Raw genomic sequence first — 144,179 nt, 5'->3', positions numbered from 1 at the left:
ATAGATTGACTCCACTCTGCCTCTACTGAAGTTGGCCAAATGGCTAACATAAACTCCATATGAAATGGAGTAATATTCATTATTGAGTGAAATCTTACAAAGTGAAAACTTGCACATTTATTTGATGCTCTGGAGTTTATATCCATGGTGCAAATCATGTTCTGTTTTTTTTCTACAGGATTCCAGGCCATTTGTGTCAAAAACATAGTTAATATATTGAGAAAAATGTCTCCAATATATCATTAAAGACATATCTGCATTTGAAAATCTAAAATCTATAGATGACATGACTGCTTCAGTTTTCAAAGGGTTTTTTTTTTTTCACAACCTCCTCCTTAAGAGTCTTCAAATAAATCAACCTGCCAGCATGTTGAAACTGCTTTCTGTTGTGTGCTGCAAAAAAAGCTCAGAGTTTACAAGAAAACCACTAATCCCCACACTAGAGGCACTCAGTCTCTTATAGCAGGTGGTAGCTTATCCTGAAGTCATGATTATCTTTAGAGAAGTGAAAACTATCATTTAGGAAAATTTTATAAGAAAAAAAGCTAAAAGAAAATTCTATCCATGAACTTTGCAAATAGGATTAGATTTGTTTAAAATAGTGTAACTAATTTTCTTATGAATATGTATTTCTCCATGGGACCTAGAATTTAAAAATTAATGAATAGGTGGTTGTATCAATATTTGGTCGTGCCTCCTGAACTGGACTACACAGCTGCAGACCACGCACTGGCAACCACCATGAAACAGTGATTGCCAAAGAATGCCACCTCCAGCTTGACTTAGATACCAAGCTACCTGTTCAATCCTGAACCAAATAGAATGAAGGACAGACAGGATTATATGGACTGTTTTGTTTATTTATTTATCTATCTATCTATCTATTTAAAGATTTATTTATTTATAATACAAGAGCTGGGGTGTAGGCCAGAGTGCAAAGTGGGTGAGAGGATTGGTCTCAGCACTATCAAGGTATTGCCAGCCACTGCAGACTGAGTGTGATCCCTGGCCAGGGAGCTGACCCACATGGCACAGCAGACCTTTCCTGTGTCTCACCCACTGCTCCCCTCAGCAGTATATTTCAGTAGATCTGCCTGTTCTGCTCCCCACTCTGTCTCTGGTGAATCCTCTCATCACCACCACCCCCACCTCTGACCTACACCCCAGTTCTCGTATGCATAAATAAAAAACAAATCTTTAAAAAAATAATTAAGCAGAGGACTTCAGGTTGACAGTGGAGAAAAGATTCCCTCTCTCTCTCCTGGATGTAAACAAGAAGATAGTTGACCTGAATTGCTACCAGAAACCATCTAAAATTATAAGAACACTTTATAAGGTTATCAACCCTTAGAAGAATAATAACAATACAAAACACAATAAAACAAAACAACAACAAACAGACAATTATAAACCAGAGACATCCTGCAGGAACAGGGAGGGATTGGAAAGGAGGGAGGAAGGAACACAGGGGACTGTGGCAATGGTGCACGAGTGAATTTGTGGTGGAAATTATTTTTTTTTTAAGATTTATTTATTTATTTATACAAGCACTGGGTACAGTCAGAAGCGTGGGAGGGTGAGAGAATTCACCAGAGCCAGAGCAGGGAGCAGAGCAGGCAGAAGGACCAAAGTACACTGCTGAGGGGAGCAGCGGGCGGCAGGAGAGGCCTGTGCGCCATGTGGGACCCTCGCCTGGTGGCCGGGGATTGAACCGGCGCTGCAGAGGCTGCAGGCAGCTTCACAGCCCAGAGCTCAACCTCTGCGCCACCAAGGGAGGCCCTGTGGTGGAAATTCTATGGGGACTACACTGAAGAAAAGAAAGCAAACATTGTTTAAAAATGAACAATGATGTAAAATATATAAATAAATTTTTTAAATTTAAATAAATATAAGAATTGACAGGATATAACAAATTCAGAAAGAATAAACTAAGTACATTACCTGCAAAAAAAAAAAAAAAAAAGGTATCAAGGTATCATACCCTTACAAGGCAAAGCAGAGCAAAAAGAAAGGAAACTGATGACTTAGTACCATCAGAGTCACTGGATCATTTGTGTTTATTTTTCTGTGGCATGCAACCAAAAAAAATCCTAAAAAGTACCCAGATCTTTAAAAAATGTCAAAGTTGTCTTTCCCTCCAAATGTTTTACTACTGAGAAATCGCTGGTGATTTTTCACCCTAGTGCAAGTGCTGCATTCAGGGAAAGCAAAGAAGAAAACAAAACCTGAATTGAAGGAAGGAAAGAAGAGTCATTACCTGGATCATCAAGAGACCAAGGTGATTTTCCATATGATGACACATACAGGAGGCGTTAGAGCATCTGGGTCTACTCTGCACCTGATTTTACATTTCATTCACATAAATCCTATAACCAGGCATTTGACCTTCTCAGAAATAGGAAAAAAAACACAGACACAGCCCTTTGACTGTTATAAAACTCACCAGCAAAGCAGATCTTTGCCTCTACTGCTAATAAACATCACAGCCTTAGCCAGAAGCACCGTTCTCAGGGAGGGAAAGTCTGAATTTGTTAAATTCATCTTCTCTTTGGCTCCCCACCTACAGTTTCACCCCATGTTTGGTCTGAAAATACACAGACACCTACCAAGATCTCCTGGAAGGCATGGAAGCCATGGCTGGAGCACTGAAAGCTAGAGACCATTTGGATAGTTCTCAGTAAGCAAGAATCTTCCACAGCTTTGAGGTGGAGAAAACTTGGCTTTGTGGTGATGGTAAGCATACTTTCTGGAGTCAGAGAGCCTTGTCTCAATACAGCCTTTGCTTCTTATATGTTCTGGATGTTGGATAAGTTTCTTAAGTCATATATAGTTTAGCATCCTCATATGTAAAATGGAGGTGATAATGACTACACACCTCTAATGGCTGAAACATCTTGATCTCCATCAATCACTTAGCACAGCACCTAGCTGGAAGTGAACTCTCAATATTACACTAGCTATTAAGATGTATGGGAAGCAGGACTTCCCTGGTGGTGCAAGGGGTTAAGCACAGCATTGTGAAGCTACCTGCTGCTTCTGCAGCACGAGTTTGATTCCAGCAGGCCAGGGAGCAGCCCACATGACGCCTCAGACCTGAGGCTCACCCGCTGCCCCCCTCAGCAGTGTATTTCAGTCAGTCTGCCTGTTCTGTTCCCCATTCTGTCTCTGGTGAATCCTCTCACCCCCTGCACCTCTGGCCTGCAACCCAGTTCTTGTATGAATAAATAAATAAATCTTAAAAAAGAAAAGGTATATGGACAACAGAAGCAACAATAACAACCCAGTCAGCAGCACTGAAATGGTTAAAAATCCAGGTAAGGGTGCTTTTCAGATAGGGAACAAGAACATGTTTTTTAAGAATTATCCAGAGCTCTTCATAAGCAGTTTAGACTACTTATGTTTATACTCCTGACTGTTGCATTTTCTTATCTAATAAGAAACTTTGCCAGTTCTTCCACTTTATCAATAATGAGTTTGCCTATCACATCTGTAAACAATCAGACCAAGGTCAAGCTTTGCAGGTACTTCCCTCTCCCATCAATAATTTGAAATTGCTTTTCCAGTACCCAAACACTACTACTGCTACACACACACACACACACACACACACACCCCACACACACATTCTGCTTCTTATTTTTTGCATGACACTGTGGCTAAAGAGAAAAAAGAAACTATCACTTATAAATCAGACATTGTTTTCAAGTCTAGGTTAACATTCCTGGAAAATCCATCTATAGTATTTTTCAGGCAGGTTAAAAATCTCTCAGCTGTGATCAAATAGTGTGCCAAGAACATGGTCAGACAGGGAGTTTGGAAAACTGGAAAGGGAGATTTATTTCCATGTGAAAAGTATATCATAGTCAGCTGGGTTGACTATGAAAAGTATATCATAGTCATTCTGTCATGCAGGGTTCTGTGGACAAACCTGTGCTCCGGCAAGAAGTAAATTGGATTTGAGCATGGGGTCCAATCAATATCAGGGTCGACTCGATTCTTCTATCAAGAAGGACTCACTCTTCTCTCCTTTCTCCATTAAAGAAATAACCTTCATTATGGCACATTTGCTAGCATGGATGGTTAAAATTTGAATCTGTAGAGACGGCACATCTATGCTCTGTGTTATGTGACTTTGCTCTATCAACCTCAGGTGACTCTTTGGGCCCCATGATAAGTATAACCTCTAAAACCTGTGAATCACTCGAAATGAAAATAGGTTTCTATTCATGCAGATCTTTCAAAAAAGAATAGAGGACTGACATTCCTACTGAGAAGTCTTTTGATTCCAAGTATCACTACAGAAATGAAATAAGTTTCAGATTTGGTAAAGAGGGAAGGTCTTACTGAGGCATAAGTAGGAGGGAAGGAGGTAGAAGGGACAACGTTTCCCTACTTGACAATCACAAAGAGTCTGAAATTCTAAGTTTTAACTTCAATAACATAATAGGAAAAAAAAATAAAGCATGAAATTTAGAGTTAAACAGACAGCAACTTGACTCCATATCCTGCACTAAGTCATGGCTGTATTTTGTGTTTCAGTTTCATCAACTATAAAATGGAAATAATAATGGCCTCAGAGTCTTCCTATATCAAATGAGTCTGACTATATCAAATGAGATGGCATAGACTGTTCCTTTGCAAAGCCAAATAAATGGTTCTTCACCGCAAAAGTAACTATCATTAAAATAAAGATACCTTACTAAATAGGGGAAATATTTGAGCATCATACATTTGATAAATGACTAATATACGAAGAACTGATACAACTCAACAAATAAAAAGACAAATAACCCAATTACAAAATGGGCAGAACAGGGCCTCCCCTGGTGGCGCAGCGGGTTGAGTGCAGCGCTGTGAAGCTGTCCGCGGCCTCTGCATCGCCGGTTCAATTCCCAGCCGGCCGGCGAGAGTCCCATATGGCATGGCAGACCTCTCCTGACTTGCCAGCTGCTCCCTTCAGCAGTGCTTTCAGCCCATCTGCCTGTTCTGCTCTGCTCCCCACTCTGTCTCTGGTGAATTCTCTAACCTTCCTGTGCCTCTGGCCTGTACCCAAGTGCTTACACAAATAAACAAATCTATTTTAAAAAAATTGGGCAGAACAAAGCTCTCCTGACTAAAAAGGTGTTAGTGAGAATGCAAATTGGTCCAGCTCCTAGGGAAAAGAGTGTAGAGGTTCCACAACATTTTCTTTTCTTTCTTTCTTTTTTTCTTTATTTATTTTTATTTATATATATGTATTTTACATCATTGTTCATGTCTGTACAATGTATGCTTATATGCTTTCTCTTTCAGGTGTGTTCCCCACAAAATTCCCACCTCCACAACATTTTAAAAATAAGTCTACCCTGTGATCCAGCAATTCCACTCCTAGGTGTCTATCCTAATAACACACAAGCAAAGAACAACCAAAAGCGCTTTCTGTGTTTGGAGAAACAAGTCCTTCATTGACAAGAGATTGGGGGTGTGTGGGGTGAATAGAACATATCACAGTGCTCATTCTGTAGAACTAAACTTTCCAATCCATGGAAAAGTCAAGGTTTCCCCAGTGGCACAAACATGAAATAGCTAATCCAGCAGGTGGCAGTATTACGATTCATGTGTTAGGTCTGGGTTAAAGGACTTGAGTCAAGGTTCTTAGATGTAAGCAACTGAATTAGTTCTTACTGCTTGGAGCATTAAAGGATTTAAGGAAGGTCATGGATGAGTTCAAGAAGTTGCTGGAAAGACCCAAGAAGCAAACTTAAAAATGGGCAGGAATAGTAGAGAGGGTGGGTATCGAGAATGTTAACCAGGGTCCTGCCACAGGAGCAGCCTGGATTGGGTGCCTCTTCTGACATCAGGGCACAACAGGTGTCCCCCACCGCCCCCCAATGCTGCCTCTGACTCAGCAATGAATTCTGACTTGTCCCCTGCTACTCAGCTATTCTAGCTCCAAATTCAGAGACCCAGACAGTAATATTTAATGATAGTAGTGGAGGCAGGGGCCCCCATTCTACCTGCCAGGAAGCTTCTAAGCTTTCAGGCTTCCTTAGGAGGATATGAGGTCCTGCCTCCCCACCCCACAACTCATGAAAAGAAATATCCTCGAGCATCAGAGGAGCTCCACATACTGGACTGATTAAAAACAAAAATACATGAAGAATGAAGAGCTGCCCATTCACATGGCACAATACTCCTGAGAAGGGGTACACAAGAGTTACACAGGAGGCCGGCCCCAAACATATAAAGAGGGGACAGGCAATGGATTAGTAAAACAGAGCAGAAAAACAATAAAGACCCAACAATCAGTTGGGCTTAACACTTGTGAGAAGGGGTTAAGGAGAATTATGCGGATGAGGTGGACAGATGTGGTGTTGACAGAAGGCTCCAATCTCTTCAAAGTAACAAGTTACAAAAATGTACTCAAGAAGCCAAGGCCAAGTCCCAATCAGAGGATGGAGATTAGTGAGAACTAAAACTCAGAGAGTGGGCAGATACACTTGGCCCACTCCCAGCAAAAATATTGGCAACAAGACCAGTGCCACATTCTTTCCAGTGTAAGGGGAAGGCCCTGACACTACAGCCATGTTTGACCAGGACTGACTCAGGCACCAAGGAGGGGCTGAAATAGCTTTCTCCTCTTTATGGCCATGTCCTCCAAAGCCCTCCCCCAAAGAAAGGAAAAGACAAGAAACATTCATCTCCTGCCAACTACACAAAACCTGTGGGAAGTGTTTTCACAAATATTCTCTCCGAAACCTTACCAAGAAGCCTGTTATCCCATTTTCCCAGAGCAAATGCTGAATATCATAAATGTCAAATAACCTGTCCTGTCAAAGAACCTGATGTAAGATTCAAACTCTCATCTACCTCCAGACAGGGCATACATTTCCTATTATTTATGCTCACTCTCATCCCTTACTGTATTCTAGATTCTTCATTCCTCATTTTACTCTGATAGGGCGCTTTGCATTTCTGAGACTTCTCAAGTTGGAATTTACATTCTCATTAGAATATGTGTGGGTGGATTTGAGGCCACAGATTCAGTATAAAACACTTACAATGACATTTTTTAAAGATTTATTTATTCATTCATTCATTCATTCATTCATTCATTCATTCATTTATACAAGCACTGGGTACAGTCAGAAGCGCGGGAGGGTGAGAGAATTCACCAGAGCCAGAGCGGGGAGCAGAGCAGGCAGAAGGACCGAAGTACACTGCTGAGGGGAGCAGCGGGTGGCAGGAGAGGTCTGCGCCATGTGGGACCCTCCTCTGGTGGCCGGGGAGCAGCCGGGGATTGTACCGATGCTGCAGAGGATGCGGGCAGCTTCGCAACCCAGCACTCAACCGCTGTGCCACCCAGGAGGTCCTACAATGACATTTTTACTGGAGGATTTTGCAGGACTGGGGTGAATAGAGGGTTAACTATTACTGGTTACTGCTTGTGATATTTTTTCAGGAAAACTAACACAGATGCACATACAATCTAAATATTAAAGACAAAATAGATGAAATCAAAGAAATTGCAAGACTTTTGAACTGAAATATGTGTGCACTCTTCTCTGTCACTGAGGATATATGAAAATCAACTCTTTGGAAATACTAGTTAGAAGGAGAACACCTATGGAAACTCAGTTAAGACCACCACTCTCTCCCAAGCACACCCTGATCCACCAGTCTCAACTCTCCATTTTGGAGAAAGGTGGGTGCTGATGAATATTCAGAGAATCCAGGCCACTGAGGGCCCTCCCCACCGAGACAGCCACCACTGGCAACAATGGAACCTGCTAGACAGAAAAATGAGTCAGCACAATTAGATTAAATAGAGCAAAATAAACTTTTGACTTGAGGTCCAGAAAATTTCCAAGAGGTAACAAGCACTAGGTGACTAATTCATGTAAGAGTGATAGGAGGAGGCTCCAGCTAGGAGCTCACCAAACCCAACAGGACCAAGGCAGCCTGGACCACAGGGGACCTTCTGTGCTGACTTCAGGAGGGCCAAGTGGTCAAGCAGGTCATTTTCAACTCCTATTTCTGTTACTGTATGGCACAGGGTGATTCAAACCGTATGTCCTTAAAACCACTCTACATTTCAGTGGTTTGGTCGTTTGTGGTCCTTTAAAGCACCATGTGACCAATTGCAAAACAAAGCACTCTCACAAACAACGCTTGTTTCCAACCTAAGTCCCTTATCTTCTCTTCCTCATGCATGTAAAGTAATGTGCTTTCTCTTAGAACTCGTTCCAGGGTAAACTGGATTGATGTTATGCTTTGTGTAAACCATGAGGCCAAAGAACAGAAGAATATAAAAGATCCCACACTGGGTAGGATCAAATTTCAGGGCAGCCTGGAGTTCTGAATCTGAGAGTGGTACCCAGGGACATGTGGTTAGAAAAAACATACACTGGTGGTTGTCAACCTCCAAAGGATAGGGATGTGCCCTTGCCGATGAACATGCTTATCTGCAGGCGTGCGTTTTGTGACTGCGTTGCTCTCTCCCAAGTTAAAACAGCTTGGGCTTGGGGGCCTCCCTGGTGGCTTGAAGGGTTAAGACTCAGCACTATGAAGCTATCTGCAACCACTGCAGAGGGAGCTGACCCACATGGCGCAGCAGACCTCTCCTGTCTTGCCCACTGCTCCCCTCAGCAGTGTATTTTGTCAGGCTGCCTGTTCTGCTCCCCACTCTGTCTCTGGTGAATCCTCTCACCCTTCCACCCCCCGACTTCTGGCCTACATATACCCCAGCTCTTGTATGCATAAATAAATAAAATAAATCTGTACAAAAAAAAAAAAAACAGCTTGGGCTTCAACGTCACACAGAATCAGGTTTTGACTTATTCTGTCACACAGAGAGACTTTGTGGAGTGACTATCTTTTCTGAACTTTATCTGTAAAACCGAGACAATGAAATATACACTACAGCAGGGCTGAAAGAATAAGATGAGAAAATATACACAGAACTGAGGGCTGTGACTGGCATATAGAAAGTGTTTAATAAATTTGAACAACTCATAGGACAAAGATTTTATCTAAAATTCTCTTAAGACTGTGTCTTCTCGATTCCTGGTGCTTTAATACTGTGGTTCAATTGCATGTGCGATCCAAGCATTGTTATATTTACAGTTCTCTAATCAGTGATTTCCCACCTCAATAATAGACACCTGCTGCCTTGCACTTGGAAGGGGCCTTAGTCTTAATCCATTAGGGCTGCTATAACAGAACACCAGAAACATGTGGATCAAGCAACAAATATTTTTTCCACTTGTAGGGGCTAAGATGTCTAAGGTCAAGGTACTGGATAATTTGACTCGAGGTGAAGTACCTTTCCTTGGTTTGCAGACTCTCATCTCCTGGTTGGATCTGGGAGCTTTCTCTCTCATGTCTCTTCTCTAAAGGGCACCAATGGGACTCATGCGGGCTCCATCTTTCACATGTCCCGCCTCCAAATGCCATCCTGTGGAAGGGCATACATTTTCAGCCTAATGGGCTGAAACACTAGGGAGTGTTGATATTTTTCTACCAGTGTCCTGACTTTAAGATTTTATTTATTTATTTGCTTTTGCGTAGAAGAACTTGGGTGTAGGCCAGAGGTGCGGGTGGATAAGAAGATTCATCAAAGTAGGGATCAGAACAGATGTATTCACCGAAATGAAATACACTGCTAAAGGAGCAGCAGGTGAGATCAGATAGGTCTGCTGTGCTATATGTGGGTTAGCTCCCTGGCTGGGGATCGAACTCAGGCCATAGCAGTGGCAGGGCAGAGACTTAACCCCTAAGCTACCAGGGAGGCCCCCAGGCTCCTGACTTTAGACTGCATAAGAAGATCCACTCTGTTCACTCTCAGTCCTCAGGGTAGTCTTCACATCTCAGACTTCCTTTCTCAACCCGATCTTGGTGCCTAAGGAATCAACCTATTCGCTTACCTTCCGGATGCTATGAGCTTACTTTCCCCTTTTGTGGCTTTCCCTAAACAAACTCTCTGCCACTTAAATACAAGGAGATTGATTGCTTATTTGTTATTATGAGAGTGTCAAAAGTCAAGAAGAAATGTATAAGTGCTTGTCATTTCTTTGGCAGAGTGTCAGGATTTGCCAGCAACCTCTTTCCTTGCCTTTGCTTGTCGGCCATGGAGCTTGGAGAATGCACCCAAGTGAATGAAGTAGGAGACTGCTCTGATGGGGAGAAAATCCTTTATTTGAAAACATTCATTTGTTCCTGTCAGATTGATAACTGCTGCAAAACTAGAAAAGGGGGCCCTTATTCAGTGATCAGTCCAAGTCTATGATACAGTTATTTGTGGATTCATTAGTCATCACTCATAAATAAAATTGGGGTTTTGTGAATGTTTTTAGGCAGTGGGGGTATCTAGCAAGTATTCCTGTCAACACCAAATGCCCTGATATCATAGGTAAACATGGAAAACATTTCTAGACTACAGACTACACAGATCTGGGGCCACAGGAGAAGAGTAGCTACCTGTTACTTAAATTTGCTGGCCCATCACAGAGTAATTTCCTTCATTGCAAAAATAGGAGTTTTTTTTAGGGCAAAAAACAGGAAAGTTATTTTGCCTGAGGGTTTCAATAGTGGAGGGGGGGGGGCTGCCCTCTCCCCTTTAACTCTACCTTGCACTGATTTTCCCTAAAGTTCGAATGCCTGAACTCCTCAACCCCACTTGTTTTCTGTATTCCTAGGACTTATTAGTGTCTTAGGATTTGGGATACAGTTATGGCCTGGAAACTAAATTATAAAAATAAATTTTGGGCCTCCCCTGGTGGCGCAGCAGGTTGAGTGCAGCGCTGTGAAGCTGTCCGCAGCCTCTGCAGTACCGGTTCGATTCCCGGACGGTCAGGGAGCAAACCACATGGCGTGGCAGACCTCTCCTGTCGCGCCCACTGCTCCCCTCAGCAGTGCTTTCGGTCTGTCTGCCTGTTCTGCTCCCCACTCTGTCTCTGGTGGGTACTCTCACCCTCCTGCGCCTCTGGCCTATACCCCAGTTACTGCATAAATAAATAAATCTTTAAAAATAAAATAAAATAAAAATAAACTTCATTTAACTTGGGCAGTAAAAGAATTGCCTAGACAGATATTGGCTATCTTATAGGATGGCAAGAATATGAGACACCCACTTGTGGCAAGAACCAAGAGAAAACCTAGACAAGACCCAGGCTAGAGATGGTTTGCCTAAAATACCGCCATTGTAGGTGCAATGGTCCTCAGCCACCAAATCCTTGCTATAGTGACCCTGGACTTATGATTCAGCCACAGTATAGAGGGGTAATTGTTAACTGGCCATGCTGTTTGACCTTTTTCTCAACATTCAAAATGTGGTGTTGGAGAGTGAGTCAGATTAGCTGCACATGGGACATATGACAATACTCCAGTCTCAAGAAGGCAGAGTTAAGAAGAGAGTGACCCACTCCTTTCTGTAGAGAGAATAACCTCGTATCCTAAGACTTTTCCCACAATACAAAAAAAAAAAAAAAAAAAAAAACAGTTTTATATTCTCGGCAATCAAAATGACTGAGGGGTATTATAGTCCATATAGTCATTTTGGATAAGATCTTCCCAGATCCTTCTTCCCTTCTTAACATTTCCAAAAGCAGTGCTCCTGTTTAACACAATTAAACTCTCCCCAGGACAGCCAAGCTCTCACCATCTGGTGGGAGTCCAAAGCCACGCTCCCTCTGGTGCTGTACCTAGCTCCAGGTCTAGGATCTTGGGATGGTGTCCATCCTCCATTCTTTTTTTTTTTTTTTTGGGGGGGGGAGGCCCTAGCTAAGACTTTTAAAGCCATGTTGAGTAGTAGTGGTGAGTGTGGACATCTTTGTCTATACCAGATCTAAGTGGAAAGGCTTTCAGTTTTTCATCATTGAGAATTATGTGGGATGTGGGTTTATTATAAATTAGTTTTTTAAATATTAAAATATGTTCCCATTATCCCCAGTTTTTAGAGTTTTCATAATAAATGGCTGCTGAACTTTATAAAATCCTTTCTTGATATCTATTGATATAATCATATAGTTTTTATCTTTGCTTTTATGTGACGAATTATGTTGAATGAGTTTCAAATGTTGAACTACCCTGTGCCTCTGGAATGGATCCCACTTGATTATTGTACTAATACTTTTTTTTTTAAATAATAAATTTTATTTTTATATTCCCCCATACAATTGCAAACGCCACATTCTGACCCCAATCCTTCCCCTCCCGCCCCCCGCCCCCCAAAAAGTGTCTCTGGTTCATAGTTTTTTTTTTTTTAATTAATTAATTAATTTATTTATTTATTTTTATAAATTTTATTGTTATATTCCCCATACAATTGCAGCCCCCCCATTCTGACCCCAATCCTTCCCCTCCCGCCCCCGCCCCCCTAAAAGTGTCTCTGGTTCATAGTTTTTTGTTGATTTTGATTTTCACTTTCTTATAGTTATTCATTTTCCTGGTCCCTTATTTAAGTTTTCTAGATTCCTGCTATGAGTGAGACCATCCGGTATTTTTCTTTTTCTTTTTGGCTTATTTCGCTGAGCATGATCCCTTCCAGCGCCATCCATGTTGCTGCAAATGGCATGTGTTTATCTTTTTTGAATGCTGAGTAATATTCCATGGTATATATGTACCACATCTTCTTGATCCAGTCATCTATTTTGGGGCATTTGGGTTGTTTCCAAAGCTTAGCTATTGTAAACAGTGCTGCTATAAACATACCATCCTCCATTCTTATATTCTGCCACTTTGACTAAACTAAAAATCAACCTACAACAGCACATGATATGTACATACATATAAAAACAGGACAAAGTAAGAAGACAAAAAAGGAAAGAGAGTAAACCACACACACACACCATGGAAAGAAACATGGGTTGAGTTTATAACTGGTATTACAGGTTGGGTTTTGTTAGAAGTAGACTCTGAGATTGCATTTCATGTCCATGGTATTTATTTGGGAGAGTACTTGGGAAAAACACCTTTGGAAAGGTAGGGAAATGAGAGAGAAGACAAAGGAAAGCGTCAAGCTTCAGTGTGGACCATTTCAAAGACCATGGTTAGGCTGTGAGTGTGTGAGTCATAAATAATTAATCCATTTCAACCTTCCTATCTCAGAAAGTCTTTTGATTCCATCTCTGCAATTAATATGGCATCTTCTTTATGTAGATCCGGGTTTCAGTCAACCAAGTGAACAAATAATTAAAACCACTCCCTGCTGTTCAGTTTTGTTCTTTGAAAGAAAAAATAGCCATGAAATGGACCGATACCAATTAATTCACCTGAAATAAAGTTAGCTTCTTCCATCCTTAATCTAAAACCCTTAGGATCCCTTCCCACACACAGTTTTGAATTTTGTCCTCATAAATTAGTAAAGTTTCATAATGTTTTTGGAGTATAAGATTTCTCCTCTCAGCTTTAATTTTTTAAATTTAATTTTGATTGAGAATCCTCACCCCAGGTATTCTAGGAGCAAACTGTATTTATAGATCAAGAATGGGTAAAGTTGGTGAACAGAGTTCAAAGGCTGTTCCCTTTAAGAGTTAGGGAGTTAGGGACCTCCCTGGTGGTGCAGGGGTTAAGACACAACCTATGAAGCTATCAGCAGCCACTGCAGCACAGCACGACATCGATCCCCAGCCAGAGAACAACCCACATGGCACAGCAGACCTCTCCTGACTCACCTGCTGCTCTCCTCAGCAGTGTACTTCACTCAATCTTCCTGTTCTGTTCCCCACTCTGTCTCTGGTGAATCCTCTCACTCCCCACACCTCTGGCCTGTACCCCAGTTCTTGTACAAATAAATAAATCTTTAAAAAAAAAAGAAGAAGAGTTGTGGAGTTAGATACAAAGTCTTCCAGCAAGCTCAATCAGGAAGGAAATGTTCTAAATGGTCACAGACGTTCACTGTGGTTCTGATTTTAGATATTATCTACCCCCAACCCCCATTCGCATTATAATCTATGAAGTCTCATCCTATTTCACTTCACAACATTAGGAGAAATCTAATGAAACTGAATTGAACTGATTGTGTAATTTGGAAGATATTCTTCTTCCACAGTCATAGAAAATACCTCTCTTTTAGGCTATTCCTTGAACTAAGAATTTAGAAATTTGATTTGGTCAGTCACTTTAAAGCTAACTGTTGCTGCCTTTTGATGAATAGTCTCTGTTTGCCCATTCTGATCTACATACTATTCTTTCCCCATCTTGCTGTTTGCTCCAGAAAGGCAATCTCCATGATTTGCATCAACTACATTATCTTAATCTCCTGACTTCATATTGGGTCTGGTTAATGGGATGCACAAGGCAAAGAATCAAGTGGAGAAAGAGAAGGAGGAATTTATTTCCTGCCCTAATCTGCCATGCCATGAATTAGCAGTGACAGAATTCTTTTGCCATACTCCACAGTTCTTATTGGACAACCTTCCACAGTTCCAGCTGCAACTGCAGTTCTCTCTAGGTTCTGGCAGCAAGTCCTTTCCACTGTTCTTTCAGGAATGGTGTATCATTGGGATCTTATAGCTCAAATCCTAAACTATCTCACCATTCTTTGTTAATTTCCCTTAGACTTGCCCACAGTGCTGTGAATAAGCCCTTTGTTAAACTCTTCTCAAATACCCCATGTGAGTGTGTCATTTCATTCTTGCTGAGACCCCCAATAATGCACACCCCAAATCACACTTCTCAATTCCTGTGGGTCCTTATTCCATCCTAGGACATTTAATTCTTGGTCTACCAAACTCTTGCCTCTAACTTGCATTTCATTCCAGATTACTGGGGATGGTAACTTAAATAGCAGACTCATGAGCTTCCAGATTCTCATCCCTGAATTTGAGCTGAACTTCTATTGCTTTTAATGGAAACCAACTGATTCAGATAGATCCGTATTTCTCATATTTTCCTGATATACATACATATACTCCTGGTACCAGTATTTGCATTAGACACGATCCCTGTTTATATATGATAGGAATTTACACTGATAATTAAACAAAATAATAATAATAATTTGTTAGGAAAAAATTGGGAGCCCACGGAATTGACAGGAAAACCGGAAAATGATGTTCCAGAAGGAATAAAGGAGACAAAACATAATCAAAACACTTCGAGAGTTACTCCTGACACCATAGACTACTCACTGCCAATAACAATGCTCTTGAGCCCAATGCACTTGCACCCCTCTGCCTTGGGTTACTCAATGTCACTGCAACTGTCCCAGGAACTTCTTAGCAGTTTCTCTAGTTCCTTGGCACCAAAATGTTCACATCAGCCACAGACCAACCCTGGGATTAGTGTCAACATACATTTTAGGCTTCTTATTCTCCTTGGTTTCAGAGCTCAGTTGCCTTTCTTGTTGCTTCATTTTCCACTCCTTTCCCCTTGAGCCTTTCTAAGACAATTCATTCTACTCTCTTCTCTCACATACATCCCTTTCTCTGATTCTAGCTGAGCATGCAGCTGAAGTAGAAGTGTTTCTTTTTAATCCAGCAGTTACTGTGAACACATTGAGAATAATGTCCTTGCATTAGAATAAAATGAAGAGCTATGGCAATGGCAGATTCCTTGGGAACACATAGTGGAGTCACAACATTGCTCCTTGAAGAATCACTGTGGCAGGTGCAGGATCTGGACTAGCAGGGTCACTCTCTGAAAGTAACTTGAGATACTATTGAGTATTTAAAAAAAAAGGAAGTATCCTCATTGTGCCATTAAACTGGTGAGACAGATTATCTTAGTTGATGGAAATTTTGTCCATAAAATATTTCCAGTACAGTCACTCCCTGTTCTTTCTAGAACCTCTGTGCACATCTTGGGAAGAGAATCTTGGTACATATCTGAGGAAGTGACACACTAAGACCACTGAAGAACCAAAGTCACCACTGTGGTGACAGGAAGGTGTTCAAACCTTGAACTTGAAATTAAAGCAAAGCCACTAATGTATTACCTTTCTTGTTTATTATGCCTGCCTGCCTAAATCTGTGGTATAGACATTATCTGCTACAAAATGAAATTGTCATTCATTCACTGAGGATATTTAAAAAGTTTTACTGAGTAAGACCATGTGGTTAAGTGTAATAAGCACTAGGTTTGGAATAAGTAGACCAAGCTGATTCACAGACCTCATAAACATTTAATTATCTGTGCAAATATGGACAAACAACTTACTTTCTTTAAACCTACTCCTCATCTATAAAATCCATAAAATGGAAAAAGCAAGGTCATTGTTGACTACAGCTCCGGGTTACAATGAAGATCAGATGGGATAAAGCATGTGACACAGCTTTGCAAATTGGATTAAACAAAGTATAAATGTGAGAGATGACCTAATTCATCTTCAGATTTTAACAGGCGGATTGGGAATTGGCAAATACACATTTGAAATAACAGTCAGGAGTTCAGGGCCTTTCAGTCATCAGTTCCCCAAGGCTTTTAAAGAGAGTCCCAGGGCTAAAACTGCATTGCCACATTTGGGGTATGAAAAGGCCATTTAGCTGTCATCCCCTGCTTCTGGCAGACTCTCAGGGAATGCCAGCAAAACGTCTGAAATTGGAACTGCAACCCACCAAGTACATCCAAATCTTTCATCAAACTGTGCCTAGTTTAGAAGCAATATTATGTTAACATTACCCCCACCGTGCATGATTTCTAATGAAGCCAATCTGCCAAGGTGAAATGAGAGTGTGTGTCACGAAGAAGCATAATTGGATTGACCTGAAAACTCAGTTTAAGAAGCAAATAGACCTTCAATTAAAGATGAGCAAAGAGAGTCCAGAAAATATCAGGAATTCTGTCTCCTTAAAATTGGTTCCCCACTCTGTCTCTGGTGAATCTTCTCACCCCACTCACTTCTAGCCTGGACCCCAGCTCTTGTGTGCATAAATAAATAAATCTTAAAAAAAAATCTGTTTTCTCTCTTTTTGACTCTCTCTCTCATTTCTGAATGTAATTAGAATAGAAATTTGTATTGTGTTTACTGAGTCAGATTATCCTGACAGCTAAACACTCCTAATTGCAGGCTAGCAAACTTCAAAGGCAGAAGCAGCTCTTTGGAGCTAGCATGGAACTTCAGGATGTGGAAGATACCAAAGCAGTCTTTAAGTTCAGCCTCTAAACGGTCATTATTTCTTTCCTCTCCTTCATTGCTCCATCGACTTCTACGTCCCGGTAACCACCTCCTGCTAAACCCCAGCCTTTGATTGTCCTTCAGTTTTCTGGACACCATAATGGATTCCAGGAATATAAAGATAAAAAGACAGAAGCCTTGACATTGAAAACTCTGAAATCATCTCTTTTGTTCATTCTTTCATATTCAGATCAAATCATCCATCCTGTGTGATGCTTATCCTTGTTTACCCTGGAAGATTTTTTTTCAAAGATTTATTATTTACTTATGCAAGAACTGGGGTAAAGGCCAGAGGTGCGGGAAGTGACAGGGATCCAACTCATGCTGCAGTGGCTGGTGGTAGCTTCATAGGGCTGTTTTTAACCCCTGCGCCATGAGGGAGTCCCCCCCCCCCAGGAACATTTAAAAGTTCTGGCCTTATGATTTAACCACTCCTTGAAACTATTTCCATCCTAAGACATAATCTTGCCTTATCTGCAGTTTCACTTTCTGTAGTTTTAGTCAGGTGAACCATGGTCTGAAAACATTACGTACAATAAGATAGTTTGTGAGATTAGACAGAGAGATTACATTCATTTAACCTATTACAGCATATTGTCATAATTGCTCTATTTTATTGTAAATTTCCATTGTTAATCTCTTACTGTGCCTAATTTATAAATTAAACTTTGTCATGGGTTACATGTGCATAGGGAAAAAAACATACTATATGAGGGGTTGTTACTATCCAATTTCAGGCATCCACTGAGGATCTCGGAATATATCCTCTCCTGGCAAAGAGGGACTACTCTATTTTAGTTGTATTTATTATAATCACTTGTTTACATATTTCCTTGAAATCAGTGATTGGAGTTTTTGTTGCCCAATGTCCATACGGTATCTGGCACAAATAGGTATTAAAATTTTTTGTTGAGTAGTTGTGGTGACCTACCAATCCAGTCATTCCCCAGTCACCAAATAATTTCATTTCTGCCCCTCAATGATTTTCCTGACCACATTCCATTTCTTCAATACTTTTATTGCCCAAGTTTGGACCTCCATAATATTTTGTTGTACCTGCTTTAGATTTCTCATATACTATTATTATGTGTCTCTGATCCAATTTCTATTTCTACCAGAGTTATCTAAAGTATGTGTCTGACTATCTTAATGCATCAAATATTCTCTACTAATTAGACAGTAATAAAGATCTGCTCAAACTTACCTTCTTAAATCTATTTTTCCTCCAACCAAGTTTCCTGTGTTTCTAAATAACGTACGCACTTTTGATATATCTTTGTCTTTGCCTATGTGCTTTTTAAGCTTAGAGGACTCTTTGCCCTATGTCTGCCTTTTGAAAATCTGCCTATATTTAATGTTTTAGCTTAGACATCTCACAAAAATCACCAAAGCACAGGCTAATAAGAATCTAGCCTTTCAAGTTTACAAAAGGCAGGACTAAATCTAAAAATATAAGTCTCCTAAGTCTAGGCCTCTTTAACACTGGCTCTGCTGCCCCACTTATAGATAAGATGACCACTCATGTATGGGCCAAAGTGGAACACTTTTGAAAATTAAAGAGGATGCTATTAATAATTATACCGGCATAAGTGTCAATCAGAATATACCTACCAAAATTGAATCCCCCGAAAGCTATGGTAAATTACATGGGTTCTGGGCCTCCCTGGTGGCGCAGCGGTTGAGCGCTGGGTTGCGAAGCTACCTGCGGCCTCTGCGGCGCCGGTTCGATCCCCGGCTGCTCCCCGGCCACCAGAGGAGGGTCCCACATGGTGTGCAGACCTCTCCTGCCGCCCGCTGCTCCCCTCAGCAGTGTACTTCGGTCCTTCTGCCTGCTCTGCTCCTTGCTCTGGCTCTGGTGAATTCTCTCACCCTCCCGCGCTTCTGACTGTACCCAGTGCATGTATAAACCAAACAAACAAACAAATAATAAATAAATAAATAAGACATGCCTCTAGAAAATTAAAAAAAAAAAAATTACATGGGTTCTGTAGCATCAAGGTCTTTCACCTAATGACACACCAGAGGATAATTAAGGTAATTTGAGCCATTAACAAGTGATTTTGTACTCTGGTTCCCTATTTTAAAACAACAGCAACAATAAACACATACACACACCCCACTGTAACTAGTGTTATTTCTAGAGTAACTGTACAAGTTATTGTGATACCAAATACTTCTTGGGCTCTGGAGTCAGATACACTTGTATGGTCACATAATTTCATCACTTATAAGTTTTAGTCTTTTCATCCATAAAATAAACACAACGGGTCCAACAGAACTTTTGATTCATTCATTCAGCAAATGCTTATTGAGTGCTTACAAAGTATGAGATACTGTGTGTAAGGGCAGGAACTGGACACAGTGCAGGTTCTCTGATCCCATGCAGACCGGGTAAAGGAGGAGTCAGAGTCCTCAGTGGTTTTTTGCAGGTCTTTTATTGGGGTTCACCAGGAATATGGCAGGCAGGGGTGCTGGCTGGGGGGCTGGGAGGCAGGCAGGCCTCCCAGCCCCCAGCAAGTCTTTTCTCTATCTGGGCTCTCTGGCGTTGGTTCTGCTGCTTCTTGGCTTCTCTTTCGGCTTCGGCTTCTACTGCTGCTTTCTCGGCTTCTGCTGCTGCTGCTGCTGGCGTCCCCGTAACGCCGCCCTTAAAAGCACAGTCTTAGCTCAGCTGAATCCCATCTACCTATGCCCACACCCTACTCCAGGTGCCCGCCATTAGGCATGCATTCAGGACAAGGATCCATCATCTATCCTGATGGCGGAAGGGCAGAAAAGCCTGATATTTTCTTTACCCTACACTGTGTTAGATACTGGGGAATAAATACATCACTGAACAAATCACAAGTCTCTGTTACAGTCTGGTTGGAGAGACAGATATTAAACTCAAATGAATGGGCTACCCAAGCAAAGATGCGTGCATGGTATAACACCATACACCGCATAACATAGGGACCTGATGTATATTGTGAGGACTTGAGGGTGGAAATGGTGAGAGATGGAACTAGAAAGGCAGGAACCAGTATAAGAAATGACTCTGCAGGCCATATTAACAGTTTCTGTTCTTGTTCATGTGTTTGTTTTGCAAAGAGCAATGAAGTAATAAAGATTTTTAAGTAGGTAGTTGATGGGGTGAGCAGGGGAAGAGGTTAACATTTGGAAATACAGAATATGGAGTAGACTAAATTAGGACCAGATCATAAGCAGGAAGACCAGACAGGAAGCTCTTACAATAGCTCTGGTGATAAGGGGCGGTGGGGGGGAGAGAAAGAAAGGGAGGGGAGATAGAAAGAAGGGGAGAGAGAGAGAGAGAGGAAGGGAGAAAGAGAGAGAGAGAGAGAGAGAGAGAGAGAGAGAGCAGGAGAACCAAAAGTGATCTCAAAAGGCCTGTTATCTAACTCAACCAGGATCTGTAAAACAAAGGATCCTCATGGGGGAGGCAGCTGGCTCTTTATCCTATTATGTGGCTGCAATAAGTGGACTCCAGCTAGCCTTCCTTCTTTGAAGTGGATGCCTCAGAATCAAGCTTTAGTCAAGCTCTTGCATTACAAAAGTAAAGCCAACTGTCAGAGTTTTCACTACAAAGGAGCCGAAGACCAATCCTTAAAAAACTTTAATATTTTATGGCAGGTTACAAAGGAAAGACGGTTCAAAGAGAAAGAAACCTCAACCAAAGATGGAGAAGACAATCCAAGAAGGTGTGGCATCTTGGAGTGTTTGTGAAGGAGGCAAGAATCCTTGGGATCGATACTACTGAGAGGTCGAGAAAATGTGGACTGAAAAGTGACCATTGGATTAAGTGGCATGAGCATCATTAGAGACCTCGGGGAGTTACTAGCAGAAGGCAGGACAGCAGCCAGATGGGACTGGAGGGGAAATGAGGGCCCCTAGGGTGGGCAACATTTTTGAGAAGTTTGGCTATGTAAACTGGAAAAGACTAGAAGAATATTGGAAGAATGGCTAAAAGAGGCTTCAGGAGGAAAAAGACATAAAGGGGAGATTTTTTGCAGTTGACAAAAACTAAGCATATTTAACTATTTATGGAAAGATCCAGTTGAGAGTACTCCCCTTCCAGTTGAGGTGGAAAGGCACTAGAACTTCATTCCAAAACTCCCATCACACCACCAAACTTTCACAAGTTTCTACACACATCTTATCATCATTTCCTAAAAGAAAGAAAAAAAGGAAGAGCTAGCAAACAGGAAAGATACAGTCATTCTGGAGGATCTAAAGAAGTCAAAAATGCATGGTCTTCAGGGGCCTCCTTGGTGGCTCAAGGGGTTAAGCACCGCACTGGTGAAGCAATCCACAGCCTCTGCAGCACGAGTTCGATCCCTGGCCACTCTCCCTGGTGGCGCAAGGGGTTAAGCACCGCACTATGAAGCAATCCGCAGTCTCTGGATCACGAGTTCCATCTCCAGCCAGAGCAACCCACATGGCGCAGCAGACCTCTCCTGTCTTGCCCGCTGCTCCCCTCAGCAGTGTATTTAGGTCAGTCTGCCTGTTCTGTTCCCCACTCTGTCTCTGGTAAATCTTCTCACCCCCCGCATCTCTGGCCTGTACCCAGCTCTTGTATGCATAAATAAATAAATATTTATTTTTAAAAAATACATGGTCTTTACTCAAGATGTCTGGGAAAGGAAGGAGAAGAGGAATTTGTTGAATTTGTCTCAACTGAACGTGTTAACTCCACTTCAACACATCAGTCACATTAGCCACACATAAGACCTTTAACATGTAGGTAATAAGAGTTCATATCAAGTATTGCATATAACCATGCTTTTTGCTGAATCCTGCCCCGTTATTTTTCCCTTTTATGTTTTTGCCAGTCTTGTGTTCTGAATAATTGTGATTTCTCACTTTCCAAACTCAGTGAGTAGAACAAAGATAAGAGCCTTTAGTGGAAAATTTTGGCAAGATTCTGTCTTATAGCTGCTTTTCTTCTATTGCTCATATTTGCCCAGACTACAGAAGTGACAGACATTCTCCCCACTTCACCTTCTGTAAGACTTTTCTCTTCTTTGACCTAAGAGAACTGAAGCTTCATTTGACACAGGAAGAGTTCCCAGTGGAAAACTCAAGCTAAATATTTTCTGAGTGCATTATGACCCTGCTGCTGGAATCTGGGGGACATGGCACTCTCCCAGCCTCAGAAAATAGCAAGGAGTGACTGCCAACATCTCAGCTCTACTAGTGAGATGAGTCTCACCTTAGTGCAAATCCATCGCTGGGTTCCAAAGTAGTAACTTCCTATCCTGCTTCCAAAACCCACATTTAACTATTTGATGAGTCATTGGTTCCCTGATGGTGGTAAAAAACACTTGAAATGTTTCCCAGGGGAGGAAAATTATACTGCATTCAAGCCTCTTTTTTCTCTCTTTCTCTGTCTCTCACATTCTCTCACTTGTTTTTTCTCTCTCTCTCTCTCTCTCTCTCTCTCTCTCTCTTTTTCTCTCTCTCTCGCTCTCTCGTTCCCCTTCTCCTCCAGTGTCTACAAATCTGAAGTCCATAAACTTAAAAAAGGAGGTGTCTAGAGCTAAGCCTTTTCCTCATCTAATTCAGCTCAATGAACTGACTTGTGGGTTTTCAAAACAAAAATGAATTATTCCTCTCTCTCTGTCTCATATAGGATCAAGACATTGAATTTATCTCTGTAACTGACAGGTCTGAAGGAATAAGATGGGAGCAGTTACTAGGTTACTATTGGTTAATGTTTTTTGCTTGCCTCACATGAAACTTGGTGGTGGCCCTGTTAGTCAAGGACAAATGGACATAAACAAGGGAACCAGTCACCATCTGGAGAGAACTAGTAAGACAGCCTATGGACTAGGTGGATAGGGAGGTTTGTGACTGGGCAGGCCACAAGAGGAGATGAGTTAGGGAGGTGGCTGTGTGGCAGAAAGTTAGAATTTAGGCAAAAGCTTTGAAACAATGAAAATGATGATAGTAGGTAGAAGACAGGTATGTATGGCTAAGATTATTTGCTGAATCTTGGACCAGTTCTTAAACCTTAATCTGCAGAAAGCAGTATTACCAGCTCCAATGTGAGTCAAGATTCTTTCAGTTTTGTGTCAAATTCAAGTCCAAATTAGCTAAAGAAAACAAGACATTGTTGTACTACATTACTGCAAATTTCAGTGGGGGTGCTAGCTGTATGCTTGCTTTAAGAAGATGACTCAGCTTCTTTCTCTTTCCTTGCTGCATCCACCATAAAACACCATAAAAGGAGTATTCATGGGCCTCCCCTGGTGGCTCAGCGGTTGAGCGCTGGGTTGCGAGGCTGCTCACAGCCTCTGCAACGCCAGTTCGATCCCTGGCCACCGGCAAGGGTCCCACAAAAAAAAAAAAAAAAGTGTTCATCGCTCCTGGAATATGGTCCTGGTGTTAATCTTCCTGGGTTCAGTTTCAGTGGAAGGAAGATCTCTTTTTCTTAAAGTTCCAGCCAGAGTCCCACTGTGCCATTAAACCTGGTCAGGTTCAGACCATCCGCAACTCTCACTGTGCAGAGGGGAAAGCCAGCCTACAAATGGTCACATCTGAATAACGTGCTCATGAAACTTTAATGGGTCTATATCACTCCAGTTGCACGAGCTCAGAGAAGGGTAAACAAAGGTTGTTTCCTAGAAGGAAATCAAGTGGTGCTAGAAAATGGCAGTTGGTGGATCTCAGGCAAACACACTGCAAATATCCTCCACAGGTAACTGAGTTGTTGTGATAATCTCTTTGATGGCTTCAAGGACCAACAAGACTAGAGAAAATGAAATAATTTGATGTATATGACAGTGTGAATTGTTCTGTAATAAATAGTATTCATTTTTATGCTGGTTTATCTCGATGTCATATAATTCTCATAATCATTCTCTTAGGTAGGTACTTTATTAACCTCAATTTACAGACAGGAAAGTAAGGCTCCATGAAGTTTAGGGATCTTTCAAATTCTTATCACTATAAATGGAAGAATCAGTATCACAACTGAGCAGATTTAAGCCAGAGATTCTGCCTGAAAGTTTCAAAGAGTCATAAAATCTAGCCTACAGTTTTAGAGGTTATTTGAGGGAAAAAGTCTGGAGGGATAAAATTCCATCATGAAGGAATAGACTTATAAAAACCCACATAATTTGAAATCAGACATGAGTGTAATGCTCAGATAACTGTTAAGCAGCCCTCAATTTATTTTCTTTCAAAATTATATGAAAGCAAAGGTTTGACTGTAAAGACAAAAAATCATCATGGCATAGAATTCTGTCCATCTTGTTGGGTTATTTCAGCTTTTCCAAATGGTCCACTGAAGAAGAATATAAAAGAAGGTATAGAGGTTGTGAGATGGGTTTTAGAATGTCCGGTCATGAGAAACGGCCTTGGGGCAGCATAAACACCCAAGCAATGTATGTTATATTTGGTTAAATGAAGTGATTTCATGTTCCTTTCTTCTTATGAAAATCTTGTGAGACTCTTGTTTTTATGCATTCATCCATTTTTGGACATTTATCAATTGCCTGGTAGACACTGGGACTACACCATTGCATAACAGAGATTTATGAGCGAAATAGTTTATATAATCCAAGCAGACAGGAATCAATGGGAAGCAAGTAGCTAAAGAATGAAGAGATGAATCCTATCTCCTGCTTGTATAGAGTGCAATGGGACTATAATGATGCGAATAAATAATCTTGACTTTGGAACAAGTTGTTACGAGGTTTCCATGAAGAATTCTACATTGAAATGAAAACTACAGAAAGATTCAGAGATTAAATGTAGAATGAGAGGGCAAATTTAAAATTCAAAATTATACGATTCTAATCACCAAATTAGAACAGGAAAATGATCTAACTCTCTCTCATTTTGCACTTGAGAAAATTGAAGTACAAGATAGATAAAATCACTCGAAAATTCAGCAGAAGCATATGATTAGAACTCCAGTTTACAAACTCATGATTTAACCTCAGCCTCCTCTTGCTATTTTAGTGAAAGACAATTTGGTAAATATGCACTGAGTATCTACTGAGGGTCAAATACAATGCTGAGATCTAAGGGTGATAAAGCGCTGTCCATGTGTCTGAGGAGCTTGAGAGGTAGAGGCAGCCACAAGGATTATCAAATACAGATGCCAAAAATGAGAACCAAGTAGTAGCCAGTAGTTTTCTGGAGAAGTGCTCCCCGAACATTCACCAAGGGAAGAGGGAATCTAAGGCACAATTTCATTGCTGGAAATTATGTTATATATTCTTTGATTGCTCTGTATCTTTGCTCTCACTCTTCTATTCTGTTTAACAGGAGGTTATGCAGTCTTCCACAGGCTCCATTGTCCTCTGATGTCCAGTTGAGTTTGACCAATGAGAGGCAACAGCAGGAGTGAGATAGGGTTACCATGTTTATCTCTTGCTTCTTGATTGCCATTTTATTTTGATCTACACCTAGGGTTTTTCATTCATAATGACACCAACTATCTCAGAGGTTGAAGAGGGTAAGATTCATAGTCCTGACTATGATGCTTTGGATGTTGCCAACAAAATTGGGATCATCTAAACCGACTCCAGCTGACTAATTCTAAATACAATTTTTCACCATAAAAAAATCGATTTTCATTTAATGAAAATCAAATCTGTGCCAGAAACTATGCAAATGTCTCTGAATATAATGATGAACATGACATGAACCCCCACTGTTGAGTGGGAGAGCTAAATATCTTAAAGTAAAGCAGTGGCTGAAGTTATTACTGAGAGGACAAAGAAAGCCCTGGGGAGGAAAGAACTTAAGGATTATTGAATTAAAACAACTGTACTTTTGGGGGGGCCTCCCTGGCAGCGCAGGGGTTAAGATGCAACCTATGAAGCTAGTCACTGCAGCACAAGTTTGATTCGCAGCCAGGGATCAGTCCACATGGCGCAGCAGACCTCTCCTGACTTACCCGCTGCTCCCTCAGCAGTCTGCCTGTTCTGTTCCCCACTCTGTCTCTGGTGAATCCTCTCATCTCCCCACACCTCTGGTCTGTACCCCAGTTGTTGTCTGCATAAATAAATAAATCTTTTTAAAAAAGTGTACTTTTTTACATCAAAGCACTAATAGAAATGTAAAATAATGTAAACACTGGGATAGGGTGACCATTTCATTGTGGAAGACTCAGTGTAAAATTCCTTCAGTCCAGTGGGAGACATCTGGTCACCCTAGTATGTGGGTCAAGATCAAATGTGATATAGAAAGAGTATATGAATGTAGTAGGGTAAGTATAAGCAAAGCAAAAACACAAGTGTAATAAAAAATGACAACTTGTGTACTCTACCTAGAGAATAATAGAACCAGTGTGGACTTAGAACTCGTGACCCTCATAATCAAAAACCATGAGCCCAGGATCAATCCAGTCGAACACCTGTTTCTGTCTGGACAACAAATTAAGAGTTAAATTTCTTAGTGTTTGGAAAAATGTAAAGAAAACCAGTATTTTTGATGCATAAAAATTATATGAAATTCAAATTTCAGATCCCAAAAATAAGGTTCACCGAACAAAGCAAATTCCAGCCATTTACGTATTGTCTAAAGTTTCTTGCACAGTACAATAGCAGAATTGAGTAATCAGAGGCTGTATAACAAAACCCTTCACAGAAAACTTTTCCCAGCCCCTGATTTGGAGATTGCACAGTCAAATAGTCTTCCACTGACTGTTGACAGGAACAATAGCTCACAAACAATGACCAAGTAAAAAACTCTATTAACACTTTAAGAGGTAAGAAATATGTATTTTTATGGGAAATTGATGTTTAAATTTTAGCATCTAATTCATTTTATAAAAAGTTCTCTGGCATAGTTATGTAATCTGTGGCCTGGCTGATGTACATCACATGTTCTGTAGAACACCTACCCCATAAAGAAGTTGTATTAGCTCCTTAATTTGAAGGTAAACCTATTGCAGCTGACTCTATTCAGATGTTTTCAATTTCAAATTTGCTTATAAAGCAATTACTTTAGCCATTAATGCCTCTCTAGAACCTCAAATCTTTAAAACAATCATAATGCTTTTTCTTTTTTTTAAGATTTATTTTATGGGCCTCCCTGGTAGCTCAAAGAGTTAACCACAGCACCGTGAACCTCTCTGCAACCTCTGCAGCATGAGTTCGAGCCCCGGCCAGCCAGGGAGCTGACCCACGTGGCGCAGCAGACCTCTCCCGACTTGCCCGCTGCTCCTCTCAGCAGTGTATTTCAGTCAGTCTGCCTGTTCTGTTCCCCACTCCGTCTCTGGTGAATCCTCTCACCCCCCACACCTCTGGCCTGCACCCCAGTTCTTTTATGTATAAATAAATAAATTTTTAAAAATAGAACCACAAATCTTTACAACAATCAAAAATTAAAAATTAAATTAAAAATAAAATTAAAAAGGGCTTCTCCGGTGGCGCAGCGGTTGAGCGCTAGGTTGCGGGGCTGCCCGCAGCCTCTGCAGCACTGGTTCGATTCCTGGCTGCTCCCCTACCACTGGAGGAGGGTCCCACATGGCGCTCAGACCTCTCCTGCCATCCGCTGCTCCCCTCAGCAGTGTACTTCGGTCCTTCTGCCTGCTCTGCTCCCCGCTCTGGCTCTGGTGAATTCTCTCACCCTCCCGCGCTTCTGACCGTGCCTAGTGCTTGTATAAATAAATAAATAAATAATATATATTAAAAAAAATCTCTTAAAAAAATAAAAATAATAAAATAAAAAATAAAGATTTATTTATGCATACAAGAGCCTGGGGTATGTGTGTGTGAGAGAAGATTCACCAGAGACAGAGTGGGGGGCAGAACAGGGAATCTACTGAAATACACTGCTGAGGGGAGCAGCGGGTGAGACAGGAGAGATCTGCTGCACCACGTGGGTCCGCTCCCTGGCCAGCTGGGGATCGAACTTGTGCTGCAGTGACTGCCCATATCTTCATAGTGCTGCGCCTTAACCCCTTGCACCACCAGGGCGGCCCTACATGCTTTTTCCTATCCTAAATAGAATACAGTCCCATTCACTCACCGCTCCCATTTGGTCTCTCATTCTCTCCACATGCTAGTGTGGTTGGCTGTTCTCCAGACCACTTCACTGAATGTGCTTCCAGGAAGGTCAAGATGAGCACCTAATTGCAAAATTCAGTGGGTGCTTTCAAGTCCCATCAAACTTGATTTCTCTCCAGTGTTTGACATCACTGACCACTTCCTCCATTTTGGAAGCGGCTCTATCCTTGAATTTCATAAGGCTTGCCCTTTCCTTGTTCTCTCCCTACCTCTCCAGGATTAGTCCTTTATTTTTTTTTCCCCTTTCCCTTGGTTCATTTTCACCTAGTTTATATTTAGTGAAGACCAGACAGGTACCAAGCACGGTGCTAGGTATTTTCCAAATGTAGTTGATTTGTTTCTCACACTGTAAGAAATGAAACTATTTCCCTAAAATAAATTTTATTTTTAATCTAAACTTCTAATTTGCATAACATACTCGATGTTTTAATTTGGACTTTATTGAGGTTCTTATCTTCTTTCATAGTTGTCATACCAGAATCTGGTAAATGGAAAATGATGGGAGTATTGCCACATTCACGACTGAGGTCTGCTTATCTGCTTATCTCCTCTTTCTTTCTTTCTTTATTTTTCTTTCTTTCTTTCCTTGTTTCTTTCTTTCTTTATTTCTCTCTCTCTCTCTTTCTCTCTTTCTTTCAAGATTTATTTACTTATGCATATAAGAACTGAGGTGAGAGGATTCACCAGAGGTGTAGGGGGTGAGAGGATTCCCCAGAGACAAAGTAGGGAACAGAACAGGCAGATATATTGAAATAAGCTGCTGAGGGTAGCAGAGGGCGAGTCAGGAGAGGTCTGCTGCACCATGTGGGTAGCTCCCTGGGCGGGGATTGAACGTGTGCTGCAGTGGCTGCGGATTGCCTTATAGTGCTGTGCCTTAACCCCTTGCACCAGCAGGGAGGCCCTATCTCCTGTTTCTAAGTCATGACCAGGACACCCAGGGCCCAAGGCTCACCTCCCTAAAAGGCTCACACAACACCTAGAATGTAACCACGTGCTCAGATGCAATCTTCTCTGCACTTCTGAATTCAGAATACAGTAAGATCTCTTAAAACTCAACAAAAATAAAACAAATAATTAATTTTTATGAGCAAAATAGTTGAACAGATATTTCCCAAATGAATGGCAAAAATCACACAAAAATGTCTTCAACATTAGTAGTCAATAGAGAACTACAAATAAATCCCACAAAGAGACACCACCACTCACCTATTAGAGTAACTAAAATGAAGATGATTATTCGAGGAACTGGCAGGGATGTGAGGGCATGGAGCGCTCATACACTGCTGGAAAAATGTAAAATATATCAAGTACTTTAGAAAACCGTTTGGCAATTACTTAAAAATTTCCATATACACGTACTTACCATATGCTCAAGCTATCACACACCTAAGTATTTGCCAAAGTAAAATGAAAGCATGTGTCAATATAAAAACTAGTACAAAAATGTCCCTAGCAACTTTGTTCATAATAGCTAAAAACTTGAAAAAACTAAACATCCATCAACATATGAATAAGCAAACAATCCATATCTTCCTTAATGAGTTCTGACCTATAATGACAGAAAGCAGGTCAAGGCTTGGCACTGGGGATGGTGGGAGGAAGAAGTTATGAAGGGATCTGAAGAAAGCTTTGGGTTGAATGGTTTCTTTCACTCTGTCACTTGTGATGATGGTTTCATATAGACGTTTGTTGAAATACATCAAACTGTATACTTTAAACATGTGCGGCTACTTAGGTCACTTTTACCTCAATTTTTTTTTTTTAATAGAGACATGTTTTATTTATTTATTTGTTTGTTTTGTTTATACATGCACTGGGTACAGTCAGAAGCACAGGAGGGTGAGAGAATTCACCAGAGCCAGAGCAGGGAACAGAGCAGGCAGAAGGACCGAAGTACACTGCTGAGGGGAGCAGCGGGCGGCAGGAGAGGTCTGCGTGCCATGTGGGACCCTCCTCTGGTGGCCGGGGAGCAGCCGGGGATCGAACCGGCACCACAGAGGCCGCGGGCAGTATCTCAACCGCTGTGCCACCGGGGAGGCCCAACCTCAAATTTTTTTTAAGATTTATTTATTTATGCCTACAAGACCTGGGTTGTAGGCCAGAGGTGTAGGGCTGAAAGGAGTCACCAGAGACAGAGTAGGGAACAGAACAGATGGATTGACTGAAATACACTGCTGAGGGGAGCAGCAGGCGAGTCAGGAGAGGTCTGTTGTGCCATGTGGGTTAGAGGCCAAGGATCGAACTCAAGCTGCAGTGGCTGGCAATAGTTTGATAGCACTGTGTCTTTAACCCTTGTGCCACCAAGAGGCACCTCAATAATTTTTTTTTAATATTTTATTTTATATTAATTCTTATATCATTTTTTTCATTTTTGCACAATGTATGCATTTTCATTTTGGTTACATTCCCCATACAACTGCACCCCCCCTTATTTTGACCCTAATCCTGCCTCTCTCCACCCCCCCGTCCCCCGTAGAGTATCTCTGGCTTATAGTTGCTTGTTGATTTTAATTTTTACTTTGTAGTAATTAGTCTTTTTCCTGGTCCCTTATTTAGGTTTTCTAAATTCCTGCTATGAGTGAGTGAGACCATCCGGTATTTTTCTTATTCTGCCTGACCTATTTTGCTGAGCAGGATCCCTTCCAGCTCCATCCATGTTGCTGCAAACTGCATGTGTTTATCTTTTTTGAATGCCGAGTAATATTCCATGGTGTATATGTACCACATCTTCTTGATCCAGTCATCTATTTTTGGGCATTTGGGTTGTTTCCATAGCTAACCTATTATAAATATTGCTGCTGTAAACATAGGGGTGCAGGTGCCCTTTGGAATTAGTGTTTCTCTGTCATTTGGGTAAATACCTAGGAGTGGAATTGCTGGATCATCAAGAAAATTTTTTACAGGACTGAAGATTCAACTTGTCCACTTTCAGATTCCAGCCAAGCTGAAATCCCTGCCAAGAAGGGTCAAGGACATTTCCTAGAAACGTTGCCCAAGCAGGAGGGCTCACCACTCTTAGCTGGGCCTCCAACAGTGCTGTGCTTTCCTGTAAACCCAGCATCTAAACCTTGTTCCTCACTGTCCCTTTTAATCTCTCTCCTCAGAGCTGTGGGAAAATTCCTCCTGGCCCTCACCGCTTCCCACTCTCATAGCTAACTTGAGCAGGAGCTAGTGAGAAATCATTGTAGTAAGGAGAAATGCAAACAGATGAATTCTCTGAGCTTTGTCCAGTCACCTACCAGTAAACAGGAGAAACAATGGACACTGTAGTTTGGGGCTGCGGGCAAACTCATTTGGCATCAAACACTGCCTTTGTTCAGAGATTTAAAAAAAGCCAACTCTCCTAAAAACAATTCATAATGTTTATACCCTTGAAAATCTGTGCGGCTGCCTTCCTGGTTTCCCCTATTTACAATGAGCTCATTTTGGGGAGGCAATTTCTCAACCCATCCAAAGGACAGGACCACCATGCTAGCAAGCAGTTGGCAACTTGCTCAATGAAAGCATGAATGAGCCAAGGCCTGCATTTAAAAAAAAATCCCAACTTAAAATAGTCTTCCAGACCTCTTTTTTAATAGGGTCCCTGTCCATTCAGGGACTTTCATAAATAACCCCACAATTAATGACGTGTTTATCGGCAAAGTCACTCACCTGAAATATAGAGTGGTTGATGTTCTCTCTGGGTATGGAGTTTATTTATGGGAAAGAAAAGCTTGACCTAAGGATAAAAATAGGGCAGCAGCATGCAACTAAATTCACAAGTGTGTTCCCTAAAAGCCTCAGGTGTAGCCTATTTTGAGTAGAGTTCAAGATGAGGTGACGGAGGCATTGAGCTCAGCAAGCACTGAGTATTTTTTAAATATAAGTATTTTTTTATAAATAAGATTGGCCATTCTCCCTTGTAGTGTTAATGCTGGGAGAGAGAATTACAGCACCTAATAGGTGGCTCCTCTTCTTTCAGATATATTTATGCAGTTACATTTAGAGCATACTGTGTAGTTATTGCATATGTATGTCAATATACAGAAATCTTAAATCAGATCCTGTCATACTTCTGCTCAAGACTTGACAGTTCTTTTCCATTGTATTTGTTTATTTTTTTAAATTTTTTAAAAGATTTATTTATTTATTTATTTATTTATTTATTATTCATTTATTTATACAAGCACTGGGTACAGTCAGAAGTGTGGGAGGGTGAGAGAATTCACCAGAGCCAGAGCGGGGAGCAGAGCAGGCAGAAGGACCGAAGTACACTGCTGAGGGGAGCAGCGGGCGGCAGGAGAGGTCTGCGCGCCATGTGGGACCCGCCTCCAGTGGCTGGAGAGCAGCCGGGGATCGAACCGACGCTGCAGAGGCTGCGGGCAGCCCCGCAACCCAGCGCTCAACCGCTGCGCCACCAGGGAGGCCCAACAACTGTATTTAGAGTAGTAATGAACATCAAGTGTCTCATTGGGCATTGACAAAGATCTGCTGACCTGGTCCTTATCAGCTTCACCACTGTGTTCAGACACACCTGTTGTCTTTCTGACCTTCACACAGGCCAAGGTCTCTACCAGCCTCTTTTTTCTTGTCCCTGTTCTTCCTGAGGCCAGCCCTTTCCATGGCCCAAGTCTTAGCTGTAATGTTTTCCACAAGGCTCTTCTCTTTCTACCTTTAGTCATGCTATACCTGTTTAATCCTTTCACAGCCTAGATCACAACTAAACTTTTCACTTTTCTTCAAAGGGCCTCTTTCTCCCATTAAAGAGCAAGCTTCACAATGTCAGGGGCCCGTTCACTGTTTTATTTTGTTAACTGTTTTATCTCTAATAGCATGCACAGACATGTAATAAATGCTCCTTAAACCATTACTGAATCTGAAATGAATAGTGGATCATATTCTAATTCATTTCTACCATACTTTCACTCAACCTCAAACTACAAAGTCCAAATCAAGTGTCCTTCCCTTACCAGAAAATCTTCCCTAAGCTTCCCTTTCTCAGTATTTCAAGACAAAGCACATGAAGTGCTAGAGAAGCCCCTGGAGCATAGTGGCTGCTCTGTAATGTACCTATTGCGAGTGAGGCCCTGGCTACCTCCTCCAGTGACTCCTTTAGTGGGGTCCCCAGATGGCAGTTTTTCTCTTACCACCTTCATTTTTCCCATATCCCTGAACTGTCATGCTTTGGTTGTGATGTCTTTTTTATCGATATCCTTTATAAACAAATTGATTTTTTAAATTTTTTTTTAAAATAGAGGCATGTTTTATTTATTTATTTGTTTGTTTGTTTGTTTTTGTTTATACAAGCACTGGGTACAGTCAGAAGTGTGGGAGGGTGAGAGAATTCACCAGAGCCAGAACGGGGAGCAGAGCAGGCAGAAGGACCGAAGTACACTGCTGAGGGGAGCAGCAGGCGGCAGGAGAGGTCTGCGCGCCATGTGGGACCCTCCTCCGGTGGCCGGGGAGCAGCCGGGGCTCGAACTGGCGCTGCAGAGGCCGCGGGCAGCTTCGCAACCCAGCACTCAACCGCTGTGCCACCGGGGAGGCCCAACAAATTGATTTTTTAAAGAAATTTTATAGAAATTAAAGTCCCATTTCACCAACCACAAAACGAGGTAACTGTAAAAACCTACATGATACAAATAAAACCTACATGATGCAAAGAAAACAAGATGTTGCCCTTTTTTTTTTTTTTTTTTTTTTTAAGGGAGATTACCAACAGTTAGAGACAGGGCAAGACAAATATGAGCCTTTCTCCACAAAACATCCAGAAATACTGACAAATTTTTAATGATTTCATTGGTGTTTATTTATCTTCCTTTTTCCTCCTCCTTTTTAATTCTTTCCCTCCCTACCCACCTTGCCTCCTTCCATGTGTTTATGTATTGAAATGTCTTTGCAATCACAAAGACTAGCCATTCTTGTAAATTTCCCAATCAAGGCTTTCTTTTAGTTCCCTTCTGTAAACCTCCCCATACAATGGCGATAGGAAGAATCCTCTGATTCTTTCCTCCTGGACATGTTGCCCACTGGTTCAAAAACCTTTTGAAATTTCTGAACTTGGAGGTGAAGTGTCCTTGTGCTTCATTTTTAATTAAAGTTATAACTTTGTCAATTTAAAATCAATGTTCCCACATTCAGATCCTTCATCACAAAGTATTATTGCTAATACTTTTCCATATGACATTTATTATTCTCTGTTTTGATTGATTACTAACAATTTTATGTCTATATCCCCATCACAGTGCCTTATTCCTTTTTCTATCCTCCTTGGTTTGACATCTTACACAGAAGACATGCTTACTGCTCTCTGGGTTGACTCTAATACGTAGAGGTTTGAACTAACTTGGTGAAAAGAACTTATTCTTCTAAACATCAAAATATTTTGAAAAGGCCTAGGTAATAGAGGGTATTAAGGAGTTCTGTTTGTTTCCTTGTCCCTCTGCCCATCTACTTTCCCCTGGATCTACACCTGAGCCATGTCATCCAAGCCACTGGAGTTGAACATCACAGATGCCCCTTTGGCTAGGTGAGTTCCATTCAGCGAGAAAGGGGACCTGGAAATATATCTTTCATATATGACTGCACTAGAAGCAGACATTCTAATTTATAAGTGAAATAAAACCAGAAGAAAACTGAATGTGTGATTTATTATATTTAAGATTGGTTTATAAGGCTTAAATATGTCTTTCATAATTAACAGTAAGTGAATGCAACTTTACAAAATCAGTATATCAATACAGTACAGGACTAAGTATGACAACTGTGCACTGGAAAATTAGTATTTCCTCAATGCAAATATTGAAATTGCAGCACCCTTTAAAAGCTTCCACTACAAATGCAAGCTGCAGTGTTTATTACAAGCTCTATTCAGAACACAAGACTACCTAAATCAAGCATTAGAGAAAAACAGTGGAGTCATTCAGGCGTAATATGTCAGATTTGGTACAGGATTAAAATACTAACTTTTTTTAATGTTCTGGTTTCAAATTAATAAATACAAAAACAATATAAAAATATACACCAGTTGATAAGACTGCACTGCAGATGATCGGAAATTTAAATCTCGCTCTCATATGTATGCAGGTATGTCTTTAGTGTCAGAATTTCTGAATAGCTGCGGCTGGTCTTTCGGAAGAAATCCAGACTGGTGAGATGTTCAATGTCCCGCACCCGAGCTGTGTGCATCTTTATGAGTTCTTCTACCCATTTCGATTCATCCTCTGAGCTCTGCAATGGAAACAGAATACAATCAGAGTTACGACTTTCCAGAGCAGGTCCTCCAAATGGTTAGTTTGCTCCAAGTCCACAAATGACACCTACGTCCTCCTGTGTCCACAGCTAATGGGTGTTATTCCTTCCTGGCTTCCCTACCCCCACCACATTCCTGTCGGTAATGTGCCACAAATACCTGGCCTTGGCTGTAAACATTTTCAGCAGTAATTAGCTGTACCAAATAACTGAGCCATGGTGGGAAGGGACATTTGACTCAATTGACTCTCAGAATATAAATCAAAATTAGGAAAAACCAAAGGTCCTGGGGAATTTAGTAATTTGTTTCTATTCCCCCCTGCTGACAAATGGCAATTCGGAGCACAGGGCACATTGGGAATGCTCTGCTGCCTCAAGGAAGGTAGAGAGCTGGAGCTCACTGCACAGACCTATGTGTGCATTCCTAGTCTTTCAGAAGACATCAAGGATATCGGAGACCAGGTTGCAATGTATTGGCAATGAGTTTCCCTGGAAGCAGCTCAGATGATACACCTGGCACTTGGAGCCCTACAAGCCTCAGATGCTATTGAGATGCCTCTACTTCCTGGCTATGCACTGTTGGCCAAGCAACTTGACTTCTCTAGACCTGTTTCTTCATTGCTTCTCAAGAATAATGCTGCTTACTTCAGCAGCAAGCTGGGAGGGAGGAAGGACATGAAGGAAAAGGGGTCAAGAAGCAAGAAAACCAGATCATGGACAAAAGGAAGGAAATCTTGCCCCGTCTCAGGTCCATGCCAAGAATTTCCTCACTGGCACAAATTCCAGATGAAAGACATTCAGATATCCCAAGCAAACAATTTATTTATCTCATGTGTAAGTGAAAACTGAAATGCAACTCAAGTGAAGAAATCTTTTACATCTGAAAATGTCTTCCTTCACTGTTGAGAGGATGGGAGTTAGAATGAGCTCTGTGCGTGCTGAGGATTATGGGGAAATGCCTACCTGCATCAGTAGACATGCGGTAGGACAACTTTTGCAAATAATTCATCCCAAGTGCTCCTGGAATTGCAAAGGTTCCCAGGAGTCCTTTTGCAAGTTGAAGGGTGACTGTATGTTCCAGGGCTGAGAATATCCACACATACCCTTGACCCATTCTTTTACCACTAGTGGTCTCAGAGAACTAGCCACCAAACCCCAGGACCTGCACTGGGTTTTCTCGGAAAGCTCTAACCCACACAGACCTGGATAGGGAGCTCCAGCAGTTTGCGCCAGTGCTAAATATGTACCATGAAGGGGTGGGGTCAGGAAACTCAGGCCTGGCCATCCCAGACAAAGTGAAGAAATGGGAAGAAATTGCTTTGCAAGCTGGGGAAGCAAGGATTTTAACCCTCCATGCCCCACCCTCCTAACCCAGCTAACCAGATCTCTGCAATTCAGAGGAAAGGACAGACCTAAATATAACCCTACCCACTGACCAATCCGCAGAGTGACTATGTAATTAACGAAGTAGGAGGTCTCCAAATGGTCAGGACCCCCTCAGAGTAAGCAGAGTAAGCATGAAACTGTATTATTTTGGGGAGAACTTTCATATTCAACTCATTTATTTGATTTTTCAATGGTCAGTAAGTCTAATTTTTTCATAAATGCAGTCATTTGAATGTGTGGACAAGGAGTGAAAAGCTTTTTCCTAATGTAAATAATGATCTGCTATGATTATAAGAATTCAGGAGAAAATTGTTTTTGGCTCTCTCTTTCCTTAGGAAGTGATTTTCCAATTTCATTTGAGGAGGCATTGTCTCTGGTTCTCACATGCTAAAATCTAGTCTCCAATCTTTAAGAAAATATCTTCTGCCTGATGTTAGCAAAAAATTGATAGAAGTATTTTCAAAGAGAGACTCTGGTATGAAATACAAAACTAGTAACATTCAAATAAAAGCTCATGTGTACCAAGGAAAGAAGAAAAGGAAAAACATGAAAAATAAATTAAAAAATGATGCACACAAAAGCACATCCATGAACTTGCTTCTTATTTTTCTTGCTATGCACATTTATTTTCTTCCCGGACTTTTTCTCAAGTCATTTGTGAATTCAAGCCCCAAAAACTTTAAGGTGAATTTCACAGTGGGTACAGGGTTTTGTGTGGGCAGAAGATTCTTAAAAGAGAGCATGTTAACCATGACCTGGATAAAAAATGCCTCTAAACTCTATAAAGATCCAGGAACCAGGAAGGAAAAGAAGAACAGCGAGGACATGTTTGGCAGTATTTGCCAGATGTAAGTTCGGGGTGACTAAAAAACTACCTTTGAAATAAGTTTAGAACATTTTTCAAACTCTCCCATCACCAAATACCCCGAATGACAGAAAAACTGGATCATACATTTCCCAGGAATCAGTATATACCTTAAATGATCTACCATAAGTCTGAAATGTTCTTTTGAATTTCACTCCATAATAATATATATTTAGTTTTTTAATAAAATCTTTTACCCCCCCCAGAATGAGTTTGTAGTAAAACTACTTCAAAGGAAGTGTGTCAAGTCTTAATTGGCATGAACCCCCATCTCCTGCCCTCCACCGGGGACACCATGGTTACTCTTGTGCTAATGCACAATCAAGAGGGTCGTCAAGCCAGGAGCTGAAGACTCTCACCTCTCACTTGTAGGTCCCTTGCTTCTCCACCTCCTAGCCAATTATTTATAAGATCTTCTTGATTGTTCCAGTAGAATATTACTGCTTTTTGCTCATCTTCTAAAATGTCCAAGACCACAACTCCAGTTCAAGTTATTTCCTAAGTCATAAAACTTGCCAAAGCCCTTTGAGCCCAGGGCCAATAGCTTCCAATTCAAATTTATCTCCTCAAAGCAGAGCTTAAAATGCTGCTCACATGCTCAAACATGATGTCTGTGCAGTGGCAAACACTCCAGAGGTCCCAGGGTTCCACTATGGAAATCTGGTAAACTTGAAAGACTTGGAGTCAGAGGTCTTGAGCCTAAAGTTCTGTTCTCCTACCTGACTTTACCAGGTAACCAGCTTTATTTGGTTATTATCCATTTAAAAAAATATTTATTTATTTATGCACCATGTGGGTTGCTCCCTGGCCAGAGATCAAACTCGTGCGGTAGTGGCTGCGGGATAGCTTCAAAGGTTACGTCTTAACCCCTTGGGCCACCAGGGAGGTCCCTGATTATTATCTGTTATTAGCTCTAGGTTTCTCATTAGTTAATGAAAGGGGAGGGGGACATATATAAACTGCCTCATAGGGTGACCAGGTGATTACTAATAATGAACTCAGAGGAGCTGCCAACTACTGGGATGGTAACGTGGAGTCAGTAAGTGGCACCAACCACTCCTGCTGTTGCCATGACTGACTACTTTTATTTTGAATTTGATTCCAGGTAACTTTAGAAACCTCATCTTCCACTAGTACCCAACTTTTCAATATTCTGGCTAAACTTAATGAGCATTCTTGGTCATATTTCATATTTCTTTTCTGTCTTTTATTTTGCTTTGGATATCATAGATACAATCATCATCTATAATTGAAGCCACAGCCCCAAAGCCACCTTGCTGGTGAAGCTGATCAGCTCTGTCAAAGCTATTCTCACCACTCTTCGCCTTTCTGTGCAGTGATTTCTGTATCTGTTTTACTAGCTTTTCCTGATGTAGGCAGCCTAGGTAGTGACTACGTCTAGCACACTATTGCTTTTCTCATAGTACTATGCAATTTAGAAATCTGAGTAATGGGGCCTCCCTGGTGACATAAGGGGTTAAGATGAAGTACTATGAAGCTATCTGCAGCCACTGCAGCATGAGTTCTATCCCCAGGCAGGGAGGTGACCCACATGGTGCAGCAGACCTCTCCTGTCTTGCCTGCTGCTCCCCTCAGCAGTGTATTTTAGTCGATCTGCCTATTCTGTTCCCTACTCTGTCTCTGGTGAATCCTCTCATCCCCTGCACCTCTGGCCTGTACCCCAGCTCTTATATGCATAAATAAATAGATCTTTAAAAAAAAGAAAGAAATCTGAGTAATGCTTGCTGACTAAAGTCCTCTTCTACAAATTTTATGCCTGTTCATTCTAGTCTGTGAAATGAAAGCTTAGAGACCATTCCTTCTAACAATCAATCTTGGAGCACAGGGGGAAGACATGGAAAAGACATGGAAATGTTATACAATTTGGCCCTGACTACAGATGAGTACAGAGCCAGGGGCATGCAGCTGCCTGCCTGAGGGCTTCACCGTGTCGCGCTGGAATCAGTGAATCTGGAGTTATCCATGTTATTTGAGAATGGGGTGAGCTGTGTATCTGTCCTCAAATTGAGACCAAATGAATATCTGATTTGTAAGGTATGTACCTGTATGTGTGTATCTTTAAAAAAGGTCTTATGATGGAAAATTTCAAACATCCACAAAAGGAGAGAAAAAAATATTATGTACCCCTATGAATTCTGACCTAGTTTCAACAATTATCAAAAGTCAGCTACTTCTCTCTTTCTTTATTTTTTAAAGATTTATTTATTTATGTATATAAGAACTGGGCTACAGGCCAGAGGTATGGGGGGTGACTGGATTCACCAGAGACAGAGTGGGGAGCAGAACAGGCAGATCTACTGAAATACACTGCTGAGGGGAGCAGCAGGTGAGACAGAAGCGGTCTGCTGTGTCATGTGGGTCTGCTCCCTGGCCAGGGATTGAACTCATGCTGCAGTGGTTGTCAATAACTTGATGGTGGTGTCTTTGGCCCCTGTGCCACCAAGGAGGCTCTTCTCTTTCTTTTAAGGAAATATATAATAATCTGCAAATCTCAAAATATTTGGGCACTTTACCACTTGTCAAAATCATACACCACAGTGAAATTCCGTGCAATGACAGCCACCCTTACACTGAAAAGTAAAAAGACAGTAGAACACAAGGTCTCCAAGGGTTAAGCAAAGGTTTGTTTGGGTCCTTTTCTCTTCCCACTTGGCTGTGTAGTTAAAATATTTTAAAAGTATGTTCTAGTTCAACAGTGGGCGTATAAATTAAGGCATGAAAATGGATTATGTAAGCAAGTCCTGAAGGACTGTAAACTCACATTGCAGCTCTCCTCGTTGTCAGGCCGGTGAGGAAGGATGAATGAGAAGACAGAGAGGGGCCCGTCACACTTGTCAGCAGGCTGGGTGAAGTCCAGGCAGCTGGTGATGATGCTGTAGTAGTGAGTGGGAACAGGAATGGAACTGCCTTCCACGTACCTGGAACAGAAAGGTAACACAGAAGCACTGCTGACATAGAAGCTTTCCTTTTTATTTTATTTTATTATTTTTTTAAATTTACTTTTTCTATTTTTTTTGTTTTTTACATCATTGTTCATTTTTAAACAATATTTGCTTCCCCCCACCCCCTCAGGTATAGTCCCCATAGAGTTTCCTTCACCAGTGCACCTGTGCACCATCACTTCAGTCCCCTGTGAAGCTTTCCTTTTTAAATGATGACTAATGAGGGCATCCCCGGTGGCGCAGCAGGTTGAGCGCAGTGCTGTGACACTGTCCGTAGCCTCTGCAGCATAGGTTTGATTCCCGGCCAGCCAGAGAGATATCCACATCGCACGGCAGACCTCTCCTGTTTTTCCCACTGCTCCCCTCAGCAGTGTATTTCAGTCAATCTGCCCGTTCTGCTCTCCATTTTGTCTCTGGTGAATCATGTCACCCTCCACACCTCTGTCCTTTGCCCCAGTTCTTATATAAAATAAATCTTTAAAAATACATAAATAAATGATGACTGATGAATATCACCTATGTCCCAAAATGAACCCCACTTCACTGAGCCATTTTTCAGTTCTTAGCACTAGTCTGCTCCATATTTCTTTTTTTTCTTTTTTCTTCTTTTTTTAAAGATTGACTTATTTATGCATACAAGAACTGGGGTACAAGCCAGAGGTGCAGGGGTGAGAGGATTCACCAGAGACAGAGTGGGGAACAGAACAGGCAGATTGACTGAAATACACTGCTGAGGGGAGCAGCAGGCAAGTCAGGAGAGGTCTGTCGCACCATGTGGGTCAGCTCCCTGGCCGACCAGGGAACTCGTACTGCAGTGGCTGCAGATATCGAACTCGTACTGCAGTGGCTGCAGATATTGCAACTAACAGGGAGGTCCCCTGCTCCCTGTTTCTTAACATTTTATCTTTTATCACCTTTTATTAAAATAACATTGCATCTTAACATTATATGTTTCAGGTGTGCATTGTGATAGAAACAGGGGTCTGCACTACCTTCAGTTCACCACTTAAAGTCCACTATTGTCCGTCACCACACAATTGAACACTTTGACCCAACTTGTTCATCGCATCTGCCCCTTCCCTTGTAATCACTAATTTGGCCTTATAGACTAAAAGTTCATTTTTGCTTTATTCAGATCAGGAAGGCAAATGGTGTTTTTCTTTCTCTGTCTGAACTTGGAAGTTTTTGATGTCTGGAATTCCCTCTTTATCTCAATCTGATAGAGTGAAAAAGATATTCCAGGCAAATAAAATATCTCAAAACAGGACATGGAGGTTAGACGTGATACACAGACCATAGTAGTATAAGTGAAATGCTGGATGGGTCATTAAAGGCTAAATTATGAAGGGTCCTGAGTGGCAAGCTGTAGACCAGGCATTATTATTTGGACAGTTATGCTCCACTGAAGGCTCCTATACTAGAGTGTCATTAAGAGATCCATGTTTCAGGAGGGTAACTTTCACAGTGCTCTATAAAATGGATCAGAGACACTGGAGCCAGGGGGATAATCATCCTCTCAAGCCACAATGAGATCTTAAACTTGGCACAAAGAATTCATTTACTAAAGGAAATACTAAGAACAGAGCGCTAGTAAGGAGACTACAGGCAGAAATTATCTTTTCCAGTAGAACAATGTATAAAAATTCACAATTCTCTAATTTTCTATTATCTCAATTTTATTTTTTAAATGAATATCTCAATTTTAATCATTTTCAAAACATTGAAATTATAATTCAACTGATAATGTAATTTGCGCTGCAAACTACAATGATAAGCAATAAAATAATATACAAATAAGATGCAATTGAAAGGTAGCAAGATAACTTCTATTTTATCAGTATCTATGTAACAAAATTAGCACTTGCTTTTCTAATTATCTGTGAATTACAATGAAACCCTCTCTTATATTGCTCTCTGAATGTATCTTGCATATATGAAATTACGAATATGTTGTATTTATACCTCTTGCCTTCTCCAACAGACTGTTAAGTTCTAATGAACAGAGAATGCCTTATCCTTTCATATCCCATACAGCACCATGAAGAGAGATAGAAACTATCAATAGATTTGATCAAAGACTATATGTAAATTTCTGCTGAGATGTACTGACTCAGAAAAGCTAAGGGATTCCAAAAGGGCTACCAAATAGTAGAGATAAGTGAAAATTACCTTACCACTGAGTGGTTCAAGAATAAGTGAGCAAAAAGTTGCTTGAATTTTTTAATATATTTCCTTCCATGGAATGGAAAAGTGAATTTATTTATCACAAAACTCAATTCCATTCCAGTCACCAGTACCATGTCTAATCAAAGGTGCCAGGCACTGAAGATTTCACAAGGAAATCCAAAGAGTAAAAGAAAAAAGGGATATCAACTCTCCTATGGTACATGAATATTTAAACACAGCCTTCAAAGAGATCCTGGAATTTAAAAGTATACATTAAGTGGAAAGGAACAGCTTACTGTTTGATTTTGTCCTGCGTATCATGTAAGCCATCATAGTCATAGTCAAAAATTGGTCCGCTTATCACATTAACTCCATTTCTTTCTGAAGCATATTTCTTCACCAGTACCCTCTGGAAATAATTCCAGACTCCTGTGTAAAGACAAAATCAGATCTTCATGAACAAAACTTGCTTTAGTAGAATTCTCCCTTAGATGCATTTTACAAGCCAAGAGACAGTAAGAGCAGTTGTGATTCATGAGGAAAATCCATCTTAAAGACTTAGCTGTGTGTATGTCATTTATAAACCACAAAGACAAAGCTATGGGCCCTTTGGGAGGGGAGTTTAAGGATTCACAGATGAAGTGGTTCCTGAGCTGAGGTTGAAGGATAAGTGAATGCTACCTAGGCAGCAAGGTAGAGATAGAACATTCTATGCAGAAGGAACAATATGTGCAAAAGAAACGTTACAGTGTTTGTGAGAAATTGAAAAAAGGCCATAATGTACTTTCTCTTACCTCAAGGTCTCAGGTATGCTAGTTCCCTCATTTACCTCATAGACCTGATCTTTCCACAGAACTCTCAGGACACATTACCCAACCACCCATTTCATGGTCCACTTGAATACCTACCTAATAATCATGTCAAGAAAAAAAACTATCTAAACAGAATTCTTGAATTCCCTTCCCATTCCAGCTCCAACTCTTTTTCTCCCAGAGAACAAATTATTTATTAGTTAATTAATGTATCTATTTTTGCTTTTTATTTATTTATTTATTTATTTTTAGTTTTTAAATTTCTTACATCATTGGTCATCTTTGTATAGTTATTGTTCCCTTCCAGGGTGTGGTCCTCCCACCAATATTCCACCATATACCACCACTCTTCTCCCCCACATCTCCCTCCTCCACTCCAACCACTCCAATTCCTCCCTTGCTGCACATCCTACATCCATAGTTGGCCCATGAGATCTGTCTTTTTTTGGAAACTTGTCCCTTTCCTGGGCGAGGACCTGTGCTCTCAGGCCAGGCTGCTCAGATCCCCAGGCAATTCCAGCTCTTGACATCTCCATCATTGTGAGCTCACACTCACCCAGTTATTCAGGTCAAAATCCATGCAATCATCCCTGACTTCTCGACTTACTTCAAGCACAGTGGACAAGGCCTTTCAGAACACCCTGAAAACATCCCGGCCATTCAAGTGTGACCACTTCTCACCCATTTTACTGTGTCCTCCATGGTCTAAGTTACTGTTCTCTCTGCAGTGAAGCACCACAAAGCACTGGTTCCTGGGTTCCAGATCAGGGACTCTCATTCTCCCTGCCCATTCTCTGCACAGTAGCCAGATGGATCATCTCACACCATAAATCAGGTTGTATCTCACACTCTCCAATACCTGTTTCTAACACTCCAGCTAATAAAATCCCAACTCTCCACCATGGCTCCTGCTAACCACTATGATTTCCTAACCCTCTCTGCCTCAGGTATGTGACTTTCTTCCTGTTCCATCACCCAATTTGCTAAACTTGTTTCTCACAAACTTTTGTATTTGATCTGCCTTTTGCCTGGAAAACTCATAGTTTGATATGTACATGCCTGGTTCTCCTCCATTATTCATTTCAGTTTTACAGTCACCCTCTGGAAAATGATTCTTTGTCTACCTTAGCTCCAATGTAATGATAACCAATCAGAGGGGCATGAGAGCTGTAGAAAGGAAAAAGAGAAAGGCAAAAAGGGAACTGAGGAAAGAGGGTAAAAAAGGTAGACACTTGGTTCTAAAGTACTAGATTCAGCTTATTATTGCTCTATTATGCAAGAGGACTGTGATATTGAGGCTGTTATCCCTTCTTATATCTCCTTATTAAAAAGTATTTGGCTAAATATGGATTTAAAATATGACTAGTTGTATGACAGCTTTCCATATTAGCTACTGCTTGCAGCTACAATGCTATGATTAAAAAAATAAACAAATCATTTTAGGTTTCCTCTTTGATTGCGCCAATAAAATATTATGTTTGGTATTGAATTTTTTGTCTTATTTTCCAAAATCACTTTTGGGCCATGACTCCACATTCAAGGAAAATGGATGATTGAGATTGTTACTGTAATAATAAAAATCAAATTTAAAGTCATGTTTTCTGAATAATTACAAATAAAAGCTTTCAGAAATGGCAAAAAAAAGCATTTGGTTATTTTTCTCCTAGTTCTTCAACTGCTCATTATACATCCTGATACTCAACTGTGAATGAAGACAGAGTAACACACCACAGCCAAAACCAGAGGAAATTATCTACAATAATGAAAAGAGGACAGTGGGAGACAAGTTCAAATGTTAACATAAGCTTAAAAAAATGGAGAGGCAGAGAGGGAAAGAAATAACAATGAGAACAGTCAGAAAGCCAAACCCGCAGAAATGTGGCAAGTGAAAAACCCTTCCTCTAGGGAAGAACAGCGAGCCTTCTGTGAAAAGTCTCTTGTCATGCCAGCCTCAGGCCGGCACTGTGTGTTTCCTTACCGCCACTCAAAAAGGCATCAATAAAGACTAAAGAAATCCAGGAAGACCTTGTTTGTGTAATTAAATGAAGTTTGTCGCTCATGTCATATTATAACAAATATATCTATGTGGGTTTTGGAAACATTTCTCAGTAGGGTCTGAGGACAAAGCAGAAAGCATACATAGTTGAAAGCAGACTAATTTTTCATTCATGAACAGTGACTTCTACCTTTGAACAAACTTTCATTTGTTAACTAAAACATCAAACATTTTTTTTCTCTAAACCATGTTGACCTTTTCACCAAGATCTAGTTGAGGAGATTGGGCATGGTGATGACATTCCAGAATCATGTGTTCCTATTTTGAGGTTTTATTTCAGCCCCAAGAGTCTGTAACACAGCCCAGTGCTCCATTGCCAGATGGAAATGGATAGAGGTGCTTCTTTCTCCTATCTTTCCTATGAGGCTGTAGATCTGTCTGCCTCAATGAACTAAAGGGAGGTAAAAACTACTGTAATGCTTTCTCTATCTTTGAATGCATGCAGGGATTGATGGATGGATGGATGGATGGATGGACAGATGGACAGATAGATAAATGAATGAAATCTCTGTTACACAAATAGAAGATTGTTACTACAAATTAAGTCATAGATCCATGTGCCACCAAATCTCATATTTTTTACAAATGAGAGGGTAAAGTGTATTTCTATGATCACACAGCTACTGATCATCTCCAAAAACCAGAACTCAGTTTTTGAGTCAGGATTTATTGTGCCTATCCCATTCACAGCCTCACTATCATCCACAAATATTTATGTCATGTGCAAAGAAATTATGAGTATTCAATGAAACTAAAATAATTTGCACAGTCTTAAAACTATCGAAATGTTAATACTCTGATGATTTAGGAGAAAGATTGTTGCTGGACTTCAATGTCAACATTTAGAATACACCATCATCACTATCACTCTAAAAGAGAGAGGTGCTGGTGATTTTTACCTTAATAGCATATATATGTATGCATATATGGATATACATGTATATGTTGTTAAATGTCAAGTGGCCTCCAAAATAAAAGAAGACCCTTATTAACTACCAAAATAATAAACAGTGAAATAGAAAGAACATAAGATTAGAAGGGAAATACAAATATGATTTAGTTTACTTTTTACTACTCAAGAACTGGGTCATTTCTTGTGACTTCAATTTCTTAATTATAAACAAGGCATAAACAACCTGCTGACCTCTCTCACAGATTCATATTTAGGATTAATGGTAGAGAAATTATATAGAAGTCTGCAAAAATTATAAGGGCTAACTACATAAAAAGGTATTAGTGTACAAGTTAATATACAGACAGAAAAGTCCAAGTGGTAAATGGAGGAACATTTCTTTTCATAAACAATAATTTACTAGGTAGATACTGGACTTACGTTTAAAGGCAGGATACATTGGAACCATATTGGTGACGAGGAATGCATCATATTTAGCTTCTGGTGAAGAGCTCAGATCTAAACAACAGGAAAACACATGGTATCTATTACTTACAAAACCCCACATCAATCAAAAAGCAACCTTCTAAAATAGTCTAAACAGCACAAAGTGAATGAATCTACACTTGTATTCTCCCCTATTTATCATGTCCTCCTGTACCTCCCATTCAATCTCTTCTCATAGCATTCCTTCAAAAAATGTTTACAATGCTCTTACTTCCTATCCAGTGCTGAGACTACTCAATATTATGCAAAAGAATTCCTTTATTATGCAAAAGTCCAGCATATTTGGACTTTAAAAAATGTCACCAAGGTTATGATAGATCATTAAAAGGCTTCTTGTATTCTTGAGATCACCTCTAGAGTATTATTTAAATGATTAATGTCTTAAAGATTTACTGTCTCACTTTCAGATTCTCATTTAACAATATGACAGGATATTCAGAATACACCTTTGCATTTTAGAATTCCCCTGGGAACAGGATTGGTGGGAACTGGTCTCTTTTCTGGACTACTTTGGGAGGATCCCTTGGAACTTCATTTCTTCAAAGTCTTGGGCACCTATCTTAAGAAAACCTGAAATCTTAAATACTAAGTTTCAAACCCCAATCTCTACAAAATAATATTTCTCCAGGAGGGTTAAATCCTGATACTCTACAACTTACAAGGAGGGAACAGGAATCCATAGGACATCTGCTTATCATTTTTGTAGGCCAAACAGCTTTGACTGAAACTCGAAGAAACACGGACATCAGGCCGGACGCAATTGGTCAAGTGTTCAGGGATTCCAGAGACCTCAGCCTGCAGGGTGAGTAAGGGGCATTCAGTAACACCACGGTCAGGAGAGTGCCCGACCAACAAAAGACACTGCACCAGGTCACTGATATGAACAGCTAGAATCAAAACCTCTCTAACTTTGACTATAGTTCATATTCTGATTCTGACTCCTTAAAAAAAAGCTTCAGTTTTAAATACAGTAAGTCTGTAGTTTTCAAAATCTTGGTTTTCTTTAGCAGCAGAACTTTTCTATCAAAATCTTAAATAAAACAGCAAAATACAAAGCAAAAATCCTGCTGGTAAAATAGTGACTATGATTCCATGAAGACAGCTTACAAAAATAACACTAAGAGAGAAATAATATAGACATATCAACTAGTAAAAGAAAGAGTGCATACATGTTGTTTATATAAAACATGCCAATAAACAAGAATCTGTTCACATGCCAATAAACATGAAGATGTTTGGGACAAAGGAAGGGTTCATTTGTATTCAGAAGTTTAAAAAAAAATGTATCTCAACCATACACTACTTTTTCTAATTATTGATACAATCTTAGCTTCTTCGAAACTGAAATCCCAAGACAAAATCCTTATTACAAAACAAATAGGATGTTGACAGTGAGGAGGCTATGTGGGGATGTAGGCATATGGAAACTGTCTATCCTTTCCACTTCATTTTGTTGTGAACCTAAAACTACTTAGCATGGAGGGGATCATGCTAAGCCAAAAAAAGCCAGAAGGAGAAAGGCAAATACCGAACAGTTGACATATATGTGGGATATAGAGTAACCAAAGGGTGAGACAAAACCAAATTGAAAACAAACTCTAGAAATCTGACTGCAAAATTGAGGCTACCAGAAGTGGTCCCAAGGATGGTGGGAGAGAGTTATGGGTGCCTTGGTGGTGGGTGTGCTGTGGTGACATACATCTGCAGAGGTGTGAGCTGATACCTGTGAAGCATACACAGTGTTGTAAACCAATGCTACCTCTTGCAATAAAAGAGAAAAAAATCATAGAAATTCATATTTAAGATAAATAAAAGAGAAAAAATCACAGAAATGCAAATTTAAAATAAAGGCTACTTAAACAAACAAATCTTGGTGCCTTCTGTAATTATTGAACAAAAGAAGCAGAGTAAAAGAAACAAAAAGAATTAGCATGCTACCTTCCATATTTAATGTATTACCATGAAGTTAATGGAATATGGAATGAAGTCCAATTCAAAATATCTTACAATGGGTCCAACATAGGAAAAATTAAAACTTTTCATCAGGAAAAATTAAACTCTTTTCTAAGACAAAACTCTATTAAGGTAAACCATCATTATATTAAGGTAAAGAATGTAAGTAAATGAAGAATATACAACCCAATTTTCACAATGACCTGCTTGGAAACAGTGTATGATGTCCAGAGGGGCATGAGGAGTATTTCACTATAACCGCTTTCAAAGTCAGTATGATATAAGATATCATATCTAGTTCGATAAAGCACGGCAGGTCGTCCATAGAGGAGGTGTCTCTCTAGGAAAGAAGAAATAAAACAGGTTAAACAGATATTAAACTTTGCATTAAATATTAAAGAAATACTGGGAAAGAATCAAGTTGTCCAAACTTTGCTTACTTGCTAATTAATAATGTAGCTCCTTCCCTTAATTTAATCAAGTTAGTTTTCCTAACAATTTTCTGGCTTATCTGATTGCCTAAACATGGGTCAAGGCTTACAGTTATCAAAACTGCCATGTAAATTCCAAATTTATTTGAATGCTTTCTTTAGTTGTAATGCAAGTTTTCATTTAAGAAAGAAATGTTAGCAAGCAAATGATTCTACTGAATGGGCAGTCAATAGAATTAGAATTTTGTAGAATTAATTCATTTGACCCCTGGAAAGGCTCATCAAATTAACCATTGATTTAATTAAGAGGAAGGCACTCTGATCATTATTTGGAAACTGAAACTCAAATATGCATTATTTCAGCATAAAAAGTGAGTAGTGATGAGCATTTAAAGTAAGCAGCTTTATCACATGGAGGAAAACTCTTTGGGTAAGAACTTAAAGGAACATGTATAGATAAAATAAGTGGGCATTCAAAAAGGTCCCATAAATATGGGAGCTCAATCAAGACCCCAGAATGCAGATTTAGACCCCCAAGAGAAAGCTCTCCTCTTAGGGAAAAAAAAAAATCTGAAACCTTACTCTTTTATGAAGAAGAGGAGGTTTAGTATTCAAACATTCACTTCACACCCTCATCAAAAACTTGGAGTTTTATCTGCCTATTTTGGATAGGCTAAAGTCAGAACTTCCATAGATTCTTGGAAACTGAGGTCCTACAGACCAAAATGTTCAGACATCAAGGCTCAGACAATTCACAATTTCCTAAGTGATAATTTTTTTTAAATGTTGACTAGTATTTCTATTACAGAAAATCAGTTCTGGCAATCACTTATTAAATTATGTATACATGTTGCTTTAATTAAAGTATTACCATTCTATGCAAGTAACAAAGAAAACTCTGTAAAAATCTTTGCAAGCCCCTCCCAAGTACAACTGCTGATTTGAGGCAAAGAGGCCCACACTGTCACAGCACAAGCCTGTTCTGGGTAGTTTGGCTTCGTGAGCATTGCAGAAAATGTAGAAGCCTTGGTTAAGCTGCCAAATTTGGGGGCCCACCCTGAAGAATTAGAACATAATATAATAATACAGATAAATGAACTATAATGAAAAAACAAAAAGCCAGCAAATCATAACAGCAGTACTTGGGCGCAGTTAACCAAGTCAGACTTTCCTTCAAAACTCAAACCAAACCTTTTCTAGGTTCAAAATTTCCATTAACGTTTTCCTTGTTTTCATTTTTGCTGCCTTTGAATTTCCTGGTTTCAGCTGGAAGCAGAAGCATCAAAATTCTTTGAGAAGCTAGTATTCTCTTTTTATCATTCAAGTTTTAATGTTTACTAAACACATTCCTCCAAATAAAAAAGCAAAGCTGGCATCATCCAAACTATTCCATTAAAAGGCAATAAAATAGCAACCACATTCCTCCATACAACACACTCCTTAGAGTAGCCACCAAACAATAGTCTTGGACTATTGGATAGTCTTGGACTATCCAATGCATGGACTCCACTAACTAGCTTTTCCTCCAGACCTCCCTATTTCTTGGCATTCCTCAAGATAACACTCCCTTCCACAAAGGTTGATGTTTGTAACACTATTCATGATCATGGTTGGCAGCTCTATCCTAGTGTTCATATGATTCCCTTAACTTCACCTAGCCTCTTTTCAAATTTTCATTAGTGTATTGGCCCTCATTAAACACAACTTTTATGTGCCAGCCCCAGGACTGTAGAACAGAGAGAGTGCACAAAGAAAATTAAGATAAAACTCTTATTCTCAAAACGCTCACAGTTCAGTAGGAGAGACAAATAACTAAACTTCAATATGGTACACACCAGATCATAGGAATGCACTGTGTGATGGGACACAGAGCATGATGAATGCTGTGGACAGGGCTGAGGGACCATCAGTACTGAGGCATCAGTACAGACCTTACAGAGTCTTTGAAGGTGACTCCACATCCTGGTTAATGCCTGGTTGATCAGGAATAATGAAACAGTGCCCCTTTTCACATTCAAAAGTGTGCAGCAAATAAGATGAATATATAGATCAGCCCTCATGGAAGAGACATGAAAAGGAAAGGGAGAGAGGGAACAGAGGGCAAGAGTCATCTTAAGATTTGCCTGCTCCTGAAAGAGTTTCCAGCTAAGCTTCTCCATGTCCATATGCTCTTCTGCTCTCCAAGTAGAGACTCAACTATTTTCTTCAGAAATGTTCACTTCATAGCTTCCAAGATGCATACAACTGCAGTCTGGGCATATAGCTGGAGCACAAAATGATTGTTATACAAAAAACTTTCTCTCAATTGTTAACTGGGAATGAAAAGTACAAGGAAAGCCATAATGCAGATTCAAGTGTTCTAAAATCCAACCAAGTTACCCCATCTGACCCAATGAACCTACTTTAGTTTTCCTGAAGTGTTATAGTTTCATCTAAGAAAGAGATGAGAATAGATGATTTGTTTTCCTTAAGAAGCACAGACTTTACGTTCTCGAATAAAAATTTGAATTTTCCTTTTTCAGTTTATCAGAGTACCAAAGAATCACATTCATTATTGTGTCTTGGGGGGACCACCATTGCATTTCTCAAGCTACAAGAGGATACTTGAACCTCAGTATTTGGACATATACCTTCTTCATTTCAAGATCAGTCATTTTGAGGATGAACCTGCAAGCATCATGATTTCTTGATCTGATTCTAGTATAATCCTGTCCAGTCTCAGGCTGGGTTCCCTCTCCATGGAATTCCAGACAGAGCTTTCATGCCACACCCCAGACCCTTGTTTATAATAGTCTGGCATTTTTGATACAAGCCAAGTTTCTCTTTCAGAGACCACATTTGGCAAAACACTGTAAAGCAAACCTTTTTAAGTGGTGTGGACTTCCCAGTGCTCATTCTTTTTTTTCTTTCAAAATTTGGTCATCCAGACTGAGTTTTGTTTCTTTTCCTTCCTCAGCTTCTGATTCATATTCCCACAGATTAGCTGGCTGACTAGAGAGCCACATGAAAATCTCTCCTTTTTTGTGTTTTTTTTTTTTTAAATTCATTCCCACAAAATACGCTCTTACATTTTTACCACAAAGTCTCTACCCAAGGTCTTTCTTGTTTCTGCATCTTTTCTTCTCTGTTGCCTTGAAAGTGCCTACTCCCATTCACTGCCATGTCAGCCTCCTACAGGATTAAAGTTGTGCCTCTATTAGTGCCCTGTTCTCTATCACTTCAACCCTTAAAGCACAATGTTGAAATTCACCCACTGCCTAAATCTCACAACATGATAAATTAGGTAGGTCAGGAATTTTATCTGTATCACCAAGCCATGTCTATTTCCAACAATGCCAAGCAAATAATATTTAATTGATACATATTTGCTGAATAAATAAATGATTGCTCTTAAAAAAATTGTTCCTTTTTTGGGAAAAAAAATCTGTATTTGACAAGTAAGTTGCTTAATGAATATTTGGTACAGGGATGTTAATTTTTTTGAAAATTTATTTATGCATACAAGAGCTGGGGTAAAGGCCAGAGGCTTGGGTGGTGAGAGGACTCACCAGAGACAGACTGGGGAACAGAACAGGCAGATTGACCAAAGTACACTGCTGAGGGGAGCAGAGGGCAAGTCAGAAGAGGTCTGCTGCGCCATGTGGGCTGCTCCCTGGCTGGCCGGGAATCGAACTTGTGCTGCAGTGACTGCGGACAGCTTCATAGGTTGCGTCTTAACACTTGCACCACGAGGGAGGCCCCAATTTTTGACATTAAAGTATAAAGTGTTTTTTATTTATATTTTTAAGACTTTTTAAAAACTAAGGTAAAATTGGGGTACCCCCTTTAGGTATTACCACCATACTCTGCCCACCACCAACTCACCCATATTTCACCACCGTAGACCATTGTGCTTCCTTCCCTTCCCCCACCACAATATACTGTCCTTTATGACTTTCAAGAACTGGTTTCCTACGCATGATCTACCCAATATGACCCCAGGAAATAAATTAAGCAAGTCAATACCATCTCCATTTCACTGAGGAAGGACTGGAGCTCCATGATTTGCAAATGACAATGCAACTAAATAGCAGAATTCGGAATTCATGCCTTCCTCTTCCTCTTCTTTTACCCCTCTCCTCAGCTTTCCAGGAGGTCCCAGTTGGGTGCTGATTGCTGGGTTATTCTAGTGGAGGTCATGTCAAAGTGAACATATAACTGCTTCTGAATATGAATTCAACCCAAGTCATGCCTAGGAGAAGCTCATGAGGACAGCAATCTTATCAAAGCCTCTATACTTCATAAACAACTTTCAAACCCTGATATACATGGACAATCTCCTTTGATATATTCTGATTGTTCCAACCTTTAGAAGAAGGAAGTGTTTACAGATGATAACATAGGGTGTCTTACAGAGCCAGAGTGAAGTCTCATCTCAGCACTTACCAGTCTGTGACTCTGAACCACCAAAAGCACCACATCTCAATGCCATGCTGCTGTTTACAATTATGTAAAGCATCTAGTTCACTCTTGACCCAAAGTAGTTGTTGCAATTCCAGTTATATTGGCTTAGTAAAGGGTGTATTCTCTAATTCACTATCAGTAAGAAATATTGATAAATAAATGTTACTAAAATTCAGTGGCTATTCCATCTAATTCATCCTGAATTCTACTAAAATCACAAATTATAACATGTATTTATCTCTTCCAAGTCTTTTCCAAAACACACACAAGAATATACACATAGAAAAACACAAATATATCTTCTTTTATTAGCACAATTAATACCTCCAGAACTAACAATGAGAGATATTTCAGAAAAAAAAAGAACTGTAGAAGAAATTGCCTCTCTAGTCATATCAAGAACTCTGTTTAAAATTGAGAATTAGGGCCTCCCCGGTGGTGCAGCGGTTGAGCGCTGGGTTGCGAAGATGCCCGCAGCCTCTGCAGCACCAGTTCGATCCCCATCTGCTCCCTGGCCACCAGAGGAGGGTCCCACATGGCGCAGACCTCCCCTGCCACCCACTGCTCCCCTCAGCAGTGTACTTCGGTACTTCTGCCTGCTCTGCTCCCCACTCTGGCTCTGGTGAATTCTCTCACCCTCCTGTACTTCTGACTGTACCCAGTGCTTGTATAAATAAATAAATCTTTAAAGAAAGAAAGAAAGAAAGAAAATTGAGAATTATTATAGTTTAAATCATTCTTCTATCCAAACTAACTTCACATTGTATGTAGTAAAGATCCAAGTGTATCTAAAGGTTGAAATGATTTCTAACTCCTTTTTTCACATAGATGACAGTGAATGCTAAACTGACTGAGAAAATAAAAAATATTGTATGGCAATGCAAATAGAGAAAAGAATATGTGGAATAAAAATTAGAGTTACTCTTATGGTTTAAATTATATCTAACTATAGTGCCAGAATTGCTGGCTATGAGTGATTAATTTTTTCCATTTTGTTCACTCATTCACCCATTGATTCAATGCTTAAAAGAAATGAGTTTTCATTGCATTCTAGGTTTGCCAAGACATGAAGAATATGCGACTCAGAATCAGCAGTCATGAAATTAAAATCCAGAATTCACCACATATATCTGAAAATATTAAGGCTTTAAGAAGCCATTCATACCACTATTTTTGAAGATTATATATTTTCCTTTTCATTTTAGTAAAATATTTGATTCTATAACATTTAAAATAGCTATAGCAAGATAATTGCCTAAGAATAATTTAATATGTCTATCTTTTGTTACCTCAAGTAACTCCTGGGTTGCTTTATTATTGAAACAGACAGCTTTTATACACGTGTTTTGTGGAGATGTGTGAGTGGTTTAAGGTGTATAACCTCAAAACATTCACATATGAGTGATGTCCAAGGAATGTCTATAGCATTACTTAGTTTATTCTGAAAAAAAGTAGTTACCTCCAGCTGTGTTTTTTGAAATGTAGGAACATAATCAGACAACTATAAATCAGAGACACTCTGTAGGGTACGGGGAGGGAGGGGGATCAAAATGAGGGGGGGAGGAGCACAAGGGACTGAGGTGATGGTGCATGGGTGAATTGGTGGTAGGAATTTTATGGGACTACCCCTGATGTAAAATATATACAAATAAATGGGCCTCCCCGGTAGCGCAGTGGTTGAGCGCTGGGTTGTGAAGCTGCCCACAGATTCTGCAGTGCTGGTTCGATCCCCAGCTGCTCCTGGCCACTGGAGGAGGGTCCCACATGGCGCGCAGACCTCTCCTGCCGCCTGCTGCTCCCCTCAGCAGTGTACTTCGGTCCTTCTGCCTGCTCTGCTCCCCGCTCTGGCTCTGGTGAATTCTCTCACCCTCCCGCACTTCTGACTGTGCCCAGTGCTTGTATAAATAAATAAATAAATAAACAAATAAATAAATCTTTAAAAATAAATAAATAAAATATATACAAATAAAGAAATTAATTATTAAAAAAAAAGTAGGAACAAAAATCAGGCAATTTTTAGTTTGTGTAGAACTTTAAGTCCACAAAAGGCCTTAAAAGCCTCAATATATATTCAATGATACCAGAAAAGGGAATTACTTTGACCTAATATAGACAGGCAGGCATATAGTGTCTGGATTTATGAGGTTGAACCCTGGTGTGGCAGACATTGAATATTTCAAGTAGGTGACTAGATTTATGACCCAGGAAACAGAAGACCTAAAATAACTCTGACCAAGAATATGTCACTTTCCAGTTGAAGAAATGACTGAGATAGGGCCTTTAGGAGACAAAGACCAAGAGACAGACAGGAGAGGGATACCGAAGCATACTCATATTCCAGACTCTAAACAAGAAAATTCTGTGCACATAAGACAATGATAAATAATTGTTTCTATTTCATGGAATAGTTTTAAAGTCTCCTGGATCATCAAAGGTTGTCCCACTAGTCATGAGCAACCAAGGAGATGTGTTCCCATCTTCCCTAATAGCAAGGTCAGTTTTGGGAAGTTCTATGCTGATATTACCTGTAATAATCTGACAGAGCCAGAGGTCACAGAGAAATCAGTTTCCAGCCCATGAAGGGCAGTTTCCATGAAAGTGTATCAACTTTAAGATTCACTGGTTAGAAAAAAATCATCTTGAAATACTACATTTATATTCACCACTGAGGAAAGCAACAAGGAAGTGAGGTCACGGTGGCTCCTTCCAGCCCTGAAAGTGAGTGATTTACCTAGAAAATGTCTCTTTTTTTTTCATGCTCAGATGTCTGAAGCTGTTTAGGCTGAGCTGTGGGTGTTGTCATGTGAGCACACTGCCACCAACAAACTAAATACAGGACTTTCTCCCCCAGACCTGAAAGTGTTAGTATCACAAAGAGGCAAAGCTTGGATCAGTAAAAATAAGGGAATCCATTAAAAATTAGCACAAGTAACTATTCCATCAGTGCTTTTTTCTCCATATTATGTTTATTGAACTAAAGTGGGTTAGCTTTGTAGAAAGTATCTAAGCATTATCCTCCACCTTAGTGACCAAGTCTTTGAAAAACTTGACTCTCCGCCAATCTTCCAATTTTTCTACTCTAATGACACCACAGTCCACTAGAGGTTAGTCTCAAACATTTCACATCACTTTTAGAGTTTGTGAAGAATTTCCATGAGCTAAGCCCTATCTTTAAAGCTGTGTTCATCCTCCATGCCAAAGAGAATGTATATTCTATGATCAAAGAGAGAGGAGGGTGGGTGATGATACAGAAAGAGAAAAAGGAGCAAGATGAAGATCTTTATAAAAGGAAAAATAAGTCAAGTAAATAAAACCTACTGGTTTCCTTAACCTTTATTTAATCAGATTGGAAACAGCACATATAATAAACAGAACCATATGTAAGATAATAACTCAAGACATGCTCTCAGAAGTTGACCATATGCATCTTTATTGCATGACTTGGGAGCTGCCATGCTTGAGTTCTATTTGAGGTTTAATACACTTTTCGTCAGCCTCTTGTTGTTTCAAAGATGCTATGCCATCCACCATAGTCCTGCACTGACCCTTCCCCAGCCCCCTTTATGTTCTTCTGATTGTCTGGAATTTCCAAAGAAACAGCCTGCATGGTAGACTGCATTATTTTCCTATCTAGTGACTTACTGCCCTTTTACTAAGGATTTTGTCCTCCTATCTATTGCCACGTGACTTGCAAGACAGTGACCCTGTGGAAAGAACATACTTCTCTCCACTGCTGGTTTCATGTGCTCTGCCTTCATCAGGCAACTGTGAATGTCTTATCAAAGCAGAAGCACTGAGATTCATCGCATGGTTCTGCCACTCCTCTCCTTTCCCCTCTGCCATGAGAAGGGCATGTTCTAGCTAGGAGCTGCTCCTTCCACCTGAATTCCAGAATAAAGAATATACTTGAGAGCTCTACACTTTGCCTAGAATGATCTACTGAAATGGGAGTAGCAAATGCAGCTTTCTTGGTACAAATTACTGAGATTCTCTTTTCTTATCATACCCTGCAAAAGTTGACTAATGCTTGTGTTATTATTCAGTAAAATCAAGAGAATGAATTAGGGTCCGTGATGATCCTTAGGTGAAGAGTGAGATCTGACTTGGCTCTTACTATGTATCTCTCCCCACCACAACCCAAACACTGCTACTCTAGGTAGATGAGTTTTTGTACAGGTACAAACTACTATTATTTATATTGGTAACTTTCATTCACTTTATGGAAGACCCTATCAGACCCTTCACTTCTGACCATCAGATATACAATGGTATGTCTGTTTTTTAGAGCACATTGAAGGAGGGGAAAAAGCTAATGGAATTTTTTTGACCCAGAAAAATTCTGGGCATCTTGTATGCATAGAATAAAGAACATATATACCCACAGAATACATACTCATGGCCAGATGGAGATTAAAATTACATTGCAATCCAAATTTGAATTTCAAAAAAGTATGCTTACAATAGGAAGTAAATAAGGAATCTCTTCAATTTTTTAATACTAGCAACACAAAAATTATCTGATTGTTTTTTTCCATCAACTCCTTACCTTCTGTAGACCCTTTTATATGAAGGCGTTTGTTGAGTTCATCCAATTTGTTCTTCATGTGTGGAACAGAAAAGGAAAAGAAAAAAGAAAACAAATGAGAAGTACTCATTCTTGCCTGCACCCTGCTCTCCACTGTGGGTACTAAATTCAAAGCAGCAGCCTGAATTCCATCAGTATCATGAGCTCTGTCAAGGAATCACTATTTTATTTCAAACTGACATCTTAGGTGCCACTACCTAGTAGTTCTATGGCCATAGGCACCCTCCTTAATATCTCCTTGACTTGTTTCCCTCTCTCAAATCTGTGGGTAACCACACTTTCAAGCTCCCTTGTCATTAATGATGATTTTATGGGCACATCTCTGCAAATTAATTAGAACACTATCTCAATATTTGGGATGAGGGCCTCCCTGGTGGCGCAGTGGTTGAGCGCTGGGTTGAGAAGCTGCACGCAGCCTCTGCGGTGCCGGTTCAATCCCCGGCTGCTCCCCGGCCACCAGAGGAGGGTCCCACATGGCGCGCAGACCTCTCCTGCCGCCTGCTGCTCCCCTCAGCAGTGTACTTCGGTCCTTCTGCCTGCTCTGCTCCCTGTTCTGGCTCTGGTGAATTCTCTCACCCTCCCGCGCTTCTGACTGTGCCCAGTGCATGTATAAACAAAAACAAACAAACAAACAAATAAATAAATAAAACATGCCTCTATAAAAAAAAAATAAATTAAAAAAAATTAAATTAAAAAAAATATTGGGGATGAATCCTTAGGTCATTTAAGTGGTCCCAAACCAATTTAAGAAATTACTTTTTCCAAATATGAAATATAATGACCCAGCAATTCTGAAAAGATTCGTCAGCAACACTGTCCCTTTGCTATATAACCTGAGACACTCTAGTGTATGATACAAGAAAATATTAGCAATGATGTCTATAGTAGCATTGTTGGTAGGAGCTAACAATTGGAAATTATCAAATGTTCTCAAATAGGGAAATGCATAGAATAATTACGGTACACTTATACAATTAAATATTAACTATTAGCAGTAAATAATGAATGAGTTAAAATGTCACGTATTAATATGCATAAAACTTGAAAACATACAGAAAAACAGAATTGTATGATATATACAGTATAATAGCATTTACATAAAAATGAACAATATGTAAAACTATACTACAGGTTATTTTAGGGAGTGTTACTAAAGCTTACTCACTATGTTATGTAAGAGATACATATGCATATGTATGGAGTAAAAGTTTTGAGATCTGTATGGCAATTATTCATACTACACTGAGGATACTCATGACCTTTGGGGGAGGGAGAAAGTAGGACAGAGGATTAGGGAATACCCATGGAGCTTCCACTGAATCTGGACTGTTTTCTTTATCGTAATGTTTGTATTGAGGTGTTCATTTTATTAACTTCTGTACCTTTACAGTATGTTTGGATATTTTTTTTAAGAAAAGGAAGGTAGTCTTTTAAAAGAGAAGCCCATAGACAAAATTCAGAATTTTGTTAAAATGGTTGATGACAACATACCCAAGAAAGGTAATTCAGAATATGAGATACAACTGAAAAATTTCTCTAAATATATTTGGAATCTACCTCAAAGGTCAAGTCTGTTGACCAAGACAGCTCAAAGCTGAGATGTAAGAATTACCTGCCTTAAAGTAATTAGTCTCACTGGCTCTTGTCAGAAGCAAAAGTAGAAGGTAAAAAAAAAGAGGGGAGTAAGTGGGGGAGACGAGCAAGCTGAATTCCTCCTGTGTTGAACCTGCCAAATTATTGCTCCTATACCCCTAGGAATCCAGAAAGTAGCAAATGTTAGAAGGGAGAAAAGAGTAGAAGAACTACATTCCATTCCATTTTTTTTCCCTAATAGAAAGACCATGTATATCGCCACAATAAAAACACACATGCAAAAAAAAGCAGATTTCTTAGCTTTGTGTTGGAATCATATCAGCTCAGTGTGGCAACGCTGCTTGTTTCCTGCTATCAGAAGCATTTACTAGCAACTAAAAAGATCTTTGATCAATATAAATTTCAATAAGCAAATTATTGCTTAACATTTGTAGATTATTTGGTATTCACAACTGTCCAAATACAAAATGCTGGGTAGTCTCTAATTGCACCACCACAGCCACCACCCCCATCCAGCGGTGCACCCCCATCAACCAGTACACCCTTCCCTTCCCTGCTCTGTGCCTTGGAGACAGACCTGGGATCAAAGAGCAAGTTCACTCTCAGGCTGGCTATTGGGCACCACTAATCTGAGGCACCAGCAGAGGATTAGATGACAGAAAAAAGACAGGGTTTTATACCCCCTGCTTCCTCCCTTCCAAGTTGCAGAGTATTAGCCCCACCCACCCCTGTTCTGGTTACTTTTTCCCCCTTTATTATTCAGATCCAGGATCTGTACCCTAAGTTTATCACCACTCCTCACTGACTTGTCAACAGTCCTTATTAAACATGACAGAAACAATCCCTCTACACTCTCTTTATAAAATCACTTCTTCATGAGCCATTTGTTTCCCTGGGGGGCTGTGATTGAGAGACACGTGATCCAGGTTGAACAAAAAAGAGGAAGTATTTGATTGAGACCTGCGTGTGACATAGAATAGCATTGTGAATTCTGCTTTTTGCTCTTCGTTTTCTATACCTGTAGGTCTGGTGCAGTAGCCACATTCCACGCACACATAAGAAGTAAACAAAATTAAAAAATTTAGTCCCAGGCACTCAAAAGTCACACTAAACAGTGGCTACCATTTTGAACAGCACAGAGATGTCATCAAACAAAGTCCTATTGGACAGCACTGCTCTACACCCAACAAGCTCCTCCATGATAAACATAAAGATTATTTCTACCTTTGGCTCTACCTTATCATCACAGGAGCAGCCCAGGTCAAAATCAGATTGAAGGTACATGATCCCTGGATAGTTGGGTCTGGTGACCTCCTCAGGCATGGTAGGTCTGAAGGTGTTAGTGCGCAGGAGATGATTCAAACTTCCATGGGTCCCATTATTAGGAGCTGGTTTCAATCCCAGGAGATCTGATGAGAAGAGGAAAAACAAGAGCCCAGTGGTTGATAAATGTTTTTTTGATAAGAGTGAGATCAGAGTCATCTACTTCCTAGGTCTAAAAACAAAACACACATCAGAATTGGATAAAAACAAATTTAGATGGCAGGTGATCCCTTCCTCCTCCCTGGACCATTCTAATCTGCCCATCTCTTGCCACAGCTTTCTGAGATTTCAAGTATGGACATTTCAGGCATGCTCATGGCTTGACCACAGAGGGAGAGACATTTCCAAAAACAAAAAATAAAGTATTAGGGGCCAAATTTAGCTATCATTTGTGTCTATGACTCAAGGATTGTCAGTACCACGGTCTTTCTGCTTTTCTACAAGATGGTTTAATCCCCACTTTTGAAATGAAAGTTGCCATCAATAAATAACCTTAAGGCTGCCCTCTAATGCACTCCACAGAAGTATGGGGACAAGAGGAGGTTTTGGCTCTGTGCCTTGAAGTGCCGCTGTGAAATGAACAGGCTGATTTCATAGCAAGTGAATGGTTGCCAACCAGGCATACAGTGATTTGCCTAAGCTAAGAGGCAGGACAGGGGAGAGAGCTAGCAGCCAAGCTGGGACAAGAACCCAGGAGACCCGACTTTCAGACTCCCCTTTTAACCACCAGACTGGCACTCCCTTACTAAATAGGAAAAGCTGTCCTCATTCAGCAACTGGAAGCTCAAGGAAGAAAAATAATTAGGAGCACATAAATAGCTGGCTGGGATGCAAGCTGGCAACCTTTTCACTGGGCTGCAACACGAGAGATGGAGGTGGGAAAAAGCACTGTGTGGAACTCTTGCTTCACCAGGCCTCTGACCGGTGGTGTCACACTGTAATGCTATGTTGGATCAGCCAGAGGCTGCCAACAGCAACACTAGGAAAACTCCCCATTAGTCAACTGGTGAAGGAGACAAAGAAGCCTTAGAAGGGGATGATATTCTGTCATTTGAACCAATGGGCAAGCTGCAACATTTCTGTGGAGAGATGAGGTGGTCCTGGGAAAAAAAGCACCTCATTTCTTTCTCTGACATTGAGGAAGTTCATGTTGACCCAAGATCGTACCATTGGTTTTGATTAAATAAGTGACTTACCACACATAACATTGTAAAGTTCAATGTTTTCAAATGGAGGCACTTTAGTCTTGTACTTAAATGTTGGGCCATAACCTACAAAAACCGTCTTCCAAAAGACAAGAAAACAAACAAAGCAATTTAGATAAGTCTAGTTTCCAATAGAAACCCTCTGCATGTAAATATTGTGCGGCTTTACCCACACTACCCTGCTCCATCCCTTCTGAAAATCATCAAAACACATTTTCAATTCCCAGTTTGTGATCATACCTGCATGCTGTTGACCTTGTTATCAAATCCATGGTCACCCTGGAAAAAACATTTTCCCGATGGTTTCTTATAAACATCCAAAGGTTTCCTACATCAAAACAATAGTATAGCCAGTCAGAGCTTCTGGTGAAATCACTCTGATAAAAAGTGCAATTTCATTGCACAATGAATCTTTAAGAAGGTGAGTTTACAAACCTATTGGTCTCTATTTCCATTGCACCATTCCTGTGTTGAGGGAAAAATAATACTTCTCATTTTCTCCAAATGCCTTGGCTTAGAAAACCAGCCCAGGATAAATGCAGACCTCTGAACAGAAGTCCTGGAGCCCTCTCTAGACCACGTGCTTGCCCCAATAAAAGCACCTGTCACAGGTAATGTTCTGTGCTTCTCCACCTCTGAGACCATAAGATTCTCTACTCTGGGACCACATTTGTCTGGTTCACATCTATATAGCCATCACTGAGTCCAATGCCCAGCACTTAGCAGGTACTTTTCAAGTATGTGAAGGTTAGCAAATCAATGGAGATCGGTGTTCTATAAAAATGGTTGCGTACACATTTCCCCAATGATATGTAATAAAACTAGTGAGTATAATTGAGTGGTAAACTTGATATATGTAATAATGGCATATCTACTACATCTAATAAAACTCCAGACACCGGAATAATATCTCTATTTAGAAACAGAAGCACTTCTCTCTAGGCATCAAAGTCATTTGACCTTCCTTATTATGACAGGAAGATAATTTTTTTAATTAAGAGTCATGTTGCACTTTTACAAAAAAAGTTCATGTTCATTATAACAAATATTTCTTAAGTCCGGCAAGGCATATCACACCTAAGTAATGTGCTCGAGAGAAACAAAGACATTAAACATTTTGGTAAACACCCATAAAAAAAGTACTATCAATTTGGGATGATGAGTATTCAATAAGGCAAGAGTTAAATTTAAAAGCTATATTGCAGGGCCTCCCCAGGTGGCACAGCAGTTGAGTGCTGGGCTGTGAAGCTGCCCGCAGCCTCTGCAGTGCCAGTTCGATCCCCAGCCACCGGTGAGGGTCCCCCATGGCACACAGATCTCTCCTGCCGTGCCCGCTGCTCCCCTCAGCAGTGTATTAAAAAAAAAAAAAAGCTATATTGCTAGATACAAATGCCTGCTTGGGTCTATGCTAATTTGCTCATCTGTGTCATCTTTCCCTTAACTTCTACCCAATTCCAAGGGTCTCTTCATTTAAACCTACCAACTATACCAAATTTGTTCTTTCTTCCAAGCCACCCCATACTCAAAAGGTCCGGCAGAGAACATATGCAGCTAAGCCATCTTGGTCATATCTTTGCAACATTTGAAGACTCCCCATATCTGTCCTAAATAATTTCAATAATGTTTAGCCTTCACGCCACAGTCTTTATGATCCTACATTTTTGTCTCTATGTAGTTCCTGACATTCTCTGTTGGGTACTGGTATGTATTTGTAACCAATGGGTGGCTCCACGTGTTGGAAATGGCTAGAAGTTCATGGAGGACCAACATTGTCTCATTTCCTTCTCTCCCGTATTAACTCAGTAGAGCACTAGTTTGAGTGCACATTCTAGTGGTCCAATTATTTATTTATTGATTTAAATTGTTACTTTATTATTATTTATTTATATATATTTTACATCATTGTTCATTTTCTTACAATGTTTGCTTTCTTTTCTCAGGGGTAGCCATCCAATTATTGCTGCAGACTGATACATAACAAATTACTTAAGGAGAAGGTTGAAGCAAGAGTAAGTGGGAAAGACTGCTCCCAGCTTTGTGTAAAAAATGGATTAAAACTTCTCATGATTTTCTCCTTAAAGGTGGTTAGAGCTTTCAGACACATTCCACTCCAGATTTAAGAAGAAAGAATAGTCTTCTCAATATCAGAGAATCTCTTGTGGTTCAAGAGAAGACAAACACCTGAAATATTTAAAGCAATAACAAAATTCGTCCACACCAACAGAGGTAGTAAGATGAACATTTTTCTGAACTCATCTATAAATGTCACTACACGTTAAGTCTCATCAACCAAAACCAGATCAGAGTAGCAGGACAATTTTCTACTTACTCAACTAACAAGAATAGAGAATAAAATGTAAATTCAAAAAAATGAGAAAGAGAGAGACACACACACAGAGATGCACTGAGACACCCAAAGAGGCACTAAGATATTGAGACCCACCCTTTAGAGATGAGGAACTGACTGTATCTAGCACACAAAATTTTTGGAAACAGTGAGATTTCTAACTAGACTTCTTATGATCACTAACAAACTTTCAGTACTCCAGCAGCCAAAAGGTGAATGTGAAAATGAGAAGCAAGGACAGCCAATCCTCAGGTTACCTTGCAACATGCCATCTGCGATCCACCAGGAGGTGAATGTCCTCGATTCTTCTGTTGTTGGCGTAGTGCAAACGTTTGGGAAGGTGCTGTTTCATGTAAGGTTTAAAGTGCTGATCGGGCTTTTTACACTGAAACATAAATGGAAGTTGAGCTTTAGACGGAGTGTTTTCTAGAAAAAGTCCCAGAGAGTCCCTCTCTAAAAACCTGAAAGAGATATTTGGCCAAACAAAAGGTTGGCTAGGTGAAGAAATCAAATGTGTTACCCCTTTTCAAATAACACAGTTGAATGCAAATGGGTTCAAAGATTAATGACTTTGGAGATGGAGTTGGGAATTTTTAAGATGCGTTCCTGATGCATGAGCCCAACACTAACAGCAATTCAATCTCTGAGGCCTTTCCCAATTGCTAGAAGTCCATGGAGGTGGGGTGGGAAGGGAAGCAGGCTCAAATATGTGACTAAATCCTCATGTCTCTATCCTGGATGGGACAGAGATGGTGGGTGGTGGGCAGAGCTGGTTGAGAGAAAATAAGGATTTGTTTAATCATGAATGAATGCTTCTCAGTTCTAATAGAAAGATCAAATATTTCAGTTCGTATCATTGCCAAGACCATTAGGGAGCCCGCAACTGTCCACAGGCCAGAAGTTTTGAAAGCTCTTAGGGAAACAAATATACGGGATGGCAGGGAGGACAAAGTTCCTCAGCCCCACAGGGGAGGTGAACACCAGAGGTTAGATTAGAGGAGATGGCTGTCCCAAAGGCAAGACTTGATAGCTTGAGATACTTACCGTGAGATTAGCAATAATGACTTTAGGGTCATCTGTTCAAAGAGAGGAGAAAAGAGTTCAAAAAAGATAACAATAATGACAAAGAAAAGACATTTTTTTTTGTTTGCACTAAGAGATTCAATTCCTCTCTCCTCCACCCCAGGAGGGCTATCACTTTTGCGTTTTATTTAAAATATAAATAAAATTGCAAGCAGGTATTTAATATTTCAGTAAGTAAAAGGAAACTAAATTAGTCCAACAATTCCTGTAATACATTTCCCCTCCAGGTCCAGATCTCTTTCTGGAAAGGAATATCCTTCCGGAATACCAGGATATGCTAGGTTAACTGAGTGTTTCAATTTTCCCAAATTGTCCCTCTGGAGCTTAGATTTTGTTTATTTGCAATTTAACATAGGAACTAATCACATGGGCATTTAGGGCTTTTAATATAACTTCCTACGTATCTGAAGATCTTGAAACAAGTTATCATCCACTTTAGAATGAATCTTCTAATCTATCAAGTTATTTTTTCTAAAGGGAGTTTTATTTCCTTAGGAATATCATGGAGCTAATTACATAGGTAACTGCCCTTCCCCAGACAGACACACTCTCATGTACAAGCCTACTTCATTTTCACTATCAGCAAACAAAGAATATTTTAGTCAATACCCTGACCCAGCTGAAAGCAAAACTATGTAAATGATGGTTGTGCATAAACTGATTATATTATCTAAAGGTTCCCCTTCAGGGGCTGTGGCGAAAAAGAGGAGATTGTAGGTTGGTTGGATTTTGTTTTGTTTTCCAAAATTTGGTTTAGTATGTCATTATAAAATCAGCAGAAAAGAAAAGCAGGGTTCAGAGCAGATACCAACGTTCACGATGGTGCCCTCCCTGGCATATCAATGTCAGTGGACCAGGTCATGTCTGTGTAGATTCCTGATATACCCCCTGGGCCTGGTGTATTGTACGCACTCAACGAACATTTTCTAATAAATATAAATGAATACATGTTCATGTAGTGGTTGAAAATTCATGAATAAATTTGTCTTGCTGTATAAGGGCACAGACTTCAAAGTCAATTTTCATCATCTTAGTTCCAAAGTTGTGTCATACAAAGCTAAAAATGTGGATTCCAATCTATTTAAATTGGAGCTAAATTTTAGTTCCCTCTTTTAATGGAAAAGGGGAGGGGATTTAGGAATTTTTAAGCTACATCACTTATGCATGAGACCATCACAGAGAAAAAGTCAGACCCCAGGGCTTTTACCAACTGCTTCAAGTTAAGGGCTGGGAATTGGGGAGAGAAATGAAGGTAAAGAATAATGGGCTCTTATCTTGTGCAGTCTCTAAGTAAGAGCTTCCCAGAAACTTGGCCTCTGGTCATCCACAACAGCTCTGGGAGACAGACACTGTCAGAAACCTCACTAAGCCAATGAATCTTTAGAAAATGGAGGTTTGCACAATGGACCCTCACAATCTAGCTGAGCCAGCCATATTTGAATCTCAGCATTCAGTGGCCTCATAAACTACAGTCCCCAAAGGAACCAGAGTAAGTTCATGGTCTTTGATAATGAGAAAATAAACATTAGAGGGTAACCTTGTGCTCAGATAAACCCCAAGGAACTACTAGGAAATAACCAAGGCCCGTGCCCATGAGGCTAGAAGTCTATTATCTCTAAAATGAAATGGTAATACTTATCACACTGATGGAAGGATTAAATAAGACTGTTCATATCCAGCTGAAATAGTGATGTGGCAAAAACATCATCATAGCTAACCTCCACATTGCTTCGGTTATGTGCTGAACTCCAATCTAAGTGACAGATAGATAATCTCTCATCTAATCTTCCCAGCCTTCTTTACTTCTTAGATGAGGACACTGAGGCACAGTGTTAAAATAACCCCCCAGGTCATAGAATGAGCGTCTGGAAGAGCTGGGATTTGAACCAGGCATTCCCTGAACAATTTACCATTCCACTCCATCTTCTTTCACAAAAATGAAATCACAGATACGAAAAGTGTTTTGTAAAGTACAAAACATTCCATTATTGGCAGTTATCATCTCAGCCCCAAGAAAGCTTTTCTCCTCCCCCCACAAAGCAACCTCCCCAATACACTTGCTGGTGCCTGAAATACCTTTCAAAACAGGCAAAACCTTTCTTGCATAAACCCAAAAATGCAAATGCTAAATCAAGAGCACCCTAGTGACCGGCACCGAGATGCCTGTCTCTGACCAGGGCCTCCTATTCCAAGGGGGCAGAGGAGAAGGGAGGACACGGACACCAACGTCCTGTTTATTTTACAACGTTGCCTGGAGCTGACCTTGGAACAGTTCCCACTGGTGTTGACTCAGGAAAGTAGTTGGGAAAAACTTAATTTTCCAAAGCGCTATACTTGGTGCCAATGGTCTCTTATTCCCACAGCTAAAAACGCTAACAGATTCCTCCCTCCTCACCAATGCAGCAGGATCTCCAATAAATCTGTGAACTCAAATCTAGGTGGGCAGTACCTAATATATCTTAGTCCACAAATAAGAGCTCTTGCCAGTGGCATGTGGTAACCTGAATGCGTAAAACCTAAGTGATAAGATTATTCCTGTTTATTTTATTTCTAAACTTTCAAAATAGCTGCCACAGCCCAAGGGCTTAGCAGTTTTCCTCCTGGGTTCTGCCAGTCACTGTTACAAAGGTGAAGTGTTTCTTTCAGCAGGGTTCTCAGGAACCTTCAGAGTCCGAGTGTAGTTCCGACAGCCCTGTCATGAATCTCTGCCTTCAGCCAGAGAGCAAGTCTGACCTTCTTGTCAACAGAACTTTCCAGCTATACACACGTCTCAGATGAAGTGTATTTTCCACATAATAAAAACAAGAGCAAATATTTATATAATGCTACCATCTGCCAGGAACCACTTTAAGTGATAGACACAACTTAATTTTCACAACTCTATGGTGTAGTTACTCTTATTAACAGGCCTATTTATCAGCTGAAACAACTGAGTGTTAGCATTCAATTTAACTGACTCAAGATCATTCAGCTAAAAAGTTCAAGAGCTAGAATTTTTGACCAAGTATTCAAGCTTCAGAGAACAACCCTCACCTACTCCTCTGTATTACCACTCTCAAAAATTAGGTAGTTAAAGAATCAACTTACATTTTGCATTATTGCTAAATTTGGATCGAATTCTTCCTAGAGTTCCAGGTACGAGAGTAATGTCATCCACATTAGTCAGGTAATTGCTTAAGAACTCAGTTCTATCACATGTGACATCTTCCATTCCTGTGGGGAGAAAATTATATTTTCAGGGAATCTTAAAATTAATATCTTAATATATACTCTAAATATAACATTCAAGTATTTCCTCAATTAGTTTGGAGCAAGTCAAGGCAAGGATCCCTCCTTGAGATTTCTTACTTGACTTCAATTTTTTAATGCTTCTTTATACAATCTTTAATTTATATCAGACTGACTTAATCACATCATTTTGCAGCACTGGGAAGTTCAAAATGCATCATCTCAATTATCATTTTAAGTCATTCAGCAAGAACAGCAAGACAAAGGAAGGAACTATAGTCTTCAAAAAAAATCTATTTACATAGTTGTACTGAAAAGATCTATTTTTTAAAAGAAAAATCCTTGATTGCTTCAAACTTTTCAGCTGGGGGTGGTGTAAATAGCTGGAATTTATAGTTCTGCGTCTCTTTTACAAAATGTCATTTTCCAGCTCGCTCTCTCTAATATATCTCCTGACTGGAGTACATAATCACCAGTCCTTACTCTGTCTCCACTGGTGGCCTTGGGTGTTACTGACAAAACAATACTGGCAACAAGAGATGAGAAAGAAAAATGCCAACTTCAATGACCACCCAAATCGGAAAAACAAAAAAAACACTGCAAAGGAGTTGTAAACAATGTAATCAGTCAAAACTGAAAACCAGCAACCAGAATACAAAGAAGGTCTAGGTAAGCAATTTTTTAAACCAACAAATGTTTGTTTCCTGCCACCCATCAAGGGAAAGTTCTTGATCGATGTTAAAAAATATAAAAAAACAAAAACAAACTCAAATCTTAGAATCACAGATGATGGAGGTTCATAGAGACTACTGCATTTGGGAATTTATGAAATGACATGGATCTAGAAAATTTTAATCTATTGCTTTGCATAATATAATATCTGAACATTCCTTAAGAAGGGAAAAATATATGATTCAAATAAATCTTTAAAAAAAAAAAAAGTAAGGTCCTCCCTGGTGGCGCAGGCAGTTGAGCGCAGTTGCTGTGAAGCTGTCAGCAGCATCTGCAGTGCCAGTTCGATCCCCACCGGCCTCGGAGCAACCTGTATGGTGAGCAGACCTCTCCTGTCTAGCCCGCTGCTCCCCTCAGCAGTGTATTTCATCAGTCTGCCTGCTCTGTTCCCCACTCTGTCTCTGGTGAATCCTCTCAAACTCCTGCGCATCTGGCCTGTACCCCGGTTGTTGTATAAATAAATAAATCTTTAAAAAAAAAAGTAAGTTTAAAAAAAAGAAGGGAAAAATATATGATTCCATTAAAAGATGCCCTAAACCTTTAGAATAAAGAAACATAATGTAGTGTAGCCCAGATCAGCTACAATTCAAGTTACCAGCTTCTAGAATTCCAGATCATTACCTTTTTAAAAACACAAATAGGAATGAAGAAAGACAAAAAATATACTTCAACAAAGTACAAGGATTATATTTTTTGCCTTTTACAGTATAATTCTTAGGAAGAAAATAAAAATAATAAGAATAATAGCTACTAACTCCTAGTAGCTATTTATTGTTCTAGCTACAATGTTAATCCAGGAAGAGGAAAGCTCAAAAAAACATATTAATAGGAGACCGGAAGGGGATTGGTATCTGCCACATTTCTAGGAAGTCATTTGTGCACACAATGGTGACCTTTGTCTCTCGCTTTCAAAGATCATATGTGAAGGGCTTCTCATGCATCATCAACCTGCCCCTCCAGACCAACTCCAGGTAGATAGCATTAGTGTTTTCATTCTAGAAATGAAGAGGCTGAGATTTTGAGAGGTCTGAGAATAAACGGCATAGCACATGCTCTTAAGTTGCACAGTGCAATTTGAACTTCATTGAAACTGTCTCTCACTTCAGATCCCAGGCTCTAAAACACTAGACTAGGAAAGAGATAGCTGCTTCCCCAAAGCCAAAGGAATCTATTCATTACAATTTTGCACACTGGCAAGATAAAAATTTATTCTATTAAAGATCTTTGCATATTTCAGCACGTCACTTATAAGGGACAATCTACTCCCTTGGTATCTGGCTCCAGCACAGGACCAAATGCTCTTGACACCTGAGCAATTTAAACTGAATCAGTTATGTCACATGCTCCAAATTCCCTCTGCCCTGTCTACAGAGGGTCACATTTAGTCCCTACAAAAAAGCAAGTTAGTCCCACATTTTTTAAATTTTTCTTTGCTTCTCTAGAACATTCTGGAGGGAACAGTTTAGGCCCCAAGCAGAATTTTGACTAGGAAGATTTGCCTGTCATTCTTAACAAAAGTAATAGACTCAATCAATTTCCTTCTTCCAATCTACTCTTGTCCTAAAAGGGAGCAATGTTTTGTAGAGCATATTTCCAGGGTCACTATTTCAATTTGATAGAATACAAGAGGCACTGTCTCTAGAACTACATTTGCACAAATTAAGAGGATTCTCTAAGCACATACACATACACACACTTCCAGCTCTATCATCATGTTGGTTACACTCTTGATTACCCCAAAAAAATTTTTCTCCTTTATTAAGTGGTTTAGAAAAACTGTTTCCTACACTGCTTCTTCCTCTTCAGCAGTCTTCTCTGCTGAGGCAAGGCCCTCTGGTTTTGTCTTCAATTCCCTCAGGGAATTAAGGGAAATCATTTAACTTACATGGCAGTCCACAAGAATCCTCTCTGCTTCTATATCATGTTTAGATTTATTTTTTTAGTCCCAAACCACTCTGTGGACTCCTTTGGGGGACATGCTTAACAGGAATGGGGGATTATCACCTGATAGTTCACATTCACCGAGGCAAATGTTACCACCCCTAGCGAATTGTCTGTGCCATTTTAATGGGACATATTTTTTGTAGAAAGGCTTTTCCTGCAAAAAATTAGAAGGTAAAGGAAGTCCCTGATTTTGGTCATCTCAGGTTTTGGCCTGATTTTGTTCCCCATCCTGGAGAAACTGGGAAGGAGGTGAGGAACATAACCTAGAGCTTCTTCCCTCAGTGCCATCAGAAACATCACCTGTGTAACTATCTTGCAAGCAGAGGAAAAAAAATCTTTACCATGGTCGCCAACAAAGATGACATTCACACAGCGATGTAGCTTTAGTTGCTTCAGTCCATCCATTAATTGTCCCACTGTTTTGTCAATTTCCCTCAGAGGATTTGTCATCTGGAAAAAGGAGCAAATTAATCCCTGCAGGGGTTTTTCCTTTCAGCTTCTCATAGATCTTCCACCCCAGAATATTCTGGAAAGAAAACTTCAGGCCCAGAGGCAGAGCTTTGTCTAGAGAGATTTGCCTGCCACTTTTAAGAAAAGTTAGTCTTAAGCTCTCTGATTTGTATTCATTCAGGAGCATTATCCAATTCCTTGAGATTTCTTGATTTAAAAAAATACCAGAAATTTTAGAGGCAATTCTGTTCATAAGCGACAGAAGGACTTTTCTAAAATGTAAAAATGTTCTTTAAATCCAAGAATTTTGAGAGTGAACAGAAAGTCAGATAGAGAGTTTAGGTCTCTTGCTCCCCAGGTTTTTAACAAGAACACATTGGACTTTGAACCATGGCAAGAAGACAGAGGCTCAATGAGTGTAAAACAGTTCTGAGGTTAAGTGGCAAATACTGGATGTTAAATTAGAACACATTAATGCAATGAGATCCATCTAATGTTCCAATTTCTAAGAAAACAGATTCCAAAGAGAAAAAATTCTTCTAGGAAATAAGCTACTGCATCTTAGTTCATTTCAACTTGATTTTGAGTAAAACAAGAATACAAAGATACTAATTTAAACAGGAGAAACCATTGAGCTTGTTCTAGAAGATTTATGTAAGCAAAATAAAATGAAAGCTGAAGAATATCCCCAAACTCTAGGAGAGAAAATCCATTTCTCATTTTCATGCTTCAAATGGACGACGTTTCTAAAAGCAGACTACTCCCACATACTGGAGAGCACCCTTTCACTCTCATCTCTAACAGTGCAATGGAAAGATTTGCAAGAAACATCTAATCCAACAAACACTTGATAGCACTTTACATGAATTTTACACTTAACTACAATCACACATAGATATCCAAGACGCTGGAGTAAATCTGCATATCGTTTTTTACTAAGTCACACATTACCACTGCTAGCATCCTCTCAGATGACTCAAGATCTTTCCTCATTCTGTGCCATCGGTTAAATCAGGTGTGAACTTGATTTTCTTCGTGACAGGATTAAGTATTTCAAATTCTGCCTCAAGGAGTAAATCATAAATGAAACTTGTCAAATGATGTGAGTAGCATGATCTGAAGAAAGAGACTAAATGGTGGTTGCTTCTGAGAAAAACCATGCTCTCCTTTGCCTACACAAAGACACACCAAGACAACTGAGCCCAAATTCCAAACCTTCTCCTTGGCAATTAGTTCAGACCATTTTTAAATAAGAGAGTGCCTTGGAGGTATCTGAAGTTTTTGAGAAAAGTAACCACCGATAGGCTGTTTCAAGAGTGCCAAAAAGAGTAGACTTTACCAGTAATTCGATGAGAAAATACACACCTTTAGCTGCCCATTGCTTTCTCTTTCTGCCTCAGCTGCTTCCTTGTCTACAGTCTAAGACCTATTTGAATTTTCTGACTTCAGATCACTTCTCTAAGGAAATTTTCTATTGAGTTCTTGTCTACATTGTCTATAGACAATGTCTACACCACTGATTTGTTCTCAAGAACCAAGGCTACAAAACATCATAAATAATTCAGTGAAGACGTGCAAGCAAAACCAACAGACTGTGTAATGCTTACTCAAGTCTAAATGTTAACAATCATTCTAGGGCAACTAACCAAAGTATGCAGAAGATTTTTTGTTCCTATCTTGCTGAAAGTTCAGAAGGTATTCATCTCAGTGTCAACGTCCAAAGTATCGGTTTCTTCTGGACTCAAAGCCAGCAATGATGCACCGGAGTTTTTCTAAAATGTAGTCAGCTGACTTTGAAACCAAGATCCTGAAGGAAACCTTCCACTCAGACCTGCCCACCACAAAGCTTTGGAACAATGAATAAACTTACTTTGTCCTGACGAGTTTCCGCAGCATTATGATCCATCCTATGTATTTTCCTTCTTCTTTTCTTTGGAGGAGCAATGGGTCTTTCCTGTCTCCTCTTAGGGGTAACCTTCCTCTTAGGTCTCTTAGCCGGGGGAAGAGGTGAGCCATAACTACTCTCCTGTACTGGCGGATAGAGATGTCTGGACTCAGAAGTCGTCTGTCCCTCTGGGTCAGAGAATTAAAGCTCACACTTTACCGACTGGGGTCAGCGGAGTCTTAGTTAGAAAAACTAAGGGTCCTTAAGTGAGAAAAAACTGGTATGAGGGGTGATTCAGGGAACTCTAAAGAGAAAAAACTCCTAACTCAATTGTGATGCTGCTGGCCCAGCTTCTTCGCTGAGAACAAGAATATAATTTAAGGAAGTAATCATGTAGGATCCTTTTGGCCAAGGAAGCTTTTTGTCAAACATCTGAAGGTTACATGGAGCTCTACATTCCAAAACTCCTGTGTTAGGGAGAGACCATCCCTAAGTGATATAGAGCTCTCCAGTTACAAACTCCTGGTGAAAACCAAATAGAATCCTAGTCACTTGGTCAATTTCAGGTGACATTGGAATTCACTGTGATGCTTCCAATTCAGAAGCTGTCAGGTATCTGTTCATATCACCAACTATATCAAAGCAATTTCACCTTCATTGGCAAAGATCAAGGGCGAAGAAGTAACCAAGGTTGGAATGAAACATAAATAATAGGCAATTCTCCTTGGTCATGAATGTTCTTCCATAAATCAGAATTTTCATCAAGAGAGAGAATTTTCACTGATAATTTAGGTGTCAATTTCAGAGGAACACTAAGCCAAAAGATAATCATAAATAGAACTCTTTTTAAAAATTCTCTTGTAAAGTTGGGTTAAATGTAAAATACCATCAAGATCTCTGCATCTTGGTATGCATACTGAGAAACAGCCTTCTTATGCTCTTCCCAACAGAAACTGTTCTTGGGGTTGGGGGTGTGAGTGGCAGTACTATGCATCTTGTTTTAAAAATCTAGAGACTAAAAGCTGACATATAGACTGAGTAAGGAAGATAACCTTTTGGGACTTCCAAATGCTGGAGAAAAACAGGCCCCTGATTTACTGATGGTGCAAAGGTGAATTCAAGCAGCAAGCCCCACTGTCTACCTAGCTGACTCCTCTCAGTGGAACTGTTCCAAGAATCATTCAGATGCAAGAAGGGGCAGGAGGAGGAACAATGTTAGTGTATCCCAAACAAGGAGGCCATCTGCCATGCGATCTCATTGCTTCCAGAGCAAGCGACTGCCAAGTTGCCTCCACTTCCATCTCATCCTCTCTCCGGCACAGCGATTGAAAGACACAGCCCCAGACTCTAATTTGGTCTTTTTCTTTAGTGCTTCTAGTTTTAGGCAATTCTCCATGAGAAAAGAAGCAAGTAGAAAAAGAGCGGTTCCCATTTCAAGGTCACTGAATACATTCAGCTAGCGCTCAAGTCGGCCGTTCAAACGCGAGGCCATTGGCAAGAGACCTCAACATTCCCAAGATGTCAAAGGCGAGCCCTTCAGATTGCAGTCGGTTAGAGGAGCAGCAGGAGAAATAGGATTTAGTCAACATGAGTTTCATCCAGTGATTATGTTGCATGGATTTCTTCCTTCAAATGTTAGAGGTAAAGGAAAGCTAAGTTTTCACTGACCAGCCATACTTAGTCTGACTTTAGAAGATTTAGCCTGAGGTTATTAAGAGGATGGGAGGTAGAGGGGCAAATTTCCCTGCTTTCCAGAAGGACATCTGAAGGTAGTAACTAGCCAGCCAAAGCTCTGCCTCTAGGCCTGAAAGAGCAGCCGAATGAGGGGGTCACAGAGAAAGCACAGAAGGTCAAAGAAAAAGATTGAGCCAATAATCAAAGCAAGCATATTTCTGAACATTCACCATTACACTATGAAACCAGGAGCAGCGCACCAGTTCCTAAGGCTACTAGCCCAGTGTTTGGTCATCTTAATTAGCAGCCTTTGAAAATCATCCTAAAAAGATTGTACTCCGTGTAAACAAGTAAAACAAAATTCAACTGTGTTGTAGCACCCATTTTGCTAGATTAAATCATTATGATTAAACTTTAAATGCAAGGTGTTTTCTTATTATATATAAGATAACCTTACTGATTTTAAAAACAATATTTCAGCTAGTATTATCTTTATATCTGCAATAAATGTGTATGATGGATACCCAGGTGTGTGTATGTATTTGTATATCAATAGAAAAGAGGTTTTTCTGATTTGCCTTGATTTTGTGTTTTAAAATATAAACTGTTTTTGGTTTTCTTTCAGTAATAACATTCCTAAAACCAAATGAGAAATAATTGAAATCCGAAAATACCCCTTGCTTTCTTAGAAGAAAGTGACAGGTTATCATATCTGAAGATAACTTCCAGGACATCTGATCAAGAGTGGCAGGAGATATATGATGAGAATACCCCAGTTCAGGAAGTATTAATACTAAAAACAACATAACATGAATACTTTCAATGCAATTCAAAAATATTCTAAGAAGAAATCTTCGTTTATGCATTTATGAGCAACTCTGAGCACAGAATCATCGTTACAGCAAATTGAAGCACCTTATTACACTTCATTTATCATTGCTCAGCACTTTAAAAAACTGTTTAGCTTACTTCTTGATTAACACACAGACACACTTTCAAGCAGGTAATTATAACTGACCCATACATAGTAAAGATCCAGGGATGTTCATGGATAAAGAACCAGGTGACTTTAAAAAAAGGAAAATGATGAGTTAAAGCTCTGTATTGTAAGGAGCCAACTTTTGACATAAGGAGAATGTTCTATGTTTTGAACATATTTACTGACCCCTTTGCTTATCTTCTGGACCAGAGGAGTGTTCTGTGTCTGCATGGGAAGGACACTAATGTGGGAGTCAGAACTTCTGAAGGAACTTCTAATTCATTTACCAGTCAAGCGACTTGAGTAGACTCAAACCTCTTTAAGCCAAGCTCCTGCTTTTAAAAGGATGGTTATACCAGTCCTTGTTTTGCCTTTATCGGATATTGTTATCCAAGCCAAGTTGAACCTTTATATAGGGCACATGGAACTACTTAGGGATTTTTTTCTAACATTTTAATAAAATGTGGTTCCTCTTGTTCACTTTAGATTAATCTCAAAGGAAGGCATCCTAAAGATAAAACAGCTATGCTTGCACTGGCAAGAATAAGATGTGTATGCAGATGTTTATCTCATTCTATCGTGCATCATAATCACGAAACACTATTTAAACATCAAAGGGATGGGGAAAGAATCACCAAACTTATATAACTTCAATGATTTAAGGCAAATTAAAAATGGTTTCATGGAGCCATTAGTTTCCAGGGCTTAAAGAAATCACTGCTGCATTGATGTTAAGGCCTCAGAAATAATTATGTCTTCTTGGTATTTATCGCCTTTGTATAGACATCGTATATTCTGCTCAAAAATACTGAAACTTAGACAGTTATCTGTATTTCCTGCTCATCCTTACACCAAACACAATGACTTTATATTAGAGTCCACAGTGCCATAATAGGCTATTAGCAAAAGAGGAGGTCATATCCATTAATAAAGAGTTTTTGAAATAAAATCAAGTTATATTAAGTAATAAAAACTTCTATGTGATGGAGACCACTCCAAAAAAAAAAAGGACAGTGGGAAATTATCAAAACTGTGAAATGTTTAGATTTGCAAATTTCATCACATTTTTAAACAATCTATGCTAAAATACTAGGAAGATTTCCATCTCCAGATAAAAGAACACAATGAAACATCCCCATCCATTTCCCACCTCTTAAATTTGAAGTTCTGTGAGAAAATACCTTACAAACAGATTGTCTTCTCCAAAGATTCCTGAGTTTTTGATAAAAGGGTGTCCTTCTAAACAGATTCATTCAACAGCATATTTCTCTCAGTTAAAAGTTTGTTTCATTTCAGGCGGTGATTGATGCGTTTATGTTCTTGATCGTAGTGATGCTTTCATAGGTATATACCAAAGGTAAATTTATCAAAAAAGAAAATGTCTAATGCTACAACATATGCAGATTGATTGCTCCTGCGAGCTAAGGCTATTAGAGATACTTAGCTGCCCTACCCTCTCTGAACTTCATAATCATTTTAAGAGAGGCGAAATTTGATTGCAATGTTTTGTATTGCAAATTTCATTCCCAGAGTCCTTTCCACACTCATCTCAGTGATGGCAAATGCAACTCTTCCTGATCCTTCACTTTACAACAGCTATACCCACATGGCTGGGTTATACCCCTCCCATTAACAGCAAGTTTAGAATGTAATTGAGTATCAAATCAATCTGAAATAAAATTCCTGTAAGAGAAAATGTTCACAATTTTTTAAAATGTTAGTCATATAATTCTTTGGCTTTGTATAAACCCTGCAGATAGAAACACCCCAACAGACTTTGTCCAAACTCTGAAATTAAGTCAGTAGATCATGTAGCTCAAGGACATAGGTTGTCCTCGGACAGGTGAGAGGCTACTAACCTCAGGGCCAAAAGGGCCATATTTGTGTCCAGAGAAATCAGGTTGCTCGGAGTAGAACGCATAGACCGAAGGCCTATGGGAAAATGGAAAGGTTCAGAATCTCCCACCAACCACATATAACAAAGTATATCAAATATCCCCTATACATTTTTTTAAAAATCCTCTCAAAGTAAGCTAATCTCCCCAACGCTGTTAGTCTTACCAAGGAAAATGTCTTTCTTTTGCTTCTTATTTCTTCTACCATTCACCACCCTCTACATCACCCCCACTGTGGTAATGGCCTACTGCCATCTTCAGGAATCAAAGTCGCAAAGGAAAACATGTACTCAAGGTCATTGAGGCTCAAGATAATAGAGTCCAGTGACAATTCACAAAAGCCAAGTAATCTGCAGCTTGAAAAAACAACTCCATTAAAGTGAAGTCAGTCTTAATGCTTCCCCAATCCCTGGGATGCTACTGGGTCATTCATCAGAGCCTTAAACTCTGGTGCAGTGTCCAAGGTTAATAGCTGTAGTAATCCATGTTACTAAATGGTCCCCAATAACCTACATCCTTTGTATCCTCCTTAAGGAAGTAACACTTAAGTCTAAGAACCATAAAACTTGTAATAATACCACAACTTGGCTGTTCTTCTATTTCACAGTCCATCAAGTTTTTCACCCAATTCTACCCAAAGATGGAAATGTACCGAAGAAAGAGGAACATCAGGGAGAGGGAAACAAATACCTTTCGTTGTCTGGCAGAGTGAGCCACTGCAATATGGTTAATATCCTTCTCTCATGAGGGATGACCCTGTAGGGTAATCACAAGCAAAGCAAGATTTTAGGTTGCATTTCCACAAACTCCAGTCTAATGAATGCTTGCTCTTGCACCCAGGCCAAGCGCTCTCTATTTACCACCATCTGTTTTCACTTCGTTGTAGTAAAAGGTCCTCTTTTGAATTAGTGTTTAAACTCCCATTTCCATTTGCAAAATATTACATTGCTCAACCTCTGCCACAGGGGATGAGATTGGAAACTCTGATGCACAGTCAAATGAGAAACTTGCCCTGCTGATCAGAGACAGTTACAGGCAGAAAAGACCCTGGTTTCTGAATCATTCCCTTTTAGTGGGTAGCAGCACTAATTGTGGCCACAGAAAGACCAGGACTTGTAACTGCCTTTTGTTTATGGTGTGACCTTTCTTGACCTCTAGATTTCTTTGATCTCTCTCAGCCTCAGTTTACCCATTAGTAAAACTAAGATAATAGCAAAATACACTGGACAACTTGTTGCAAATTTGAAACAAGACAGGGAAAGCACATGTGTAATGCCTAGCACATAGTAAGTACCAAAAAAACATTTTTATTAACGATCATAATTAGTCATCATTCTATCCCTAAAGAGCTATGTGACTTTAGAAAGAAACATTATTTAATTTGAAACTTTAAGTGCCTTCTCTATCAAATAACGGTTAGGAAAGGTATTTTTGAAATTCTCTTCAAGCTCTATAAAAATCTATCAAGAACAGGCACATATAACTATGAGACTGACAAAAAGGGTATAATCTTCATCCACAATGATTTTTGTGTTTAAGTCTCATTCCTCAGTTGAAATATAATTACCCCAAACCTGGCATTCACTTCAAGAGTTATCAGCTCACATGATAGTATTGTATCCTAGAATGAGGAACATTAAGATGCTCACAAACTAAGTGGTGTTTTTACATATGGTGAAATTTGTTTATTTTTTCCTAACAAGGAACATGCATATTTTTCTGCTCTTCCATCTAACACTGGGTATTAGAGAATTTTTATGATGAATCCAAACTAAAGTCCAAGTTTAACTTGGGTAGTAAAAATTATTGTACTCAAGAGCCAAGCCTAATATATACTATGGTGTCTGAGTGGTAACGATCTGTCCATGTAGGTCCATCAATTGGAATAAATCTAACACTCAGGTGGAGGACATTGATAATGGGGGAGACTATACATACTTTGGGATAAGTGGTATGTAAGAAATCTCTAGACCTACTACTCAATGTTGCTATGAACTTAAAACTGCTTGATAAACTCTGTTAAAAATGTATCATGGAATATTGGGTGAACCATTTAAACTTTTATTTTTCATGGGCAAGAGCAAGAGAGAGCTAAGAGGAGAATCAATTATCCAAGTATTGGTAGAACATAGGAATCGGCAGGCATTCTCATCAAGCAGACTCCCCTAGCAGCCCACACCATCATCCTCATCAATTCCAGTCTTCATTGATAGATTGGGGATTTGTCATTCTTCTAACCCCTCTCTAAAATTATCCTACCGGCCTGGAAAATCATGTTGAACATAAAATGAGTTCTACTTTAAACAAACTGCAGAGCTATTGAGTAAATGTGATCCTGTTTATTATATTGTATAACTGAATTAGAAATAGGCATAGCAAAGCCAGGTTAATCACTTAATCACCTTAGAAATCCCCTGTATCCGAACAAAATAACTACATATCTTGAATTCTTTCCTAACTTAAAAAAACAAACAAACAAGAAATGCTGTATGTAGCCTTTTCATCTGCTTCACTATCTACTTAAAGGCTGCTGTATTTTCTATAATCTCTGTTAAATCACAAACTGGACTCTGATGGACTCAATTGATGCCAGTGGAAAAATATCAGCTATCGAATTTGTGTTGGTCTCAGAACACCTACCCTTTATCACTTTCTCTGGAGGGGTGTGAGATTGAAAATAATGAATAGGGCACAGGGATTAAAGATTCACCTCTGAAGCCAGAATGCCAAGAGTTTGCATACTGACTCAAGCACATATTAGTGATGAGACTCTGGCAAGGCACTCAATGAACTTTTTGGTGCTTCTATAAATGAGAATAATAATAGCATTTATCTCATAAAGTTGTTGTAAGGATTTGAAGAAGTAATTCATGTAAGTCATTTAGTATAGTGTCTGGGACACAGAAAGATTTTTTTTAAGATGCTAGCTTTTATTACAATGTATGCATTCACAGATCTATAGAAGTGAAACATGCATTCATGTAGTATTTGTTAAAAGCATATTATGTTCAAAATATTTGTGCAAATATAAAGACACAGGAAACTCCTACCAAAAAAAGACTATTACAGAAGAGTCATCATTATCAGCTTGGAAAGGTAACAGGCAATTCTGGTTTTCCAAACAGGGGCTGAGCGTATGTGTGGTGGGATGATTGAAAGAGAAATTTGGTGGTGTCAGGGTGACTTTAGGCAACGTCTAACTTCTCTAAAGCCTGGGTATTCTGATCTTAAGAATAAGGATTTGGACAAAGTGGGCTCTCCATTTTTTTCCCCACTTTTGCTACTTCTTTTTTTAATTTAATTTAATTTTATATATTTTTTACATCATTTTTCATTTTTGCACAATGTAACCATTTTCATCTTGGTTATAGTCCCCATACAATTCCCACCCCCCTTATTTTGACTGTAATCCCTCCTACCCCACCTCATAGTGTGTCTCTGGTTTATAGTTACTTGTTGATTTATTATATAATTATAATTATATAATAATTATAATTTATTATAATTAGTCTTTTTCCTGGTCCCTTATTTAGGTTTTTTAAATTCCTGCTATGAGTGAGACCATCCAGTATTTTTCTTTTTCTTTCTGGCTTATTTCACTGAGCATGATCCCTTAATCCAGTCAAAAAATGGGCAGAAGAGCTAAAAAGGAACTTCTCCAAAGAGGAAATGCGAACGGCCAGCAGGCATATGAAAAAATGTTCAGCATCCCTTGTAATCAGAGAAATGCAAATCAAAATTACAATGAGATACCATCTTACACCAGTGAGAATGGCACGTATTAAAAAAACTAGCAACAACAAATGTTAGCAAGGATGTGGAGAAAAAGGAACTCTCCTGCACTGCTGGTGGGCGTGTGAACTGGTCCAACCACAATGGAAAGCTGTGTGGAGATTCCTCATAGCTTCCATATGATTCAACAATTCCACTCCTAGGTATTTACCCAAAGGACACAGAATCATTAATTCAAAAGGGCACCTGCACCTGTGTGTTTATAGCAGCACTATTTACAATAGTTAAGCTATGGAAACAACCCAAATGCCCAAAAATAGATGACTGGATCAAGAAGATGTGGTAGATATATACAATGGAATATTATTCAGCAATCAAAAAAGATAAACTCATGCAATTTGCAGCAACATGGATGGAGCTGGAAGGGTCTCTCCATTTTCTAGGTGGTTTAGATTATCTTTCTGAAATAACCTCAGAGATCAAAAGGACATGTCCCTTAGCCATTATTATTTAAAAGCTATGCAAATAGACAGCACGAACAAATCTGAGCAGCAGAAAGGGAACTGGGATCCAAGCTATTCTGGTATATAACTGGTGCAGAATTTGTCATGAGACTGTACAGTAGTCAAGGTCAGGGGAGAAGGGAGCATGGAAAACTAAGGAAGGAAAAGGTATTTAGTGGTAAATGGGAATAAATTTAAAGGGGAACAAAATTATCTTAAGACTTACACAGCCATTGTCCAGTCAATGTGACAGAATGTGAATTTAAAAACAAATATTATTTACTGCTTGTTCTCTATGTTTTAAGTACCCTTATAAATGCTTTTAATAAGTCAACTCATTCTATCTTCACTACACCCTATAGTGAAGGTACTATCATTCCCTGTCATTTATTGTGATATTAAATGTCTTGTCCAAACTAAGCAATCTAATACATAGCAGAGTGATGAGAGTTGAGATTAGAGCTCATCCAAATACTGTTGTAAATAGTATTTGAACATGAATGGACAAAAAAGAATGTAATAGAGCTTCCGCTGAGGATAATTTTGGAACAAAATACTGTCATTTTAAAAACAAGAATTATTCTATAGAATGCAGCACAAAATCATGTTTGAAGATGTCCTTCAAAGCCTAAATCTATGGCTTGAATCTGGTTTTAAGTATTAAATATTTCAGAATGTAATATGTGTGAATTCCTTGATTTCCATTAAATAATTAGAAGCATGGCCAAGTTATAATTTTCTGAAGAAAGAAAAATAAATCCAAGTCACTTTTTCAGGATATGAAGATATAAGAGAATAGCTGGAGCAGCAAAACAAGACCACAGTCATCTTTGTAGCAAACAAAAGCCACCTTCTTATAAGTGGCTTAAATGGGTGGAGAAAATTGCCATTCAAAACCAGAACACTGGGCCTTTTCAATGAGACTTTGCAGCAGTTTTGGGGGTGAGGGTGGGGACTAAGTATTAATTATGTTGTTGTCTCTCCATTCTGCCAGGCAAATATGTTGCAGAGCAGAAGAAATGACTTCAATAATCTATGACAGTCAAGGGTTAAAAAAATGCAATGCCTAAAACTACATTGGTAAATCAACACTCCATTTACATTACACAGTGTCATTTCGAATGCACCTACTCCTATTTCTCAAATCAAAATATTTCTTTCAAGAAAAGGGGAGAAAGACTATCAAAGGGACACTCTTAGTATCCTACCCAAATTCAATCAAGTCCCTCAAATCTGAAAAAGAGGACTTATTCCTGATTTGGGGACTATAGACAGTAACGTTTTGGATTCATTTGAACCTGTGATTGCTCTCAGCAAACTACTGCTATAGAATAGGCAAATTTTTGTTAAGGCATAAGAGGCAAATATGGAAACAGCTTTACGTGGTTAAAAATGGAAAGAACATCTCGGTGGCAACAAAATCCCCATGAAAGTTGAAACAGATTCCTTTTCTTACTAAGGAGCTTTAAAAATAATCAACATGTTGATATTTTCATTAGTTAAAGTTCATCTTAAGTCTGTTTTATGAATAGTAACTATCAAACTCCGTGTTACCTCTTTGAGGAAAAGAAGTAGTCTTTTTATGTTATCTTTTTATTTATTGAAGTGATACTGTCTTAAAATAATGTGTCATTGCAGATGTACATCATTAAAAATCAACTCATGTATATACTATTTTAAGTCCCGGGAAATTTTGGAGTTCAATGAAAAAGAAGAGTGTGTGCAACCTCCAAATTCTAGACCACTATATCAACTACTGAAGCCATACGAGATTTTTTAAGCTGTGAACCAAAATAAATATAGTGGGTTATAATCTATTTCTAGAAGATGATAAACAAACCACAACAATAAGTATTCTAAGAAAAACATATAATACTTAAGTGGCAAGTTATCAAATACCTATATAGGGATAGAAAAAATATAAAGGATGACTAGAAGAAGATATCTTACTTACATGCTGTTAAGAAAAGAAGAAAAAAAAAGATTGAAGAGAAAGAGCAGGTAGGGGCTGGAGGTGTAAGGAGGGATAGGGAGAGAACCTCTAAAAAAATACATAGAATTTCAATTGAATCATCAAAATTCAATTGTTAATTGAATTCAAAAGTGTTAATGCTTTCACATTTCACTGGATGAAATGGAATTGAATTAATGCTTCATCAACTGAATCATAATCATAATTTTATAAACATTGACAAAATAATGGTAACTTACACAGACCAGAAGAATGTTCCTGCTTTTACCCCTTGTTTGGTTGCTGTAATCCATAGCTAATGAGGAAAACATAAGAGGCTTAGGTTATATTCTGAGTTTTGATCAAAGAAGAAAAAGGTTTAAAAATAGATCAGATATCTCACACTTTGCCCATACCCCACCATAAACTTCACATTATTTACAACCACTTTTTTTCACATCTGGAAGTCAGAATCATTATTTCCATAAATGTTATTCGATATGTTCTCTGTAAAAGCTCTCAAAAGCTCTGCTAGGATGCTAGTGGCATTTTGAAAACTTTTATTTCATCTTAAAAGTCTGCCTTTATACCTGCCTTTTCTGATCATTGTTCTAAACCTTTCACTGAGATAGCAAAATTTCATCAAAAGACCAGGAGTGAGGGCCTCCCCAGTGGCGCAGCGGTTGAGCTCTGGGTTGCGAAGCTGCCCACAGACTCTGCAGCGCTGGTTTGATCCCCAGCCGCAGGGCGCGGGTCCCACATGGTGCACAGGCCTCTCCTGCCGCCCACTGCTCCCCTCAGCAGTGTATTTTGTCGGTCTGCCTGTTCTGTTTCCCGCTCTGGTGAATTCTCTCACCCTCCCGCACTTCTGACTGAACCCAGTGCTTGTATCAATCAATAAATAAATCTTTAAAAAACAAAAAAAAAACCAGACCAGGAGTGAACCACACATTTCTTTTACTATTGAAAGTTCCATAAGAGAACCCCTAGTTGGCAAGGGATGCAAGCCAGAGTCTTGTTTTGTTTTGTTTTTGTTTTTTTTTTTTTAGAGGCATGTTTTTTTTTTAATTAATTAATTTATTTGTTTGTTTGTTTGCTTATACATGCACTGGGTACAGTCAGAAGCTTGGGAGGGTGAGAGAATTCACCAGAGCCAGAGCAGGAGGCAGAGCAGGCAGAAGGACCGAAGTACACTGCTGAGGGGAGCAGCGGGCGGCAGGAGAGGTCTGCGCGCCATGTGGGACCCTCCTCCTGTGGCCGGGGAGCAGCCGGGGATCGAACCGGCGCCGCAGAGGCCGCGGGCAGCTTCGCAACCCAGCGCTCAACCGCTGCGCCACTGGGGAGGCCCTTGTTTTGTTTTAATCTAGGTGAATGACAAAGGGAAATGGTTCATTTTTTATTCTGAATTTTCCTTTGCCTCTTTTACTTAGATTTCTAGTAAAGGGAGTTTTAAGAATAAATCCCTGAGATAAGTTAGTGAATCGAGCACTTCTCTAAGGCTTTTTAAATATTCTTTCTCTAAGGCTTTTTGAATATTCTTTCCAGCTTGTGTAGTGGGAGGAAGAAGATACAGCAGTTAAGAACCTGAGTTCTGTGACCAGATTGCTGGATTCTGCACCTTGTCTCTGTCACTTACAAGTCAGCAAGTTCACCTCTCTTTCCACTTACTTTAAAATGTAGACAACAAATGAAAATGCATACATTGTGCAAAAATGAAAAATGATGCAAGAATTATATAAAATAAAAGAAAAAAGAAAAAAGAAAATGTAGATAACAGCACCTATTACATAGGGTTACTTTGAAGCTTTCATATGTTAATACATTTAAAGTCATTAAAACAGTGTCTTCGCATGTGATACACGCTCCATCAGTTTTCATCTCAATTATGCAAATTAATGGAAATATAATCCAGTTGTTCTAGGAACACTAAAAGCACCTTGGGATGACCACTGTCTCATTGAACAGAAGTTTGAGAGGAAAAACCCTCACTTTAACAGACCAGCAGGAAGAAAGGAGGCTTATCTGTCCAGAGACCAAAGTAAACACACACTAAGAACTCAGCCAGTCCCTTCTCTTCTTTCAATGTATCCACTCTTTGAGAACGTCTTACTCTCTCCTTTGAGAACCTTTGTTTTTTGAGGAAAGGGGAAATTCGGAGGTGTGGGGCACCCAGGAACTTGGACATGGGTTTGGAAGAATCTGAGACATCTGGTCTGGAAGACCTCCGCGAGTTTCCCAGGTCCCTGACATCACAAGACAGAGGCCCTCTGAGATCTGGGGAGAACAGAGCTGCCAGTAGATGTCAGAGACCTGGGATGATGATATACTCCTCTCATTGGGATGGATCAGAAAGATAAGCCCCTCAGATTGCTTCCAGTGTTTGGTCCACTGTATCCTTCTGCTTTATAGACACGCTCTGGTATGTGCAGATGTCCCTGGGACAGCAGGACTCAAAAATGCCCTGGGGCATCCTTCATTCTTGCTATCCAGCAAGCACTAGCCAGAGGAGGCATTCAGAGTGCTGGACATCCCACGTGTGGCTCAAAGCCGCATTTGGGGGCCTCCTTGGTTGCACAAGGGGTTCAGTCTTAGCATTATGAAGCTATCAGCAGCCACTGCAGCATGAATTCGAGCCCAGGTCAGGGAGCTGACCCAAATGGAGCAGCAGACCTCTCTTGTCTCACCCGCTGCTCCCCTCACCAGTGTATTCCAGTCCATCTGCCTGTTCTGCTCCTCTCTCCCTCACTTTATCTCTGATGAATCCTCTCACCCCCACCTGCGCCCCCCACCCCACCCCCCTGCACCTCTGACCTACACCCCAGCTCTTGTATGCATAAATAAATAAATCCTTAAAAAAAAAACGCACTTGGTCTGGGAGATACCACTTTCTTATATTAGTGATCAGTTTCCACACTCATGTTAATATAAAAGACACTTAGTGTATTCATAGCCAGACACACTTAGTGTATTCAAGTCCTACAAAATCCAATGACTGGCTACCTCCGAGGAAGTCATGCTGGGTAATATGTTGCAGAGAGGAAGCAGAAGCTCAATTTGGAGTTTTTTAAAGAATTTTTTAAAAAATATACTCTGTTCAGTGATGACCCCCACACTTTCAAAAATTCTACTGAGGAATACATGCTGATGTGGGCTTTTTCTGGGCAGCAGGAAGCCCTCTGAGTGATTTCTAGCTCAGGAATGCTCAAAGGAACACATCTCCAGAAAGACTTGCAGTGGTGGGAAAAGAAAACGCTGGGAGAAGAGAAGTTGTGGGCTGAAGAAGAAGTGAGTGGGCTGACATTACCCCCATGGAGAAACCAGGGTCATCTATTTCTTCCTTACACTTTACTTCCCCAAATTTCTACAGTGACAGTGAGCATGCTTGTGATCAGAAAAAAATTAAACAATATAAAGAAGTAATGGGAACTATGAAGACAATTTAAAAAGTCATGTTGATCATATTTTCTAAAAGAAAATTAGGAACATAGTCAGAAAACAAGAGAAATGAAACAAATAGGAAAGAATACTTGAAATTTAAAAACATTGAAAAATCTTAAGTCAAAATAACAAAAAATCCTAGCAGTAATGAAGCCAATCTGCCAAGTTTAACAAATGGTATGAAACAGCTCTTAGGTTACATCAGGATCATAAGCAGCTATAAATGTTCTTTTGCAGGTCATATGTTTACATTATAACTGCAAAGAAAAAAGGCACTAAAATGTTGGTCCAAAAAAAGAAAAGTGAAAACAAGCCTCTGGGGTTATTAAAAAAGAAAAAAAAAGAGGGAGAGAAAGACCAAAGTTCCTAGTTCCTTGTTAATTCAGAGAAATGAAAATTATGATTTCTCTGAATTTGAATGTAATATAAATTTCCTCAGAGATTGGTAAAAACAACACAGCCAGAAGGGGAAAAAAGCTGACAAGACACTGAAGTTGGACTTCCTGCCTTTAATCCCACTATATTTTCACTGTTCTGCTTGATTGAGAGGCACTATGTTCCATACTGGTGTCCTCAGAGCAAGATATTTTTTGCAGCAGATAGAACTACTGTCTGTCTGTCTGTTCTTTACAGGGAAGTTACTCCTTTTCATTCAAAAGCACAGAGCTAAGATAAACAGAATTCTGGGAGACCAGAGGGGTGGTTGGGCCCTATCACAAGAATAGGTGGGTCACTGAGGTTCCAGAGTCAGGATAAACGAAAGATGTTGGGGTCAGGACATGCATCAGAATAGGACAGTGTGGTTCTTTCCAGGAAGTTAGGGTCAGAAGAATCACAGTGATGTAATACAGGAGCCAACATGTCTCAGATGGGGATGCCCAACAGTTGGATCCAAAGCCTAGTTGGGAGACACCTCAGTGAGTCCGGATGTGGGTTAGGCCCTGAGCATAAAGAGATAAATCAAGTTCTATTGCACTCCTACCCGCCATGGTGACCACAGTCTAAAGCAGACATGTGAATAAGTCATTTTAAAAGGACATGGCCAAATTCAGGATAGAAATAATATGAATAAGTAAAATCTTTAAAAAAAAAAAAAAAGAAAGAATTTGAAAAGCCAAAGTTGGGTCCCTGAGCTTAGCCAGAACTGGGGAGCTAAGGGAAGGCTACCTGGGACAGATACTTTCAAGTGAACTTGAAATAGAAGGTAAGAGTTTAGTAGCAAAGGGGTCAAGTGAGCTGAGAATATCCTAAGAAATTAAGATACAGGAGGGAGAGAGAGAGAGAGAAAGAGAGGGGGAGAGAGAGAGAGAGAGAGAGAGAGAGAGAGAGAGAGAGAGAGGAAAATACAGAAATATCTCAATTATGAAAAAGAAACAACAGAATAAAGAAAAAGTAAAATTTTCCTAAAATGAAGGCAAATCCTTTCCCAGCTGGGTAACGAAATAGGCAGACAGAGGTAAGGGGTGACTCGAGCAACCCCCAAGCTCATCTTTATCTCTTGGGCCTGGAGGGTTCACTCCTGTTCTACCACAGCTCTTCTCTTTGCCCTCTCTTTGGAACATGCCATTTTTCTTGCATTTTTACACTACAGTCATCCTTCGGATGGTCTTGGTACCAACTCTGCATCTCCAGTACCGGCAGAAAGCAGCTAGGTCAAGGAACTTGGAAGGCTAAGTCTGCATCCACTCCTTTTAGAGACACTTCCCTTTGAAACTTTGGCTTTAGACGACTTCCTTCAGGGTGGGGTGTGGAACTTGCTCTTCAAATCTTCATTTTATTGGGCCCCCTGTATACCATGCATTCTCTACCTTGCTGAGTCCAGATAGAAAGAGAACCATTAAGCTCTCTTAGTATGGGAAATTGCAGAATGACAGCAGAGAGCATTTTCAAAGAAACACACACAATTAAGGAACTCCATCAGGAGTATGGAACATTTTTTTCTAATGAGCAAAAAAAAAGAAATGCAATTTTAAAACAACAGCAACAAAAGGAACCCCACTAAAATACATATGAGAAATGAAGGGTCATACGGTAAATGACTTTTCAAAACACTGAAGATTAACAAATGAAGTTGAGCAGGCTCAACTTTACTGAAATGACTGAGTTTTTAAAAGTCTGAAGTTAGCTGGAGAAATTATTTTTGGAAGGTTGAAAGTGAGATTCAAATTTTCAGATGGACACTGTACAAACGCTTCATCCCATCCACTAGATTAAACGAGGGTAAGAGGGGTCCTTACTCATCATTCAATCAGGCCCCTATATTATTTAGTCAAATGTCTTTTGTGGTTTAATCACTCAGTAAATATGTTGAGTTTAATTTAATTACCTAATTACCTGTTTCAGATTTTATAAATATTTTCTCTACCCCAATTATTTTTCATGGGTGACTCTGTGAAATGTGCAAGCCTCCGCTTGAAGAATATTTATTAGTATTTATAGTTTCTTATGACTCTTACACTGTAGTTTCTTTCTTCCTATATGCCAAACTTCAATAAAATCTGTTTTGAAATTAAAGCTACCTGTGCCCTGGAACTCCTATGGCAGATTATTGTTCAAGAAGATAGAAACACAAATTGGTTTCTTTGCAAATCTTGGTCAGCAGTACCAAAGTAGTAAACTTGGTCAAACGTGTCAACTTTGAGAGTTGCCCGAGGAAACAGGCAAACAAAGTTGAAACAGAAACTTCACTGAGCAGGTTAATGGCACAGGTTAATGGCCTTCTCTCTGCTCTGGAAAAGTTAATCACTATGTTGACTCATCTCCTGAGTCATGCCAACCCAGAGAAAACCTACTGTCAACACTTGGTGTACAGCGATCCAATTTGATAAAATTACTATTTATCTCTAAATCCTTTGTGGTTCTTCGGGCGAGTTTACCCTCATGACAAAATTAACATAAAAGACCAACAGGCAATAACTTGATAGAGCTCTAATTTCAATCATTTCTTGTAGATAAAAAATGCTCCTCTATCCTAAACTCTGTATGTGAAATCTACCCCGTAAACAAATTTCATTATGCTCACAACCAAGGTCATCATAGACTTCCGGGAGTCCAGTCCTACATCAAGGGCAGATCGGAACCTCTATGATAAAGAAACACGTCCACAAACATACAGAAAGTCTTCCATAGTTTTTCAAGAAAGGCTCATATGTAACCTGGCATAATGATGAATCTATTATGCAGAATCTATTATGCAGAAGTATTTTGATCACAAAGACCTTTTCTCCAAGAACAATACCTTAAGAAAAATTCCTCTTCTTTTCTTCCTTTATTGCCTTTATTATTCCAACAGATCCCAGCAAACACTTCTACAAGAAGTGTTTAAGGGTAGGTGTGCATGGACAATGCCCTCTCCACGCGTTGCACAGAAGTTCCCTGCCCTCTTCTTTCCTAACCCGGCATCTAGGGAGATGTGGTCCCCAAGCAAAGTTGACATAAGATAGAACCATGTGTTATTTTTCTTCTGCAAGTTTCCATTTGAGGGCTTGTACTCAAAAATATTGCTGCGGGGATTCTGATCCTGCTCCATGGGGCTGGATGCACTTAGTTCAGCTTGGCACATTCAGCCAGAGATGGAGATTGTTACTTTGCTTGTGTTGCCAAAGCAAGTTGCCTAGCCATACACAGTCACGGGGAATAAATACATCATGTAGAAATCCACCTACATCTTTGTTTTGACCCAACCTTTTGATTTGAAGTAAACAGAAGACTTCTTTCAAAGTATTAATGTGCTACTCCAGAATTAAGGTAGATTTCTAGTGATATATAATTTCTAAGTTTTTTAAAAAACAGATTAAACAAAAGAATTCATGAATTTTTATTGAATTCTTTTTCCTCCAACAAATTTCCCTGCTTCTATTCATATGGAAATTGTGCCAAAATTTTGGATGGTCAACACTTGAGGAAATCATTCACTTCTTTTTTCAAATCTAGCATATCTTTGATATTCCTTCTTCAAAATGTTTCTAAAATTCACTCCTCACAATTTTCACCACTTCTGCTCAAATCAAGATACTTATTAACTCATACTTTTATCCTCACTGACACACAAACACAGTGTGCATATATGCAGAAAAGTCATGGTGTATTTATTCTTTTTTCTATATAAAAATACATCATGACTTTTCTGACAAGCCAATATGCAGACATATTTTACGTGTGCACAAACACATAACATCAAAAGACAGAAACATTAGCAAACAGGAGGAAACTATAAGCATCTTTTTTTTGCAGGTAACGTGGGGATGAGAAATGTTTCAATGCACACACACACACACACACAAAATGCAAAACTTACCGGCTGACCTCCCCACCATCTGTGATTAAATTTCTCTCGTCCTCGAAGATGGAAAGTAGCATCAAATACAGGGTCATACATTGAATTACCAACAATTCCATGGGATTCTGGATACAATCCCTTTAGTAAAATTAAATTTCTTGTTAAAAATACCAATATAATAACTCACCTATATTAGTTTCATAATAAATCTTCTTGCAGGTCTTACAGTAATATTTAATTTCCAAATATGTATGATATATGTAACTTTTACACGTATCTTGCTAATAAATATGAATATTTTCTATGGACTAATTAAAAGCCATTTGGGAAACTTAGGATGATTATAAGAAATTTAGTTACTAGGCTTTTTAACTACTGCAATTTAATAAAAGGTGGCAATAATTTTTATTACAATAAAATAACCTTTAGTTTGACATTTGCTTATGTGCTTCCAAAGATGCTTTATTTCTAAATATACTTTTCAATTTCCTACATTCTCTTTTTATACCCCTGAAAAATTAATAGTCTGATAAATAAACGAATTATGTTTTTAAAGAAGAAAGCTGGGTAATATTAGGAGTACCTAAAAATTATAACATAGCCATCCCAAATTCAACATTTTTACTTAAGTTTCAGAAAATAAAGAATAGAGCTGTTGGTATTGGAGAGAGACTCAGTGCACGTGCACAGACAGAACTCCTCCTGAAGAAAGTTTGCTTTAAAGTTGCAATGAAGCTCAAACACCCTCAAAGTTGTGAAAGGTATTTACTCTGAGCAACTAAAACAGGTAAGATGAAAACAGAAAGTTTTTTTTTTTTTTTACAGCAAGGACTGTATTTTAAAATCTCCCTTTCAAGTAGTATCAGGATGAAATCAATCCTTGGAATCTACATCATTTGGGAAAAAAAACACTTACAGTGGCCAAGGTGTATAAGTTCGGGAAAGTTTTTGTCGGGTACACAGGCCTCATGTAGGGAGAGTGTGTGCCGCAGGATCCTAAGGACAGAAGTCAGGCATTACAACTTGAAAACAATGGGATCATTGCATGTTTGGAAACCCACTTCATAAACTATCAAACACATTACCTTCATTTTTGGTATTTCAAATAATAAAATATGTTGAAAGCATTGTAGTCCTAAATCTCTAAGCCTGCAATGCACGGTTACCGGGCAGACTGTGCATTATAGATGAGATACAGAAAGTGACTTACTTAGTTTTTCAATGTTAGGCATGACCTTGCTGCCTTTCTTCATGTATGATGCACGGAAACCATCCACAGAGAAGATGATTAATGGAGGGCGGACAAACCTTAGAGAGTAACACATCAAGCTTTAGAAAAATGACTGCCATTATTTCTATTAAGTGTGCTTACTCATTCTCAAATAACTGGGTCCAAGAATTTCCACAATAAATCCCAGGTCAGGGTACCTGTACAAGTCTAGGTTTCTGGCCACATAACATTTGTGTCAAGTGAAGTCAAGAGTTAAATAATCAGGGTCATTAAAAAAAAAAAAAAAACAGACTTCAGATTTCACTTAACATGTTTCCTTAATCCTGGTGTTGCAAACAAGGTTTTGAACAAAAGGTTATATTGCCTAGTATATTTACGATCTCATTTGGAAAACTCCTATTAAGTCTTTAAAATCCAGACTGAAGTTTCCTCTTCTATAATGTTAACTTCTTAAAGGTGATAATTCTTTTAGCATTCATATATATGTTATGTTATATTTAGTGTTCTGTAATATGTTACAATAAAAGTACATGTTTAATAAAAGTACAGTTTGTGTCTTATTTTTCTATTTTGAGTAATAATAGGACTTAGTAAATGTTTATCAAATACATGAATAAATGAATGCATGAGTAAATGAAAATAAAAAATAGCAATAGAACTCCTGTCACTAGAACTAAATACATATTAAAATTTTTGATGTAGGGCCTCCCCTGGTGGTGCAGGCAGTTGAGCATCGTGCTGTGAAGCTGTCCACAGACTCTGCAGCGCCGGTTCAATCCCTGCCAGCTGGTGAGGGTACCACTGGCGCGACAGACCGTCTCTCCTGCCGCCCGCTGCTCCCCTCAGCAGCATATTTCGTCGGTCTGCCCGTTCTGTTCCCAGCTCTGTCTCTGGTGAATCCTCTCACCCTCCCGCACATCTGGCCTGTGCCCTGGTTCTTGTATAAATAAATAAATAAATCTTTAAAAAAATTTATTTCATGTAGGCTTAAATTTAAAATAATTTCAAAAATAATGAAAATTATTGAAGAACTAGACTGTCTAAGGTAAGATCTGATACCACAGGTTCTATTATATTTTCTTTTTTAAGACTTACTTTTATTTATTTTGCATACATGAACTGGGGTGTAGGCCAGAGGTGTGAGAGGATTCACCAGAGACAGAATGGGGAACAGAACAGACAGATCTACTGAATACACTGCTGAGGGGAGCAGCAGGTGAAACAGGAGAGTTCTTCAGTGCATCATGTTGGTTAGTGGCTGGTAATAGCTTGATAGCACTGAGACTTTAACCCTTGCACCACCAAGGAGGCTCAGTTCTAGTATATTTTAAAGACACAATTTACAATCACTTGAAAATGCTAAAATATGTACAAAACCGTTTCTAATATTTTCAAGAAAAACCAGCAAGTATAGGCTTCAGTTTGTTTCAAGTCACAGTAAATAAGGTATATTTTAAATGAGTCACATATATAAAGCACTAGAACAAAAATATATAAGTCCAATGTCATCATTACTACTCTTATGATTATCCTTTAATGGTATAGTCCAGATAGATAGATAGAATAACACAGAACTCTTATTTCCAGAAAATAAATGAACACATCTTAAAGGGTCAACAACTATTGCCATCCCATTTAAAAAATCCAAAAAGCTTCAAAGGGTTCATTAAAGTTAAAAAGGAGACAATGAGAAAGTCCATATCTAAATACTTGGAACTCATGACCCAAGCTGCATTGCCTACAAGCACATACTTGAACAAACACATTAATGAAAATACATTTGTTGAACATTTACTTTCTGCAAACATTGAAAGACCTATGAATTTTCAACAGTTTCCTGGAAGGTGCAGCAAGTGCCTTAAGCTGGTCGCACTCAAGCTGTGGGATGTCACTCTAATTTGGCTGCACGCCAGCAAAGCGCTGCTCCAGTGGTTTGTCAAGTTTCTGCAGCATGTGGTAGGAGTTATCATCTTGGATGATATTTTTGAGTTCTCTAACTCCCCGCTAAAAAGGGGGATTGGGAGGCAAAGGAGCACTCCAGGAAAAAACTAAAAAGAGTCTACCAGAAATGTATTTCCTTCTCTAGTGACTTTAGTCTCTTTACACTTTGTAAAATCTTCAGCAAAAGTGAATTAGAAGGGGCAGTCCATCTCTGATTTTGCAGAGTTTAAAATAGAGATTTTCCATAGTTTAAAATGGTCTAGCATTCAACTGGAAAGCTGTTCATCCATACTGATAAGTTTGCCTGTATAAGAGAATTTTAGTTTTACATTTTTTAGCCATTTACCCACCCTTTTCTTATGATATTTCATTATCTAATGTGTAAAACTCCATACTATTCACATAATACACTTACCCTGCGGGGCATTCTGGCGCCTTAATTTCCTCACAGTCATCATCTACCCAATGTGATTCTCCTAAAACAAAAAAATGAGTAAGTGGGTTGGTAAATCTAATTATAGACACCATCCAGACCAGAGCTTTGAAGACTATAATTTCAGAATCTGTGTCCTGCCTGATAATTGTTGATTGGACATCATCTAAAAAGAAATTCTGAAATGAAGTCTAGGGTCTGGCTTGGCTAACTAAAGAACACCCATATGTGATGGGAAGGTTAAGATCTAATAACCCCAGTGTTTATTAAAAATTTAATATTTAGGGGCCTCCCCGGTGGCACAGTGGATTGAGCACTGCGCTATGAAGCTGTCCACAGCCTCTGCGATGCAGGTTCGATCGCGGCCGGCGGGTGAGAATCCAACATGGTGCAGCAGACTTCTCCTGTCTCGCCTGCTGCTCCCCTCAGCAGTGCTTTCGGTCCATCTGCCTGTTCTGCTCCCCGTTCTCTCTCTGCTAAATTCTCTCGCCCTCCCTCTGACTGTACCCCAGTTTTTGTATAATAAATAAAACTTTAAAAAAAAGCTGCATGCTTATAGCAGCAACTATTATAAAAAATTAATATTTGATATTTAATAACCCCTTCCTACTTTAATGGTCTGGTGATAAAAACATCAGTGGCATCAGTGAACAAAATTTCATGTTTATTTCCCTCCAGAAATAAACTGTTGGGTCATTAGATGGAACATTCTTTTTTTCACCACTAAACATCTCAGAGCCATAGAAAGCAGTTTAGTTTCTCTTTAGCTGGGGGGAAGGCTGATCACACTCAGAGATGACAGATGGAGAGAGTGCAATAGAGAGGTTATTTTCCAGTAGGTCTCTGTACAGCCCTTGAATTTTGGGACCAAAGCCAATGCTCTCTTTCACCTCTATATTCCACCAGATCTGAGAGCAGAAACTTATGTCTCTTCTGAGAGACTCCTCTCATGAACATAGGCCAGAGAAGAGCTCAGATATATATTTTTTTTAATTGATGCTTCCTTTGGAGAAAATAAAAATTATCAAAAAAACATTTGTGTCCTATTATCCCAAGACAAAGAAAAGTCACGTTTCTTGAAAATAAGTAAAATGTGTGACCAGCACTTTGGAAAAATTGCTTCCATGTAAAAAGTATTGGAACTCTCCCTGGTCAATAAGAATTTTACTGACAGGTCTTTTTGTCTGTCAATTTTAAAGTAAACAGGAGCATCTCCTGTTGCAATTAAAACTTAAAAATAGTTCAAAAAGACAACATCACTAGACTGAAAAAATCAATGTGATTAATGTCTAAATATTATTTAATATTTTCTCGCATAGAAAATAAAGAGACTATGTTATCAAAAAAATAAGAATTTTACTGACAACCATGCTTCTTTTTTTTTATTTATTTTTAAAAATATTTATTTATTTATGCATACAAGAACTGGGGTACAGGCCAGAGGTGCAAGGGGTGAGAGGATTCACCAGAGACAGAGTGGGGAGCGGAACAGGCAGATTGACTGAAATATATTGCTGAGGGGAGCAAGACAGGAGAGGTCTGCTGCACCATATGGGTCACCTCCTTGGCCCGGGATAGAACTTGTGCTGCAGTAGCTGCAGATTGCTTCATAGTGCTGCATCTTAACCCCTTGTGCCACCAGGGAGGCCCCAGTACCATACTTCTTTAAAGGGGGAAGTTTTCTACACTGGCATCACCCAGGCATACATGTGGGCTCCACAAATGTACAACTAGAATTTTAAACCAGCAAAGGCCAAAGCTTAATGATTAAACTGCCAGTGCTACCTCAGACTTTTTATTTTTTTTTCTCCTAAGAGTCTGGATGGCTTATTGGTATCATTATTACATGTGTTAATAAAAGGTAAAAGAAAATATATTCTTAATCAATTACATACTTTTTCAACAATTACAATGTTTTTTGGTTAGGACAAATTATTCAAACTAAGGATTAAAGTAATACCCTCTTGTCACAACCAAACACTTCACCTATTTCTCTGAAATCTATTAATAGAAACTTTTCATAAATGCTCTGGGTCAGAGATAGGAAGAAGGACTAAATGTAGACATTAAAAAGTGACTTACAAACTTTCTATATTCTTGGATCTTTCCATTAACTTCTTTTTTAATATTTATTTATTGTTATGAGGTACCATTATTTTACATCCTATCCAGAGCAACTTCTACAAGTGAGAACCACAACAACTTGAGCCCTTTAAAGACAGACACTGCATCTTCCATGTTGTTGGCGATATGACTAGTGACTGTTACTCACCGGGGAATCCCAGCACCAACCAGACAAAGTCAGTACCTGTGCATATGTGGCTTTGGGGTGTTGGTTGGAGCTGCTGGTACCCTGCTCCTCTGTACCAGCTTGTACCCCCATCCATAGCCCAGCACGTCAGCTTAGTTTAAATTCTCTGGGTACATCCTGACCTCAAGGGTAAGAACTCTGGGGTATGATTTCCAGAGCCAGCTACGTAAGATTTCATCCGAGACAACACCCTTGCTTGCCTTTCCCTACTCCCACTTGCCTAGTTCCCTTACATGGTTTCCCTACAGCACATCCTAAAACAAATATCATGTTAAAAATTCCTATCTCAAACTATGCTTCTAGAAAAATCTGTCCTAAGACCAAGACACGAAGTTTTGAAATATCTTCATTAGTATGAGTCTACCTAATTAGGGAATGGAGCGTTGTGTCCTCATTATTTCAGTCAGGGAAATGCAGAGGAACGAAACAAAGATGGACGCATGAGAAGTTCAACTCCTTCCTTCCTCCCAAACACATGCCAAGGTGTTACACCCACAACCTCCAAGGTCACTTGGAGAATCTCCAGTTTTTATCCTTTTAAAGCTCAGGCAAGTCCAAGGAAACACATACCTTTGCAAACCACTTGGTAATTAGTGCAGCAGTCTCCCCTGGCCAAGCAGTCCTCCGAGCACTGACAAGCATGGTCTTCATTTCTTACTTCTCCACATCTGTCCTTGGTGCACTCCCAGCCACCAGCTGAAATCAGCACAATAAAACACTGTCATTGCTTCACATGAGCCAAATGAAAGAGGCCATGATCACTTACAAGGATTGCCAATAAAAAGAGCTAAAATCCCACATTATTTAATCTGCTTGTGAAATTAGAGTTGGCCTGAGACCACGATATTTGGAGGACTTACAAAGAGAAGGAATTTCCAATTTTTCAAATCAGAGTACATACAAAGTCAAAAGCAAATACAGTGCTGCAGGAAAATGGACTCTTTAACATTGGGCGAACAGATCAAACAGACCCAGTAAAAATTGTATCTAAGGTGTGTGATAGGGTGTTTACTATTGTGTGCTTAATCACAGTAGCTGAGCTCTTGTTCTCCAAAGCAGCTTTACTTAACTTTAATCACTTTGATTTAAATACAAAGGATAATGCAACTCAATGGCCTCTACCAGCTAGAAGATGCACCGGGAGGTTAAAGTCCTAAATTGATAGGTGGATAAAGGGATATTAAACACACTTGCAGTTTCAACCATTGACCAAAATGTGGCACTACCTAAAGCTTAGGTCAGTGTTCCTACTTTCAAGGAGGCCAGTAAGTGGGTTACAGATTTCTTCTTGAGCACATTTGACTGAGCTCAGGGCTCACCTTTACCAAAAAGGTATTCAGAAAAGGAATATTTTCATTTTAACGAGAGTGTTGTAATTTTGTCTGACTTTTTCATTCACAAGATGATAAACTCTAAGGCAGAAAAAAATCACATTTCTTTTTTCACCATTATTCTCCCAGGACTGCCATTGCTCCCGGCACATGCAGGGTATTCCATGAATACTTGTCAAATCTGATTGAAAAATACCATGAAAATAAAATGACTCTAAGAATTCAGGATTGCTTTATTGAGAAACTTCATTTTAATTCATTTGTTCAATGAAAATATCTAATGGTGAAAAAGAAGTGGTCAAAGTTTTGTCTGCCCTTTGAAGGAAATATCAGCATTTCAGTGTATAAATTTGTAACATGTATCTAAATTTTTTTAAATGCATATATATTATGAAGTTGATATCCCCCTCTTAGAAATTTGTCTTAAGGAAAAGAAACAAAATTATGACTATGTATGAATAGTATTCACTAACACACTATTTGTAATAACAAGAAATTGGCTGAAATATACATGTCAATTACTCAATGAATTAGTTTGCACCTGTTAAATGGAATACTATGCAGTCATTCAAAAGAATGACATACATAAAATTTGTAACTACATATACACCCTCACACAGCAACTGTATACACACTTGTACAAATGTATATACAGAGACATAGTAAACAAACACAAACAGAGAGAAAGTGATCAGAGTTTACACTCAAATATTGATTGTGCTTATCTCTAATAAGTGTATCAATACAGCAGATTCTCAGAAACTTGTTTTCTTCTTTAGTTTTTTATTATTTGATATTTGCTTTTTCCACACTTGGTATATGTTACCATTGTACACAGGGAAATAAACTACTTTTAAAATACTATGATATTTATTTGTTAAATCTAAGAAGAAAGGCATGAGCTACACTCAGAGAGAATGAAGCAAGAGTCAATCCACTGACCATTACAAGGAGCTCAAAGCCCAGGGATCCAGAGGGCTGAGATGACACATCTGGGACAAGATATTCAAGGTAGAGAGGAAACGCAAAACATTAGTTGGTTGCTCAGCACCAAGCAAACACAGACTGTTGCTTTGAAATAATATTTTAGGACCCAAGAAGTCTTCTGGAACATCTGTTCTGTCTATATATTCAGTTTACAAGACTCTCAGCATTTAAATTTGCAGACCCATTACTAAGGAACCTGGGAGATGTTCCAAAGGAAAGTAACAACAAAAAAAGGCCAGATGTTTGGAAAAAACATTGTACAAAAAACAGCTTAAGAAAACTCTTCTTATTTGGCAGGGGGTGAGCAGGGGACAAACACATCAAACCTAATAAGGGAGCTGATGTCAGCTTTCATCTCAATCAAGACAATTACTTTAATAAAGGAGAATAATGTCTCTGTTTGTAATGATACCATTAGAAAGATTAGACTAATAACAATAATAGTATGAGTTAGATTTTTGAAAGTATCACCTAACCGTGAAAGTCCAAAAACAAGTAACAAGATGTTCAGAGAGTTGTGGAATATCCATGTCTACTGCTCTTAAGAGCGGGGGAACTTGTCACCTTTCTCCAAACTGGACTCTGACATTGCCCAAAAGCAGGGCAGAGAGACTCTGCACTTACTTATCTGCAGTGCTGGGCTCTAGAAGAGGAATGGGTGGAAAGGCAAACACCCTCATGGTGCTTCTTCTTCACCAGGCACATTCATTACAAGCCTGTACATTCTACAGACCAGTCCAGTGTAAAAGAAATGTAAAGGAAGGCCAGGAAGACTGCAGTGGGACATTTTAGAATCACCAGAACATGTGACCCTAAATAGAGTTCCATAACAAATTCCCCCTCACACTGAGAACTGGGAATGACATCAGGGCAGGCTATCACTCTAGGATAAAATGATATAAAACAAAAGCTAGAAACTGGGCAGCAAGCACCAAAAAAAAAAGAAAAAAAAGAAAAAAAAACCCTACGTGCCCCCAGCAGTGAAGGTGGGAACTGATTGCAAGGGTCAAAAATGATAAAGATGAAAAAGCCTCACCGTGTATCCTTCCCAAACCAACAAATGACAGCTGCTGCAGAGAATCTATTGCTTGTTCGCAAACAATCGTCAAACAGGGAGTTCTCATCATCCAACCAATAATCATTCAAGAAACGCAACCAAAACCCACAGTTTGGTTTGGACAAAGAAGGTAGCAGTGCCAGGGTGCAGCACAGCTGGGAAGGAATAGAGGAGTGTGGGGGTGTCTTTAAGTCATCGAGACTAGAGAGGACGTGACAGTTACTTACCTGTCTTCAAACAAAGCTCATCGAAGTCATGGCAGCAACTGCTGTAGCTCTTACACAGGTTGTCACACCGACAGTCAGGGGGTCCGAGCTCTTGAAGTTCAAAGCATCTGCCTTTGCAGGATTCAGAGGTGTTGATCCAGGGCGAGTCCGATAACACTGCAGGACACAAAAGGCAAAGACACTGGGGTTGGGGAGTGGGGTGTGTCCCCAGGGAGGGCTGACACTGGGCAGCATGAAAGTTGGAGATACAGTCAGACTCAGATTGAGCAACCTGGCTCCATCACCTGCTTGCTAGGTACCCAGGGCAGCCTGAGGCACTTTCTTGTGCCACAGTCTCTTCATCTATAAAGAAGAAAATTAATAAAAGTAACTTGAGTTTGTGGTAAGAAGTAAATGGAGCGAAGCATGCCAAACACTTCCCAGATCGTCAGGCAGATAAAGTGTAACAAGTGTGAGTTATTGGTTTGATCACTGGTGACAATTATTATGACGGCAAATCTGTGATGGTTACTGTATGTGCTAATGATACCAACAGAAAGCAGAACTTCGGTCTATACACTTAGAAACAAGATTTCATTTCTCTATTTTCAAATCCATAGCTTTTTTTCCTATGGAAAAGTGAGCCCTAATGTTCTGAGAATAGTCTGAACACATTGGATAGGAATAAAGGATATTAAGATCTCTTCCAGCCATAAAATCTCCATCTGGAACTAAAGTTCCACCAACCACAATCTCAGCTTGTCAAAAATGAATTTTCTTCCATTATTTTCATATATAGATATGATTAAATATCTAATTCAGTTAGACAAAAATCCCATAATTCTGTAATTTACAGGCATGGAAGTTTAAACAGAAGTGTCATCCATTATAGCATCTAAAAGATAATATGTCTATGTATAATTTTAACAGAATATGCTATGAACCTATGTGAAGAACACATTAAAACTCTACAAGAAAACATTTTAATATATCGAATTAAATGGAAAGTCATACCATCTTGCAGGTAAAAATATCAATATTATAAATTAACAGCTCTTCTGAAATATACCTAAAGATTCAATGCAATCACCAATAAAAATATGGAGAGGATTTCTGGAAGCCTGAGCAAATATCAAGTGTAACAAAAAACAAATACATATAGGAGAACAAAAAGACTGAAAAGGGAAGAACAATCTGGTAAGGAACAGAGAGTGAAATACATTCTGAAGTCAAATAATGAAAAGAGGTTGGTGCTAGAAAATAAGTAGATCAGTGTAGAGGTGCTGACCAGAGTTAGGGTCAAATATTTATAGTGAAAGTGACATTTTAATCAGAGGGCACATGAAAGTATTAGTCTGTATGTGAAAGAAGGATTCATCAGTAAGTAGTACTGAAATAATTGGCAAACTGGAATGAAAGTAGCTGGAGCCTTAGTCTAGCTTACAAAGTAATGGATGGAAAGCACACGCAGTGTCATAGCCACCGTTAAGGATGCAAAATTTGTAAAATAAAACAAAATTTGGAAGTATCTATCAATATTTTAAAATACATATGACTCTTCCACCCTGAAGTTCCAATCCAAATGGCTCTTCTATAGATGGACTATTGTTTATTCCTTAACAAGAATGAGTCATATCTGTGTAGGCTAACATGGAAAGATCTACAAAATATATAACTTTTTTTAAAGAGCAGAGTACTTAACAGTGTTATAGTATTAAATCTTCTATATTTTGCATTAAAATAGACATAAAGAGGGCAAGAAGAATAGAGAAAAATAATGAAATTAAAACAGAGACAGACTTAGAGATGAGCAAGAGAAGGTTGGGGTACAGGGAGTGAGAAAAGTGCAGATGGACATAACTTTTTAAAAGTGCAGCTGTGGTACAGCCTCTTTTTTTCCTTGTAAGAAGCTCTTTACAGGGGTTACATTTGGGGGAAATGATGGAAAAAAAAGAAAAGCAAAGAAACTTCATAGTATTTTATAGTTTGAAACTTCTAACATTGTACCAATGTCTATTTATCTTCAGCTATGCCTGAGAATATATGAATATGGGTATAAAATATTCATTATATAGTACATTATATATAAATGTCCTAATCAATGTCATTTTATGACATGTTATTGGTAACCTTGTTTCCTTATTGACAAGTTTACATATTTTTCTTTGTTTTATCATTAGTATCCGTTACTCTTCACAGCAAGAAACATAAGACGCAATGGAAGAACAGATGTGAAATGCCATTTCTAGGCTCACTGAAACCATTTACCTGAACACCCTGTTCATTTCTCATCCTTTGTCCCCTTGAAAGTCAGAGTCACCCAATCCTCGTATTTATGGTGTCAGATCAGTTCAACTGAAGCAAACAGATTCACTCAACCATGGGATGTGAAACTCTTTTGCATGGATGATTCTGATGTTGAAATACATAGAAACCACACCAGTTCACTTCGGAAATGACGTCAGGTCTCCATGCACTGCCTCACCTCTGGTTCATAAACCACATTTTTCTATTGACTTTGGCTCAGCAACCAACAGGGCACACCAAACCATGAGAGAAGATGGGGGAGGAGGAAATGAGAAGTAAAAGAGGAAAAATAGAGAAAGTCTGACAGTAAAAATAAAGATAAGGAAAACGCTTAGAATTGAATCAATCCTTTTTTAAAAGGACCACTTAGCACTGCTTAGACAGAACAATGTCAACATTCACCTCATAGATTTTGAGCAGCTTCATTCCGGTGAGTTGCAGACATGAATATGCTGAGCTGTGCTTCCAGCTGCGATAATAAGAAGAGATCTAAAGCACAGTTTACTCTTGTTTCCTTGTCCACCTGCTCCTCTTGGTGGGGTCCCAGCATGCATTTGACATTTCCCTCTACTCAAGCTGGTTGCTTTCCCCTCATCATAGCCTCTTCCTTCTTTCTTTTTTTACTTTCAAAAGATCTGCATAAACATGCAGCCAGTTAACCTTTCCTTCTTCCATTCCATCAATGTGACTTTTACTGTTTTCTTACAACCTCTATCATGTTCTGATTGTGCCCCTCACTTGGCTTTATACACACAAGAACTGGGGTACAGGCCAGAGTTTTGGGAGTTAGAGGATTCACCAGAGACAAATTGGGGAGCAGAACAGGCAGATGTACTGAAATACACTGCTGAGGGGAGCAGCAGGCGAGTCAGGAGAGGTCTGCTGCACCATGTGGGTAGCTCCTTGGCCAGGGATTGAACTTGTGCTGCAGTGGCTGTGGTGGTTGCATCTTAACCCCTTGTGCCACCAGGGAGGCCCCCCTCACTTGGCTTTTGAAAATAATTGAATCTCACTCAAGACCTGGCCTCTATCAACTATTATCTTCCTTGTACTCTTAAATGAAAGACAACTTTGTTAACAAAGATTTGCACTTGGGTCCCTCACACAAAGATTTATCCCACAAAAAGAACTGTATTCATGATCAGGTGACCAACAGCTTAGAATAAGAGTTCCCGACCCGTGAAAGATGGATGTTAGGCCAAGATTCATTCCTGTCTGATGTGGATTCAGCAGGCAATGTCAGAAAGGTGAATTAAACGATATAAATCTTCTTCAAATCCAATAATTCCAAGAAAGTTGAACCACTGCACCTTTCTAAATGAAGGGAGCATAGGAAAATGTCTACTTTCACCTTTCCGGGGCCTGCATGGATCCAGCACTGCCATCTTCTTTCATAACTGCACTAGTCCCAGGGCTTCCCCTGGTGGCGCAGCGGTTGAGCGCTGGGCTGTGAAGCTGCACACAGCCTCAGCAGCACTGGTTCGATCCCTGGCCACCAGGCAAGGGTCCCACAGGGCGCAAAGACCTCTCCTGCCGCCCGCTGCTCCCCTCAGCAGTGTACTTCATCACTCTGCCTGTTCTGCTCTCCGCTCTGGCTCTGGTAAATTCTCTCACCCTCCCGCGCTTCTGACTGTACCCAGTGCTTGTATAAATAAATAAATAAATCTTTAAAAAAAATAACTGCACTAGTCCCTATTCTTTTGGGTCAGCAGTTCATCCACCACAATCAGGCCTTTACACATCATACCCTCGTCGTACATTCTTTTCACACAAGTTCAAGACAGATTTTGGTACTTCTCTCTGTGCTATGCCTGATTCCATGTTCAAATTGGGTCATTATCAGTCTGAATTCTAAAGTCTAGGTGTTGTCTGGTCCTGTGTGCAGGGTTATGAGTTCTGACGCCCTGTATGCTCCTCCCATTGGTCTCAGTTCTCAGTCCAAGTGTTTCCTGAAAGTGGGAGGAAAGCTTTGAAATGGGCTTCAGACTGTGGTTATGCCACCTCCTTCACGAAGAGCCTTTAAACAGATCCAGTTCTCCTGTGTCTGTCTGATCTATTTGGTGTAGAAACCACAAGGAAGGGAGAGCAGCATGAATGATATTCAAGATGCTGCTCAACTCTCGAATGTGCTATTGTCCTGCATCTCTTTTGAAGTCATTCTTTCTGGTCAGACTTTCTTACACTGAAGGGGCCATTTTTTCTTGATACTGTCCCTTGCCCATTAGTAAGATGCCTGAGTGTCAGCATCTTCCCTTCCTCAATACGTGCCTTCCTAAAAATGCCCATTACTATCCTCTCCTCTTCACAGCTGCTGGACCAGAGGTCGTAGAGAATTTTTTTAATAAATCAGTATACCCAGTAAGTTTTCAAACACCTGTACTTACAGTGTGTTTATAAATACAATGTTCTTGTACAGAAAGACCTTCTTCAAGAAGACAGATTTCTGTGAGATTTAAATAAAATAAATTAAGAACTTAAATTCAACTTCTAAACCACTCAAGTAATACTGATGTTGGTAATCAGTTACATAAGTGTGAGTGATTTGCAAAGCTGCTATCAGACAATTAAACATTTTCATTTTAGATCACAAGTATCATTAACTCAAAAAAGTAAAAGTTTAGATGCTATTTTTCAAACATAATTGAAGATAAAAGCATCATTATATATTGAAAATCTTATATTTTCATCAGGCTTAATATGGAATTTTATTTTCAAAAAATTTTTGAACAAAAAGGCGAAAAATAAAGGATGAAGAATAAAGTATCTAGAGCTAATCTGAGCTAGCAAAGACATGGCTAAAATATTGTATCGTCCAAATATAACTATAGTGTTTATTTTTTCCTTAACAAAAAAATTCTCAGGTTTTGTAGATAAGTTCCAAATTTTAGAGATTCTTTTGAAGACATGATTTTGGAAGATATTGATTTCTGTTGACTCAAGAATCTATGTTCTAGTCTGTTGAAGACTGAGACAGCTGGTTATGCAAACAAGACAGGAGATTCTCTACAGGTTTAAGATAGATAAAAAATTTCTACAGCAACATTCCCTTTAAAGAGAACTGGGGCCTCCCTGGTGGCGCAAGGGGTTAAGCACTGCACTATGAAGCAATCCACAGCCTCTGCAGCACGAGTTTGATTCCCTGGCCGGCCAGGGAGCAACCCACATGGTAAAGCAGACCTCTCCTGACTGCCCGCCGCTCCCCTCAGCAGTGTATTTCAGTCAGTCTGCCTGTTCTGCTCCCCACTGTCTCTGGTGAATCCTCTCACCCCCCACAACTCTGGCCTGTACCCCAGCTCTTGTATGCATAAATAAATAAATCTTTTTAAAAAAAAAAAAGAGAGTGAACTGAAAAGTCTTTGTCCTCCTTAGATTCTAATTTAGACCATTTCATTTCATTTACTTAAACACCCTGGATTTCTACTTGAGATCTAGAATAAAGTGCCCTGATGCTATATTCCTTGTGAGAGAGCTTTCCCTCAGGGCAATCACCCATATACCTGTCAGCTTTATGTTCCTACATTGTACAACCGTTCCATTTCAATAGCTTTCATTGTAGAAAGAGACTCCTAAAGTGATTGCATAAACATCAACCTTCTGGTTCCTGTTAACATTTTCTGTCCTCTCTATAATTCACAAAGAAAAGCTTTCCTCATAAAGTCATTAGAGACTCTCTTCATTTCATATTTACTCATGAATTTCACTCACATTCACATACTTTTAAATTTTCCTTTAAGCCCTTCGGGGGGATGATGAAATGGACTGAAATTTCAAATCTCTATTAGTTGTTCACAAGCTAACAAATTTCCTTTTGCTTTTCAAGTATTAAATTGCCTATATTTCAGAGAGCACATTTCTAAATCACAAACTTCAGTAAAATGGACCTCACCATAATACCACAAACATACACATACACACATGTACGTAAGAACACATACTTGAACACACATAATTCTCTTGCAGTCTTAGAAGCTAATCAGGATGTATGGCACTTTGTCAAACTCAAATGCATCTGTTTACTTGTCATTGAAAATGGATTCCAGTTAACCTCATTTACCTAAGTGCTCAGGTAAATGAGATAATAATCATCTCTGCTCATTTCATATCTTCTCATAAGCCTATAGATCTTTTAAGATCTGTTAGGAGAAATCCCCCTCCACCATTACTTGCAATCAGTCATTGGATCCTAAGTAAACCCAGCTAACAAATTAATGCTAGTTAATTAATTATAACAATTTGTTTGCTCTGCCACAGCCTTGAAACCAACACCCCAGTCCATGATGCAGCTGCAGGGTATGTGTGTGTGTATAGAATGTTCTCAGCTGCTGTTGAGGACTTAGAGAAACCTCATTTATTAAACAAGAAATGGGCAGCTTTGGGTGGGAGAGGTTGCTCTGGGCGGTGTGAAGCTGGTCCTGTATTAACACTCTTTGTTTTCCTTTTATTTGGTGGTGTATTCTTGTTGATCCATGGGCACGGCTGCCTTTCCTCCTATTATCTTGTTATAATTTGTGTATCAAATTTCATCCAGTGTTTTCTGATGTGAAGGTCTTGCTGGGAGTCATAATACCCAGCCACATACATTATCTGAGGGAAGCCCTGTCTGAGCACATGCAGCATTTGAAAAGACAAAAATGCTTAAACTCTACGCCTGATTCTTTTACCCAGTTTCCAAAGTACATCTCTGGTCATCACTCAAGAGAAATCAACCACAGTGCTAGCCAACAGGAAAGCTATAGCAACTGTAAAATTAAGAGTAAGAAGTATTCAGGTGTACCAAAATGCTGGAACTCAAGACTTAAATAGAATTGTATCCCAATACTAAGCTTCTCAGTAAACTTTTCACTGATAAGTTATTTTAAAAGATATTACAAAGGCCTAAAATAACCAAGTATTTAATTAAATAATTCAAGAAGCAAATATTTTGTAAGTATATTTTAAATCACTGAGATTTAAAGATTATATTATTTTTCCCCAAAGCTATAAATTAGTACTTACAGCTATTTTCTAGAAGGCACAGAAATAATGCATTATACCAAAATATATTCAAGCCTTTGGTCTACATCTTTTAAATTCTCCAGTAGAAGCACACAAAGTCAGGAGTCAATGAACCAAAATAGACAGAATCGTGAGTTGTTTAGTTTTGTTTAATGTATAAGGAAAATCAGAAGTAATCTGTTCCTCTTTGCACAGCAAAGAAACAGCCATCACTAGTGGCTTGCCCAAGGGCCACTCAGCAAGTTATAGGGGTCCAGGGAGCCAGCTCAGGACTTCTGTGATTATATCCCAAAAACGTCCACTTGGAAAAAAATGAGTGACTTGATTTTATGTAATCATTAAGGAAACAGCTTGTAAGAAGTTTAACTGAACTAATATAATAGGACAAAAAAGGAACAAGATCCTTTCAGCATCGGCATTGGCTTCCCAAGCTGCTAGGCTGCCGTGAGGCCAGGCTGAGACCTCCTCACCCACCCCTCCAGCATGTGCACTTCCAGGCACTGCTCATTCGTGCAGTGAAACGCCTGTGACAAGAGGAGTTTTGAAGAGACCACTTGTTACCAACAGAAATAGGAGTGTTGGTCAGTGACAACTCTCTTCTACCTCCTTAACCCACCATACTCACTAAATTACTTCTACTATTCCTCTTTCAACCTTCAGGCATGACTCAAAAGTAACACACTCGAGGTAGTCCCTCGATGAATGGATCATAACAAGGTTAAGAAAAGCTCCAGTTGGCAAACAGACAGGTGGTTGGCTTTTATAGAAGCAGGTCAAGAAACACAGAGACACTCAAGATTCATGGGAAGGCAGATAAACAGGCTGAGATGTCATGGAAAGTCAAAAAAAATATTGCCCCCTAGAGTGCTCATTACTTAATAAGTAATTTTTATTTATAAAACCATCAGCAGCTCCAGTTTCCAGGAAATTAACCAACTCATTACTTAAGACCTGGTCAGTTAAGCCCCCTCGGTCTACACAAGGAGCTCCTTTATAAGAATTCCCACACTGCTTAGGGTGCAGTGTATTGTAAAAGGAAACTCTTTCACTTCGGTTCTTTTAGTTAAGTCAAGGTACACTATTAAAACTTACCTTTCCTTATGCCAAAAAAAAAGAAAAAAAGGCAGTAAGAGCAAGTCAATTTGGTAAGTTCTTTCAAACCTCCTCTTTTTGCTGTTTTCCCTATTTTAGGTAAACCTAAAACTGATAGTCCTAAATTTTTGAAGTTTTATAAAGAGAATCACTGTCTTTTTTTTTTTTCACTTTTTTTTCACATTCCTTTTTTTTTTTTTTTTTGCCTACATCAGGAGACAAATACTCAATGTCATACCCGATGATAATGAACTCAATATATTTCTAGAAATAAACCAGCACCTGTCCTTGCTATTTCTATTTTAGCCTTGACCATTAACAAGAGTTTTTATTTTATCTTAACATTTATCAATTTCAAAGGACAAAGATTTAAAGAGCCCGTGATAATGAAGCATAAATGTTCTCTAATTAAAATCACCTGAATTATACATAGAACTAATTTTATTATTCCAGCAAAATCTAGGATTAAATTAGTTCAACTGCCAGATTATCTTAAAGATCAATTTCTTAATGCATTTGCACTGATTACCACATGGATAGTATTTTGAAAGGAATGTAAATGCTACGCTTACCTGTAGGAGGGCCTTCCTGCCATCCTTCTGTCCTCTTCACTCGATTTGCTGTGAATCCTAAGCAGATATTAATTCCGATGGCAAAAGTGATCAGGGATATTACCTACGGGGATGAAGAGATAAAACTGTGAAACACAGCTAGATAAGAAGAATTACATGAAGGCGATTCCAAGGATTTTAACATCACTGCCCAATCTGACAGCTTCCCAAAGGTACCATAACCTGCTGTCTATATTTTTAAAACAAAAAGGAAAAAAAAGGCCTGTGTGGGGGCTGTCATCCCCTGCTGCCCCTACCTGACTCGGCTGGAAGGAGCTTCTCCCTGCCATGGCATAGGGCTCTTGGAAAGCCTTTTGCAGCCTGTTCTCTTTTGCCCTCACTCAATGCACTGCTTTTGGGGACTCTGAGTTCAGTCTATTAACTACAAGCAATCCCACCTGGGAGGTTGACAGGCTTCTCCAATTCGTCCAAAGCTTGATTTCATCACAGTCTGTCTGCAAATCACAGCTCTGAGCCCCAGAGGCTGGAAACATCATCCTCCTTTTCCCCACCCCCTGGTGGGTCCCTCCCCTCACACAGACCTTTCATGTGGTTTCCTCTGGTAACTTGAGGGTTTCTTATGTTGCTGTGGCCAATAACAGTGCATTTTCATTTTCCTCCCTTCACAAAAAAATCAGTTTTACAAAAAGAAACCAAATGTATTTTGTCCGATAAAATTGAAACAGAGCTATAAAAGGGATCCCCCAGCTTTAAGCTTTTAAGGTTTACAATGTAGTTATTCAGTGGAGTCAACCTCACGACTTTATTTTCTTAAAAACAAGTTAAGTTTTATAACTTCTAAACCTAAGAACTTTCCCTTTCTTTCCCATTTATTTATTTTTCTGGCAGTTTAAACGATCCTGTCTCTATTGCCACATTCAGAGCAACTCCCTGTGCCTCAAATATTTCTCACGATGAAATCTCCCAAGATTGTAACACAAGAGATACCATTATTTTTCCCTATGTGTTGTCAGAGTTTAGAGAAGTAACTTGTATCAAAATATGGAGAAAGCCAGCAAAGCAACATAAGGTCCTCTGCTCTGTGACAAGTGACAAAATAACTTCAGTCTCTGTCTCTTCTTCCCCAAAAACGTGTGTGTGTTTGTGTGTGCATATGTGTGTGTGCATGTGTTTGGGGGGAGGAGGTGGGAGAGAGGGAAACTTTATGAGATTGATGTGAGGAAGGAAATCTCACGGCAGGCAGAATTTAATTTTAAAGAATTGTGTCCCAAGTTCTTTCCCAGTTAGATTATCATCTAGTCACCCAACACAGTGCCCTTTGAGGCGCTCCTGAGTGTTAATACTTCTTTACTAAGTTATATGGCAACCAGGATACTTCTAAAAGAAGAAATCAAAGCTTCTAAATCTGAAAGTGATTTAAATATCATATCCCTTTATGTTGGCCTTTGGCTTGTCTCTCTCTGGTTCTGGTGAGCATCGTTTTTTGCACAGCACGTGTGTGTGTGTGCATAAATACAGGACGCACCACGCAACAGATTACTGTCAGAGCTAGAGCTTTGCACAAATAAAACATGATAGCAGAAAAGCCAGAGGTTGTGTAGAGTCATTATACAGTAGGCCTGGCTCTCATTATATATTCTAGAATTTTAGTAACAGCTAATTGAGAAAGAGAAAATTCACTGCCAAACTGTTGCCTTTCTAAAAACCCTTTTAGTTTTGCACTCTTGCAGAGATGGCAGGCTTAGGAGTTTTGCTATGTGAGTCTCTTGCTTTCGTCTGTGTGACATACTGAAATGATTTGGACTTGGGTATTTAACAAGGCTTGTGAAAGATGTTAACCCCACGTAAGATTTCTCTACTGTTTATGTTAAATTTCAAGATGCAGGCTTGCTTTTCAGAGAGGAAAGTATCAAGGCAATCCTGGGCTTTCATTGTATGCTCCGGGGTCCCACATGGCCTAAAAAAAAAAAAAAAAAAACAGACTTCCCAGATCTCCACCTCCCCAGCCCCACTGGAGTCTAACGACTTTTGATTCTGTCTGACATTTGATTGTAGAAACCCAGCTTGAGGACAGTGAAGGCTCCCCTTGGGGAAAAAATTAGACTCAGAAGCTGAACATCATCCATTAAATTTCTTGACATGCAGAGTAGCTGTGCAGGGGGAAAAAAACCTTAAGTGCAATAGCCAAGTTGATCCATAATTGGCTTCTGTACAGCACTTGTTACCAATTATCTGAAAGGATTGAGCTCAGCCATGATTTCTGCTAACCATTCTGCCAAAGAACTTTATCTCCTACCATGTCATCCAGCATACGGAATTCATTAACACGCATCCACACAAACGCACATGAGTACTATGCACGCACGCACATACCACATAACGTAGTTCAACAGAATTTACTACAAGATATCATTATAAATTAACCAGGATGAACCAAAGTCCCTTCCACCGGCATCAAATTAACTACAGAATACAATTACCTCTCATTATCTAAAACAGAGAACATCAAAAAGCTTGATAATGCATAATTGAATCAGCCTAGAAACTCAACTAAAATGATTGTAGCATAGTCCAAAGCCTCCTATAACAAAACCAAACTAAGAAAATTCACCTGCTATGGTGTTTCAAATTTTAGTATAAGGTTACACAGGGCTGGGCTAGTACAGAAGAAAGTGGATGAAAAAGGATGAAATGAACTTCCAGCATGGTTTATTAATCCAGCCGTATTTCAGGGAACACTGCCCCCTGGCAGAAGAAACCCAGAACTATAAACAAACCTTTCAACAGTCTCAGTCCCTAGAAATCACTCCCTGGTTCTCAAGCTTTCTTGGGCATACGAATCACTCTGGAGGTTTCTTTAAATTGTTAATGTTCATGGATGACTCCCCAAGATTCTAGACCCCCAAGGTCTAGAGGATGGGGAGAAGAACTAGCCAGCACAATAGACTATTCTGATACAAGTAACATAAAGATGACAGAGCATTAAAATAATCCTGAGTTAATTTCATTATACCTTGAATATGGAATTGCTTGGCCTAATTCATAATGTAATTTTAAGATATTATTAATAACTCTCAGGGTTAATTGGACATTAAAATTTAGATCTTTTCATGACAAACCATGGCTGATCCTCCATGGGAATCATCTCCAAACCGTAAACAGCAGAGCAGGATTTTATTTACTTTGCTGGTGGCACAAAGCAGCAGTGTGTATATTGCTTAATTGCAATACAGAGGTCGCATTTATACAAATGCACAGTCTATCTTTTCATGAAATGGTTCTGTGAATCCTTGTTCCAAAGCCCCGATTAAGGTAAGAGGGCTGGAGGTTAACAGTGAGATTTGAAAGATATGCAATTGATGGTTGTCATTCTTGCTCCCTACAGTAAGTATGAGATTTTCATGGACTGATTCAAACTTTATATCCAGTTTCTCATTCTGCAGAATTAGCTGTATAAGGATGCCTTGACTTTGCTTAACACTATTTCCAGAAGATCTCTGAGACGATGATGTTAGACAATTATTGACCTCTCTTCCTCCCCCACCGCCATGATTTTCAGTAGTATCATTAAGTGACAGCTATAACACTTCACCAGGAAAATAAGAATATAATACCCACATGTATTCTTCCTGTTTTATTTTAAACCATTTTGAGCTAAATCTTGTTTTTCAATTCTCCTGCGGTTGGGGGTTATTAGAAAATTCAGAGTACACTGGACAACAGTATTTTATTTGCAAAAGTAATTTACCCATCTAAATTGAGCAAGACATGATGATGCCTAATAGAAGAACAAGCTGGCTCCATTGCTCCCACAGATGTGTATAAAGTAGACAGTACTTAAGATTCTAAACCACAGAAGCAAAGTTTTATGGGTAATCTATGATCCCAGGAGTTTTCCCATGGAGAAATAGCGTACGCCTATTCCAATGCAAACAGGACTTGGGTTATTAGCTATTACACAATTGAAATCTGAAATCAACTCTGTCACATCTTTCAGTGACTTCAACTTATTCATAAATTTCAATGCAATACATTTGCTCCCAGTACATTGTAAGCATGAACCCCCTACACCAGAACATTCTCTTTCCTCTATAAATACTCATTGCACAAATAGTCATCGGCTCCTGTTGTGTACCAAGTGCTCCTCTGGGCACTTGTGCTACATAAAGAGCTGAACCAAACATAGTCCCCTGCTCTCCTTATTAATCAAACAGACACAGAAAAAATGTAAAATCTCAGCTGTGGTGGGTGTAGAAATAAAGAGGAAAATGATGCTATAAGAACATGTAATTCAGGTCTGATCTAGTCAAGAGGGCCCGGGAAGACTTTGTGGTATGTCAACAGGGCTGTGATTTGAAGGGTAGGTGGGACTAACTAAATAAGAGAAGAGTGGAGAATTCCAGGCAGGGAGACAGATGTGCAAAGGTCCTATTTGGGGGAGGCACAGTGGCACATCTGTGAGAAAAGACAGCCAGACCGGACTAGAGAAGGAAAAGCAAAAGTCAGGGTGCAGTGAAATGAGACAAGCAAGGTCAGCGGAGGCCAGTTCATGCAGGGTCATCCCTGTCAAGTCAGGTGATTTTTGTCTTTATCCTACTGGAAATGGAAAGCCATGAAAAGGGCTTAAGCAGGTGGAAGTTTAATCAGATTCCGAAGCATTAATTTCAGTACTGCCTGGACATGAATTAGAGGGCATCTAGAATGGATAGAGTTGATCACTTTGGAAACTATGGCAGTAATCCAGACAAAAAATAATGATACCTTGCACCAATTAGGTCCTAGTGAAGGCAGAGAGGGAAAAAACTGGAGAGTAGAGAAAAAGACTTGTTAACCAACTGAGAATGGAGATTGAGAAGCAAGAAGGCATTCCATGTGATTCCTGAGTTAATGAACACTAAGCAGTTATGAAGACCAAACACATACTCAGTAAAGTCACATCTTAAATTTTAATTATATTATAGAGAAGATACAGATTTGGATATACATTTGTTAACACCAGAATTAGTTAAAAGAAGGATGTTGTTAATAGCTTTAAAAGCATTTGTCAGTGGTTTTAAAAGTCATCTGAGGTAAGTAATTGAAATTAATGATATATTGGAACTTAAAAAAGAGAAACTAAACATATTCATAATTAATGTTTAAAAAAGAATTATCCCCAAGAAATAACTCAACTCTGTTCCTAACGCCAGCTTATCATAAAACATTCTAAAACTCAAAATTCCATGTAAGTCTATTTCTTTCCAGTTGCTCTGAAACCAGTTTGCTAAATATCCAGGCAAATGGAAGAAGGTTATAACAACAGCACGTATAAGCGCACTATGAAGATTTTACTATTTGATTCTACTTTGCAATGAGGACTGGGTAACACCTAAGCACAAATATGTGGCTAGGTGACTGGAGAAAATTGTTTTACCAAAAGTTTTATCACAGGGTTTAAGACTCTCATCTTTTATTCCCAGCATAGGCATTCTATATGAGAAGCTGTTGTTGGCTCCACTTTCAGAGGAAAACATGGAGGTTCAAAGAGCATGTGATATCTCCAACATGGAAAGACAAGTGGCAGAGGCCTGACTAGAAACCAGGCCACCTACAGCAGTTCAGTCCACTTTCCAGGATACCATGATGCTTCCATTAGACCAAATGAGCACCTCAGCTCAACATCAAACTTAGCTACCTGGACAACCTCTTTTTGTTCTACAATAATCTCCTTATCTCTCACTTCCGATCAGATACCACCTCTATAGATTCTAGTTATTAAATACAATTGCTATCAGAGCTTGAGGGGTGCTATTTAGTGCCTAAATTAACTTCCTATGTAATTGCTTTCAGATTTATCCCTCTATCTTCATTCTTTGGAAACACAGCATAAGTTAAACTCATAACAGCTCTTATTTGCACTCTGCTACCTTCAAACACCATTTCATTGAGTTGAGTCCTATGCAACCTGTGATTCACTCCCATTCATTGCCCAAAAAGTACTTCCTAAATATGCAACTCTGATGACTTTTCTCCCAAATTTAAAACCTTCCAATGGCTTCCTATCAAAACAGTTCTCAATGTGTGATCCCTGTGAGCAGAGTCAGAATCCCCTAGACATTCTGTTACTGAAATTGTTAGAACAGAAAATCCTTGGGTCCTACCTCAAACCTACTGAATCAGAAACTCAGGGGGTATAGAGTCTAAAACTTATGTTTTAACAAACCCACCAAGTAATTCTGATGCAAGTTTGAGAACCACTCACCTAGAGGGTGAAACCCAAACTGCTCAGCAAGGTTTGTAGGACTCTACGTCCAAAACTGAACTCCCTGGATTCAGGTCCCAATTCCACCATGGCTTAACAAGAGACCTTTCATGACCCCTAGGCAAATTACTTCTCTATCCTGTGACTCAGTTTTCTCATCTGTACCTTGCTAATAGGATTATTAAGAGCATTACATAAAATAATCCATATAAATTGCCTAGTACAATGACTGGCACAGAATGCTTAATAAATGGTAAGTTTTATTAATTAGCGAAATATTTGCTATTCTTTGATTAAGCTTTCTCACGCTTCCATTACTTAATATATGTTGTTGTTTTGACCTAGAGTTGTTGTTTTGACCTAGAATGCCCTTCTCTACCGAATCTCTCTGGCAAATTCCAACATATTCTTGAAGATTCGGGTAGGTGTCATTGCTCTTGCCCTGATTTTTGTCCTTCTTATTCAGAGCAATGAACTCCTCCACTCTGCTTCTACATTGTCTGCAGACTTTTTAGGTATCTCTAAGCTTGTGATCTCTGGGAATGCAAGAACCAGTGATCCATTTGCACCTTTCTCAGGATATAATACGCAGACAATAAATGTTTGCTGACTCAAGTATTTGGTATCTCAAAGTGAACTTGAACTCTTGCTCTCTTACTAACTAGCTATGTGAGTTCAAGTCTATGTTTCTTCACCTGTAAACCTGGGTTACTGGCTATCTCAGTGGTTTATAACATCTTTTTAAACATTAAAACTTTAACTTTATCTTCAGATATTATACAATCACAAAATGAATACCAACATCTAAATTTGCAATGACTCGACTTTTAAGTGGAGGTGGGAAACCAGATTCCCTCTAACTAGCCTCCTCTCATTTCCCTATGACACCTTCACAGAAACTGGAAATTCAGGGAATGCAACAAAAACAATAACTAAGTTAATTCCACCATTTAAAGACTTTTCTGAATCCAACCCTTTGCAGCAGTACTCAGAGATCTATACCTACCAATATCTGGCCCAAATTACCTTCTACTGATCTTCCATTGATGAGTGACAGAAACTCCCACTCCAGCCAAGCTCTTCCCCAAAGAAGTTCAAGTTCATTCCTGCATCCACACTTTTCCTCATGGTGCTTCTCAATCTGGAAGTCCTCTTCTCACTGTTCCACCTTCCATCTATAATCATCCCCAAAGCCCAACATCTCCCCAAATATCCCTCTCACAATCATAACGCCTACTATACCACCTTCAATTCAACAACCTAGAGACATTTACCTCCTGTGGTGTTCTCTGATTTTATTTGAGTATTCATTGTCTCAGTAACGAAAGCATTATTTACCAGAGAACAGGAGAAAGAAGCAACATGGGGGCCTCCCTGGTGGCGCAGGCGATTGAACACCGCACTGTGAGGTTGTTTGCAGCCTCTGAGTGCAGTTCAATCCTGGCCGGCAGGCAAGAATCCCATATGGTGAAGCAGACCTCTCCTGTCTCACCTGCTGCTCCCCTCAGCAGCGCTTTTTCATCAATCTGCCTGTTCTGTTCCCCACTTTGTCTCTGGTGAATCCTCTCACCCTCCCACGCATCTGGCCTGTACCCCAGGTCGTCTATAAATAAAATAGATCTTAAAAAAAATAAAAGAATAAGCAACATGGCAGGAGACTAAGGATCTGGATTCTGTAGTTCAGCCAGCCTGGGTCTGCCACTTTCAAGCATGAGTCCCTGCTTAACTTCTTTAAAACTCAGATTGCTTTTTACAAAAATACTGATACACACAAAATTGATATGAAGACTAAATGATATAATGCATGTTAAGCAAATAGCTCAGTGCTTGAATCATAGAAAACACACAAATATTTGACATTATTAGATACAGGAAGCTAAGCTAATACAGCATCACCTCCTATCATGTAGCAAAATGCTGGTCACATAATAGGTCCTAATAGTGACATAGGTTCCAGGAAAATTACCTTTACTTATGGAGATGATAGGTAGGTTAAAGTTAAAAATGTCACAATCTTATCCTCAAGAGTAATTTAGCAGCACTTAGTTGGCAAAAGTTAGAGTGACTCCAGAAATGGCTTGAAGGCCCAGGTTTCAACCACAGGAATAAAGCCCATATATGTGGATTGGAAAGTCCCAAGAATTTGTGCCTCAATTCAAGAAATGCATTTGAATTCAACCCTATAAGGAAGTTCAAGCTTGCCCCTGGAACAATGTAATCACATGCTTAACAGGACATGGTACCCTAGGGGGTGGTGGAGGGAGCGGGAGGTGGAGGTGGAAGCAAAACTGACATTTCTGTGATTCCCCTTGCAATCAACAACTAGAGACATTCAACAAAATAGGGATAGAAAGAAATTTCCTCTGCTTGATAAATGACTTCAACAAAAACTCACAGCTAACACCACACTTGGTGGTAAAGAGTGACAGCTTTGCCCCCAACTTCCTTTCAACAGTGAACATATAAACAGGGCAATTAGGCAAGAAAAACAATTAAAAGTAATTTAAATCTGAAAAGAACCCTAAAACCACCATTCCATTGGCAATATAATACTCTATGTAGAAAATCCTGAAGCTGAAGCTATTAAAAAACCATCAGAACTAATAAATAACTGCTGGGGGGGTGCATAATGCAACATAAATATAAAAATATAAATTATTTTTCTATAAAATGGCAGTGGACAATCTAAAATAAAATTAACAGGAGAAATTTGTATTTACACTGGTATCAAAAAGTCTAAAATGTTTATGAATCATTTTAATAAAAGAAATATGAAATTTTCACTTTGAAAAGTCTTCTTATAGAAGACTTAAATAAATTGGTAGACATTCCTGTTTGTGGATTGGAAAGCATTATTGCTAAGAAAGCAAGAAAGTGAGGGGCCTCTGTGGTGGCACGGCATGAGTTCGATCCCAGGGAGTTAACCCATATGGAGCTGCAGATCTCTCCTATCTCACTCACTGCTCCCCTCAGCAGTGTATTTTAGTCAATTCTCCTGTTCTGTTCCCCACTCTATCTCTGGTGAATCCTCTCATCCCCCGCATCTCTGGCCTGTACCCCAGCTCTTGTATGCATAAATAAATAAATCTGAAAAAAAGAAAGTGAAAAGATGACCCAAATGTGCAAAGCATATATCCATAAGGGCTCTTAGAACTTGTTGATAAAGACACATAACCTCATTTTAAACTGGCCTAAGGACCAGAATAGGTATTTCTCGAATGAAGATATATAAATGGACAAGAAGATGAAAAGATGCACAACAGTATTAGTCATTAGGGAAATTGAAATCAAAACTGTAATTAGACACCACTTCACACCCACTAAACTTAAAAAGACAAATGATAACAAGTGTTGGAAAGTATGTGGTAAAATAGGAAACATCAAACATTCTTGGCAGGATTGTAAAATGGTGCAATCACTCTGGAAAACAGTTTGACAATTCCTTAAAATGTTAAAATCAGTTAGCATCTGACAGCAATTATATTCCCCCATAGATACCCAGGAGAAATGAAAATATATGTCCATTGAAAACAGTACATAAATGTTTATAACATAATTGTCAATTGGATGGACAACATGGATGGACGTTGAAAAAAATCATGTTAAGTGAAGAAATGTAGAGGCCTCCTACTGTATGATTCCATTTCCATGAGGCATCTAGAATAGGTAAATCCATCAGGAAAGAACATGAGTGTTTGTAAGGAGATGGTGGTTACTGCTTTGGGATATGAAGTTTTGTTTTGGGGTGATGAGATATCCTAAAGTTACTTTGGAGTGATGTTGGCATATCTCTGTGAATGTATTAAAAACCACTGAATATATTTATAAAATTGTACAGTTTAAATGGTGGGTTTGATAGTTGATGAATTACAACTCCAAAAAAACCACTTTTTAAAAAATGAGAGTAGATTATCCTAGCAATTAAGCAAATGCCAGGGCATCTGGACCCACAGAAAGAGAACACTAGTCATGATCCTGAGCTCCCACGACCGTGCCTTCAAAACTGTCTTCTGAGTCACCTCAGTTTCCCTCCGATCCTGACAATTGATAGGAGGACTGAGGCATGTGAGTGATAGTGCAGGCCTGTTTTAACCAGACCCGGGGGTGATGACATCCTCTACATTTCTGAAAATAAGAGGATTTTTTGGGATTCTCCCTCCAGCCTTCCCCTCCCCTCCAGCCTGCTGCCACACCACTTTCATCAGTCTTCCTGTTACATTAATTTCAAAATAAATTGCCTAAGAAGAGAATCCAGTTATCCCCTACAGATAGATACACAGGGATGGATGGATGGATGGACAGACAGACTGACTGACAGAAAGACAGACAGACAGATAAACAGATAATTATGTTGCCTGGCAAGGAACAGGCATTTACTTAATGCTAGCTATGCTTATGGAGTGTCTTTCCCATGCTAGGTAAGGTACCACTCATATATACTGGCTTTCCCCTCTCCTCACCTTTTCTGAAATGAAGCCAGTCCTGAGCCATGGCTCTTGGAGATTCCTCGGCTGAAAATGCCCTTCTCTTATTTATAGAAAAAATACAGTTGATATTTTAACTACTGTAACAAATGCCTGTCTATCCTACGAGCTTTCTTGCTCTTCCAGTGAGAGGTGTTCTAGCCCCGTGACCTTGCCTGTGAGCAGCCTTGCAGTTTTATTGATTTCAAAGCTGAGCCTGGAGTGCCTGGAAGCTATCCGGATTGTGTTCACCTCTGACTGTCTCATCTTAGGTTACTATGAATCGGATGGCGTTAAAAGAGGCATGACCAAGACGATGAGGTGTCCACATCACCCAATCCATTCATGAATTCACTGACTCATTTATCTATTTACCAAACTTTTACTAAGCACATAGTATGTATCAGGAGATTTAAAGTGAATAGGACAGAGTCTCTGCCCCTTGCGTCCCACACTCTGGAGGAGGAAGAAATGAAATGTCAGATCATTGTAAGAGATAAGCAAAACAAAGCAGAACAACATAACAGAGCATAGTGGGAGGAGCGACTTTCAACTGGGTGGCAAGGAAGCTCTCTCTGAAAAGCTGACCTTTGAACAGAAATCTGGATGGAGCCAGGGAAGAATCAGGTGTCTTTGGAAGGAATAGCAACTGGGTAGTGCTGAGGCAGGAGCAGCCTGGAGTGTTCAGGAAGGCCAGAGTAGCTGGAGCGGAGTGAGTGATGGGGGATAAAATGGCAGATGATGTCAAAGCGGCCATGGGCTGCTGGCTCAAGCAGGATTTCACAGGTCATAGTGGAGCCCTTGTGTGTCACATTTGGAGTGAAGAGAAGATATTGGAGGAATCTGAGCCAGGCAGTGACAAGATGCGATTTATGTCTCAAAAGACTCACTCTGACTGCGATTAGAGAATGGATAGTCAACGAGATTTCCGTATGGCCAGCGGATGCGAAACGTATGACGGGATCATCTGCCTGCTTTGTGGATGGTGGGAGAAGGTGTCAGTGGTTGCCGTCCTTAAATACTTGAAGAGCAAGGCAAGATATACGAGTTTCATTGTGTGTATTTCCTTGCGTAAAACTGGAAATTACAGAGTACTTTTCATGTCCTAGTAAATTTTAGCAATCAGTGTTGTTACGCAAAATAAATTAGAAGGAATACCAGATGGTTTCACTTATATGTGGAATACAGGGAAATCAAACAAAGGGTCAGATAAAACAAAGCCAACAATAAACCCTAGAAATCTGCAGAACTGAGGCTATGAGGAGAGAGGCAGAGGGTGGGAAACAGGGTGTGGAGGGAGCACAATGGACTGTGGAGGATTATGGGTGCCATGGCGGTGGGTGGTATTGCAACACACATCCGAGGAGATGTGATCTTCCACCTCTGAACCATACGCAGTACTGTAAACCAACGTTATGCCAATAAAGAAAGAAAAAAGTAACAACAAAATAAAGTGAATTCAGTCACTCTTCAAGGAAAGGTGGAGCAAGGTTGAGCAAGGTTGGTCAAGACTTCTAAAGTCTCTCAATTCAGAGAGAGATTGGTTATACACAACCTTTCCAAATTGAAGCACATATTTTCCTTCTCAAAACTCAAAACATTGTAGAGATAGGATTAAGGAGCTTATCTTTTCTCTACAATATTAGCAAAGAAATACTGAATTAAAGACTTGACTTTGGGCTTGTTTGTCCATTTGTTTACAAAGGAAAGGTAATGTCTATGCTTCCTGTCTCATCAGAAGGAAGATAAGGATCTTTATCTACACTTTGATATTATTTCATCTCCTGAAGGAATATATACACAGATACAGGTAGATATAATTGGCAGGTATAATTGACTACATAATTAGTAAGTGCAATTTAACTTATGCCAATTAAAATAAACAATTGCCAGGGCTAACAAATGAAGCAAATAAAGAAGTAAACACCTTTCACCAAATGATTGGATGAAGAGATGAAGCCATATACAGCTGGGTTGATCTAGAAGACCAGATCTAAGACAAACTGACCTTATATTGCCTCTCCCGGCCTTATAGGTCTCATAATCTTTTGTAAACAGCGAGTCACTGCAAAGTTGAAATCCAATAACCTCAGCTTGCCACTGGAGTATTATGCAAGAGAACGCAGAAGTCCTGGATGTTACGTTGTCCCGCTAGGCCTCTGACTTTCTTATGAACAGTGTTATACAACTTGTCAATTACTAAAACCCTGGGCTCTGGGGCTTGATTAGGGTCAAGGCTCACTCACTCGCAGCCTGGACCAAGTTAGGAAAGCTTTCTAGATCCCCATGTCGTCATACATGCAATGTGAAGAGCCCCAGTAGTACCTTCCTTGTAGGTTGTTGTGAGGGTTAAATAAAATAATAAAATAATCCACACGGTGTTTATGGTTCATAAAAATATCTGCCATCTGTTGAGTTCTCAGGATGTGCCAGGCAGTCACAGAAACAATCTCACCGAATTCTCTCAATCATCTTTTGAAGTACATTTTGGTTTCTGTTTTTGACAGAGGCTCACAGAAGTCTAATTTGCTTTGCTAACGTTCACACAAATTCATTCAAACTTGAGTCTGTCTAATCACAGTCCAGCTCTTTGCATTTTTTGCTGTAGTCCATTATGTGACAATACATTTAGTTTTATTAATTTAAAAGAATTTCTTCCAGCCTTACATTTGGAGGGAAGTTGAGGGGTTTTCTCCAGTGCTTTGAACAGGTCAGAACCAGAACAGATTGTGTAAAGGACAGTTTCTCGCTTGGCACCAGCCTTAGCTTGGAGCCGGCGGGCCAGCATACTCCTTTTGTGTCATCTGACCAAGCAGCTGGCTCTGCAGGCTTTCTAGGTCTGGATCTGGGCAAATCATGCTAACAGACTGATGGCCTATGGCCTCATGTGACAAAACATTTTGCCAAAGATGCACTTTTCTCCTTTCCCCAGTCTCCTTTCATTTTCTGCAGCTGTTTCCCCTTTTTCCTGAGAATTGACCAAAATTCAGAAAGTCTGATTCTTGCAATTAATCTCACAGGACTTGCTTTTTGATAACAATGCAGTTGTTTCAGCCAAGGACAGGTAGCTGATGAGATGCTCATGCAAAGAATGAAGACGGAGCCTAACAGAGCTGGGGAAATCTCAACCTGCTGGTTCCTTTCACCAGCACCCAGCTTATTCCACTCACAACAAGGCTACCAAGTAAGCACAGTAAAAGTTGCCTTGTGCCAGGATCCTGTCCCTGGCTAAACACTTCAACATAGGATTTAGCTTTCATTCACTTCTCATTCACACAATTATGGAGCAAATACTTCATTGAGACCCTATGATGGTCTAGCAAAGTTTCAGGCACGAAAGACCCCAGCAATTCACAGAAGAACAAAAATATCTCCTCATGGAATTTCCATTCTGTTGAATGGAAAAAAGACATAACATGTATAACCACATCAATTTGTGATAAGAACGATGAATAAAACAGGATAGTGGGAATAAATAGAGAATGCAGTTATTAGCACTTGAAAGACACAAATAATGCCATTAGGATTTTCCTTCTATAGAGGAAGAGTTTTGAATAATTTACCAAGAGTTATCCAGTCATTGTTTGAATAGGAATTTGCCATATTCTGATAATAACGGTGATGAATACAGCAACAATGATCATAACAATTACCATCTATGAAGGTAGTTACTTAATAGCATGGAAGATAAAACAGTTAGGCACATGTTAAGTGGTGGAGCAAAGATTGAAACTCAAGTCTGAATAGTTGCAAGTCCCTAATCTCTCCACTATACTAGCCTCATCCATTATTCTGCCAGAAATTCTTCTTATTAAACTGAAAGTTCTTACAGTGCAAGAACCGCATGTCCATCATTTCCCCAAAGTTCCACACCATCTGGCACAGAAAGTATTAGATATACTCTATCTCAGACAGTCACAATCCCTGCACAGATAGAAACCTAAATACCCAAGAAAAATGGCTGCCTATTCTAATTTCCAGGCCTTCTTGGGATCCCTTGGCAGTAAGTTGCACTGTGTAATTAGTGCTGCAGGCAAGATTACGCTGAACCTCCAGAGCACAAATGACATTCTGAGCTCATGATGCAACAGCAACCTGCCAGAGTCTGCCGAGCCTCCCCAAGGTATCCACATTCCCAAGCAGAATTATGACCTGGCAGACTTGTTGGCCTCTTTATTAGACTTGTGCTTGTCTAGGAATGAAAGGAATAAACAAGTGGGATGTTCATGCCCTGCATTTTAATGAGAACTATAATCTATGGAGAAAAGGGGGCTTTGTGATGAGTTTGAAGAATGCCTGACTCTTACTGCATTAGTGCAACTCCAGTCTAACAATGCTTTTCTCAACATTCGTTGGTACTGGTGCCCACAGCTGCACTTCACACTGACATGCACACCATGGCCAATCCATAGGAACTGATCAGAATGCATGTATAGCGAATGATAGACTTTTATCCTTACTGCTGTCCAAGATGCTTAGTGAGAGTACAACCCAGCTAAATGTAAACATTTTGAGAGGAAGTATAATTCCCTTCTGGTTAAGATTTAGTGACAAGTAGATAGTTCTTAGTGTCAAGCCATCCTAAGTTGGAAATTATACTTACTCTCAAAATTCAATGCTGCCACTTACTAGCAGGTGGTTTGGAAACTGTAAATGGTTGGACTTCTCTGCTTTCATTAAGTCTTCAGTTTTTAGCTCAGAGAGTCATCATCGCTGAGTACATTGCATGTGTGCACACGCACACATACATGCACACACACATTTTCTCTCTTTCCCCTTCTTTTTATGCCTCACAACATAGTACCTGGCAGGTGTGTCTCTCTTACTGAACTGTCATCTCCACAAGACTAAAGAGGAGTCAATGCCTTTTCCATTTCATCTGCCAAGTCTAGCACAGTGCCTGACACACAAGGACAGTCCAGTAACGTTGCTTAATGACATATCTCGTACCTGCAAGAATAATTGTTATCTGAAAGACAAGAAACAAGTGCTGGAGAGAACAGCTTTATACACTGTGGGAATATAAATTGGTGCAGTCACTAAATCTTAACCAAAAGGGAATGATTCTTGCTCTCAAAATTATGGAAAGCAGATGGAGATTTCTCAAAAAATTAAAAATAGAAATGCCAGTTCTCCCACTTCTCATTATTTACTCAAAACATACATAAGCACTAATTCAAAAATATATATATTTTTATCCTCATGTTTATTGCAGCACTACTTATACTATAAAATAACTGGAAACAACCTCAGCTCCCATTGACTGATGAATGGATAAAGAAGATATGGTATTTATACACAACAGGATACTGTTCAGTTATAAAAAATAGGAAATCCTACCCTTTGTAACAAGGATAGACCTCGAGTGAATTACATTAAGAGAAATAAATCAGGTGAAGAAAGACAAATACCACGTGACTTCACTCATATGCAGCATGTAGAGAAAACTAGCAAATGAAGTAAGTAACACAAAAATAAACTTTTGGACTGTAAGACCAATTAGTTGTTACCAGATAAGAAAGGGGATAATAGGGCCTCTCTGGTGGTGCAGGGGTAAAAGTCTTAGCACTCTCAAACTATCCCCAGTTACTGCAGCATGAGTTCCATCCCCAGCCAGGGAGCTACCCACATGGTGCAGCAGACCTCTCCTGTCTCACCCCTGCTCCCCTCAGCAGTGTGTTTCGGTCAGTCTGCCTGTTCTATTCCACATTCTGTCTCTGGAGAATCCTCTCACTCCCTGCCTCTGGCCTAGACCCCAGTTTTTGTGTACATAAATAAATAAAAATAAATATTTTTTAAAAGGGGGAATATAAAAGGGTAATTGGAGAAGAGAAGGACAATGGACAAGGACAGAATTGGCCTCTCACTGGTGAACTTAATGTAGTCTGTACACATGTTGATTCTCAGCGATGAACATCTGAAACTTATATTGTGCTTTTAATGCAATGATATTTCAATTTAAAAAAATATTTTTGTTCGAGTACTAGTGAGGTTGCGGAGAACCTCTTATATTGTTGGTGGTAAACTAGTCCAATCCCTGTGGAAAGCCATGTGGTGTTTTCTCAAAAGACTAAAAATGGATTTGCCATATGACCTAGCAATTCCACTCCTAGGTATCTACCCAAAGAACACTAAATAAAGGAAACCTGTACTCTTATGTTTATTGCGGCGCTATTAACAATAGCCAAGACATAGAAACAGAATAAATGCCCCAAAAATTGGTGAGTGGATCAAGAAGATATGTTATACATACACAATGAAAGACTACTCAGTGATTAAAAAAGATAAATGCATGCCATTTGCAGCAACAAGGAGCTAGAAGGAATTAGACTAAGTGAAATTAGCCACAAGGAGAAATCTAAATACCATGGTATCACTTGTATGTGAAATACAGAGAAATCAAACAAAGGGTCAAAGAAAGAGAATCTATGGTCAGAAAACTGATCATAGAGCTGAGGCATCCAGGAGGGGAGAGGGACTAGAAGGGAGGGGGAGAGGCTAGAAGGGAGGAGGAGGGACTAGAAGGGAGGGACGAGAAAAGGAGGGGACTATGGCAGAGGTCGATGGGTGCTTTGGTGTAGGGACAGCTATGATGACCACACCTAAGGGGAGCTATTCACTGTTGTCAAAATATTAACAAAGATTTAAAGCAATGGTACTTCATTAAGAAAAATAATGAATTTAAAAAGAACAGAAAAAATATTATTGTTGTTTGAACAAATTAAGAAAGAGGAAGGAAATAATGAAACCAGAATGTGGCGTGTTGAGACAGAGGATCAGTCAACTGTCCCACAGCTTTCCTCTCTGTGAAATGGAAGCAGATTTCTGGGTCTTCTCCTCCTTCCCTCCCCAGCCTGGGTCAGAGTTGATCAGAGTTCTCAAGGATTCTCTAGATCCTTGAGGAGAACTAAGTCCCAACCAGAGGAAAACAATGCCACTTTCTTGCTCCTATTCCCATCCATCCCTAGACAGGCTGGGAAAACAGCAAAATCTTACTGATGATCTGCACATGTATTTATGTCACTTTGCTTTAACAAAAACCCTTAAGATGTGTCTTACTTCATCTGAACTAGCCACTGAATTATTTACATACAATATAAAAATTTTCTAATCTTTTCAAACTTTTCTTATTTTTGCCCAAAGATCAAATTATAGATTGAGGTGTTTCTGCAGAAAATTGCTTGTTATTTAGGAAGGTCATTCTCTGGCAGAGTGACTAACTACATTTTTACTCCGAAGCCACGGGGAGTGTAACAGTAATGAGGGACTTAGTGTCCAGCGAGTACGGGATGAACGTCCTGCAGCATCTCACTACACGCCTTCCCAAGACAAATGTGGTCAGCTAAGGAGTAGAAGACCTGCTCCAGCCAAAGATATCTGTACAAAGAAGCTTTGTACAGAAAAAAAGCATCTTCCCTGATGTGATCTGACAAGGGAGTTGCTGTGCACTTCCAACTTCCCAGTTGGCGATCATCAGCCAACCATGACAGAAGCTCCCAATCTTTCCAAAGTCTTTTTGCTACTTGGAAATAATAGGTATTTGAAATGAAGCCACAAATGCCTTGTGGACCACATTTCGAGTGCTCTTCTAATTTCCTTTTTAGACCTCTTTCCTCAGCAACAAGAACACAGATCAGTATTATGTTCATCTGTAATTTATAGCGGGGAGACACTAAGCCACTGGAAATGCAGCGAGGGAGCTGGGGCTTAAACAATGTGGCTCCAGAGCCAGAGCACAAACCCATGACACCATCCTATCTGCCTGGTATCGAGAAGGACGGTGTTTAATAAATCACAGAACAGTTTTCCCCATTGTTATACCCACTTGGGACAACCTTAGTTGACCAACAACCTTCAGATCAGTGCTACTAACCTGAAGTCTGGAAATTCATAGTCCTTGGTTTGACTTATAAGAGCTTTGAAACCTTGTCTAGTTAGGTAACCTCTTCAGCTATTTTTTATTTTTGTTTTCAGTCTAAAAATGAGAATGACAGTGATTGTTTCCAAAGGTGGTTTTGAGCATGGATAGGCACATTTTTTTCTGTATAGGATCAGATAATACACATTGTATAGTTACATCCCTATTAGCAATTACTCAACTTGCTATTGAGGCATGAAGGCAAAACAGGGGATAGGAAGGGCAGAGGAGGCGGTAGTGTTCCAGTTACACTTCATTCACCACATGGGCGGCAATCCAATGTGCTCTGCAGGCTATAGTTTGGTGACCTTGGTTTTGAGGATTACACGAGATAATGAATGTGCTTTCCATGATCTTTAGAATATAAGTTATAGAAAATGATAGCATAACTATGGCTTCAGCATGAGATGACCCATACTTTCAAGTCAGGTCAACCAAACTGAAAGCCTAGATGAACTGAAACTTTCAACTTGTGTCAATCTTCATCAAGATCTGAAGTCTTGCTTGGGTAAATGCGTAACTTTCATAGACTTTTGAAATGTTGAAAAATTATAATATCCCTCCTCCAATATTACCAGATAAATAGGGTTGCCAGAGACTGTGTATAAATATTTCCAAGGTTGGGGATGTATTAGGTGTTTATTTGCAATCACCATTATTTGCAGGACATACTGGGGGGTTTTCCTTTTGCTCTCATCTGTTTTGTTTTTTCCTAAATCTGACTACCCTCACCACAGACTTTTGTATGGTTCGATAATTTGGGAACCACTGATTTGATCACATAATAAGAATAACCCAACACAAGTAACATTTTGTTCTCTCAGGGAGGAAAAGAATTGCGTTCTTATGGAATTATCCCCAAAGTTCAAAACTAATAAGTCCCCTGGGTGGAAGCCACTGAAACACTAAGAGACGACCAGTTCTCTGTGCTCACGGGTGCCAAGAACAAGCTTAGGTCACCCAAGGAAAAAGTGCAATAATCTTGCATTTATTCCTCCTGATTAAAGTCAAGAGCTTTTTGGAAATGTTAGGCATCCATCAAGTCACCCCGTTGAATTAATATCTGAGCGGTATTAATGATGGAAAAACTCAATGGTATCCAACACGTCCAATGTTTTGCATTGCTTTTGTCAGCAACCAAACCGTGTGCTGAGAAATCCCATTTTGTCAGTAAACAACACTTTTGAGGGGAGAAGAAATATTCTGTGCACAAAAACACAGTGGCCTAAATCAAAGATTCACAATAAATATTTGATGACAAAGGCATGGGTGGAGTAGGTGCCTTCAAGCATCAGATGTCTTCTAACAGGAGGAAAGTAAAATCATTCTCGGTGTTCAGGAAAAGGGGGGAAACATGGGTTAGCATGCCAATACCCACATCTTTTCAAACTTTATTTATTTATTTTTTTTAGTTATCTATTTTTGGCTTTATTTTTTTTTAAATAATAAATTTTATTTTTATATTCCCCCATACAATTGCAAACGCCCCATTCTGACCCCAATCCTTCCCCTCCTGCCCCCACCCCCCTCTTTTCAAACTTTAAAGAAGGAAAATGGTATTTGATCTGCCCATGAAAGAGAAATATATCATTCTTGAATTAAAAGAGTACAATATTCACTGTCAAAAGACCCACATTAAGTTTAACTACCACTGTTAACCAGTGCAACCTAGAATAATTCACTTAGTCTCTCTGACCCTCCACTTCTATCTTTTATTAAGCTACTATGCCATATTATATAAACTGCAGATATTTACAGTATAAAAGTTGTTAAGTTTGATGCATGCATGCAATCGTGAAAGCTTAACATCAAGAAAATGAATTTATCCATCACCAAAAAAAGGTTGCTTGTAACACTATATAAATTCACAGGTAACCACTACGGATCTTTCAGACAATAGATTAGTTTAAATATTTACTATTTGATATAAATGGAATCATATCGTATATAATCTTGTGTCTGGATTCTGTCAATCAGTATAACCGCTTTGAAGTTCATACGTGAGGTTGTGCCTATCATTTGCTCTGTCTTCTGTGTTGGGGAACAGGATTTCGTTAAATGGATATCTCATGCACACGCACACACACACATGCTCACAGACAATGCACAAAAGAATACCTATCTCAGGGCCTCCCTGGTGGCCCAAGGGGTTAAGTGTCATTATGAAGCAATCCTCAGCCAGTGCAGCATGAGTTCGATCCCCAGCCAGGGAGTGGACCCACATGGTGCAGAGCTCTCCTGTCTCACCCAGTGCTCCCCTCAGCAGTGTATTTCAGTTAATCTGCCTATTCTGTTCCCCACTCTGTCTCTGATGAATCCTCTCACCACCCCATCTCTGGCCTGTACCCCAGCTCTTGTATATATAAATAATTTTTTTTTTAAAAAAAAGAATGCCTGTCTCATGTTTCAGTCATGGTCGAAAAAAGTGATGGATATGAAAATGCTTTGAAATAGCCACATACTGTTGTCTGTCCTTCTTATGACCATGGCAGATTCTCTGGTGCTGAAGAGCCAAATCCCACTGTATTGAATGATAGCAGCTGCAAGCGTGATAAGGGAGTTATGCTTTCATGAAATCTGTGTCCATTTGCTAAAGCTGCCATAACAAAGGGTCACAAACCAGATGGCTTAGAAAACAGAAATTTGTTGTCTCAGTTCCTGGAGTTTAGAAGTCCAAAGTCAAGTCCGGATCATTCTGCAGGCAGTGAAGGTAGGATCTGCTCCAGTCCTCTCTGCCTTTATAGATGTGCATCTCATTGGATCATCTTCCTTCCACATGAGTCTCTCTGTCCAAATGTCCCCCTTTTTTAAGGACACCACTTATTGGAGGAGGGCCTGCCCCACTGTCCTCACTTTGATTGCCTCTGTAAAAACCCTGAAACGGTTAATTTTGTGTTAATTTTATTAAGCAAAGGGATGCCCAGATAACTGGTATAACATTTCTAGTATGTCTGTGGGGGTGTTTCTGGAAGAAATTAACATTTGAATCAAGCCAGTAAAGATGGTCCTCCACCATGAGCCAGGTCTTCGAATCCATTGAGGAACTAAACAGAAAAGGGAATGGTGAAGCTGGTCTTTTCAAATGAGCTGAAACATCCATATTTTTCTATCCTCCAACCGCAGCATTCCAGGTTCTGAGGTCTTGGGATTCACCCTAGGACTTACACCCCTGTTCTTTGGACTTAAACTGAATTTTACCACCAGTTTTCCTTGTACTCCACTTACAGATGAGAGATCATAGGACTTCTTTGACTTCATTATTAAGTGAGCCAATTCTTGTAATAATTTCAATAGATAGACAGATAGACAGATTGATCGATCTTATTCTATTTCTCTGGAGAAGCCTGACTATTGATTCTGCTATTCTAGTAAACCCTGACTATACAGACCTTATCTCCAAATAAAGTTGCATTCTGAGGTACCAAGGATTAAGACATCGACAATGAATTTGGGAGTAGGATGGGGATATAATTCAAACCATAACAACATCTTTTATTTATTTTGTTTTAAAGTTACCAAAGAATTCACAGTGTTTCCCAACAAAGACCAGCTTCTCAGATGAAAACATTTCACTCTACAACAGAGACCTACTAGCTTGTTGAGTGTCTAGGATAATAAACTGTTTACTTTAGCATCAGGAGCTAAGGTTATGGCCACAGACTTTTCCAGACACCAAAACATGAGGCGGTATCCCTCTTCTCAGAGAACTCTCTTTATCTTGGAACCAACATCGCACCACTTTTCCTTACATCTACCTTGAGAACAAAAATTTACCTTACTGATACTATAGTTCATAGACACTAAAGTTTTTAGCTGTCAAACTCAACTCTTTGTCAAAAAATATACTTAGAGGTTCTATCTCATTTCTGCATCAACCTACAGGTTGCTGACACACTTTAAAATCAGAGCCCTCCATTAAATTACAGAATTAACAAGTATAAGCACATACATAAATTAAAAATCTTACAATAACAAATTAATATAACATAAAATATGAAGTTTTTTAAAGTTAGATTTTGTGTACTCATGTTTTCCTAGCAACTCGATATTATTTTTCAGTCATTAACTGTCTTATAATTGTAGAAATCGTAAATGTGCCCTGCACAGTGGATCTACAAGCATGGTAGCATTTTTGTAACATCAACTAAGTAGAACTAGTCTGATGCCTACCCAGATGGGCTTGTTAAGAACAGGTACAGAACACAACACAATGCATCCACTGACAACCATGTCTTTGAAAAATACATAATAGTATGAGGTAATATTCTTGATATGTTGTCAGTGAAAAGCAGGTTACAGAAGGATATGCAGTGACTTCTCATTTTAAGACCACGTGCACATAAAGGAATAGACAAGGGTTATTCACCAGTTTAACATGCTTATCTCTGGGTAGTGAGATTGTAGTCAATTTTTTGTCTCTTCTTGCTTCTTCCATTATCTAATTATTTTCTACAAAATCCATGCATCATTTAAAAGGCATTCCCTTCTGAATGATTATTATCATAGACAGCACCATTCATAACATAGCATATTGTATTTTTCACAAACCTTAGTACAAGACTTCTGGGGGAGAGGAGATCAAATATGGATAAAATAATTACACCTTCAACATTATAATGCAATTTATAACATTATAACAAAACTTTATGAAGAACGTAACATTTGATTCATGTTAGACTTTGATGAAAATGTATATTCTCAGCGAAGTACACAGAATGTGCAGAGGATAATCCTCACACAGGAAACAGGGTAAGTAAACAAACATTTGGCAAAATACTGGGTCTGCTCTGAGAGTAACAACTACTTCAAGAGTAGTTCAGAGGTTCTCTAATAGGCTGCCAGGAGTTGAAGCAGAATTGTTAAGTCAGGGGGGTGGATGATCATAAAATTTACTGTTCAAACTAAGACCCTTTGGAGAGTGAAAGTGAATGCTCTTAATAGCTACTAGGAGACCACAGGCAAGCTCTAGGACCACACGGGGACACCGGGATGGGATCACAGAGCACTTTAAATGCTGGCTAAAATATTTGAACTTCATACACAGAGTCGGAATCTTCAGGTTGAAAGGAAATGGCAATCCCACCATCCTGACTACCCCATCCCTGACTTTCCAGCTTTTCCAAGAATAGCTATAAGTCTTTGTTTAAATATCTCTGTGACAAAGAATGCATTGCTTGGAACAATTCTGTTAGAAAATTCTTCATTGTATTGAGCTGAAATTGATGTCCTGGACCTCCCACCCTGTGCTACTATCTCACAGAGACAAGCACAATGCTAATCTCTCTTCTACAGGAGAGTGGATGATGTAAAGACAGATAAATGGCTCTCTAGATCTTTTTCTTTGCAGATTAAATGTCCTATAATGTCATCTTTCCTATAGCCCTCCTGTAATTTGTCACCATTTGCTTTTTATTTCCTAATTCATTTTTAAAATGTTTCTTTCTGTCATCTCCAGCCACCATCTTGGTTAGGGCCACCATCTTTTCTCATTTATGTTACCACCAGGCCTCCTAAGTGGTTCTCTCCCTCATTGCAACCCTCCAACCCATTACCCAAACTGCTGCCAGAATGATCTTTCCACAGCACAAACGTGATTGTGACACAGCCCTGCTAACAATCGTCAGTGGCACCTTTGCTCCTACAGGTGAACTGCAGCCTCACAACAACAAGTTCTATCCCCACCACTGCTCTGCTCTCATCCCTCTCATTCCCTCACCCCTCTTCTTCCAGCTCCTTGAATAGACCTCTTGTCCTTAATCTATTGAAGGAACGTACGGTCACCTATGCTTGGAACTGTCTTCCCTCCACCAACTGCATGTTGATAACTCATATTCAGCCTCTAGAATATCTACCCTGGTTCCAGTAAGACAGAATTAAATACCCCTTCTTTGGTGGTTCCACAGGAACTTGCTTTCTCCCTCTTAAAGCAAGTAGAACATTAAAATCACCTGCTTATTCATCTAGAACTTTTGCTATTCATCTAGAACTTTTTGTGAATTCCATGAGAGCAGGTCTGTCTTTCTCAGCTGTCATCAGCATCTAGTACAATAATCAGCACAGAAAATACTAATCAGTAAATGTGTAGCACCAAAGTACAATTGCTCTAAATATGCTCTGCACAATGCAGACTAGAATGACTATCAACTTCCACATCATACAATCTATACCTTTCTTAATAAAACCTAACAAACATCTCACAATTGATTTTACAATCAGTTTATATTCCAAAACCTTAACTTCATGAAACCATGACTTCTATCTTTATCTTCTGTCTCTCTCTCCTCCTCCTCTGTCTCTTCTCCTCACCTCTCTTCATTATCCTCTCTTCCACTTTCTCTCCCACACCCTCCCTCTACCTCTCACTGCTTCCCCTCTCCCTCACGTATACCAAATAATTTGCAATTGACCTTAACACCCATGTGTAATACATGTTATATCTATCTCTGCACAATCCTCCCCAAAATAAAGTTAAAATAGGCTGTAACTTTCTGATAATTTTGAACTCCTAATCTTTTTGCATTTTTCTCAAATGTGATATATTTTATGTTTCTATGGATGTCAATGATATTAAATAAAACAGAAATGAAGACAGAGCCCACCAAAATCTACCATCTGTTAATCCATCTATTAACCAGTTTTCCCTTAATAAGTTCATTCAAGGAGTCATTAATCCAGCCCATAAGTAGTCTTCCAATCTAGAAAACTATCACAAGATCTGTGTCATTCTTTTTTTTTAAAGATTTATTTATTTATTTATTTATACAAGAACCGGGGTACAGGCCAGATGCACGGGAGGGTGAGAGGATTCACCTGAGACTGAGCTGGGAACAGAACAGGCAAACTGACTGAAATACACTGCTGAGGGGAGGAGTGGGCGAGACAGGAGAAATCTGCGCACCATGTGGGACCCTCGCCGGCCAGCTGGGATCGAACCAGCACTGCAGAGACTGTGGACAGCTTCACAGCATGGCGCTCAACAGCCTGCGCCACCAGGGGAGACCCCATCTACATCATTCTTGAAAGCCATTAATGATTAGTCTTCAAATTTATTAATGTTAGTTGAATATAACCATGCTCCAGGTGCTTTCATATACTTTATTTTAGTTACAATTTCCAACACATGTAATACTTTTTTAATAGATAATAATAATAAAAAAAAAATGTCCTAGAGGTAGTTAGTACTAGAACAGGAACATGCACCCAGGTCCTATGACTCTAGGTTCACGGTCAATACCACACATTACACTGGGATCCTCTCAAAAGAGAAAATATGCAGAATTGGTATTGGGTTGACTCCTAATAATCACCACCTGCTCTCCCAAATATCTCTTGAATGAAGTAATCCTCTTGATAGAAATTCTCACCCTGAACTTCCTGACAACTCAAGGGGTTTTAAGGGTAAACATATTTGAATCCCCTCAAAGTTTGTGAAAAGTGCTAGGGTTGAATATTATACATATTTTTTCCTCAGGAGAATAACGCACCTCTGAATCTTAAATGGATCATGGCTCCAAACAAGAACAAGTTGAAGTTCAATCACTCTCTCTAGAAAATAATCATGGTTCACCTCTCTATGTAGAGTTTCAGATGCATATATTTCTGTCTTTAGAAAATCAAAGCTAAATGTTCTCATCTCTAGTCTCCCAAAGCTTCCATCACCACTAGGAACCCTGGAGACCTCACCTACTGGTTCCTTCTGAGACCATGGACACATTTTCAGTTATCAAAATATACCAGCTTGTATCTTTGATACCAGCTTGTCCAGAGGCTCTCTTAGAAGTGCCCATATCATGGCCTTCAGTAGCCTCTTCCCATGCCACATTCAAGCCTGCAAAGGAGTCCTTTGCCTTCACAAAATCAAAGCAAAATTCTAACAGGCATTTCCTGCAGCTTTTCCCCGCTTTGGCTAAGGTTAGAACAAAGGGTAGCAATAGGAGAAAATCACTCTTTGAGATGTGGATCAGAGAGATGGTTAGTAAATGTGGAGACTTGGGGATTATTTCAAATACAAAATACAAAATGTTAAGTAAGTGGAGTCTGTTCTCTGCCTGATAATCATGGCTGATCACCCTTCAATCTCACCGCACTGCACAATGGATGACCACTTCCAGATAGGTTTGTGTATCTCTGCCACCTTATTCAACATCTGAACATAACAGTCACAGACAAGAATTCATTGAACATCCCATGTGGACCCAGCTAAGCCCAAAAGAGCTGATCCCTGCCTTCGAGGAGTTTACAGACCAGTGGGGGGCAGGAAAGTAAATAGATCATTACAATAAAGAAAGGCAAATGTTCGGACACAAGGGATAAAGAAAACTCTGCGAGAATATGGGAGGGTCACCTCTGTGGATGAGGAGCAGATGGTCTGGGTCATTTCCAAAAGTGGCTCTCTGCTGATTCTTAAGGGAAAATGGAAGTAAGACACAGGTCTAAGAGAAGGACGAAGAGGAAGGTCAAGTTCAGGGAGTAATTTAATATGCCTAAATTGTGCACAATGAAGTGTGAATTAAAATGTGCTTAAATGGGGGAAGAGAGTAAATGGCAAGAGATAAGACTGAAGAGGAAGGGGAAGGGCAAGCCATGGAGAATGTCTACATACCCATTATTCATTATTCTCAAAAGGAAAAAAGCAGGACTTCAGGAAAAAAGGAAGACTTTAGGAAAAAGATCTCCTGGGCATGTTGCATTTTAGAGAGACCACTTGTTGTAGTATGGTGACAAGGTGTGGGTGAACAGGACTGCCTCCAAGTGTGACTGATGGAAGTTGAGACCAGGATCAAATATAGGGGAGGGGGGTGCTGACTTCAACTAAAACAGTGGCAGGATGGAGAGAGGCACAGGAGTGTGCATGAAAGAGGTGGAGCAAATAGGACTCGGGAGCTGATTCTGTGTCCTGAATGGAGGAGAGGAAATCCCCCAGGATGGTTCAGTTGGGTCTGGCTTTCACAAGCAGGGTGCCATGTGAGCAGCAGAGAGCAGAAGAGGAGAAACAGGCCTGGGAGAAGGACAAAGAAGACAAATTTATTTTCAACAGGTTGCTTTTAAGGTGTTTCCTGAGGTATCATCATGGAGATGTTCTACATAAAAGGTTAGGGTTTGGGAGAAATGACCAGGCTAAGCCAAGCTTCCATGTCATGGCTGAAACATGGGAGTGGATGAGATTATTTTGGGGGGCTCTATGAAAGGGTAGGGTCAGGGACAATCAAACACTGATTCACTCAAGCCCTTTGCAGGCATTAAATAGTCACTTGAAAGGTCAGAGACTGAGAAGTGCAGTATTACAGAATCCAGGAAGGAGTTAAAAAAAAAAAAAAAAAAAGGAACCACCAAGAGTAGAAAATAACACAGAGGGGCCTCCCTCATGGTGCAGGGGTTAAAGGCACAGAGCTATCAAGCTGTCCCAGCCACTGCCTCAAGAGTTCGATCCCTGGCCTGGGAGCTAACCCACGTAGTGCAGCAGACCTCTCCTGTCTCACCCGCAGCTCCTCAGCAGTGTATTTCAGTGCATCTGCCTGTTCTGTTCCCCACTCTGTCTCTGGTGAATCCTCCCACCCCCTGCACCTCTGGCCTACACCCCAGTTCTTGTATGCATAAATAAATAAATCTTTTTTAAAAAGTGACAGAGAAGAAAGGTTAGCCCTCACCTTGGACTTAGCTTCCAAGAGGTCTTCCCAGACACTGACCAAGGTGGTGTTCAAAAGCAAGGACAGATACCAGCTGCTGGGTGTGAAGGAGTCACTAGGTGTGAGGACACAGAGATAGGGAATGGCACTCACTTTTCCCAGGAGGTTGGTGGGAAAGAGGAGAGGAAAATGGAGCAGGCAGTTGAGGGGAAGCGCGCAAACCCAACGCACTACGAGTGAACTGACTTGAGGAAAGCCTCTTCCCTTCCCTGGAACTGGGTGTGTGATAAATACATAAACAGACGCCAGAACTGCTTCCCTCTGCGTCCTGTTGAGACTTTGTTTTCAGAGCCTTTATCTTTGGGAAACTGCTTTGGGCTTAACTTGTTAAAATGAAACCAGAGGAAGGCAGTGCAGCCGCGCACAGTAACCCTTTTGACCCACCGTTGGCACCTGACGCTGCGTCCTTACCCCCCTCCCGACCCTTCCCACCTGCTCAGTTTGCCCCAGGAGATTTCCAAGCCCAGATCAAAAGCACCCCCTCCCCAATCGAGATCTCAGGTTCCCTCAATTCTCACCCCAAATTAGCCAGATCCATTTGAAAGGCGAGTTCACATAGTTAAGTACAAAGGGCTTGGGAGCCCCGGCAGCGCCGCATCTGCGCACACAAAGATGTGGATCCCGCGAGGGGGACCCGGCCTCGTGCTAGGGGCGCTCCCCATCTCCGAGAAAGAGGGATGGAGTCAGTGCAGGATCCCAGAGAGCAAGACCGAACCAGATGGCTTTAAAGATTCCCACCCGTCTCACAAAGCCCTTGTGCAACAGGTAATAAACAAAACGCCTCGCGGCCCCGGGAGGACAGAGCTCACCAGCCCTGGACCCGCTGTGCCCAAGGGAGCTCCCACTGGGCGCTAGTCCAGCCGTAGAGACCTGAGACCCGGCCCCGGCCCCACTTTGCAAGATCTACCCCGCTCCTTTACCAGAAACCAGACCCATATTTACATATGCAAAAAAATCCCTGGCAATGAAAACTCGAAATGACTTAAACTGCATCTTGCGCGCTGCAAGTTGCTCCAGCTGAGCGCCCGGGAACGCAGCCCAACAGGGACTGGAGGCCCTTTGCAAGGTTTCTCTGCTGACAGAACAGCAGCTTGGCCCCGGGAGCACCAGCAATGGAGGCCGGGAGGAGAGAGGCGCCTACCGTACCCGATGGTCGAGGCGGGTCATCCTGCGGCCGTGCGGGAGCCTGCTGGGCCCCGGCGCTGCGGACGCGGCTCGCCTGCGGGCGCGCGGATCTGTGAGCTCTGCCCCGGCACGCCCGCCCCGGGCTGCTCTTGTTTGCACTGGCCCGTTTGCTCTTGGGATTTCTCCAATGCAGATGTAGTCAGGGGGCCGCTGCCCCAGGGGACAATGATTCCATTGGAGGCCGGCCTTTGACAAGACTCACACATGACCTTTGACTAAAATGGCTTGGGGAAGGAAAGTGTCCCCAGGCTGGAGACGAGGCATCCAGGGCTGCCGTCCACATACCCACCCCCCACCGTGCCAAGTTAATTTTTTATCCTGTAATCCTCCAAGGAGAGTCTCCGGTGTCGTTTGATTTACCTCTTCTTCTTCATTCTGGAGGATTCTTTCCGGGGGTTTCTGAAAGGACTGGCTGCCGAAGCGTCCTGCTGTGTTAATGCCTACTTCTCTGAATTAGCATTTCCAGGTTGAAATGGGCTGGCGCATACTGTATAAGTTTCTCTGACTCTGGGGGATAATGTCACCAGGTCCCCTCTGCAGCATGTTAGTTTACAAAGAGCTTTGCACAATCATGCTGTTATTTGGCCTCCCAACCTATGCTTAGGAGGCCAGCCTATGACTGCTAATTTACACATAAACAGAAACTCCAGGAAAAATAAGATATTTGCCCAATCACCTTACCAGAAAGTGAAAATCTGGAAACTTTCCATCAACCTGGTGTCTACATCTTCAAATCATCCACTTCCCTGCTGAATGATGCACTGCCACTAACTGAATTATAATATTTAAGCGTATAGTGTAATACCTGGTTATAATAAATAATATAAAGCAATAGCAGCTAGGACTATTTTATTTTTTAAAATGATAAAAGTGACTGTTACAAATTGTTTTAATGTAATTGCTGTTTTGGTTCATTGACTACGTGGGAGGAGGCATCTAAATTTATCTCTTTACAAGTTGCTAAAGGTAGCAGCTTGTGGGATTGTGAAGAGAGGCCTGAACAAGTGGCTAGGACGTTATTTGAAGAAGAGGGATTTCTTTTCTTTTTTTTTTTTCATTTTTTTCATTTTACGTATTTTTTACATCATTTTTCATCTTTGCACAATGTACGCATTTTCCTGTTAAAAAAATAAAATAAAAAATCAAGAGGAGAGATATGATGGAAGTCTGCAGTGATGCCCTGCTCTGGGCATACGCCCCTTGTTGCAGTGTAGAGAACGGGGGAGGGGTCACATTTAGAACCAGCTTGGAAGGAGGCAGCCAAGAGGAGAAAAGAGAAAAGCATATCACTGACCCAGAAGACATCACATATAAAAGCCATCCTCGTGCCTTCGTGGAAATAAAAATACATCCTGCAGCAGGATCAGGGGTGTGAGAAGCACATCTAGACAGGAGGATGTGGGTTTGGACTTTGAGAGCCTCCTGTGTCACTCTAGGGAATTTGAACTTCATCCTGCAGGGCTGAATGGGTTGATACAACTAGCCCTGGGTTATCAGCTCACCAGAAAAGAATGCAGAAGTCCTATGTTGTTCTAGAACAAGAAAAAATAACATATATGATATGTAGATATCATATATATATATATACATCTTGGTGGTTATGGCATTAGCTTCATTAAATAGATGCAGCTTATTCTTCCTAACCACAAAAATGCAAGCAATATATGTAACCCCTCGCTCAGTTTTCTCATCAGTAAAATGAGGGTTATGGTATAGACTATGAGCATTAAATGAAATTGCATTGGTAAACCCTTTGCCTTTCTCGTGGCATAAGGTCGCACTGGATAAAAGGTAGCTATTGTCACACTGTACAGTGCTCTACTGTGTGCAGTGTCCCAGGAGGAACAAGGAACAACCTTTTCTTCCTGTGTTTCCCACCATACTCCTGGCTTTTGACTCACTATGATTTGTCCTACGTTCTTTCCACTTGTTATCTTTCTGCACCTCCTTAATGTCCCAATCTAAACCTGCATGTCAGTTTTGATCTTTCTCTCCTCCCAATTCCTTGTGCTACCACTACTATACCCATCTGCAAAATTTTCCCCAAGATGTAGCCAGCTGCTCCAGGCACACATCTGCAGCCGTGGCTGGTGCCCGGCACCCCTGTCATCTTCACAGTGTCCCAGCCAATCCATGTCTCCAATGACAAAGGGCCACTGTCCCCATATCTGCAGAGCCTGAGCTCACTCCCACTGACTTTCTTTCAGTGCGGAACCTCCTTTCCCCCAACAAAGTTACTGTCACTATCAGGATGGAGCTCTACATCCACCCCTGCACCTGTCTCCAGTCTGGACTGTCCCCTAACCCCTCAGAGGTGCCCTTCCTTCTGTGTGATAAGGAATGTCTTTCTTCCTATTCCCACTGGAACACCTTTCATCAGCCATCCCCCTATCTTCCAATTTCTTCTTTGCTGATTTTACCAGTATATGTTTTCAACAGATTTTTTTTGAAAAGCTAGTACATGGGGCCTTCCTGGTGGTGCAAGGGGTTAAGTCACAGTACTATGAAGCTATCAGGAGCCACTGCAGCATGAGTTCAATCCCCGGCCAGGGAGCTACCCACATGGCACAGCAGATCTGTCCTGACTTGCCCGCTGCTCCCCTCAGCAGTGTGTTTCAGAAGATCTGGCTGTTCTGTTCCCCACTCTGTCTCCGGTGAATCCTCTCACCCCCTTGCACTGCTGGCCTACACCCCAGCTCTTGTATGCATAAATAAATAAAATAAAATCTTTTTTTAAAAAGAAAGAGCTAGCACATGACTTGGCATCTTTGATTTGGGGTGTACAAGGAGAACTAAAACCCCAAAGTCTAGAAAAACATTCAAGTTTACCCATACAATGAACTTCATTTTTCCTAACGTGGTCTGAATATGTGCCTGCTCCTAACCCCCCCACCCCGCCCCACACACCCCTGCTGCCTGGTACATAGTTTCCGTGGATCTCCCAAGTCTGTTTCTGTCTTTAGAACCTGGCTTGAAGTCACCTGCCCCAAAAAGCCCTCCCCTGAACAGCCCATCTAAGAAGCCGTCCTCGCTCTTATATTGGCTCTTATATTGGCTTCTTTGTCTCCTTCCTGCCATTTGTCCCATGTTGCAATGAGAGCCTCCTTTGTTCACTTCCTTACCTATTTTCTGTTGGTTCTGCCAGTCTGCACTTTCCCAAGGGCTGAGACTCCTGCCCTGTATTCTCTGCTCTCTCCCCGGTGCCCAGTAGGTTCTCAGAGAACATTTGTGGATTATGAACTCTAACGACCTCTTTTGCCTTAATTTTTCATTCCCATCTTCATCATCTCCAGCCTACTGGCTCTCATCAATGGCTGCAACTGGAATCCCCAGAGGAGCTTGGAAAAATCCTGGTACCCAGTGCACCCTCAAATCCCTTTTCTGTGGGGTATTCGTTTTGTTGAGCTTTTTGGGCAATTCCAAAAACCAAGTTTGAGACCACTGCCCTAAGCTTTTCCTGACACACAGGTGATGCGTATGAAGAAATGATGAACAGAAGACCCAAGAAATGAAGTTGTCTTGTTGATCTTTCATTCCCCTTCTTGATTATTCCATCCATGATCTGTTACCCAAGCAA

The 144,179-nt window shown here is 39.8% G+C and overlaps 1 protein-coding gene across 1 annotated transcript; it reads right to left on the bottom strand.

Annotated features, from left to right (window-relative positions):
* Window positions 1–35,154: 35,154 nt before the first annotated feature.
* Window positions 35,155–140,808, bottom strand: ENPP2 (ectonucleotide pyrophosphatase/phosphodiesterase 2; the record flags this gene model as incomplete). The annotated part of the gene is given in 27 exon segments (XM_084230315.1): window positions 35,155–35,325; window positions 40,380–40,536; window positions 43,023–43,155; window positions 46,928–47,005; window positions 47,653–47,788; window positions 49,150–49,286; window positions 50,569–50,643; window positions 58,367–58,418; window positions 61,223–61,407; window positions 62,518–62,605; window positions 62,767–62,854; window positions 65,131–65,258; window positions 65,918–65,949; window positions 69,044–69,169; window positions 72,202–72,310; window positions 78,708–78,780; window positions 79,434–79,499; window positions 85,190–85,245; window positions 92,665–92,784; window positions 93,563–93,642; window positions 93,857–93,954; window positions 96,234–96,294; window positions 99,133–99,258; window positions 102,165–102,320; window positions 111,110–111,212; window positions 140,564–140,760; window positions 140,763–140,808. Coding segments are annotated over 27 exon segments (2,877 nt in total).
* Between the last annotated feature and the right edge of the window lie 3,371 nt (window positions 140,809–144,179).

This window comes from Talpa europaea, assembly GCF_964194135.1.
Source record: "Talpa europaea genome assembly, chromosome: 3".
Taxonomy (NCBI): Eukaryota; Metazoa; Chordata; class Mammalia; order Eulipotyphla; family Talpidae; genus Talpa; species Talpa europaea.
The sequence above is the reverse complement of the archived record's forward strand: the minus strand, read 5'-3'. Positions and strand labels throughout refer to the sequence as shown.